Source organism: Aptenodytes patagonicus, chromosome Z (genome assembly GCF_965638725.1).
Source record: "Aptenodytes patagonicus chromosome Z, bAptPat1.pri.cur, whole genome shotgun sequence".
NCBI classification, from domain to species: Eukaryota; Metazoa; Chordata; class Aves; order Sphenisciformes; family Spheniscidae; genus Aptenodytes; species Aptenodytes patagonicus.
This window is the reverse complement of record NC_134982.1, coordinates 4,373,126-4,515,910: the sequence shown is the minus strand read 5'-3', so window position 1 is coordinate 4,515,910 and position 142,785 is coordinate 4,373,126. Positions and strand designations below refer to the sequence as shown.

Below are 142,785 nucleotides of genomic sequence, written 5' to 3'. Positions count from 1 at the left end.
GAGAGGGGGGCCGTTGTAAAGGCGTAATTCCAAGGATTGCTTTAGCACCAACAAGGGAATCCCATCCTCGTCGCCAATAAAATGTTACGACCCAGACTGGGTGACTCAGGGGGTCATAGCAGTTTCGTGATTCCCTTGGGCTAAATTAAGGTGAAACGACACCAGGCGATCAATTAAACGCTTTATTTAGGGCACAAGCAACTTAAACTTGGGAAGTGTAATAATAGATGGTATGAATTCTATTGAGGCGTTTATGAGAAGAAAAGGAAGGAGAAGAAAAGAAAGAAAGAAGGAGAGAGCAAGATATATTTCACCACCCTTGGGTCCCGCGATGACGACGGCGGACGTGTCGATCCTCCGGCGGCGGGTGCACACGTGGCACCTTGGAGTGGTGCCTTTTATAGCCTAGTTCCCACCTCTCGGGAACTCCCTCGGGGAGTTACGTAGCGCCCGATCTCCTGCGCAGGCGCCACAGGGCTCAGCTCCATGTTTTACCAGGCTTCCTTCATGACTTCAGGCAGAGCTACGCCGCAGTGCTGAGATCTCCAAGCTGGCTTGGGAAGGCACTTCTGCGAAAGCATGGCTGCTTCCAGCACTTGAACTGGTGCTGTGGAGTCATCTGCCACTTAGTCACCTCACCTTACACTCCATATGCCATGCAGATGAGTATCTTTACCCTGCTCAGCATCTCTTCCCTCATTTCTGAACTAGCAATGATAGCATTTCTTGGCCTTGCGGGTGTATTGCAGGAGTAACACAGACAACTGTACGAAGCTTTCCACTTACCACATAAGGCAAAAAACTCTTCTGCCTTTTAACATATGGCTTTGTCAGTCTGAGGACTGCAAGAGCAGGATCCACCCGACTGGGCACAGGATTCAGTTCCCTAAGCGCTGCCATCCTGAACCACTTGACATGCCCCAGGACCATCTGGTTAAGACAGACAAGCATCTCACACAGCTCATGGGAACGCTGCTATAGTGGCAACCAGGAAATCTAGGTATTAATAGCACTAAACATAGATGTACCTGACTCCCACCATAAATGTATGTGCCTACAGCCTCCCAAAACCCTCCATGCAGTTAGCTGAGATTTAGTCAATACACTCCATGGAGACTAGCAGTTCTTTTCATGCTAAAGTAAATTTCTAAGCTATGTCAAATGAATCACATTCTAAAAATGCCTTTGTCTTTCCTGACTGTAATGGGAGCTTGGGATGACCAGTTCAGTTGCAGGTATCTGCATGGTGGATGCCTAAACGTTGGTGAGAGGGCCAAGTGTGAAAACCGCATGAAAACAAGTTGAAGTTAATGCCAAGTAAGTAACATAAGGAAGTGAGCTATGAATGTTTCCCCCTTAATATTTAATCCACTGAAAGTGCCTATATTATTTCCAGTGAAACTGTCACAGAAACTCACATTTCCTGCAGTCACCTGCCAGTGAAGGGGGACAAAGCTACAGAATTTCACCTAGATTTCCAGTAATAATCTGGTCCTCTTTCTTCTCTCTCATAGCTACTGTAGGTGATCATCAGCAAATGAATAAAACATACTTTCATGGGAATGAAACAACATGTGCCAGCTTTGCTGCTGGCGTTCTGTCCACATGACTAGCACTCCCCTTTGCTAACCCTTCTTCCCACTTCTATTATTAACCACCTCTCACAGTCAAAAGGAAGACAAGGCAAATCTGGGGAGTCATGATATTTCTTCCTCCCAGTAACGTTCAAAAATGGCCTGGGGTGAGGAAAGGGGGGGGAGATACATTTCCAGACAATATAAGAAAATCAGATACTTTAAAATACCATTTCTCCTAGAACTGAAAGAATTTAAAAAGCAACAAAAATGAAATAATTTGAAACTATTAAAAGGAAATGCCCAGTTATATAGCACGTGGCTTTTGGAAGTCCCTGCCACATGGCAAAGTGCTTACTGACATTCAAAGACTCCTTTGATGACCCATGCACAGGCTAAGAGCATTGACAACTTCACAGATTGCGTACTAACATCCCAGAATCACTGTGTGAGCCACTCAAAAATTCCTCAGCTAGGCTATTCTGTAATCATGTCAGGAAGGTAGGAGATAGGAACAGCCTGCATGACCTGAAGCATTTATTATTCAACATTGCCTTATTTTCATGCCCTTCACTAAGATGCCTGACCTCCAGGTTTCCCCACAGGGATGGCAGAGAATGGCAACAGGAATATAAAATGAAAAAATACTCATGTTTGCATAATTTGACCCCTGGATGAAATCTGAGAGTGAAATCAGGGAAGCTAAGGATTGTTAAGAGAATCTGCCCTGGGTTTTAGGTTATATTTCTCCCTTTGGTCATCTCACTTGGCTGCAGACTAAATACCACCTGCTATGGCAATAACAAATACAGCTTACTGGGACTACAGTTCCTGGTACACTGCTTTATTTGCTATGAACACTTCAGGAAAAGGAATTAAAATGCCTACAAAAGAAATCTTCACTTGCTGCATCATTTGAAGGTTAGCAGAGAAACCCTCAAACAACAAGCAGCTAACGATTGGGTAAATGCCACATTTCACTGAGTTGTGCCAGGGACGTATTTGGCCATGTATTTTTTATTTGTGCATCCCCCATAAAGTTGAATCATCGGGCAAATTCTGCATTACTGCTTAATCAGAACCTAAGCCAGTACACGCTGAAATCAATGGGAGGCAATCTTGATTTCCAAGGGAGGAAGCAGAATCTAAATCACTTTATTATCAATTCAGACTCACTTTTTTTGTTGTTCTCACAGGAAAATCTACTGTGCAAATGGCTTTAACCTGCCCCTGTTACCATCAGTAATAGACATCCTTAATCCAGCAACTGGCCAAACACCCACAAGCTCTTTTAAAGCCCTAGGAAAAGCTTAGAGCAATCCTGGGAAGCATCCAGTATCATATTGGACTGATATGTAGAATAGCTATTTCAAGCTTTTTTCCCCTATTTGTTACCAAAAAAGGCATTAACTAATTATTTTAATTGCACTTTTTGTAGTATTTCTCATGGGACCTGGACTGCAGCTGCCTCAGCTTGATCCCATCTGGCTGGCGGATGGGAAACTATTATAAAATGTGTTTTCCCCAGAGTGAATAGGACTTTCTGCTGCAGCTGTCTTTATGGAGGTGGGGGAGCTATTGGAAACAGGTGTATTGCACGTAAATGCTCCCTGGTTTGAAACTATCTAATAGACTCCAGCAGGAAAACTTCAGTCTACTCCACAGGATCAAAACCAGCCTAACTCCCACCCCACTTTTTTGCAGGGGGGCAAACACACAATGATTACTGTTAAAAGAACAAATACCTTTGTGGGGCTGATGTCTTCAAAAGGTATTTATGGCTTTCCAACGAGAATTTTATTAGTTTTTGAAGGCAAAATACTACAACTTTTTGGAGCAGCCGTGATCTTGCAGGCAATGAATTATCTGCAACAAGATTAAGATCACTTATGGAAAAATATGCTGTTAGGAATGGAGTGAAGGAAAACACCCCCACACAAACCTGATTAATCAAGTACAATTGGCAGCAAGCATAGAAGAGAGAGTGTGTTATTTAGGCGATATTTTTTAGTGCAGATGAGTTTCTGCTTGGCTCCAAGTGACGTTGTCATGTTTTCCCTACTCCCATTCCTGTTTCAGACCTTGTCAAAGGCTCTGTCGGTACCTCAAACCCCACATGTCCTGACTCATTTTGCTTGGGCTCCAGTCTTTTATGGCTGCTTGGTTACAAGTAAGAGGGAAGGTAATTGGGATCTTTATTGGTCCCAACCAGGCTATCGCTGCTAAAAATCTGCATTGCCCCCTGAAAATCCTGCTCACGTTAAAGATGAGCTACACCAGTCTAACAGGCACTGAGCTGGGTATAAGGCATTCCCAGGAGCTGCTCAGACCCCGTTGTCGAGAGGATCCCTGATAACATAACCTCCTGAACATGCTACTGGGAACCTCTTTGTGCCCAACTCTTTTGGGGTGGGCTAGAGGGTGAAGTTTCCCCCCCTCACAGTTAGAATTTGATAGCCAGAAGTAGATACCGCTCCTTCTCCACGTCTGATGTTAGGGAGTTAACTTTTTTCCCCCTGTGTTATTTTAGCTCCTTTTCTGAACATGTAACAGATGTGCCCAGAGCCCAGAAAAGGAGCTTTGGGAAACATTTCTGTTTTTTCACTAAACAAATTCTGACAAGTCGAACATCCAAAGTACAACAGCTCCCTTCCCCTCTCTGACCTCTGCCTCCCAGCTTGGGGAGGCTGTCAAAGGCCTTTTCTCCTCCCCTCACATTTTCTGCATCCTCAGCCTGGTCTGTGCACTGTGTTACCGCTTGCACGCTACCCTGAGGCACCACAGCATCTCCTGACTCTGGAAGAGACTAAATTATATCATTCTGGCTACAGAAAGGGTTTGCTTTGACTCTCCTACATCTGTGCAGTTGCTTAATGAATGCAGCATCTGGTCTAACAGGCCCTAATTAAAAAAAAATACCACTTTCTCAAACATTTCCAACTAGCTGTTCCAGACTACATTATTTTATGGACATGTTCATGGTGTGCCGGGGCAGAGTGATTTTTTAATGGCTGAAGATAACATGAAGCTGCAGTATTACAAGTACTACCACCTGGCCTAAGCTGGTATTACCAATGGAAAAAGCAAACCTGTCCTGCTCTCAGCTACCTGTCTTTGCTCTTGCACTGCTCCCTCCCTTGTACAGCATTAGTGTTTGCACGGATGTGTCATGACTATCAGAGAGGTAATCCAGTTTAGAATAAACCCAGCAGAAAAAGAATTTAAAAGGTTAGTTTTCACGTGGATCAGCTTCCCAGTCCAGATTCACACAAACACTCCCAAAAAACAGGAGAGGGGATGCTACACAGGAAGCATAAGCAGGGAAGCTGGAGATGAAGGAGTGAGAAGAATGGACTCTTTTGGCAACTGTGCTGGCTTTTGTCAGCTGAAAGTGTTTGCAAAATGATGGCCTGAGTAAGTGACTTGTGGCATTCTCAAGCAAGCCCTGCTGAAATCTTTGGACAACATCGTATCACGTCTCTCTATTTTTGCACAGCACAGGCTGATTTTCCAACAAAACCAGTCTGTTCAAGTAGGCAGGAGGATAAAGACGTGTCATATAAGTGGCCAGGACAAAAAGCCTAAGAGCCATGTAGAGATGGGGGATTTTAACCGCAAGAGAGCTACTGCCTCACTGTGTAACCTTGGGAGAGGCGCTTAGCCTCAATTTGCCTTAGCTGGAAAGCTGGTGGGGAGGGACGTGCGGGTGCACAGGCCTGACAGCATGATGCTGTGGCTGAGCTAGGCTTTGCTGGCTGTTGTGTAGTTGCTCTTGGGCAATTATGTACAAAATCACAACAGTGATGCTAGAAAGCTCCAGGCATCTTCACCAGATTTTGCTGGCCATTAATCCAGCAGAAGGCTGCTAATGGCATCTGATTGCTTTCTTTGCGCTACTGCCATTTAAGGTCACTCTGAAGGACACAAACTCTTCTACATTTTACAGTGTGAGATTCAGGCAAAATAATAACCATGGGTTTCAGAGAATGAGTTCTCAAAATCACAATAAACTAACGAGATGTGAATTTTATTTTTTAAGTCTCCAGCCATGAACTGAAAAGCAATGAACTCTTGAAAAGCAAGGATCCCTGATGATAAATGAAATACCACCTAGTGAGAGCGGATGAAGAATTCATCCGTGACACTTCCATTACTAAAAACCTTTAGAACAACCCTCTGATTATGAACCCCACCCACTGGAAAGCTCTGCTGCAGTGCAGCTCTCGCATGTCCACGTGGCATGACTGCACACAGAGAACTGCACACCATCCACCAGGGAGTTCACAACATGCCAGTGTGCAGCAGAAATTTTCAATATGGTCAGAGAGGGATGTACCAGCACAGGAGTAAGGGCAGCCAGCAGCGGGCTTCACATCATCCATGCACAGAGAGGACCAGACCTGCAAGCTCCAGCTGGGCAAACTTTCGACACCAGGAGTTGGTATCAAGCTGAAGAGTTGTTCAGTCCAGCCTTTCGAAGATGACTTTTAGTCAGTGTGGTTATGCAGTGGCACGTTATTAGGTTTTGTTCCTTCCCAGCAAAGATAACAGACACATCATTTGTTGCCTGATTTGTAAAGACCTCACACAGCAACCCAGAGCCATTGACTTCAAGTATTGCTCAAGTGTTGCCCTAACGTCAGAGGGTAACAGCTCTTTCTCAGAGTCAGGAGAGTCAACTATCACATGCAAAAACAGCAAAAATAGAGCCAAGCTAGAGGGAGAAAAGAGAGGCAGGACCCTGCCTATCTTGACACTTTAGCAGCTCCTTACAGCCTCAAGGAAAGAGTTAATCCGACTCAGAACGGATGGTGAGCCTCACCACAAGGTTAGCTTGCAAAGAGATGTGGCTTCCCTGTAGCTAAAGACAGTGATAATAAGATTGTGTCACTCAACATGCATACCAGTGCCTGCCTTCCTGTTTGTCCCCAGGAGGCGTTAAGCTAGAAGCCCAGATTGATCCCTCCTGCCCTGCATACGGAAAACTCTGAGGGAGTAAGTGTAAGAAGCTAGGAGGGTACCTGGAAGTCAGAGGCACCAGCTAAATGGCATGAACCAGCCAGACTGAAAAATCCCACATCCTATGGAACAGCTCCAATACAGGACTAGGTTAGGAACAATGACTCAGCTCTGCCCAGATCTCTTAAAAACACATTGAAAACACATTTTAAAACACATTTTAAAACACTTAAAAATTGGGTTTTTTTTATTACAGAGTAGTGAATGTCCAGAGGGAAAACTAACCAGCTTACATAAGAAGTGAGTCTCACTATTTAAATCAAACACAATTTTTCATATGGCTTGCAGTCAAAGGAGGATCCAAATGGTGTACTGACTCCTACCTCCACAAGTACATAGGACAGCAGTGTAGTTGAGAGCAAAAATTTGATTGGAAAAAAAGGAGTGAACTGGCCATTTCAGTCCCTGCTGTAAGCATTCCCGATTAACCACAGCTGATGGTTTTAGAATAGTTGGTCTGAGGATTAAAGTATTATGTAGGCTGAAAACACCACGTCACATCTCTAAAATTACTTTGCTTTGTATAATTTAATACCCTGCATACTCTTCGGATCAGTTCTTAGGTCCTCATTCACTAATGGGAACCTCCACCTCAAATCTAGTTAATGTTTAGGGCTACTTACTCACTCTCAGAGGCTTTTATAAGGGATTCTGCCTCCAACTCTGCTTTATCATATTTTCTCGTTTGTACTCTTCAAATCCTACCTTAATGGTTTCCCTGGGAACCAATGAACGTCCCACAGGTAGGTTAAGGAGAACTACAAGCCCTGTTTTTTCTTTACATGGATAATTCTTAACACAAAATAGTACTGCAATGTCCATTCACTCAAATATCTTAACTGTAAATAATATACCAGGCTATCAGATTACCTTCTGACAAAAAAAATTGCATAAAAATGTACCCAGCTCCTAAAGTTCATGATCCAAATGTCCTCTTTTTACATATCCAACTTCCAGAGTTCAGGCACTAGAGTGCTTTACCTGTGGGTCTTTGCTCTGTTTACTGCAAATAATAGAAACTAAATTTTCTGGCTGTCACATTATACAGAAAGAGAAAAAAAAAAAGCATATTATATTAGAAGTGGCAAATAAAAAGTCTGATTAATGCTCAATCTTGATAGCATTAATTACATATACATCTAATTAAGGATATATATTGTGCGTTTTCTGAACTGAAATTTAAAAAAAATGAAATCCAGCTTCCCTTCTGGAGGAAACGTGCGCTGGCTCTTGCTATGGGCCTGCTCAGAAACTGTGCGCGGTACGTAAAATGCAGAATTCATTTGATTGAATGTTAGCACTCTCAGTGATAGATCTCTAAAAGAGCTGTTCAGCAGACTCCTGCTATAGCCAGCAGATGAAAACAGGCATCTCCAGAAATGTTTCATTGCTTTTTAAGGTAGACAGACAGGCAAATCAGCCATTGGGTGTGCTTCTCTCTCCCCACTGACTACAGAAAGTGTTTAAACGACTAGCTTAGACTAGAGATCTAGTTTCTTTACAACTAAAACTAAGATTAATCCCAGCTTGATTCAAAGCTCACCAAAGATGATGCAGAAACTACTATTAACATTCTTGAACTCTGGTTCTTTACATTACTGAGAGGTGAATAAGGTCTCATTCACTTCTTTTTGACACCTCTGTAGCTACTTTGACTCCTGCTCAATACCAAAATAAGGCACCATGAGTTTACACAATGATGCAGAAGAGCAGATATACTTATATATACACGCATATATATGGCCGTAGGAAATACATTGTAGCCTCCTCCATCGCTACGTGCCAGGATTCACCTCAGCCTTCCTCTGTCTTTGTAGCCCGGTGGCTGGACTGAGCTCAGTCCTCTGGTAAGAGAACGCCCATGTCCTCCAAGCTGGCTTGATGCCCACAGCACAGATTTATCTGTAGAAAGCTTCATCCCCAAGCCATGGGCAGGTTAAGGCATCCAGAGATAGCGTGACTTGCTCAAGACCCTGTAATGTGGAAGTGGCAGAGCCAAGACTACAACACATAACATGGATTAAACCCAACGTACAGATGACATTGTCACCCACCCAAACCACCTTCCTTCCTTCCTTCTTATATCTCTGTTTTAATTTCTTTCCTCTGTAAAAGGCATTCTAGTTGTTATTGGTAGGGAGAGAAACCAAGAAAACGGGATGCTTTCATCTAAAGGTCATCATTTAATTTAAGTGTCATCATTTAAAATTTCGTCATCACTTAAAAACTCCTGGAAGAAAGGAGAGGTATCAAGTTGGAGAAGCTTTATGGAGTGAATGGTGAACACAGAAGAACAGACCGGGAGCATCAATACTGGCCCAATACTCTCTGAACACGTAATGGGAACTAAGATCAGGGTGACACATCTACTCAGCTCAAACTCTGAGATTCCATGGCTAAACTGGGATTCAAACTCTTACATTCATAGAGCCAAAACCTCATACAATCACAGATTAATTTATGATGGAAGGAACTTCTGGAGGTCCTCTAGTCCAACCCCCCACTCAGAGCAAGGCCTACTCTGAAACTGGCAGGTTGCTCAGGGCCTTCTCCAGTGAAGTTCTGAGTATCTCCAAGGATGGAGGTTCCACAGTCTCCCCTAGCAACCTCTTGTAAAGTTTGAATGAATGCTCCCAGAAGTCTACTTAATAAATTTGCTTTGAAATTCTACAAAACTTTAGTGATTTGTCTCACGACAGATTTTCTTTCCTCTCTATCTATGTAGTGCTGCCAAAAATTAATCAACAGTGAAAAAAATCATATGAGAAATAATTTGCTAGTGACCCAGAAAATCTAACGAGTTTCAAGGTCTAGGACCACAAGCAATTTGCTTTCACCCCTAACTGAAACCATTTTTTTTTGTCACATAATGAAAAGCACTGCAGGTGGGATTCATTTACCTAACTAATAATACCTCTTATTCTGTTCTAAGCCTTAAGAGATGTCAAAAGCTTAGATGAAAAGCAGTAGGAGCCATGCCAGCTTTGCTGAGCTCAAAATGTTTCGCAAGAAACAATATTCCTGGTTTTGATGTGATTTTAATTCCAGAGCATAGGACACTAAAAGCTGTGGATATAGCTGTGGAAAAGCTCCAACATATAACATCGCAATATTTTTGGGTTTCATCATAAAGAATACAAACTTCTTGCAAAATAGATCTACTGAGGTGTGAAGGGAATAGATATCTATCTGCTTTTGAATCTGATAGATTCAATCTGCTCTTTGAAACTGATACATTTATTATTAGCTGTCTAACTGGAAAGTATATCAATTTCAGGGACAGGTCTAGGAAGCTGCCCATGCTAAGAAAATTCCACTGGTTGTAGTCTTATTTCCAAAAATTAGATATGCATTGAACTGGAGGTTCTTAATGTATATATGGTTATCTTTACATCAATAAGTACAAACATAGACATCCACTAAAATTGAATGATACTTGCTTTTCTCTTCCGAACAGAATGTTGCACTCTAGAAATGTTATAAACTACACGACTCAAGCAAGGAAAGAATATTGATAGATAAAAGCCCCTTACTAGGATACTGAAAAATATATCAGAATTGAAATAGTAAAAGTAATAGAATTTTAAAATTAACTGTAAAATAAATATGACTGAAAAATAAAAAATTGCTTTAAAAGCGGAGAGAGCAGTTAATAGTTCAGGAACTACAAAACACTGAATGCTTGCCAGGATCACATGGAACATACAGTCCCTCCAACAAAGATGATCACGCACAATTTTTACGTGTAAAATCACTTATGGGATATCGACAGAAGCAGCAGCAAAACAGAACTGGTAACTGAGCACATAGTTCTCACATTGCCAGTAAAAACAGGCCAACAGCTATTTCTTTCTCAGATCTCGAGTCAGGATATATATATATATATAACTGAGTTCACAAATTGGGACCGCTTATCTGCCCAGTGTTACAGGTCCAAAAAGAGGCATTTTGCTAAAAGCACACAAGTAGCTAAGAATGCAGAAGTACTGTCAGTGTTTAAACTTGTCACACAGAAAGATGCTCTTCTAACTTGGCATTAAAGGGCAAAGACGGTAGGGTGAGATTTCAATTCAGAGGTTGTACTTCTCTTTCTGTTCTTGAAAAAGAGAGCTAAAAGCTCCTCAGTGGGTCTACATCCTCGCTGATAAGACCTGGTGAGATTTTTAGTAAGCTATTTTTCTTGTACTAATTAAAGCTAATTTTCCTAACAGAGACTGCATTGACAGTTATAAGCAATGAATTTAAATATTTTACAACAATCCTTTTCACATCTTAATACCCAAATAGTAAGAATCACACTCTTGAGAGTTTTGTAAGGCATCCTAATTCTTTGGGGAATCATTGGAAAGTTGAGAAATGAATGCTAAGGGATATAACTGATGATGATGAGCAAATGCAATAAAAAGTAATTTTCTTGGTCTGTGACTCTGAGTCCCATTAGAACAATTCGCCTGACCTGCAACACCGCCTCTGGCACCCTCTTTCCCAGTGATGAACTATTGATTACATCTGTATTCTGTCACTTTCAGCGACCTAATAAGCCTCCCACATCCCAGTTTGAAAAATACCTTTTAAGGAAAAGCTGGCCTGAAAAGGCGCTAGAGGTAAAATTAGCAAGCTGACATTCCCAGAATTCAATAAAAAGGGATTATTCTAATTAAATCCTACCCCAATACTGTCTGTGGTACCAAAGCTGTACTGATCCAATTGTCAAAGCTCTAGACAGTTAGACTTGAGCTCTAAAAGCTCTCTGGCAACTTTGCAACAACTTAAGGTTGTCCCTTCCCTCATGCATGGCTCCCAGGTATCATCCAGGGTATATCACGCCTATGGCTCAGAGCATGAACAGCTGACCTATTTAATGAGAGAGACTGTTTTCCATTTTTTCCAAGTTTCCTTTCCCATGTAAATCCTGGAGATCAGAGTTTCCTGGCTGCATCTCCTTCATCACATTCAGTGTAGTCGGTGATAGATCAGCAAATATCACACAAACTTTTCCTGAAAATTCCCTGGATCTTGGGCAACTTAGTATTTTCAAAGTCCTTCTACATCCTTTGAGAGAAGATGCTACATAAATGCAAATACTGACTACTCCCATTTTCTCACTTTCCCTGACAGGAAAACACTGCTGTTTTTCAATACCTTAGAAATAACACGCTTGCGCCTGAAATATGAAGTGGACTTCTAAAAATAAGTTAATATTACAGTAAATAGAATACAGCCAAGAATAAAATCACTCTGCAAAAGCAGAGATTTAGATCTGGAGGAAACCAACACCGGTGGTCAAAAATACCTGTAGTATTTAAATACCTTAGTCAAAAATAGTTGCAGCCTTTCAAAACCACGATGCATTCACATATTCATGTGCTTTAGAAATCTTAGAATTATTCTAGAAACAGGTTTCGGTGCTTCTGTACATTGATCCTAAACCAAGCTTATTTTGGCCCTGTCCATTACAAAATTTGGATCATCTTTGAGCGAACATCAAGTTGTTTGGTTACTGTTAATTTAAAATACTACACCCAATTACTCGATCAAATACCTCATTCTGATATATCTGTGAAAAAGTCTTTCGAGAAGGTAGTTATGTAGATAACCATCCTGGCCTTCTGCCCAGAGACGGGGTGCAAAACGGTGCTGAGCACAGGGCTGAATGGGTGGCTGGAGAGTCATTTAGTTCTTCAAAGCAAAGCTGTAGTAGGACATGGGTGATGCATCCTGCCTCTGTAGAGCAATGAATCGCAACTACTGCAGCCTGCGTTTGTGGTTTCTGCATTCCTGCAGGAACAGCTAAGTACTCTTTTTTTGCCCATGAAACAAGCGCAAAATGAAACAAGCTGCATTTTCCTCTATCGGAGTTTATCCTGGAAGTCCTGGTCCATCATTTTTTGAAATCTTGGCTTTTATCTTTTTCTCTTTTCTGTGATGTTTCAGCACTCTTAAAAACCTTGCATGTAATTAGAGCGTGTAATGTCAGAGAGGTGCAGTGCTGCTAGCAGCCTCCCCTGATGTGACAGGAAGATTCGTTATTGCAATCTCTCAACATATTGGTGGATAGTGGATACTAGATCCTAGATAAGAGATTTACTTGGAAGCAGAAAATAAGATCTTAAATCTCTTTCTTCAAGGGCAGAGCCAATGTCACACTTGTAGGGTCAGATGCTAAGATACAGGTTCCTTTCTTCTCCCATTCCCATCCACACACTGGATGATTTGCACTGCTATTTAGTTTAATGGGGTCCCGTATGACCTGCAGCCTCAGCAAATGCCCTGATCACTCACCCCTAAAACTCATGCTCGTGCTCGAATGACTATTCACTTGATTAACTTGGCAGCATCTGCATAGTGCTCAAATACTATTTAGGTAACACAGGAAAAAACACCCTGCAACCCCGGAGAAGTCACGTTGAGGCAAATCATATCTGAGTCAGATTTAATAGGATGTAATTTGACTTCTGATTTGTTTACACTTCATCACACAGTTTCCATTATGATCCCTCTTTATTTCCTACTTCTATAATTCCACACCATTCTCTTAACGTATGAAACCACTATTAGAGTTAGTTAAATACTCCAAGATTTTTTGGTAACTATGTTCAGTGCAGGTGTTAACACCTTGCTAACACATCTAAAGGAAGCAATCTAAAGCACACATGAAGTTCAGCAGCTAATTGCAAGTGATCTTTAGCTTGCAATCCCCCCTCCCATAACACACATGCATCTTACAGATGTGCCATGCCTGTCTCTGAACTCTCGTTTTCTTCCACACAAATGTATTTTACTTTAAAAAAAAAAATCACCGTTTGAAAACTGATTCTTTTGTGTTTGGAGCTGATACACAATTTTTAACAAGGCTTTTAGATTAATGCAGATCACTATGGAGCTAGATTGCCTGTAAAGGTTTGCACGAATGTATCGGAAGTGTGCTGTAAAGAGAACAGCACATACCATCTGCAAGAAATCCAGTCAGACCAGGAGAGCAGCAGCAACCAGACGTTTTCCAATCAAATTGCCCCTTATTTTACTGTGATTACTTATTTACCTTCTACACGTGCTGTGGCTGCCCTCCTGTTATGCCAGATTGCCCCTTTCTCTGTTTCTCCTCCACTGCCACTCATGGACTCCTGCTTCTTTCGCTCTTTGAACCGCTGGCTGTCCCCCTCTTTCACCTCCCCTAAGCGTCAAGCCAGATCCAGCCTTCACCTCTGCATCACAGACAGCTTCCACCAATGCTGGGTTTCAGTTTCCTCCTGATGTCAAATTTCAGCCCAGCCCACGAAACCCACCCCCTGCCTTGGCTCTTGCATCATGAGCTGGAAAGCCCTCCTATGCTCAAGACTTTGTAAGAGATGTTTGCAGGGAAGCAGCAGTTTTATTCACTCCGTACTTTATGACCTATTTCTTTTGTAGTTTTTCTCTCTTACGTGACAGGAAACAGCTGTTTGTGTCAGGGGAAGCCTCTTTCTTGAGCTAAATCCTTGCCTTTGCTGGAAACAGCTCTTTCAGTTGCTCCAGCGGCACTGAAATCCCCTGGAGTCAATAAAACTTCTCTAAGGAGCATTTCTGCTATCAAGCTTTATTTTTGTATCTAAAAGAAGCATTTAGACTGTCTTTGAAGAGGTTTATTTCTCTTAAAATATGAACAAGATTCTAAATCTAAAATTCCAAATCAAGCAACTTTTTATAGGTATGACTGCTGAAAAGCAAAAAAAGGGGCAGAAGACTTCTTTCCTGTATAATTTCGAGTTAAACGCTGAATCTACAGGTTAATCCTGCAAACAGGATTAACTACCTACAGGTTAGTCCTGTCTCATGAGTAACTTGACTCAAACACTGACCTGTTTGAGGCCACTCACATGAGTACAGTGGTAACACAAAATAGGTTAAAATTTGCAGAATCTGAGCTATTAGATTAATAGCTAATTGAGGCCAGGACTGCCTGCTACTGCTTGTTTAACACACAGCACAAAGCAGCTTTCTGCTCCTACTAAAAGCCTCCAGGTAGATCTCCAGTAAGACTGAACAATAACAACAGGTTGCCGATGACATCTGGAGCAATGTCCCTGTCTTATCAACTCCCCATCACATTTTACACCCCAAATCAGGTTTGAAGTTTTAAATGTGCGAGCTTGGTTAGATACACTCACATAGACAAGATGATGGGCAAGAAGTCACATGGCAGGACTTCTCCATTTCTGGTACAATTTGCGATCTCTGTAATCCTGTCATAACTTATCAGTTTATGTGACATTCCCGCTTAGCAAGTGCTTTCCCCAAGCTCTGGGCAACTCATTCTGTTTAAAACACACCACCACTAAATCTGGACTCTAACACAGTGAAATTAATGACCGCACCATACTCCAAATTTTCCCATTGGTAGACTGGAACTCCCAAGACAGACACATTTGCAGGATTCCCTGGGAGAAAAGTGAATAGGAGGGATAAAATGTTTCTCTGCCACCCAAGTATGCACTCGATGAAGACTCAGTGGTCATAAGGAGCTCCCAGTGACTGAGGCCCCTCAATAAACTCACCTCAGAGCCCTACAGTTTCATAGAATCATAGAATAGTTTGGGTTGGAAGGGACCTCTAAAGGTCATCTAGTCCAACCCCCCTGCCGTGCACAGGGACATCTTCAACTAGATCAGGTTGCTCAGAGCCCTGTCCATCCTGACCTGGAATGTTTCCAGGGATGGGGCATCCACCCCCTCTCTGGGCAACCTGGGCCAGTGTTTCACCACACTCAGCATAAAAAATTTCTTCCTTCTATCTAGCCTGAATCTATCCCCCTTTAGTTTAAAGCCATTCCCCCTTGTCCTGTCGCTACAGGCCCTGCTAAAATGTTTGCCACCATCTTTTTTATAAGCCCCCTTTAAGTACTGATAGGCTGCAATAAGGTCTCCCCGAAGCCTTCTCTTCTCTAGGCTGAACAACCCCAACTCTCTCAGCCTCTCCTCATGGGAGAGGTGTTCCATCCCCCTGATCATTTTTGTGGCCCTCTTCTGGACCCAAATGGGTCCAGAAACATGGGAATGTTTCTAAATTCTAATGTTTCTAAAGATTTCTCATGAAAGAGCTGTATTTTATCAGAATTGTGAAGTTTTTCTACATGTTTCTCCCTGTGCTTTTATTCCTGTGTTTACACCTATAGAAATATGACTTCATCCTTTAATTACCACCACTACCACCAGATAACAGTGGGCCAGCAGGAGATGGACAGAAGGGATTATAAACTCCTTAAGGTGACATTTCTGAAATTTTCAGAATTTTGTTTCCTCCCACAGAAAAGGCAGTAAAAAGGAAAGGGAGAACAATGTTTTCATCAGATCCCGGGGATCAAGGAGAAATGGCAAGTCCAGACTAAGTATCTCCAGAGTATCACAGAGAGATATCCCTCAAAGAAGCAAAGCAGATCAAAAGACATCAGTGTTGAAAACGCCGTAAAGATGCATGCACAGGCTACTGAAGAGATCTGGGGCTTATGAACAGGGACAAGATGAGGTCCTACTGCTTCCAAGGGATATTGTTACCAACATAGCAGTGCCCACTGTTACCATTAGAAAACCTTGCTACCTTCTTTTGCTCTGGTTGTGGAGCAGTACCCTGACCACAGAGAAAAAACATTAAAATACTAAACACAATAGAATTCTACACTCAGCAGATGGAGCGTGCTAAGAGAGCATGCACTTGCTGGGAAAGCAAGATGATGCTGCCGTTTTGCTATTAATGTCACAAATGACATTCCCATAAATGTTGCCAACTCTGCTCTGCTCAACATTTGTGAAGTAAGAGAAAGTATTTTGTCTAGAGTAAGAACACAGCAATGATGATGATTCCCAGTTCATTCAACCAGTATAGACAGGTGTCAACAACGGCACTGCAGCAGGGCAGATCAACAATCTGATGAATGCTCTGCGTGCTACTGCCGAGTCACATCGGGTGATGCTCACAAGTTACTGCTTGGGAGCGCAACTCAGGCTCCACTTTATAACAGAATCTGTAATATTTATTTTGCGTCTACTGCGCGTGAGTTTGAGTTAGTTTGCATTACTTTGCATTTTCAGCTTCTGGGAGCAACAGGCAAGAAGGAGATAAGAAGGCAAGGCAAGGCAAGGCAGAAGAGAGAGAGAGGCACAGCTAGTTTTAGGAACATAGTGAACAACTCAGTATTTCAGCCCTGTTACTTACAGCTGTACTACAACCATGCTGCAAAACTGGCAGATTACAGCCTTGCCCGAATATGCATCCACAGCTTCCTTTCAGCCACGCTGGCAAACACAGCTTCAGGTTGCTAACCGTTTGGACACCACAATGCAGAAAGCCTGCGGTGTAGAAATACCTTCAATGGTATATCTACAGGGAACTTTGCAGGGGGTTAATTCTGCTCTAAGGGATTTTGTGCAGATAGAAATCACAGAGGTCAAAAGCCTAATAGGATTTTTAAAAAGGACCGGACAATGCAAATACCCACAGTTACATTAGAGATAATAGCTCTAGAGATAATAATGATATGTTTTAGGAGACATAAAACCCCCTCCAGCTTCAGAATAGAAGCCAGACATTAAACTGCTTATGATGACAGGCAAATGTCCCTGTATGGGCTTCTTATTTAAAAACTGCCAAGTGCCAGAGATTTATGCCTTTTTCCTCAGAAGCTGCAAGCAACAGCCTCACTCAGAAACTGTTTTGTACGCTGACCTGATACTGAAAGATGATACTGAAACAAATATAACCACTTCTGCTTTTTGCTATAATCTCTGATTACACAGGTATCTGAAGCTTTTCACTGGATTCCACACAGATGAAGGCCCTGGAGATGTGAAGCACTCTGTTTAGTCCTAGACATGCCTGGCCAAGCACAGGAGAGCAGGATGATAGGAACTCAGGTTTTGCTAACAATTCCGCAGCATCATGCCCTGAAGAGTGCACTGAGAAAGTTAAACAATAAATAATAAATTCTGAAATGCCGTACCTTCCATGCAGTCACCTCCAAGGCTAGGAAGGAAGCCCTGAGACCAAGCCAACTGCAGGTCAGCATTACTGCAGGGGCACAAAAATTGGCTGAAGACCAGCACTGTTTTTCTTTGGAGCAGCTACCACTTCAAGATGGGGAGAGATTCCTTCTCCTGGAATTCCAGTATCGTAAGGCCTCCACTAATGCCATTGAAATCCAAGCCTCCATAACCTCTTCTACATTATAAAGGTGGTTCAGATAGTTAGTGAGGAAATTTTTCATACCTCTTCTCTGTTTCTTCTGGGGTTCTCTCTGAAGTGGGACCTGACCTAATAGGTAGTTTTGATAATGGAAGGAGCACTCTATTCCTAGGCACAAACAGAATAGTTGAATATAAATTAGAATGATCGTATTTGCCAGAGAGGTCAAGAGAAGGAAAATTCACAGTCAGAGCTGGAATATTATTGCACCATATGCTTTCCAACAGCCAAGCACAACAGGGTCCCTCCACAATCCTTGCCTTACTCCACCCTGTTGTATTTCCACCTGGAGAGACATATGGCAATGCCTAAGAGAGAAATTCCTCCTTTTTCTTTTTTCTGATGTTAATGTAATTTCCCAGCTTTAAAGGAGCATTTGATTATGAAACACACTCAGGCCAGGGATTAAAAAAAGCTCTTATAACTATCCTATCATCACTCAGATAAGCAGAAATATTTAACAGTGGTGTTATTGTAGCAGTAATGCTTTTCACCTCCCCACAGTAGCTCTAAGAGTTATCTTGGATCACTCCTGCTTGAAGAGGGCTATATTGAGTCACCTTTTCCAAAAAAAAAGGTGCATAAAGTTGATTATTACAAGCCTTACCATAGTAGTGGTATGAGAGGAAGATGGTGAAACTCTGGATTTGCTTCATCAGCCTGGATTAATATGATTATTGTGGAGGGTTGTTCCACAGCCACCCCCTTTGGTGAGGGTGCCCTTCCTCCAGCCGCTTCACGCTGCGCCTCAGCCCTGTGATATCCATTGCCTCCAAGGGGCACATCTGCCTTGGCAGGCTGCAGTCAGAGATGAAGTTTGAATGCCCCAGGCAGCTGATCCAACTGGGCTTTGAAGTGTCAACTCCTCTATCCCAGACTTGAAAGCGCTCGCAGTGGTTTTACCAATGAAGGAACCTGGCTGCCGGGTCTGGCTCAAGCTGGCCGCTTTCAGTCTTCATCTGTTTGCTTCCTGAGTAATAAAGATTCAGAGATTCCTTAGAGGCTTCAAACCCTGTACACGTGGGTTCACCGAGACTGCTCGTCCTGATAGAGCTTCTTGAAATTGTGTTTACTTCCGCATTGGCTTTGCTCGGGGCAGCCTTATTGCATTGCCACTTGGCCTATGCCATTCTTTTCAATCAATTACAAAACATATCCTGCTCCCAGATAAACAGATGTGACCTTTCCAGTGCAATCTGACAGATGTTCTCAATGTAGCAAAGTTACCAGAAAGCTGAGTGCTAGCCCTTATTTAATTCACTGGAGAAAATCTGCCTGTGTGCTTCCTGAAGCAGAAAAACACTTCATTCCTTGTACTTTCCCTTCCTTTTCATTCTGTTTTACAACCAGAATTGAATGACCACCACGACTAAACTTACTTGAATCTTTGATAAAACATAACTACTTCTACATCCATATCACCATATTTAATATTATCATATAATTTAAAAGAATCATACTTAATTATAAGAAGCATTGCAATGACAAATTATGATAAGGTAGGGAAGCATTATTAATTTCATTCACAAGCATGGACCTCCTGGCAAAGAGATTATGTAATTTTCCAGCAATGATGTCTCTCATTTATTTCCCAAAGTCAGGTGCCTTATTATGAGACCAACTCTCAACTCTAAACAACCTTGGTTCAGTTATGTTCTTGTTCATTTGGTGTAAGTAGACAAGCAACTGTGTTTCACTAGCACAAATAATCACATGATCCATGTCAAATTTACACTGGTCTTTGCAAAATGCTCATTTTTACAGGTTGGCTTTTCAAAAACAGTCATTTTCGGCCCAACGATTTCAAACCAATGACAACAGTAATCTCACTGATTTAAGGAGAGCAGAATAAAGGCAGCACAGAGACAGTACTTCTGAAAATCGTATGCGCTGCTCTCATGTGTTAGTATCAATACCGGATATTCTTGCACACCATCCAGTGAAGGAGCAGAAATAACACCATGTGGCATACTCTACTAGTCATTCAGTCACAACAAATCACAGCTGAAATGCCCTCCTGAAGTGCCTGTCTCTTCATTGCTAAGTAAGGCCTCCAATGCAGATATCTCTGTTAAATGCCTAATATTTTGTGAGAGGAACCCAGGATGTCTGAAGCGCAGGCAAAATCTGAAGAGATTGCTTGACTATAGCCAATGCATAATATAAAAAAAAAAAAAACCCAAACTCATCAGCTTTCTGATTAATAGTTTTAAAGGAATTGCATGCTGTTAAGAAAAAGCCTATGAGGAAAAGAAAAGCTAAAGTCACACTTAATATATAACTACATACCCTTGATTATCTGAATTTCAAGATGAAATTAAGTTTAGTGGGACAGTCAAGGGTTCAAACCCACAGGCTGCTTGAGATGAGAGGTTACAAAGTGAAAAAAACCTATGCCAACAGATTAAGGAAACTTGCAGCTTTAAAAGCAGTGCTACCCTGGAAAATCCCAAAAGTTTGTAGTGAAATTATTCATAGCCTTTCAAAGGCTACTATACCATACAGCTTCAACTCACAACTAGTAGGATTTTCTTTCCACAGCCCTGAAAATCAACACAAATTTTAGACTTTTTCTACTCTTTACAAGGTTTACTGGCATCAGTTTCACAGATTTTCTAACACCGTATTGGTCAGGTACCTTTTTGCTGCCATAAGCGCATCTATCACAGGCTTTTATTCATATCAAAATATTGTAAAGCCGAAGATTCACAGTGGTATTTTGAGGCCATGGCAAATGGTCCGCTGCTTGCTTGATGAAAAATTTGCAGGACTGGTCCCTGTTAGTGGTACAAAAATTATGTGAATCATCAGTTGTAAAGAAACAGCTGCCTCATCAGGCATCTTACAACAGCAAAAGGTTTTGTTGTAGAGTGGCTTAGTAATAAAGTTGCTTTTTTTTTTCTTCTCATGCATCATCACTAGAAATCAGATCCAAATAGTTAATCTACTGAAACATGCATAAACCCGCTGTCTTCAGAGGGTCCCCTCAGAGGTGTTAATGGTAGGTTTAGAGAAGTGCAATTGGTAAATAAAACAAATAGGCTACAGATCGATCTCAGTTAACTGCGGTGTCTTAACAGTACTAATACTGCAAATGAGAAAATATTTTAGTCAATGCATTTGAATAGCATACAAATAAGACCCTGGATTTACAGAACAAGCTAAGCTGTTGGCTAAGGTGGTGCCATTCGTATCCAGGCAGGGTTCAAATTTGAACTATTCTGGGGAAAATCCTATATACAAGCAGGTGAAGGCAGACTTGAGTGCTTCAGGCAACACCGGTGTAGAAGTTATATAGTAATGATAATGGAGTGCCACCCCTGAGTTAACCCACTCCCTGAGGAAAGACAGACATTATTAGCTCAAAACCAGACCAAACGGGCTAGCTGGCTTTCAGGTCAGAGCTGCCTTCTGCTTGGCTAAGCTGGATCATAGCCACAGAAGGTCCTGCCTGCCTACGCAAGTCCATGTACAAAATAACCTTTGATAACACCCATCCTCCAAACCACTGAATGTTATAAAAATTAATTTGTATAGCCAATGGGACCATTCGGCTCAGTTACAGCCATGGAAAACCAAGTACTCCATGCACTACAAAGCAAGCCACATCTATCCAAATGGAATAGAAAGCAGAATCTAGACCAAAGTGCATCAGGCACTACGTACAAAAAACCTATGCACGTGTATGAAAAAGAGTGAATCCAGAGCAAAACAGGGCAAGTGAAAATGGGTGTAAAACTCTGAGAAACACTGAAAGCAGGAACAGCTCCTCCTGTTCCATCACAGCTTCTCCTGGCTCTTTGTACCCCCAATACAACGGTAAAGCAATACTGGGTACAGTTTGGACCAGCTTCTTTTCATGAAGCCTCAGCTACACTTTTACAAACCTCTCTCTTAAAAATTTTCCAAACCTCCAAAATCTGCTACAGTCTACTCTTATTTACACTGCTCTAAACACAGAACAATTAATCACTTACATGAAATCATTTGAGAGTCTCCTAAGCCATATCACAGCATATGAAAATAATTCCAGTCGGTGCAGAAGGCAGGTACAAGAATAATACATCACTTCAGTTTCACTTATGCCCTTAAAACGTGTCCAGAATGGCACACAGCCCTTGGGCTGAGCTATTAGGAAGCATTTCTTTACCAAGAGGGTGGTCAAACACTGGACCAGGCTTCCTAGAGAGGTGGTCGGTGCCCCAAGCCTGTCAGTATTTAAGAGGCATTTGGACAATGCCCTTAACAACATGCTTTAACTTTTGGTCAGCCCTGACTTGGTCAGGCAGTTGGACTAGATGATGGTTGTAGGTCCCTTCCAACTGAAATAGTCTATTCTTTTCTATCCTATTTCTATAGGCGTAACTTTCATTCTTCAGGCACAATTTAGTTGACTCTATTGATTGATTTTAGTGAAGTTAAAACCTGAAGGGGTTTAGTACAGCACTCTTCCCATCCATGGCTGAAGGTAATGCTGCGGAGGAGAGATTAAGGACAGTAATTGCTCCAGAAATACAAAAGCAGGCTGTGCTCTTAGTGAAAAAAAAGTGGGAAAAGGAATAGTTAGCACCTGTAAGATTTTTGCAGGTAGTGCATAGGCTGAAAGATACTTTGTGTAAAGGTTGTTATTTTGAAATGGAAAGGAAGTCGTGTAAAGAATAAAATGCCCATAAAGATGGCAAGCCAGCAAACACTGAAGGGTTTTTTTCCAGGAGCCTGTTAATTTGGAAACTATTCAACAGTTTTATAAGGTTTGTTTTCCTGCACAGGTTGGCATAAATTGGAAAAGACAGAGGAAAATAAAGTTAATTTCAATGATATTTATAGGATCATGGCTGAGCACCAGCTGTGCAAAATAGTCCTAAAATTATGTGTGTGCATGCACGCAGGCACAAGGAAAAGGTTTTGTAATCAGCCATCGGGTCTTCAGAAAGAACTCTGCATGTTGACAGAGAACTGTGCACAGAGCTGAAGTTCAGTCTGCGTATGGAAGTTCATACGAGTGCGCCCCGTTCTTCAGAGCAAAACAACAGTGCTTTTCCTCTGCTGTGACACAACCAGGTTGATTAAAGGAAGCTATTTCATGTCTGCTTCACAACCCCTGGAAGATATGCTAAAAGAAAAATGAGCCTTTGGGTAGAAAAAGCTTGCTAGCGAAGTATCTGGTGAATATTTCCTCTTGTTCAGGGAAAACAGATGAATAAAACAGCACATGTAAAGTCACAGGGGCTGAATGGCAAGAAGCTCTCAGCCTTTTTCCTTCTTGGCCAAGTAAAGGACTTTGGTTAAATAGATTATTTTGTTTCAAATGCAGGTACTGACAAGGCAGCAAAAGCATTGGGTTTACAGTCTATTCAGTGTGACGTTGCTAAGCATCTGGCCGAAGGAGGGCTGGAGCTCTCATACTTAGCTTTCCTCTGTTATAGTATTGCTTTGAGGAGTACAGTGCAACTGATACCTCGTTTGAAAAAATTAGTAATGCCTTTGAGGCAGCAGTAATTCTGAACTCCTGCTGGCCATTTATGACCATTGAAATTGCTGTTTAATTAAAAAAAAAAAAAAGCACAGGCCAGAATTTCCTAATCACATTCCCTCTCTCTGCTCCTTCCTGAGTGCTTAGAATCATAGAATCACTGAGGTTGGAAAAGACCTCTAAGATCATCGAGTCCAACCGTCGACCCAACACCCCCATGCCCACTAAACCATGTCCCTAAGCGCCTCATCTACACGTCTTTTAAATACCTCCAGGGATGGGGACTCAACCACTTCCCTGGGCAGCCTGTTCCAATGTTTCACCACTCTTTCAGTAAATAAATTTGTTGTTGTTATTTTGATATCTTAAATGTATTTGATTGTATTAAACTTCATCTAATTGAGTAAAATCCTGCAAGTTCTCCTTGGGCAGAAGCTCTGTTGAAAGTAACAGGGCAGTATTTTTCCACGTCTGAGGCTGGAAGTGGTTTCTGACAAGGACCATTCATTCTGTATGGCTGATACGGCCATTTATTCCATCCATAGTGCTTTATATGTAATAATACGCTTGCCTAATAGTTTGATTTGATAGTCTGCTTTTCTGATCTTCAATTCTTAGGAAGTACTACTGCATAAATTTCCCTTTAGTTTGATCCCAGAAGTTGGTGCTTTCAGAGAAGACATTCATGCATTCACTCTGCGCTTGACAATTTAATTACCTAATATTTCTAAAAGGCATTTTCGGGTGAAAGTCTGTATTAAAAATGTGAAGTGCTGTTATTACTTTAGTGTCTTTCATGACAGCAAGTTATTTTTAAAGGGACGCGATGTCATCTTCGCATTTCAACAGGGAACCGATCAGTCATTTAACCTCTTTTTAAAAGTAACTAATAAGGGGTTATGGCACCGAGCCCGACTACCTCTTCAAAGCAAGCAGTCAAACCTGCCGCTCTGCCACTAAACATCCTGAGAGGGAAAACCTACCGGGGCGGTCCTCGCAGCAGCAGCAGCAGAGCAGTAAAACACCACGGCCGCCTTGGCATCCCTCCCCGCAGGTCTCTCGCCGAGGCGAAGGGACGGGGCTCCACCTAACGTTTCCCCGAGAGCTGACAGAGCCTGAAGGAGTGACGGAGAACTAGCGTGATGGCCGGAGTCGGGACCCTCTTCCATCTCCACACAGCACGCAGTAACCCGGAGCTCACAGCCACGGGGCTATCACGGGAGAATTAACGGGCCCAGGAACACCACGAGCCCCTGGGGTGGCGGGGGTGCCCGCCCCCAGCCTGCCGCCGCCTCCCCGCGCGGCTCCAGGGGCTCCCGTCCCCTGCCGGTATCCCGGGAGCCGCCGACCCTCTGAGGGACGCGGGAGACCCTCGGGGGGCCGGGCGATGGCTACGGGTCATGGCGGCGTTAGGGACCCGGGCTACCGTTCGGAAAGAACTCCGGGGAGGAGCGGCCGGGAGGCTCCCAGCGGGAGCGGGCAGCTCGCCTCCGGGGAAGGGTCGCAGCGGGAGCAGGCGGCGGCCAAGCGGGGCAGGGACACCCCCCCCCGGCCCCGCCGCCGTGAGGGGAGGCCGTCCGCCCCTCAGCACACCACGGGCGTCCGCCAAGCTGAGGAGGGCTCGGCGGGGAGAGCGGGGGGGGGGGATGCTCGAGCCCGGTAACAGCTGATCTCGGCTCGTTCCCGCCTCCCGCAGCCCTGCTGAGGCGGCGGCGGCGGCAGGTGGAATCCGGAGCCATACGCTGCGATGGTGAGTGCTCCCGCGGGGAGGAGGCCAGGCCAGGCGCGGTGCCGACCGGGGGGCGGCCAAGCCACCGACCTACAGCGGTGCTCTGAAGCAGCCGGGCTCTGTCCGCGCCTTAACAGAGGGCAGTTGCCGGGGACGGGGGGCGCGGCGGCCATCTTTCTCGCCGCGCCTGTCACAGCGCTGCCTGTCAGGCGCAGCGGGCTGGGAAAGGGGTGGCGGGTCGGGACAGCCCAGCTGGCCCTCGCCAGGGCGTGATACTTTTCAGGAGTTTCTCCTTATTCTCTCTCAGCCCTGGGGGCTGGCCGAGGAGGGGGGGGGAAGGTGGTTCCCGCCCTCCCGGTGCTGACAGGACTCTGGGGAGGCGGCAGCGCCTTGTAGCGCTGAGGCGGTCCTGGCCGCGTTCCTTTCTGCCCGGCTGTGCAACTCGGGCACCGCCGAGCTTATTTGTTTGTTTTTATCCACCCCCACCCCGCTCTTTTATTAGAAGGGTGCCAGGTGCACGGATAGGGAGGGTGCCGCTGCTTCTCTTTCTCCTCTATTTGCAGGTATGGGGAGTGCGCCTTGTCAGCGTAGGTCACAGATTTGAACGTTTCTGTACGTTTCTGTATTCAAGTGTAAGCTTTAGGGTTAAATCCTGATCATCAGTGTTTATAAGGATAGCAGATAAAAGCATTGCTTCCAATGAGGCTTGGAAAAGGCTGTGCATATGTGTGAATATATGCATTATACAGTGCTGCACTGCACTAATCTTGAGGAAGGATGGTCTGACCTGAATCAGATCAGCAGCATTTCCTCAGGGAAATCAAGCTGTTGAAAACACTGTAGGGTGGGTTGTGTTGTTTTCGTTTGGTTTGGTTTTAATTTATTTTTCCCCTTAGCAAGCCTCCCCATTATTTTAAATCACTGCAGTTCTGGTAATGCATTTCATCTGTTTTGAGTCTCTCTTTATTCTAGTGAATCAGAATTTACCAGCCTGTTTCTGTGATAAACAGATGCTTGTACATCTTTGCATTTCTTGATGATTAATGGTATTGGAACCCTTTCCTTTCCTTTTTTTTTTTTTTATTCTTGTAATCTTTTATTGTATAAGTATTATTGTTTACTGAAATGGACATTCTAGTTACCTATGTCGGCTTCAATAAGTGTTTTCATTTTTCTTTGTTTTTAGAATACGTATTTCTGAATTGAAGCTATGTAATGGTTCGTTACAATAAGAATTTGAACATCTTTAAGAGAAAGAGCTGTCCTGCAGAAGAGGAGGGCAGTCTACTCTGGAGGCATTACTGATAGCCAGGGATAAGCAACACTGCAGTATGGGCTACCCAAATGATGTAATGCAGTAGTTAAAAGGAGCCAGGTTGTTGTCTGGCTGTAGGGGCCATGAAACTTGAGGGTTTGGCAAAAGTGATGTTCTGTTTGTAGTAAAGCGATGATGTTTCTCCCTTCTACCAATACTGCTTTCATCTCCTTCATTTTTTTACTTGCTGTTGCACACGGAAGACCTTAACCCCTCTGCAGCAAGCATTTCATAGCAAGATAACTTTGATCCGGTTGCTGTCTATCACAACAGGACAGAAACTCTGTAACAGCTCTTTAATGAAAAACATTTAAAATTAGAATTACAATTAATTTTTAATCTGGCTTTGTATTTTCAGTTGTATTTATGACCAAAAAAAATTGTGATGCCAGTGCGCCTCTCTGTTATAGAACAGCACATATGGTAAACTCTGTTTTGGCATTTGTGTAAATGAAGTGGTAAATAAAATGTTTGGAAGTGGATAGCATTTATTAATACATAATCCTGAAGTTCCTGGCAGAAGGCCTGGTAAGGTATTAATATTAATGCTTGAATTGAGCTCTTTATCTTCTCTAATATACTATATTTTATTAACAAGCTAGTTAGCAGAAACTTAAGAATGGTTTACCCAGTTATATTAACAAGAACAGCTGCTATGATATAACAAAGTGAATTAAAAGTCAGCTAGCAGTGTTAAGCTCTAAAAAATATTCACGTAGGCCAAGGGATGAACCAAACAATGATAAAGGAGTGCCACTTCCCTAATCTTGGCTCTCAGTATTAACTTCCTACAGGCTGAAAGCTTCGTGCCCAGGTGTATTACATTGTTGTAGTCCTGGCAAAAAGTACTAACGCAGTAATACCTAAGACACCAGACCTTCAGTTTCTGGGAAGGGATGCAGCCTTGTACTTGAGCAAAAGGATGGAAAGTTTGAAATAAAAATTTGTTCATGTTGTTGGCATTGGCTTGCCATGAGACTTGTCAGCAGAAGCTTTGAGGTCAGTTACGGAGGCCTGCCTCTTCACCTCCTTGACTGTGATGACTTCTTTTGAGGTCTAACATTGTAGAGCTTTGGGTCCCACAGTCGTCTAATCCCTTAAACTCGGTTGTAGATTCCCCTTGTCTTCGCCTCACCCCCCACCTTCTACCCCAGTACTGCCTGTTTCTCATTGTGCTTCTTGGCTCTCCTTTCCTTTGCCGTGACTTAGTGATTCTTTTCCATCTCAAACCCAACTTGCTCCAGCTCTGCCACAAAGTGATAGTAATATATTAATGACTTCTTGAAACACCAAGCAACTAAACCCATAAAACTAACATTTTACATCCACGTCTTGTATAAAGGTCACTCCGTGTATCTGGTTTCATTCTACCTTTGTTAACAGTGGGACATAATTATCCCAGCTGGAGAGTAAGGCTCCATTGTTTTTAGGCACAAATCAAGGTTTTTACAACTCCAATACCATCCTTTCTCAGATTATATGAACAGCTTCAACAGTATGTAGGAGAACATCCAGTCCTGTCGGAGGAACATGGGCATGACGTTTACATTTAGAATTAACATAAATGGACATGCGTAGGAGGCCTGTGTGCTTAAAATACGAGGAAGAAATAAACTGTTACGGTCATCTCAGCTCCTTGCCCCAAAAGAAAACTACAATGTAGCCTGTGTATATAAATGTATTGGAAACTTGAAGACAATGGAAAAAATACAGGTTTCAGTTCAAAATGTGATATCTGTGCTAGTTAAATATTTATCAGAAGTAAATTTCACTTGTTCCATTAAGAAAGCATATAATTAGCAAATACAAAGAGCACGTAGGTATACTTCTCAACACATTAGTACTTACTTGCATTATGAAATAAGTGTATATAGCACAGCTCTAGCACTATACTTAATTCTCGGTAAAAGTACTGATTTTTTTTTTTTTAGCACAGCACAATTTAAAAATGGGGAAAATGATAAAAGTAGAAAAGAAAAGTAGTGGTGCTGTTTTCTGTAAATGGAAAGGAAAGAGAAGAAAGAAATATTTCAAGGTCTCAGAAGAAGTATGTAAATTTTGCTGTGAGTGAGACCTTGGATGCCAGGACACCCTAGAACGTTCTAGAAAAGAAATATCATTGGTTTTTATTAAACTGAAGAATAACCTAACAGAACAAATTCAGAAATAAAGTGCCTTCATTCGAGGTGGATCACTGACAAAACCGAAGGATACTCTAAAAATTTTCTTGTCTGTACTAAATTTTTTTTAGCAGAAAAAATAGGGGGTGGGTTGGTTGTTTTCTCCATTGCAGACTTTGAGGTAGGAAAGAAACTATAAATGTAGGGGAGAGTGGGGAAATAATACATTTTGGGGGGAAGAGGCCAGGCTGCTGCTTAGTTTGGATATTTCTCATCTCTCAAAAGAATTTGGCTCTTTTAATTAAAAGTATTCCTTTTTTTAATAAGAACCATTTTCTTGAGAAAATGTAAAATGAAAGAGTTGAACTGAAGATCCAAAGTTAGTATGAGAATGTGCCTGTTTTGTCTCCTACATCTAATTATATTTTGAGCTGGGCTGGGTTGGGTTTTTTTTAATTAAAATCTTAGCCCTGCAAGAAGACAGGTTCCCTGTGTTCAGATGGACTCAGTAAGACCCAGACTGTGTTCGAAACCTTTGTTGGTGTAGCAATAGAAATGCATGTTTCATTATTTCTGTGCCATTTGCAACTCATCAACAGATGAACACAGGAACCTATTTAAGTGTTTCTTACGGTGTATTTTTCTTCACTTGAGTAACTAGTGTAAACGACTGACCTGGTATCTGATTTCTGTGTGTGTTTGTTTAATACTCCCCATCATTTTTTCCTCCCAATTCTGTCTTTTTCCACGTCCCTATGAAGCACTTCATGCATTAAAGGGATTTGCAAGAATAACTACCTTAACTGCACTCCTGTGACCTACAGGTGGCTCTCATTACAGAATGAGACAGGCCGAGGTTAGTAAGATCTCATCTTTCTTTGCTAAGTTGTCATGTGTTTAATAGATAATTACCAGGGCTTCTGAGGGTCAAGATTTTTCTTCCGCAAATTGAAGGAGGGGAATTGTTCTTAGCAAGAGAGAGAAGAATTATGGAAATAAGAAAAATTTCTTTCTGGGTTATCATTTGTGTGAGGGGCTCTAAAAATTTTGCACTTGGCTAATAAGTCTTTAAAGAGGTTTTTGCTAGAGCTGGACCACCAGTTTCTAGAGCTGGTATATTGGCTACAAAAGGCAAAGACCCAACCTCTTCTCAAAACCAGGAAGAGTGGCTCACCTGAAAAGCCCTGGGAGATGAGGACCAGGTGTGGGAAGAAGACGTGGCAAAGCGAGGGGCAGTGGTGGGAGGAGAGGAGAAGGATGTGTGCAGAAGCTCTGATGAGAGCTGCAGCTTGCCCTTGTGTGTACTAACCCTCCCGTAACGTTCGGCGGGGATGAGCTCTTCTGTCTCCACAGCTGGATTCTTCATTTTTGTGGCAGTTGACATTTTGTGATACGAGATCTAAGTTGTATTTTAAGTTATGCCTCCGCTCTTTGTACTTATGAAAACATAAGTAATCTGTTTAATTATATTAATAATATAATTATTAATTAGTACTTATATTATTAATATAATATTATAATATTATAATTATATAATAATTATATACTGTAATACTAAGCTTAAAAGTATGAAGAGCTTCATTTCTTCTTTAGATTGCGAATTTAATAAGAAGCAGCAAAAGTTTAAAATTTCACGGAGACATTTGTATACTTTAAAAGGAAGCAATAGCTGGTTTGCTTTTTTTTTCCTCCCCCACCCAGGTGAATTTCACAGTAGACCAGATCCAAGCAATCATGGACAAGAAGTCCAATATTAGGAATATGTCTGTGATTGCTCGTGTTGATCATGGCAAGTCAACCTTGACAGACTCCTTGGTGTGTAAAGCGGGCATCATTGCTTCAGCCAGAGCAGGAGAAACGCGATTCACAGACACACGGCAAGATGAGCAAGAAAGATGTATCACAATCAAGTCTACGTAAGAATCTGTTTGTATCTTTTTTCCTTTCTTTCTTTCTTTTTAGTCTGAAGACCAAAAAATGGTCTGCTCAAAGCCTTGCATCTTGTCAGATCTTTTTTAAGTTGACATGTGAATCAAGCTGTGCGTTACAGAACAGAAGTTCACAGTCTTCAGAGTGCAATCTGGGCAATATTGGAGTAGAGCTTTTAAGTGATATGTAGCGACCATTCTTACCTGGTTCTCACTATGGAGAAAGATGGTTTCAGAAAGATTCTTAGTAGTAACCTTCGTTTTTATTGGATTGCTTACAGACTAATACCCTGTTCCTCCGAGCCACTGTGGTGGGCTGTGTCTTGTTATTATTACCTCTGTCTTTGATGTCTGCAACTGCAAAGTTAACAAGTTGTAAAGTGATTTGAAGCATGACTCTACAAGTGTCTGACAGTGATATTATGCTGTGACTACTATCTTGAGGTGTTGATGTTGAATAAGAATAAAAATTAATTACACCCAAAGCAGAATTTTAGATCCTAAGAACTTTAGAAATTGAAATATTGAAGTCGTCTTGTGGTTTTTCCTTTAAGTACATCGAGAAATATTGGCACTGTAATAGAGCAGGTATAGTTGCCTGACCAATGCAAATTTTAAAATCAGCAAATTATGAAACGTTATTAAATTATTAAAATGAATTGTCTTCTCTTACAGGGCAATTTCTATGTATTATGAACTCTCAGACAACGACTTGGCCTTCATCAAACAGTGTAGGGATGGTTCAGGTTTTCTTATTAACTTAATTGACTCCCCTGGACATGTTGATTTTCTCCTCTGAAATTACAGCAGCTCTCCATGTCAGTGATGGTGCCCTTGTTGTGGTTGACTGTGTTTCAGGTAAGCATGCTCTTCTAATTATACGGACCTCAGTGTATTTTATTTTCTTCCTCTTGAGAAAAAAAAAAAAATCATGAGTGATGGAAGAAGCTTCTTTCTCTGAAAGTTTAACTTCTAATGGTATGAATTCTGATTTGCAGTCTTAGCCCATGGCCTTTTCTGTATCTTAGAGGATTATATCCACTTTGTATCCGGCTTGTGGGTTGAATGTAGAGTAACTGAGGAAATTGAGTCAATCTTTCGGTGAAATCCTAGGGAGTGGAGTTGCCTGTCATTCTTCTCCTACTTCAGTTAGAAAATGGAGCAATACATGCAACCGAGTAATGGCGGTTTCAGGGAGCACCGAGACTACCACCAAATTCCCAGTTTGAATTTCCCAGTCACCACTGTACAAAGTAGATTAGAGATCTTGCCCATATATATAATGCATGTTTTAATTGTGCTTATATTTTTAAGGGGTTTGTGTACAGACAGAGACTGTTCTGCAGCAGGCTATGGTAGAACGTATCAGACCAGTACTGATGATGAACAAAATGGATCGTGCTTTGCTGGAATTGCAGCTGGAGCCTGAGGAACTTTACCAGACATTTCAGCGTATTGAGGAAAATGTTAATGTCATAATTTCCACCTACGGAGAGGGTGAAATTGGACCAATGGGTAATATTATGGTAGAGAAAACTTTAAAACTCTGCTGTGGTTGAAACCCTATTTTGGAGAATACCAGCCTTGATATGAAACAATTGCATACGTTTATGGCAGTTCAGATCTCTGGACAACCTAAAGGAGCCGTTCTTCAGTCCCCTTCCACCCCTACTGTTTCATACTTTTTCTTTTGGGGATATTATTTCAGACCAACCAACTGGGGAGCGAAAGCAACTAGGAGAGAGGAGAGAATTCACAAAGCAGATCATCCTCTAGTGATACTTTCTCACTAACAAAATGTGTAACCTCAAGCCAGTTGCTCAGTGTCATTCAAACATCAAATGTCAGGCATTTGCCTGGGGCAAACTGCTGAAGGGAAACTGTGGTTTGAAATTGAAGGCAAAGGACCAGAAGCCAGAAGATTAGCTTTCTGTGCCTGACTTTGCTGCTTATGTCACTTACACAACAAGAAACATGGCCTTTCTGCTATGCCTGACTGATAAGACATTTAATTTGCTCTTTTCTGATCTGGAGATGTAGGTCTCTGTTATTCTACCAGTAATTATATCATAATATGCTGGATATCTCTGGAAGGATGGTTTGAAACTAGAAAGACAAATAGCATTTCCTATGTTGCAGCTGAGAATTGTAAAATAAAAAAACAAAGTCAACGGCAAGTCTTCTCTGGTGGTCCAGCTGTTAGAGTAAGGAATTGCTAGAATCAGGCTGCTTCAGATACTATTTTTTCCACCAAATAGCTACAAGACAGACCTCACCAGATTTTTCAGACCTGGTTTCCTTTGTTTAAATGTGATCATCCCGTACTAGTTTGTTTTATGGCTAAAATTGACTGCAGCTTAATCTAGTTGCTGGAACAAAGGACTCTCAGCTAGGATTGTATCCTGATTCTTATATTCCATGAATCTCAGCCGTTCTTAAGTCAAACCAGTTTTATCTGTGTGGCAGGAACGAGCCACCTATATTTTCATTTCCAGAGAAAGTTCACTAACAATTCAGTTAATATTCTTTACAAAGTCATAATCATCCAAATCCTACTTAGCGCTTTACAAATATATTTCTGAAGTTTTTATTTTAGCCTTTGTTATAAATATTTCCACTGTGTGGGACAAAGTAAGGTTCTTTCTTCAAAGTAATATTCGATAGACCCATTTTAGGGGAAATATTTCCTTGTTCTATGTTTCAGAAAATACTTGGCATCTGTTATTGAAAGCAATTCATACATTTCAAATCGGTGTTTTGTGAAATGCATTTGCTTTTTTTCCCACTTTTAAAGATTGATCCGGTTATCGGTACTGTTGGGTTTGGCTCTGGTCTGCATGGCTGGGCATTTACTCTGAAACAGTTTGCTGAGATGTATGTAACCAAATTTGCTGCCAAAGGTGAAAAAGCACAACTCCCCCCAGTTGAGCATTCAAAGAAAGTGGAAGATACGATGAAAAAACTCTGGGCTGATAAGTAAGTAACACAGTACGCATGGAATGAATGTAGATACATGCTTAGATACCACAGTGACACTCTAAGGATATCAGTGGTGCATACCAGTGCATGTGAAGTTTGTGCTTCTGTAAAACTAAGCTTTCATAGGCAGCTTAGAAAGCTAGTTAGAGACATGAGTTTGTAACTCTTCCAACAAAAATATTTATGTATCTGAGAAAAGCAGTTGCTTGTAATGCAGATATGCTGTATGTGCCTTCTCTGGTGAGTTCTGATAACCTGCTCCATAAGAGCAGAGAGAGAAGATTCACTGTCAGAACTTCAGAACATAAATGCTTTTATTGAACTGCGTCGATAAAATTAATACACAGCACAAGATTATGGACCAAATCCAGTCTTTTGATACCAATGAGTATTTCTGTGACTTTAATGAACCTTAAATTGTATCTCATAAACGATGGAGCTAATTTCCTATTAGACGTGTACACAACTTGCTGTTAATTGAATGCCTTACATGTGTGGGAAAGCTCGATATATTTGCTTGTTTTCTGATGCCTTATAATAAATTAACCTACCTTGACTCATTTAGCTCATAGGGTACTCCAAGATTTGTCTTGTATGGTATTTAAATGATTTTAGCAAGGCTTCAAAAGGCAGTTATAGATTAACAGGGTGGAGTAAGAGAATTCTTGGCAACAGGTTTGCTTACAGTGCCTGCTTCCCTGTAAAAGCCTAAAAATGCACGTTGAAGTCAGTGTTTTTAAGAGTAGTAAAAAACCTCAAAAACCTAAACAAACAAAAAGCCATCCTCTGCCTCCCCAAACATCTAATGGTTATTGCTACATTCAAATAAGGATTAGCCTCTCTTCTGCTATTTTAATCTCTGCTTAAAAGTGAAACTTTACAAAGTTCTCTTTTAAAAATAACTAAGCAGAAATTTGCAGGAAAAGTGGATACTCCTCAAGTTCAAAGTGGATGAGTAAAAATAAACATCACCTTTTAGATATTTTGATCCAGCAACTGGAAAATTCAGCAAATCAGCCACTAGCCCAGATGGAAAGAAGTTGCCAAGGACATTTTGCCAGCTAGTTCTGGATCCTATCTTTAGGGTAAAGCAGTATTTTGTCTTGATTTGATTGCAAGGGCGTAAGGGGAGACTTTTTTTAGTTTAGCAGGTTAGCTCTTAGGAAAGCCATACCTCTTACAAAGTAGGTCCATACTTTCTGTAGACACTAGAAAAGTTCTGCAGTATAGGAACAATGTGCAAAAGGTGGGACAGAAGTAGAAGGCAGCAAATCTGAATGGTCTGTTCACTGAAATAACATATTCTGCATATTGTTAGATTAAAACTTTGTGTCTCGTGCGTGTGAACTTCTTCTGATAGGAATTTGGAATTTCCTTTGGAATTAGAGACATTTGATATAATTTGTGAATCTTGAGCTGTATGATCCTTGCAAACAGTTTCTCAAACAAAAGCCCAGAACAGAGAAGCCAGAGGGGTTCCAGACGTACAACATGTTTAAGATAAATGGTAAGCAAAACCTGTCTCTGTTATATTACTTACTCCGGTCGCTATAAGCTTGTTTCAGATCTTTGATGCCATTATGAATTTTAAGAAGGAAGAGGCAGCCAAACTGATAGAGAAACTTGATATCAAGCTAGACATTGAAGATCGAGATAAAGAGGGAAAACCCCTTCTTAAGGTAACTTGGCCTTTCCACTTTATTAGAATTGTCAGCGTGGTAGCATCTCTTACCCTTGAGCTGTGTAATGAGAACAGTCTTTTAGGTCTTTCTAAAATCCGCAGAAACTTACCTTAATTGTCTTTTTATAATCTGCACAGTGGTTAATTTGTGCATCAGGAATGTCATGATTTGAAATAAGGTGCTTGGTAATGTAATGCACTGAATTTTCTAGAGAGATAACAGGACTTAAGTGTGTTGCAGCATACAAAAGACATACCTGTTTTGATTTAAGAAAAGGAAGAAAACTTTTATTTCATACATGGAAAAAACCACCAATACTGCCTCCCTCCCTCTTCTCAAGGTGTAAATGCAATGCTAATACAAAGTGTCTGTTGCTGCACATGTATGTTGTGGCTGTGTAATCAGAAGCATGGTTTCTGGTTGGCTCTCACAAGTTCCAATATGTTCAAGAACACTGCTGAATTCCGGTCTACCTTCTGAAGAGTAGTGTCTGAAAGCACATGATCACTTTCTATGCAGCACTGAATGTTAAGAGCGGAGACTTTTAAGAAACTGTCCAGTTCCTGTGCTAACTCGTGTTCTCCTCAGGTATGTTAAAACCCACATGAAAAGGGGACCCAGGGGATACATGTGGAAACTTCTTGAAATAATCACTGGAGAAGGGAAATCCAACCACATCAGTGTGGCAAATGGCCAGAGATTTAATAAAACATTTGGTTTTATTTTTATCTTCCATATATGGAAGATACAGCCATAAAATATGACTATTCATGGACCTTTTTCTTTCTACTACTGTGATCTGTTGTCAGCAGAGGAGAAGGGCATTGTGTTTTATTTCAGGAGCTTAATATAATCCAAGAATCCTAACCTTTCTGTTGAAATATAAGTCGCTAGCCCAAGGTTAACATACAGTTATGTTCAAATCGCTTGTTCCAGGTAAGTATTTTACTCCTAGCCTTTAACAAGATTTAAGTAGTCATAGGGAAATTTTAAATGGCTGTCATGACTTTTTACATTGCATCCCGAGGTGTAGCCTTCTACATGCTATCCAAAAGGCTTATTTGGGGGTTGATTATTATGTTTGTTGAAACAAGTTTTAATTACAATGTGAATTTTGGGTCCCTAGGCCGTGATGCGCCGCTGGCTGCCTGCTGGAGATGCCTTGCTTCAGATCATCACTATTCACGTACCTTCCCCTGTAACAGCACAAAAATACTGCTGTGAACTTCTTTATGAGGGGCCACCTGATGATGAAGCTGCTATGGGTAGAAAAAAAATTTCCCAGCTTACCAGGGGCTGTCAAAAATACAGCACCCCTAGTGCACAGATGAGTAAAACTGCCTCAAACGGATTTGGATTAAGTTTCTGTGTTATAATGATAATTACTAATTTGGGACTCTGTTGAGCAGGATATTACAAAAAGTAAGAAAGCAAAGGAAAAGCCTTGGGGTACCACACATAAAACTTGCTTTATGTCCTTATATGCTGGATGCTGATGTGTGTGAAACCACATTGTATTTATTTTAGATTCAGAGAATGTGCAGTTGAGATGAGCAGGAATATGGTATGTACCAGCCTTTGGATATCCTGCAAGAGATGGATGGAGCAGCAAGTTCATTACCCTCGTTCTCTCTGCAGCTTTGATTGTGGTCTCCTAGTGAATCCTGTGATTTCTGCTCAGTCACAGTCAGAATCATAACAAGATAATTTACTTTCAAACACTTCTGACGTGTCCCCTGGTAGCTGACATGTTGTTACTGTTCTCTGATTCAGTCTCAACCGTAAAGGTGGAGGACGAAAATCTGGTAAAAAACGGAACCATCTCCCAGTTGTCTGAAGGTGTGGCTGAGATCATGGCTAGATAAAGAGCAAATAGCTGAATCTGAATATGATGCAGGGCTGTTGGTCTGACATTGATAGGAAGGAGTTAAGTTTTGAAGAATTCTTGCACATGGGTCGGGGCAGTCCCAAGCACAAATACAGGCTGGGCAGAGAATGGATTGAGAGCAGCCCTGAGGAGAAAGACTTGGGGGTGTTGGTTGATGAGAAGCTCAACATGACCCAGCAATGTGCACTTGCAGCCCAGAAAGCCAACCATATCCTGGGCTGCATCAAAAGAAACGTGGCCAGCAGGTCGAGGGAGGTGATTCTGCCCCTCTACTCCACTCTGGTGAGACCCCACCTGGAGTACTGCATCCAGCTCTGGGACCCCCAGCATAAGAAGGACACAGACCTGTTGGAGCGGGTCCAGAGGAGGCCACAAAAATGATCATAGGGCTGGAGCACCTCTGCTCTGAGGACAGGCTGAGAGAGTTGGGGTTGTTCAGCCTGGAGAAGAGAAGGCTCCAGGGAGACCTTATAGCAGCCTTCCAGTACCTGAAGGAGGCCTACAAGAAAGCTGGAGAGGGACTTTTTACAAGGGCATGTAGTGATAGGACAAGGGGTAATGGCTTTAAACTGAAAGAGGGTAGATCTAGATTAGATATAAGGAAGAAATTCTTCACTATGAGGGTGGTCAGGCACTGGAACAGGTTGCCCAGAGAAGTTGTGGCTGCCCCATCCCTGGAAGTGTTCGAGGCCAGGTTGGACGGGGCTTTGAGCAACCTGGTCTAGTGGAAGGTGTCCCTGCCCATGGCAGCAGGGTTGGAACTAGATGATCTTTAAGGTCCCTTCCAACCCAAACCATTCTATGATTCTATGGATATAATCATCTGTAATATGATCATCAACTCGAGTATTTTCAAGAGGATCTGCATTTTTTGGATTTCTGTAGATTTGTCACTTCCCTCAGAAATCCACAAATGTTGAAATAAATAAATCGTATTTGAAGTAATTTTCAAGTCCAGTATTAGCAGAAGAGAAGCTTATCTGTGATGGCACATGTGTTTAATCCTCTAATAAACTGTTAACTCTTTCTCGCAAAACCGGAACAGGACTTCTGGTTAGAGGTCCTGCTTTTGACCATATATCACTGAGGATGCAAACTTCTAGCGCTGTATTTTGTCTTCTGGATTCTAATGGATTACAGGGGATCTTTAAATCCCCCTATTCAAAACTTTTCCTGGGACTAGATCATATTAGCAGAGATTTAGTGGTATCACGGAACCTGCTACCAGAAGAGGGAAGCTTGGGCAAACAGGGAATAAGTACTAACAGAGGTCTCAGTAGTGAAAGAAACAACAGTGGTGATGATTTGTTACCTTAGCAAAGAATCTTTGATAGCTACCATAGCTATAATTCATCTGTCCGCACACATTTGTCCTTTACTAACTGAAAAAGAGAGGAGCTGTTAATAAGGTTCACTGAATTTTGGGAATCATATGTGTATAGTTCTAAGTTTTGAAGTCTCACAGAAAATGTGTCTGATGCAGATACATATTTTATTGCAGGTGTCAAAAACTGTGATCCCAAAGGCCCTCTGATGATGTGTATTTCTAAAATGGTCCCCACATCTGAGAAGGGGCATTTCTATGCCTTTGGGCGAGTCTTCTCTGGTATTGTTTCTACTGGACAGAAAGTTTGAATCATGGGACCAAACTTCACACCCGGCAAGAAAGAAGATCTTTACCTAAAACCCATTCAAAGGTAGATGGAAATAGTATATTTCTTTTGAATAGCAATGCTTGCTTTTAGTTTTAGGAATCCTAACGAAATGAGGATTATATTTCTTTATAAGAGTCTTCTTTTCCTGTTTAATAAAATCAGTAATCCAGAGGGATTGTAGGCAAATAATAGGCAATTTTCCTTTGAGTGAAAAAGCTTAGCTTTTTGGAAATACTGGGAATAAAACAAGTATTCAAGGATTGTTGCTCATCCTCTGTCTTTGTAGAACCATTTTGATGATGGGTCATTACGTTGAGCCCATTGAGGATGTACCTTGTGGCAAGACTGTTGGTCTAGTTGGTGTTGACCATTTTTTGGCGAAGATGGGTACCATTACCACCTTTGAACATGCCCACAACATGAGAGTGATGAAATTTAGTGTTAGTCCAGTTGTATGTGTTGCTGTTGAAGCAAAAAACCCTGCTGATCTACCAAAACTAGTCGAAGGTCTAAAGCGTCTGGCCAAGTCTGATCCTATGGTTCAGGTAAGTGTTAGCTGTAAGTTTTAGCTTTAGAGCTACTGGTTTGCAGTGCAATAGCCAAAGCATTCGACTTTATTCACAGAGAGCTCTTTATGTGATCTAACGGCATGGCTGCAGGCTCCAAACAGTTTTCAGTTGTGATTGTATGAGCTAACACAAGATAAATAGGGTTAAGTTCAGTCAGCATTTGAATAGGAAGATCCTGAGGAAAAACACAAACTCTGCAGCAATTAGCGTTGGGGTTTTGAGCAGTGCTTTTCCTTACACTTTTTTTAATGCTGAAATACCTCGGTAGGACAGGAACTATGTTTAATGTGAGAGTACCCAGTTTTGTCAGTGAGGAGATTCGTTCTGGAGCACTCCTGGAAACAATACAGAGATGATAATTTGCTAAATTTTTGAATACTTGGGGTTAAGCAGTTTTGGGATCTGACATTTTTCTGATTTAGTCTGTGTGTGTTTCTGTTAATACTAATACTTAAAATGTTTAATCCCTACTATTTCCTTTTCTAGTGTATTATTGAAGAGTCTGGTGAACACATCATTGCTGGAGCAGGGGAGCTGGATCTAGAAATTTGCCTTAAAGATCTGGAGGAAGATCATGCTTGTATTCCAGTTACGGTATTCAAGAATTTTGTGGACTGCAGTGTACGGAATATGACTAAATATTAACCTTTGAAAATATCATTTTAATCTGCTGTTATTGGTTTCCTTAGAGCAACTTCCTTAAAGCAATTTGAAACTTTTTAGGAGACCAACCGATTAAGTAATAAAAGGAATTCTTTATTAGTTCATTGAAAGAGCTTAGAATTAAAACAGAGATGTGAAGAAAATCCAGTGAACAGGAAAACTAACTTGCACGATGATGGTAACCATAGATGTGCTACTGAAAATATTGTTTCTCTTGATGAAAGAGAAATGGGTGGAGCATGCCTGGGTGACTGAATGAACCTGGCATTAACACACTGCCTTAGGAGGAGAAGCTGCAGTTTATTGAATGGCATTTGATTGGTATGTGGAAACGATAAGCTTTGTACTTGGGGAATTTTTGTCTTTCATCTACTTGACAGAAATCAGACCCAGTTGTATCTTACCGTGAGACAGTTGGTGAAGAGTCAAGCCAGGTGTGCTTATCCAAATCTCCCAACAAACACAGCAGGTTGTATACGAAGGCTCGGCCCTTTCCGGATGGCCTGGCAGAGGACGTAGACAAAGGGGAAGTCAGTTCCTGTCAAGAACTGAAACAGTGTGCGCGTTACCTGGCCGAGAAATACAAGTGGGATGTGTCTGAGGCTCGTAAGATTTGGTGCTTTGGACGTGATGGTACCGGTCCAAATATCTTATTTGACATCATGAAAGGTGTCCAGTTTCTAAATGAAATCAAAGACAGTGTTGTTGCGGGTTTCCAGTGGGCTACGAAAGAGGTAAGTGTAGTTCTGAATGTTGTATCTTGGGTACTGAAATGTATCTGAGCTCTATTCACGTGAAATCTTCAGAAACTGTCAATAACTGGTAAGAACAGGGTAGCGGGCTAGTTGGAATTTGTCCCCACTGAAGAACATATGTCACTCAACCTGTGTAACGAACGCATTGTTGTCTGTGGGTGTTTTAATGTTTGTTCCAAGTGTGAGTTCTCAAATGCTAGAGGAGCACTTGAGTCCTTCCTAGAAGGACTTTGCTGTGTGTATAGTGTACACTGCCTTGGTCCGAATAGAACTGTTCAGCATCAGCATGAGTGACTTAAATCAGGCCAGAATCCTGCGAAGTGAAGGTTCATATCTTAGAAACTCCTGAGTAGTATCACACCTTTGTTTTTCCCTTTTTAATACTGCAGGGTGTCTTGTGTGAGGAGAACGTGAGAGGTGTTCTTTTTGATATCCATGATGTCGCTCTGCACGCTGACGCTATTTACCGCGGTGGTGGGCAAATCATTCCTATTGCAAGGAGGGTTCTGTATGCCTCTATTCTTACGGCACAACCCAGGCTTATGGAGCCCATCTATCTGGTAGAAATACAGGTATGCAACAGGGTATTATATTTGAGATCATGGAATCATTTAGGTTGGAAAAGACCCTTAAGATCGAGTCCAACCGTTAACCTGACACTGCCAACAACAGAGATCCAACAGATCTATAATCGTGTTTCCACATTCTCTTCCAAGAAACCATGATAGGTCTGTTCTGTCCTTTAGATCAGTGATGCAAAGGCTTTCTTTGAGGACAGGTTTTTCATTCCAAAGTTAGAAAAAGGTTAAAGGGAAACGGCAAAATGTAGGTGGGGAGGTGAATCATGCTGTTCTTTATGAATTGCCAGTATTTTGGGGGACGTTACAGTTTGGGTTTTTTCTTTTTCCCCTCCTTTCTTTCTGTCACTGTAAACATTCGGGAGAACAAACAATGGGTATCCTAAATAACCAGAAAGAGCAGCGAGGATTTTTTTTTTTTTAATAAGCTTTTTTTGAGCTGTTTAAACATTAAATTCTGTCCTTTGAATAACTGGATTTTCTTGGTAAATTAAATTCTTCCATGGAAGAGCCTGGAAAATATATTCCATGCTAAAAGTATTTATTTATCTCAAGTACAGCTATTCACATACCAATTTGTCTTAACTGTCTCAAAAGCAATTGGAAGATTTAAAACCTGCTTTAAAAATTAATTCCAGACTACGGTACTGGGTGGTGGGCTGGAAATCTACCAGCTCAGTTGCTTAAAAAATAGCCATAAGGGCTGAAGAAGATGAGTGCAAGTAAGGACAAAACAGCAAAATGGAGAATTTTTTCACCTCGATGACTTGCAAGACCTATCGTGACAAAGCAGGGGAGTTTTGCAGCCTGTTTCTAAGCAGGTATGTTTCTAAGCAAATGTGGGGGTTTTTTAAGTACAGGTTTTATCAGAGTGCTTGTCAGCCATGTTATAAGTTCTAAGATAAGGTACGGTGAGATCCTGTTTGTATGAAATTTGCATCCTGTAGTAAATGCATTTATTACAAAGCACTAGAGGACTCTGCTTTCTTGTGCCCAGAGATTGCTGTAGGTAATTCACTGAGCATATGCACTTTTACCTCACTTTGTGTACGTAAACTACAACGTGGTACAGTCAGCATATACAGTAATTGGAAACTTGACAGTCACGTGAGGCAGAGAAGGCAGGCAAAGCTTCTGGAAGATGTCTTGGAAATGAGGGTGAAGCCACTTGTTACACGAGAAATTTTTCTGAGTGAGTGAGGAGTCATCATGAGAAAAATGTCAAGAGAACTGTGTAGGGGGATTGTCTAATGCTGCCTGGCTGTGTTTTAATAACTGGTGATCTCCTCCTTTTATGTAACTTGATAGAATTTATCTTTTTTTTTACAGTGCCCAGAACAAGTGGTTGGTGGGATCTATGGTGTACTGAACAGGAAAAGGGGACACGTTTTTGGAGAATCCCAAGTGGCAGGAACTCCAGTGTTTGTGGTCAAGGCGTATCTACCTGTAAATGAGTCATTTGGTAAGATGATGTTTCTTTTGTTACCCGCATGCAATTAAAGACAGACCTCTGCAGGATCAGAGACACTTAAGAATTCTCATTTTATTAGCTCCAAGCTTCTTCGTCTTGTCCCTTTGCATCTTCAGTTCAGAACAAATAGTTTACTCCTTTTTTCCAAGTGCTAAGAAGATGTGGCAGCTTCTGCACATTAAGACACTTCAGCGTATACCAGATTCGGTTCCCATCATTTTAAATCAAGGCCTTCGTCTGAAGCAAGCCTGGAAGAAACAGAATTGGTCTTCAGCAGCAGCAGGCTAGAAAATTTGGTACCAATTTGAATCTTTAAAAGAAGGACAGAGTGCCAGCCTGAGTAGCTTAAATGGCATTACACCCTCTTGCCAATCTTAAGACTACCTTTAAAATAATAATCTGATCCTTCTTATGCTGCCCCTGAAACTTCAGCTGTTCAGTGTGGTACAGAGCCCTTCCTTGGGTATCGTGGTTTCTTTGTGTCCCCCATCTCCTTCCTCCCCATTTAAAAATGCACTTCAAGAGTATCCTGTGACATCCTGACAGAAAGTTTACCAGTCTCATGGGGCGCGTTTGGAACTCCTCGCATGGTACAACTGTAAGAAATGTCATGTTTTATTTCGGAGGGAGGCTTCTTTGCCAAAGTACATTAGTGTGGTAACTGCTAAAATAATCAGTGATGAAATAAGAGATGCTTAACTTTTAAAGTCTAAACTGGCAATTTAACTTCTTAAAAGAACAATCTACATGTGTTTGTGTGGCTTGGTTTTTCCCTTCTCCAAGTTTCCATAGAGCTTAAAACAATTTCATAAAGAGACCCATTTTCCAAACATGTCAAAAGAAAAAGAAGTGTAAGCTTAGACTTGGTAGGATGTGTATTACGCTGGGCTCTGTCTCAACTTACATGGCACGTTAACGTCCATACTCTGCAAAACTGCCTCTCTGGTTCCTTGCCAAAGCTGCCGTTGAATCTTGCTAAAACAGTGATCTAAAGATGTGGGGAAATACCAGTATTCCTATAAACTAGTGGTTAGAAGCGGTTCTACTGTAGCAAAGTCTCAGTTCACAGGCGGCGGCTCTTTATGGGACTGAATACTTGGGAGAAGGGGATGACACTGCTGTGAAGATGAGGAAATGGCAAAGGAAACACCTATATATCTTCAGTTAAATGTAAAGTTCTTGTACTGTTAGACTAAATGTCGAGTTAGCCCAGCACCTTGTTCATGACTGTGACTGAAAGCGAGCGCTTAGGGAAGAGAAAGAACAAGGTAAGCTGGTGTAAAACTTCCCCAGTAGCTTTTCTAAAAACCACTTTTAGGGGCTTCCTGGGACAGAAGGGGTTTCTAGATCAATTCAGTAACCCTCGACGGATTTCTTTATGATGAAGTTACTCGGTCTCCCCCTCAGTGTAAAACGTCGGCATCCACAGCACCAGCAAGGACTTCCACCGATCTAGACGTGTGAAGACCTACCTCCTTTTGTGTCTCTTGAACCCGGCTCCCGCTAGCTTCAACGGACACTTCCTTTGTATCAAAATGAGCATGAGCTCATTCTCGTCTTTATCCACTGTGTCCATGTCACTTAATTTTTAGCCCTCTATATCCTTCCTACTACATTGCTGCTCTTTCCATGCTGAAGAGTCCTAACTTGCTACACGTGTTTCTTTGCGTGGAAGCCAGTTCAGAGGTTTGGTCATCGGCATTCCCCTTCTCTGAGCCTTTTCTGCAGTAACTGCTTTTATAATAAAGGAACCGCAACTGCACAACTTTATTATAAAGGTGCAGGCTTTCACTGGACATAACGTTTTGTTTTCTGTTCCTTTCCTAACAGGTAGTAGCACCTGATTTCTCATTTTGACTGCTGCTAAACACTGAACTAACACTTCTGTACTACTTACCATAATCCTAAGATCTCAAACTGAGTGGTAGTGATGGGTTTAGGTCCCAAGACATACAAAACATCATTTTCCTCATATACTTTTCTATCTAAACAGAATTTTGTTTGCCTTTTTATTGCCAATTTACTTGGTCACATGAGATCTTTCTGCAGTTCTTTGGAGTTGGCCTCATTTCTACCCGCTTGAAAGAATTACCCGCAAAGTAGCGGTTTCCTAACAGTACTGTACCCCTGTTCTGGAAGAGTGTTTTTAGTGTTTTGTCTATGCAGAAATTCACAATAAACCAGTTTTATTTTTTTTCCTGTAGCTGGCTCATTCCTTTTTTAATTTTTTTTTTTTTTCCTTCCCACTAGGTTTTACCGCTGACTTGAGAGCCAACACTGGTGGCCAGGCTTTTCCGCAGTGTGTCTTTGATCACTGGCAGATTTTGCCTGAAGATCCATATGATGCAAATTCTCGTCCTTGGTAAGTTGTGGCTGAAACACGTAAACGCAAAGGCTTGAAGGGAGGGTATTCCACCTCTGGATAACTTCCTAGATAAGTTATAAACACTGCTTCATGAACAACTGTTTCATGTTGTGTGATGCACTGCCCAGTTATGTCCCGATACTGTTCCCTCATAAAACCAGTAAGGAAAGGGAAAGTTTTTAGAGTGTCGCATTGAAAATATATATATATATATATAGACACACACACACACACACTGTTAACATGTTGTGATGATGGCATGATCACCTACTAAAAGAAAAAAAAAAAAAGAAAGAAAAATGATGTGCTAGTTTGACTTACGGGATTGTTGTTGCCTGTATCTTGTCTGGGGTCACTGATGCCTGTGTCAAAAATACACATTTAAAATAAAAAATCAGTTGCCTAGGACTTTAATGGCGTTCTTTACAGTTTGCCTAATCTGCAATTGTCTTTCAACCTAGGAAGCAGCTCCCTTCGTTGTCGCTCTTGCAGAAATTCTTGTTGAACCATCAGGCTTTGTCCTCTCAGCCAGAAGATGCATTCTTTCATTTCCAAACTTGAGTCCTCGGCGCTCTTGAAGACTGAGAGTGAAAGGCTTGCAGTTACAGGTAAGCTTTCTAGCATCCAGCACCTAGATTTAAAGGCAGATACAGAAAATCCCCACTAATGTTGGAAATGCCTGAGTTCTTGCTGCTGGACAGGTGCAGAACCTCCTGGGGCTGGTGCTGTATTGTTGGGCAGCAAAGTCCTGCCTACATGGCTCACGATTGTTTCAGGCAGCTTTATCTGACCTGGAAGTTTGACAGCCAGAAGCCAGCTCTGGCTAATAGTCTTCCGGTGTATAGGTATAGTCTTTCTGTAACTAGTATTTTAGCAGCTAGCTCGCTCCCAGAAAATGGAGACAAAGATGTAGCAAATGGATGGGTGGGGAAAAAAAGGGCTGGTTCTTGCAGCGTGGCTTTCATTGGACGCTGATTATCTGCGCAGTAGAGGAACTTTGTATTAGTCTCTCATGAGCTTTACTTTCCTTCCACAGTTGGTTTGAAGGTATCTGATATAGTCCGCTCAGAGCAATAACCAGCTACTTCCATAGCGGAAACAAAGAGGTAAGAAGTCATCTAACCTTTTCTTCAAGATTTTTCTCTTGTTGGAAGTTCTTGGATAGACATTCTGATGCATTTTAGAACTTGTTGAAGGAAAAATAACCCAAAACCTCATCTAGCTACAAGGGACGGGTTTGCTTAGAGCAGGGCTAGAGTGGTCCGGGCCTCAATTAAGTTGCAACCCCGAGTCCCCTCTCCACCCACCACCGCTTAAGTGAATTCTTTTGTTGTCTCACGGAAGAAGGCGTATCAAATGGGTGACATGACTGCACTGCAGTACTCCACCCCCTTGATACGCATCATCCACAAAGTCAATTAAAGGATTTAGGCATTACACAAGCCTAGTAATTACCTACTGTGTGTACACCAGCATTGCAGGAAAACTACATTCTTCACCGGAACACTTGCCTCCCACCACAGCCTGCGACAATCTAGCTCTCTCCTTAAACGGGTAAGGTGCAAATGCCTGAAGTTTGCATTTGACACTGCTGTCCTGGGTCTAGAAGGTTTAAAGCCAAATGCAGCTGCAAAACTCCTGCCCAAAACAGCTGGAGAACACAGCTGTACCTCAGCCCTGATAAGTAACTGCTAACAGGGCACAATAATTAACAAAATTCCAGCTGTATTTTATAATACCACGAATGGTTTAGAGCACATGCCCCAAAAATGGCACTCACCCTTACTTAACTTTTCTGACATATATGCGAGATGTTTCTAGCCCTTCTGCCAGTTCAGCAATTGCCCGAATCGCACTTCAGTTTGGCATTAAGAGTACAAACAGCACCTTCAGCAACAGATACCAGTTTTAAACACTTTATTTGGAATGACTCTGGAACCTCTCTCCACACTCTATTTATAGTTCAAGTCACTGTGCAACTGTGATGCAGAAAGCACTGATCTGCCGCAGGCCATTAGGAAAAAAAAAAACTTCATGAGTAGCATGGCTTTATTGGAAATAAATCATGCTAAAAACTGATCCTTAACAGGTACAAAAAATTTGACAGATAAGGAAAGGAGAAGAAAGATTGGATGCAGTATTAAGACCAACATGTGAATTGAAGACTGCTGTGAAAGATGATACAAAAAAAGGCAGTGAGGAAGAGTAATGCAGCATTAAACGTGGGAGTACAGGGCAGACAAGAGTTACAATACATCCTGCTTCAACATTTCTTATCCGTGTACTTCGTTCAAATAGTGTAACAGTACTGGAAGGCAAAAAGCACCAGACATCTGACTAAAGAAATAAGAAAAAAGAACACAAAACTAGGAAAAAGTGAAAGCTGGTCATCAGGGAAGGAATAATCTCAAATACAGCTACTCAACAGAAACACAACACTTGGGAAAGCTGCTATGTCAACATATATAGACAATACCCATTATTCCAGCTCTATGGACATGACTTGATTTTCCTGGTCTGTGACCTCTTCCACATACAGTACTGCTGAGGTTATCCTTAGAGGTGTGGGGGGAGACACTGCATACACACAGCAAAGCAGCAGATTCATCACAGGAGTAAAACAGGAGGGAGTTATTCCCATGGAATTAGAAAAGCCGTGATTAGGAGGCCATGTAATGTGGGACGAAGCATCATCAAGCCCTAAACACATAATTCCAGTTAGGTGGGAACACTGTGCAGCTTTTAGCTTCCAAAAAGCCAAGCCTCCCCTGTGGCAAGTCAGACTGCGGTATTCCCAAGCAGAATACACTGGTTACTGAAGTAAGAGAAGCCAGGAGCAAGAGGTCCTAGAAAATAATCCTGCACTGGGGACAGTAATTCCTATTTTGTCTCCTAACAGCTGCCATCAAAAGCATGCACTTCACTTGGTCATCTGGTGAGGGGTGGCAGTTCCAAAGAGGGCCACCAAGGACTTTATAACCTAAATTTGAGTTTAAAGGCTTTTTTCCCCATCACCTCTTAAAGTTATCAAACCAGAAATTCAACTATACCTCTCTACTGGGCATAGTTCGGAGGTTTTGGTGGCAGGGAGGTGCCCTAATTCTGACACGACAGCACAGAGATTGTGTGATGCAGGGTTTGCATAGATAGTTTGTCCCCTCTCCAGCCTGAAGAACAGTGAGAGGAAGAAGTCACAGCTTTGGATTTTGTTGCGTTTGTGAAAAGCATGAAATGGGGACAGGCAGGGGGGGAATTCCCATTTACAGAGGCTTCCCCTACATCCCCAAGTCATGGCTATTTCACAAAGCTCTGTTATCTTAAGTGAAGTTTATTACAGGCCCCAGTGAAAAATATTAAAAGTTCACCAATGCAAACACTTCTGCACCTTTGTCCAGGTTGTTGTTCTTCTAGAGTGGTTAAGTGCCTTTTTTATTAAAAAAAGTTTTTGTTTGTTTTTACATTATTGCTGCGTTTTACAACAGAATTAAAAACCATTTGTGGAATCCACCCAGCAACAAAAAGTCAGTTTCCCCAGAACAAGCCGAAAGCATAAAAGCATGTTCTGAAGGGGCCTTTTCTATACCAGCTATTTAATGAGCAAGGAAAACAAAACAAAATATTCTATCACTTCTGTTCCTAGCGTAGATGAATTGACTCGATTTTCCAGAAGGCAAATCCTCCCAATAAATATCAGAATGACTTCCAAGATGCTGAAGTTCCAGAGACACAAGCAGCAGCTCTGCACAGTTTCTCCTGGAGTCCCATGCTCGCCCCTTGGTTCAGTCCAGTGAGATGATGTCGGGAGCGCTGCCTCCGCTGCTGGTTATCACTCCTGTCTCGCTCCTGCTGGAGGAGCTAACGTGCGTGCTGCTCTCGTGGTGACTGGTTGATGTGATGATGCTGCCAGGCGTGCTGCTTGTTAAGGTTGAGGTGAGACTATCCAAAAACATAGGAGGACAGTACTGCTTGAAACAAACAATGAAGAATGAAGAGACTAACTGCACGAGGGAAATGTATGCTCTGAAGATACATCTTCCCTACAACAAGCACAAAACACATTACTAGCAGAACCTCATTAACACATGCATAGCAAGAACCGGAGTTCCGCAGACCAGCGCAGAAGCAAGCAGAGATGGTAGCCACGAGCCCTTCTCTCTCATCCTCCCCATTTTTTTTTTTTTCTTACTAACTGGTTAGCTTGAGCATTTACTAGCGCATTAAGAAACAGTCATGACTGCATGATGATCACAAAAAAAAACCCCTCAGCATTTGGAGGGGGGTATTTCAGGCTCCTTTCGTCACAAAAGGTATAGCAGAATGCTTTTTGCTCCTTCGACAGGGGTTAGAATAATTCCATCCCCTCAGATGGCAGCAGCTGTACTAATCAGCATTTTCATAGTACATACCTGCAATGATACATGCAGGGCTCTAAACACTTTAGCAGTGATAAATGAGCCCTGATCAAGTCTGATTAAGAAAAATTACTAAAGTTGTTTTAAATTTCCTGAAGTGGAAGACAAGCGTTCTCAAAGCAGAGCTAAACCTTCTAAGCATTTAGAAACAGAACAAGGTTGCCAGGTGTCAGAGGAGAGGGTAATAAAAGACATCCCCTGTGCACGTGCACACACGTATGTATGTTGTTCAACACATCTTACTTTCTCTTATGCCATGGATTCCAATCTTGGGCATATGTTTGGAACTGAGCCTGAACTGTTTGAACTGTCCAAAGTGGGCACTTCATAGCAGCACACCTGCTTCCAGTCTCCCACATGAACAAAAGTCTGTTATTCCCACTTTTGGCAGTTCAGATCTGAAGGTCAGGCACAGAGTATTGCAAGATGCAGTAAGTGGAAAGAAGAGGAGGAGGTTCATCCTTCGGTTTTAAGGCACCAGAAAGTCAACTCTACGGTAGCGTCCTATCGCTGTTGTCTTCTAGTGACAGAGAGGTGAAACAGAGGGTCTGCTTCAGATCCTCTCATCTTAGTTAGGAAGCCAATATTCCCCCCACATTTCAAGGCTGTAGTCTGTCTGTGTAAGAATCTAGTTACAGTAAGAGTCACTCTCCCTAACTGTGTAAAGTTTAAGTTTCCAGGGAAGGAAAGGCACCGCCTAGTTACTTTCGACCTACAAAATTTCCATGTAATCCAAAGCCAATGGGGTGTAGTTACACGGAGGGATTTATTATAAAAGTGTTCAGACACGTGCCCATCAAATCAATGAAGATATTTCCTTTAAAACTTAATCTTCTGCTAATATCAAAGCCAACAGCAACAGCAATCAGTGAGGTATATTTACAGAGCTTAATCTGGCCTACGGATACACAATATGAACTAAGAGCGTCAGGTACGCGATGGGTGTATTCAAGTTAGTGCTGTGCAAGTACCCGCTTTAGAAAGGCAAACTACCACTTAAGAGCGAGTTTCCATGCCTGGATTTATCATAGTGAGGCTAAACGGAATCCTCCCTCAGTGCGCCTTCATCACCACCTCTGGCTGGGAAAATGGATTTTCCTGGTCTGTGGTTAGGTCTAAGCAAGTGGACTGCAAACATGGTATGGATGATGACAGCACCCTGACAGTTACTCGAGCGGGATGTCACAAAAACCAGACTTGGAAATTAACCCCATAGCAGTTCAGAAACGTACCTGTGAATCAACTGGGATTAGTGAAAGAAAATCCAGACCTAGAAAGAAGAGAAGGATAATAAATTGATGAGTCTCTCTTTTATTCATACACCACAAATTTAAGGAACTTTTTTTTTTGTGGTCGTAGAACAGATTTTGCAATTGTTACACAGTTTCTAAATGGAATAATACCACTGTGACACCACTCCCAACGACTACTTCAGGCAGCAGCAAAACGAGTTATCTAGTACAAGTGGCTCTTTTTAAGAATGAGAATGACATAATGATGTATTATTCACTGGATATTGCAGGGTGGTTCAATGTGGTTGCTTAGATGGAGGTTGCCATTTGGAGCTGTTGGTTCATAATGCAAGTTTCACTGCGTATTGTACCTGACTCGGCCAAACTGGGACATGAAGAGTGTCATCACATTAAAGATGCTGGAATGAAGTAAAGTCACAACATGCACAAGTCCAAAAACAAGCAGCAGGTCTCTTCCTCCACCCACGGGCAGCCAATAAGGAAACATTTCTAATATCATCCCCGTTTTGTGTCTAGACAAATAAAAGGAATGAAGAAGAGGAAACTACAAGTAGTTCAACGTATATCCTCTAAGAGCAGTGACAACTAGCGTCCGTCTTATACACCATTAGCGTGTAAGCATTTAGGGCAAGATGTTCAAAATTATGAAACCAATGAGAAATTACAGCCTTTTTTGTTTTGTTTCTAAATATTGGCCTTGTGTTTGCTATGTCAACAGAAAGAAATGGTAAACTTACTCCCTCCCTCTTCCCTCACCTCCAAATCTGCTCTGGCCAGTGGCATCTCTCCTCCTCTTCTCCGTTAGAGAAAAATTTTGAAGGAGATTTATGCTCAGCTGCTTTTACAGAATTGACAGCTTCTTTCGTTCTTGTACGTTCTAGAACTTCAGTTGATAGAGATGGACAAGAGTTCTAGACTTCCGTTCTCTCAGCTTATTCTCCAATTTGGGAAGACAACCAATTTCTTAACAAGGGAGAAGTGGAGGGAGGGAGCAGTTAAGGGAACCAAAATGGACAGAGAAACAAGGGGAATGATATCCATCCCATTGCCAAACTGGTGCTGAAAGAAGAGGAAAAAACCCAGAGATGTTGCAGGGGAGAAATGGAGACAGGCAAATGGAGCGGCGGGAAGAGGGAAGTACAGGAGGCCAGTGTGACACCTGTCACCACAAGTCACCATTTCCTGGGCTCTGGGTTCATTACAGCCGGCAAAAAGAACCCCCCGAGTCCCTATAATACAGTGTTCTTTTCAAGGAGCCAGGGTAGAAAACAATCAGTATCCCCACCTTTTGTCTGATATTTAGCAGCAGTGTTGAAGAATACATCATAGGCATTTAGGGTATGTCTAGGTAAAGAAAGTCAATAGAGGTCAGCTTACAAATTGTAGCTCACCTTAACCTTTTTCATACAGTCTAGACAGAGCACCACTAGAATCAGCTAGCAGAATATCTCTACATCTAGGGTTGGGATGAGTCAGTGCCATCACACATCTGTAACTTAAATAAGCAGCTACTCTCCCTCGCATCTACAACACGTAACAGCCGGACGTTTACACAAAGTCTAACTGAATATAGCGAGAAGTGTTTCTGGCTGCCGTTCCAAAGTGCCCATTTGTACCCCAGAAGCAACGTTTTTCGCATCACTGTTGCGAAGTGCAATCTGAAACTGGAAAGACAGCCTGTACTGGACTTGTCTAGACATCACATCACTGCAATACTGCACATAGTCTTGTTTCGTTAAAAAAAAAAAAAAGTTGAACAATTCTCCAATTTTTACCCACCCCGCAAATTAATAAGGCTGTCAGAATACACATGAAAAATAGCCACCGCCTACCTGGCAAGTCTGACGAAATACTGGATATTGGTGGGTGATGGAATGGTACTGGGTAGTCTGTTAATGAAGGAGGAATAGCAGCAGCATCGACCGTTGTCACGCTGGGCACTCTGACAGTAGATGGCTGATACATGAGAACCCTGTTTTAAACAGCACGGGAAATTACAAACAACCTGGCCGTTAGTTACAGAAGAGAAGTTAAGCACCGCTGTGCACTCTCATTCACAAGGTCACTATGTTACAACACAACTGTAGCGTGGCTACTCACTACACAGTATTCCACTCTAATTTCCTCTTTCATAACAGTCTTCGTAATAACATGACCGTATCTTGGCTCTCAACAGCAGCTGTGACGTAAGAGCAAGCTGGCATTAAAACAAAGTACAGTGCTGGAGTCACTTATAACAGTCTACCACTCAGAGACAGAAATGGACATCTGCATCTGTGGGGCACCCTGGGAGGGATGCGCAGGTAGCCAGAGCCAGGAGGAGAGCACTCGTTTCAGTTTCTCCACATAACTGTTCCTCGGTGCTAACCTGTCAGGCCAAGGGCGCGACTGACCATTATTCAGCCCCTGGAACACAGATTACACACGTGGGAGTTAAATATCAAGCCCACCTTTCCTCACAGCCTGAGCCCAAGCCGAGTTCAGCTCTCCAGGAGCATGCAGCCAGTTAAAAGCCTTCTGCATCCCCACCTTCTGCCCGATTACTTCGTGGCACGGTTAAAGATGACACCGCAGGCATTCAGGCACCAGCCACGCGCATAAAACATTTCATAAACTCCAAGGCAGGTGAAAACACCGAGAGTCCTGCATCCCAGCTGCTCTGCATCCCTCCCTCCAGCCCACCAGCCATGAGTGTTACCCACTCACGCCTTCCTCTCCCGACTGCTGCATTGATACATTTATGTTACTTCTGATTTTGGAAGCTTGGATTTCAGAGCCTCCCTTCTCAAGCACCTCTTACACTTCAGCCTGTGTTCCTTCTGCTTACGGGAAGGCACCCCACAGTTTTGCCAAAACTAGCATTCAGGCAACGTTGTTTACGGGAGATAAGCTGTTCCCCAAAAGCCTAGCTTTGACTTGGATTTGAAGAATGAAAACATGCCACTTCCATACCCAAACAGTAAGGAAAAGACATTGGTCACAGACAGACAAGAAAACTCAGTCCTTCTACAATTATGGTTGCAGGTAGCCATCCCAGACAGACACAGGAGCACGGAAGGAAGTCTTGCTGCCTTCTGAAACTTCATTAAGAGGTGTATTGGTAGCTATTTTTTCTTATGAAAATAAGGAACAGAATCTCTTGCAGAAGAACTCCTCCACAATCCTCACAAAAAGCAACAGCATTTCAGTATCACTGCTGAAAGTTGTTGAACATGACCAACTATTTGCTCACCAAAGACCACACGTTCCTGTGGACTAGAGACACAGTACACCTGCTCGTTACTTCAAGAGCTGGCAAAACAGAAGGGGTTTGGTTTTATTACTATTATTTCAGTACAGGACATCAGCCACTACGCTGAGGGACACAGACGCACACCTCATGCATGCACCAACACTGGCTAATAAGCCATTACTAAAAGCTGACGCTCGGAATCATCTTGTGGAGCAGTGACTGCCGGTGAGCCTAACCAGTGCCCCTCTCTCCCTGCAGGTCTCCAGCACCCTACGGGCCAAGAGCAAGAACTTTATGGAAGCCACAAACAGTAACTGTGGCCGAGTTGCACAGATTGGGGCAGACAGAAGGCGGCACAACAGTAAAGAAGCTGGTTAAGCCTGCCGTCGAAGTCAGGCACGACCACAAAGATGGAGCAGTTGACAGAGGACTTGGGAAGTCATCGGTTGCGCTAACCAAGGTGCAGGACTGACTGATAACCATGGCCAACAGCAGTGTCCGAGACATTCCAGAGTTTAACAGAGATGGAGGAAAAGCTTGTCTCGATTCACAACAGCAAAGCGCCTCCCTTCCAAGACTGACAGGATGGATGAAACAGGTGACACAGCCTGGTTCCCTGGGCACCAGGGCAGATTGGATAAAGGGTATAACAGGCAGCGAGAGAAAAGCCTTTAAGATGACACTAGCTTAGCAAGAACACATAAAGCTCCTCCACTTGGCATAACCTGCTTTCTCAGGAGAATCCTGTCCATTAGCTTAATCAGCTTCCTTTTCTATGGAGAAATATCCCTGCAAACACAGCAACAGTCAGCGCAAGTCTTTTGTGAGATGTAAAACTATTTAATAGTGTTTTGCCTGTACAAAGGTACTGTATCAATACAACCTTCTGCAAGGAGAGGCCTAGAAATTCTCCTCTGGAAGTGTGGAGCTGGATCCCGAAGAGAGATTACAAGTCCATTTGTCTACACGTCAGTTTATCTGAGACATTACAGAATAACAACTAACTTTAAAATTGACAAACCCTTTGGTTGGGCTTCCTTGTGTTTCAGACATAAATATGCACTTCCTTTTGGCAGGAGGATCTTCCTCTTCATCGGAAGAGCTTTCTATTGTCAAGTCAATAACGTCAACTTTCTTCTTGTTTACCTCATTGGCCACCGTCACAGCACACGGTTTGCTAACAACACTGGAACCTAAACAAGAAAATAAGACGTCACTGGTTTTTAAAGGCTGTTGACATCAGCAGTTTCTATTTGTAACAGAACCAGGAACCAGGAACTCAAATCCTGTTTTACCTCATCTTCCCGGCCACTACAGAGAATGTTATGGCCCAGGAACTGTTTTATTAGTATTCTGTATCACACTCAGAATATTAAAACACAAGCTTTAATCTTCACTTTTCAGTTTAAGGACCTAAAAAAGAGCAACCTTTCGTTTTCTTAACTGCTATTATAAAGAGCAAAGACAAAGCCCCAAAACGCACACTTTTAGAGGTATAACCCTTTCTCTTTAGTTTAAGTGACAAGAAGGTTAGAAGTATTAAGCCCTCCACAAAAACAAACATCGGCATCCATACACATTGTCCAAGCTACAACCAAGTCTCCAAGACTTTCTGTCGGTTTGCAGCCAGTACCCGGACGGACGTACTTTCTATTTTGGTGCACTGTGGACTTGAGACTTTCACAGCTTCTTTCTTTGGCCTCATGGGGCACCAGGAGCCATCTTCTTGGAACTTGATCTCATCCACATCTGAACATTCATTAAGGATTTCCATAAAGAGCCTGAAAAATAAAGTCGAGTAGTTTCATTTTTGATTCCAAGTAACATTTTTTTCTCCTGAGTGAAAAGGAGACACAGTTGAAAAGCTAATTATGATCACCTTTGACCCACTGCGTGTACTCTCCCCCTAGTTCATCTTACCTGGGAGCCTGTAGTTACAGCCTTCGCAGACATCAAAACCCGAAAGAGTATCCCAACCTACCCATATTCCACTCCAACATTACTGCAATTCATAGATTTCTGTACAGGATGGGAAACCATCGTCCTTTGAATCAAGTTTGACGCTTGTTTGTGAGTTAAAGTTAAATTTTAAAGTTAATAGCTTCAGAGATAGGGTCACGTAAAAGGGAGACCTGTCCTTAGAGGTCACATTTGGATTTCTCCAGAGGAAATGTACTGAGGCTCGGGAGTTTGATGATGCAGTTAGGAGATAAACTTACGTAGTTCCTAACACGGGAATAGAAACTAACTGAGTCTAATGGTTCCTCCCAGTTCTAAAGTATTTTGAGAAAGAAAATAGCTACTTTTGTGACTCGAGGTTTAGCCATTTCATGCTATCAAGTACATCATGAAAAATTTTAAGTAATTGTGTAATCTGCAAACCCAGTCTCTTACCCATCTAATATTAGGCTCTCATAAGCTGCCTTTTTGTCACAGACAGGGCAGATCCAGGTAGGCTTCTTTTCATTCATTTGAAGATAAAGAGCAGCATCAAAACATTGCAGGTGTGTGCAAGTAACAGCCCGGCATGGGATTGTCAGTCTCATTTTTCCCAGCTGCAGGAGATGCATTTAAAGAGCGTCAGAACAGAAGACAGTGAAGTAGGCCTGGATGGCTAACAATGAAATCAGAGGCAGTCGGTGAAGTAACTGTCTCTTCTCACTACAGAGGTGCCCAGTGCTAAGGTCGCTGCAGGCAAACCCACCCTATCAAAGCACGTACAGCGCGCTTAAAGCGACAATAAAGCCATCCTCAAAGTCTTCACCAAGTTGAAGACAGTCAGAAACATTTCCAATGGACCTGCATCAATGTTATTCCTAGGATTCTGTTTTTATTAAGAGACCTACTGAAGCACCTCCTCTATCATTTTCTTTTAGCCACATACTTCAAGCGTTTTTGAGAGCTCCAGTTAGGTTAGACTCGGAATGGCATTACACCCATTTTAACATTGGCCCGAACAGACCAGTCACCAACACAAGGCCAGTTTCTACCTGGGAAGAGAAACCTCAAGGCAGCGTTACCTTGTTACACGGTGATCGACTTCTTTGTTATAGTAGCTGGCAGTATAAGCAATACCACCGAGATAAGGAGATCTGAAGTTTTATTTATCACTGTGCCCCTTAATTATTCTGTCACCCCGCCCAGTTAGTCTCAACACCTCAATATACAAGACGATTCCTTCTAAAGGCCTCACTACACACACGCGAGTAGCAACTTGATTCTGACTGCATTACAGCCGAAGCATTCACAGTTCTAAATCATAGTTGGTTGAATGCTGCTACAATCAGGTGGTTGTAGATGCGCCCTTCTCCCCGCTGTTTTATATTAACGAATCAGTATAAACCAAAAGCCAGTTAAGTTTTTAAAGTGCGGCCTTCTAAAAGCAGCCCAGCTCTGCACTGAAGATGACTAGACAAATCTGCATACGGTAATTTCCAGCTGTACTTACAGGACACATCAGAGATACCCGCAGACTGGTCGTGGCAATCTCACTATCGGGATCTGCAGTTAGTTTTTCTTTAACTATTAAAATAAATTCAGAAGTTATACACAGGCATCATTATTTAAAATGCTAATCTTGATTCGCCAGGACATGTACTTTATTTCCAGCTGTCTAAAAAAAATTAAGCATCTCGCAAACTAGTTCATAGCAATATCAAACAACAATAGTTTCACTATTTATAAGCAACTGGCAAACACTGTGCGCAGAGAGAGAGAGAGAGAGAGAGAGAGAGAGAGAGAGATCCCCCCTATCGGCTCAAGGAGCTTCACTGAAAAACTGCACGATGCCTCAGCAACAGCAAAGGGAAGCTTTCATACTCTGGGCATGGACTTTCTTTTCCAAGTGCTGCAAATCCCCCGAGTATCACCAGTTCTAGTTTTAAAGAACCACCGACCACCCTCAGAAAGTACAGACAGGTAAATTAATTTTACTTACTTAGTGCTCTGGAATGATCGGGGTTCCTGATACCTTTCATTTTTAACCTCTGCAAAAGCATAGCTGAAGTGAGCTGACGAACGAGATACACAGACATGGAGTAATTCTACAAAAAGAGTGATTAAAGATTAAATATGGCTTTCATACAGTACTTCCACTATGACAACAGATTGCTATTTACACTAGTTGTAGCACACAGTAAAAACAAAAACGCGCCGATTTTTTGCTTAATAGTTAGAAAAAGCATTGACAGACAACTTCGTTACTGTGAAAGAGTCCAATACTCTGCCAGAATTCTCCTGCCAACCGTGTCCAATTGTCCTACTCCAGTTGTGACTTAAGTAAGAAGAACAACCCCGCAACCAAGAGACAATCTGGGCTCTTTTCTTGGAAGGATGATTTAGAGTGCTGACACACCTTCTCACACATGCAGTCTTTCAGAGCTTCTCACGTTTGTCTCCTAAACCCTTCCCTTTTTTCAGTGTCAATCTGTTAGCGGGGAGCTCAAAGACAATCCCATGACAAAAGAAAAGATGAATGCTCTTTCGGGTGCAAACACAACCCCTTCAAACGGCACCCAGCAGCACCAATTCCTTTGTACCTTTTCTTCAGCTTGCTCTGCTTTGAAGCCAAGCCTCATTACACCATATCCACTCCCCTGAGGCTGGCCACGTTCCCTAGCATTTACTACTCCTCCCTAACTCACACCGCCTGCCAGCTGCCTTCGTTCAGCGTTCACTCTCTCTTCAAGGTCACTAATGAGAAGAAAATTCTGCAAGCCCCACTACTGCAGAATAACAATGGTTTCATCTGTATAACAAACACAACCTGCGATCTCTTATTTCCACTCCCTGCCAGCCACCTTCTTACGGCTCCTATACTGTCTGGGTACTGCACAAGAAGTTTAAACAAGAGCACCTACTGCCCTGCTCCTCCTTTACCACCTATAGGAAAACCAGCTCTTACCTAGATGAGCAGATAAAGTTATCTAAATGCATGGGAAACCACTACAAAAAATGGAATTACTTTTTTTTTTTCCCCCCCTTAAAGAACGACCATACATTGCACTCTTTATTGCCTACCGCAAGAATTCTACGGGCTCAAGTCTGACCACCTCTGTGGGATTAATGCCTCCTTTGCTCAGAAGCCCTCCACTATCAGTCAAGCACACGCCAATAAGGCCTTGCCATGTGAGCCCGCCGACACTCCAGACGGTGCCCAAGGGTCTCATTTAGAGGATGAATAGCGGCGGCTGCTACGCGAGTTCTGATACTTAGAGCAGAGCAGCAGCATTAAACCAGAGAACCCGCTTTACCTCTCAGGGCAAGGGGGAATGCTGGGACAACCTCCAATTCGTCTGCTTCCATGAGAATATGTTTTGGCAGGCACGGGGGAGGAAGAAAGCAGGGGTCGGTGGGAGAGACCAAGACCACACGCAACACCGCAGTCATCTCAAGATTCCTGCGCTTTATCATTGGGAAGCAACGGCTTAGATCTTTCCCTCCACCTCTGTTTTAGAAGTAAAAAAAAAACCCACACAACTTTGCTGTCAGCACTGCCCTTCATTTATTTTCTGAACGTTAGCTTTCTCTCCAATTTCTTTTTTTTTTTTTAATTTTAATTAGTGTATAAAAGCTTATACTGGAGTCTCACTTTGAAACATGTGGTGTCTCCGGTCCACAGATTTTGAAGAAAAAAAGAGGTAAGCTACTTTGATAGTTGAATCCAGAAGGATTTACACAACTAGTCACAGACAGAGGAATAAGTAGGTTCTTGATTTACTAATAGCTAAAAGAGCTGCTGCAACAGCTAATTAAACCTAGGAAGAGTTCAGAAATTCCTCACGCTCTCCCTTTCTTTCCTTAGTAAATCCATAGGGGGATTTCTAAACGGCCACGCAGCCATTTTAAAAGCTAATTCCTTTTCAACTATGATCAATGACCGCAGACACTAGAAAGCAACAGGTATCACATTTCAGTCACCACCCCCTTTATCTCCTGCCACCTGAAGTCTAGCATGCTTTTCCCCCACTGCAGCTTTCCATGAAGTTTAGAATTGCATTACAAAGAGGCTTCAATTCCACACACACACACACCCCGCTCTCCATCCTTCCCCACACTGAGTCACTTCTCCCTCAAGTCACACAAACTTCCAGAATACTCTTCATTTGTAAGAACACACACACTGCTCAGGATATCCTGCATTACGAACACACACACACCACACAAGTATGGTCCAACCAAGCACATCTGAGATCCATCAAGCCCAGAAACAGACTTGGGGGTACTAGTTGATGAAAAGCTGGACATGAGCCGGCCACGTGCGCTCGCAGCCCAGAAGGCCAATTGTATCCTGGGCTGCATCCAAAGCAGCGTGGCCAGCAGGTGGAGGGAGGGGATTCTGCCCCTCTGCTCTGCTCTGATGAGACCCCACCTGGAGCACTGCGTCCAGCTCTGGAGCCCTCGGTATAAGAAAGACACAGACCTGTTGGAGCAGGTCCAGAAGAGGGTCACGAAAATGGTCAGGGGGATGGAACACCTCTGCTATGAGGACAGGCTGAGAGAGTTGGGGTTGTCCAGCCTGGAGAAGAGAAGGCTCTGGGGAGACCTTATTGCGGCCTTTCAGTACTTCAAGGGGGCTTAGAAGAAAGATGGGGACAGACTTTTTAGCAGGGCCTGTTGCGACAGGACAAGGGGGAATGGCTTTAAACTAAAAGAGGGGAGATTCAGACTAGATAGAAGGAAGAAATGTTTTACGCTGAGGGTGGTGAATCACTGGCCCAGGTTGCCCAGAGAGGTGGTGGATGCCCCATCCCTGGAAACATTCCAGGTCAGGCTGGACGGGGCTCTGAGCGACCTGATCTAGTTGAAGATGTCCCTGCTCGTTGCAGGGGGGTTGGACTAGATGGCCTTTAGGGGTCCCTTCCAACCCAAACTATTCTGTGATTCTATGACACCAGCAGCCTGACACCTCCCCAGTAAACCCTTCCCAGCAACCTGCCATCTAAGAGCTTTCTGAGCTGGAAATCCCGCCCCTGTTTTGGTTTAAGTACAATTTTAAATCGACTCACAGAGAGGCCATTTCAATGTAAAAAAGGAATCTCAAAAGAATGGAGATGGAAATATCCATTAACCAGTTCTTCCTACAAAATAAAAATTGCTTTTGCAGAACTACTTAGTATTACTTGGTTAGAAAATACAAAAACCTCAAAAACAAAGGCATGTATCCACCCCCATGGCCTTGGCACATCTGGTCAGTTTAAAAAGCCTTCTCCAAGGGACAGTTACAACAGATAATGGGAAGTGTTATTTTGTCGTGTCTGAACTGGTTTGTACTATTTACACGACAAAAAGATTTTGGCATTTTTGACACGCGTTTCAGGCAACCCCTAACAGCAGGCTTTCTGATGTGAATTGTGTAAGGAAGTCTTTGCCACCTGTATGCACGTTTTACGTATGTTAATGTAGACTACCATACTTCTAGAGCAAACTTCATTTCCTGGCAGTGATAATAAGTTCAGCCGCTTAATACTAAACACAGAAGGAATGCTAGATGAGGTTATTTAGACAACTTCCCACATCCTACAGAACGTACAGTTTACCTTTCCAATTTCAGAAGCCCAGGAAATGGAGATCTGGTTTGGCACTGCTGATGACAGCCTAACTAGAGATGTTATATTCAAGGGGCGCCCAGGTCGCTTCTGTTCAATTCCATTTTTTGGCGGTGGAGCATATCCCTGTGGGAAGAAAAGGACAAGGAAAGTGTTACCAAGTCTCCCCGCTGTACTCCGAAACAGACTTGTTAGGTTTAAACAGATCTATGGGAAGCAGGTAAACCTAGACGCTCTCTAGGCTGGAGACTAAATTCAACACTTACTCTGAGAAATATCAGTCTTTGACAGTCTAATACCGTAAGTCAACCACAATTTTAAAGCACTTTTTAAGTGGTTTTACAGAAGTGCTGAAAAGGGGGAAGAGAACGCAGTTTTGGTCCAGGTAAGTTCACTGGAAGAGTAAAAAGTCATGTTGATGCGTTGTGCTTTTTTCCCCCCCCACCCCACTGAAAGAGAGCGGAACATCGCAAGGACACAGCCTTAGTGACAAACACAGCAAGCCACGAAGAGTTAATTCAGTGTTTCACACCCGGAACACACTTCATTGATTCTATTTAAGAAACAATAAAGTCTTGTTCCAAGAGCTCCACATCTCCTTGGCGTCTGCTTTGCCCCGTATCAACTACACCTAGCCCCATTAGCAACGGGCTGTTATCTGTACTCTGCCAAGGCCCCTGAAGAAGAGCTGCGCGTGGAATATCAGCTGTATTTAAGAGCTAATCGGCTTTGCTGTTGTCTGCAGAAACAAAATAAACTAGGTACTGTTTGCTCAGCTTTGAAAAATTTCGTAACCTAGACTGCTTTTCTCTGTAGTTTTATTTCCTATATGATGTTCACGCATTGAATCAGGAGCCATCCTGTTCCCTTTTGCTTCTAGGCAAGCACATACTCTCCAGCATACCGTGAGCAGAAAGTACTCGTGCCACGTGAAGGAGCACACGGCCTAACTGCAGCTTATTCATCTCGCCCTGCGTCTGTCGCTACGAAAGCAAGCCAGTCTGTAACAGGAACTCTGAGAATCTCCGTTTTGAGCTCACACAGGCTGCCTGCAGTCCACTCGTCTCAAAAACTCATCCTGCACCAGAAGGATGCCAATAAGAGATTGCAGCCCTGCGTCTTGCACAGAACTGACTGCCAGATTTCACTTAGTTCAAGACAGTGTTGTTCTATACAAGAAACTCTCCCAGAAAGGATATGCTGGAAAACACACACATATTTTTTTACCCAGAGAAACACACATTCACAGCCTAGTACTTGGAAAAAGAGTTACTTTGAAAGTCACTGAGTCTGAAAACAAAAAAACAGAAATAAACAGCCTCTTCCACTAGCCAAGAATACCATAGGATAATCACTGCCTTTAATCCAAGGAGGACTCGATAGTTGTCACATCATTTCCTAGGTTTCCAAAGCAGCTCCGTTACTAGTCCATACGTTTCACCTGACAACCAAGCCCTGGCTGTGCCTCGCCACTGCCCTTTATTAATTTCAGACAGGACTCTCGCTCGCAGTGGCAGAATAGGGACTCGGAGCATCTCCAGGCAGGTCTGCCAGGCCAGAGCAGCAGACGACAATTGCTGAAGAACTCTCTCTAAAATGGTTCTCACCCCAGGTGGAGAGTGACCCAGTAGCTATAAGGAACCTTACCACGCGTGCTTTATCACAGAACATGGAGGCAGCAAATGTATGGGGACTGCTGACAGTTTCCCATTTAAAAGAATGAACGATTTGCCATTTCTTTAATCAGACCTAACAGCTGCAGCCATTTACAGAGTATACATCCCAGTTGCTTTGCTGTAGTACTCCTTTCTCTACCGTGGTGACTTTGTAGTGAGCTTATGTGGACAAACACACCATCCCTGCAATATTTAGGAGGGTATTTCCACACATGCTGTACCAGCCACAATAATCCAGCTGGTCTCCAACCTAAAATGAAGCTGCCTTGCTTTCAAGAGAGCAAGGATGCAAGCTCTCTTATATTTCTCAATTTTTTTTTCTCTTTCAGAGACAGACTCTGCAGCTCACGTGCTTCGTTTCAGTCAAGCTTTTGATGTTTTCTTCCACAGAGCAATGACCTCGAGCTCAGATTTAATTCTGTGCTCCTAGAACACTTTAAAACCTTCCCTTCCTAGCCTTCCAGGACTTCAGTAAAGAGCACTCTGCTTGCCTATCACAACCAGCACGGTCTAGCACTGTTTAGTTAGGCTGCCAATTCTAGTGGCTAGCAAGTGCCAACGTTATTTGGGTCTGTCTCCCACGCTTCTTGCAAGAACCGTATTAGTCAAAGCAGGTGGAATCTGCTATAGCCAGAAAAGTCTATCAACAGAAAGTACGATTGCTCTTCGATCTGGCTATTTCCAACCTGCCCTGACATATTGGATTTTGTCCTTTGAAAGAGACCTGCAGTGGTCTATGGAGGTTCCCTGAGAAGAAAAGCAAATTACCTTTTTGGACTTCCGCGTTTTGCCTTGCCTACAAGAGAAGTCAACAGGAGAACCACCTGCTGCAGTGCTTTATGTATAAAATCCTTGTTACGTGCCAAGACACCAGCATGCAAGGCTGTACTCCTTTTAAGTCAGAACCAACACTGTAAGAGGAAGGCACAGATAGTTGTAGGAATACAAGAAAACATCGTGTTAACATGAGTTGGCACAACCTGAAGCAGTACTGGCACCCTGGCAGCATTTCTCTGAAGTTTCTGGTAAGGACGGCAGACAAGGACCAGGAATAGTTTACAGACATCTGCGGAGGCATGAACTGCTATACCAGGGAATGACAGAACAGTACTCACTTAAGAATTGTACAAGTTGGCAACAGAGGCTGCTATCACTGATTAATTACCTAACACCAACACTACTGAGTTAGACAATAGCGGTCTTTGAGGCAAAGAAGTTACCTTACATTTCCTGCAACAGAAAGGAACCGCCAGAGGGATGCAGACAGCGACCAAATCAACAAGAAAATGTTTGCAGGAGCACTCGGACTGAGACTATATTTGTCATTCAGCTCATACTAAAGGAGGAGAGGAAAGGAAGTTGCCGAGACAGTAGTCATTTATTCACTTTCTCACCTAAAGTTTCTGCTGAACAGATTAAAGAGTCATCTTATGACGTGCAGGAAGAACCTGCAGGGTTTAGATCTAAAGCAAAGCAAGAATCCAAGATTACAAACAATTTTTGCTACGACTGTGACGTATGTTACACACAAAATGGATAGCGTAACACAGCATAGCGGGGCGTAAGCTATATTAGCAAGACTGAGAACCAGCAGACATCGATGTCCACAGGATAACATGAGACCCAATTCTTTTGGTGGGTTGCTTAAAGAAAGGAAGACAATCTGCAGAAGAAAGGAGAAAATCCTGCAAGATTATCACAGAGAACATAACTGGCATTTGCAGAAAATACTGACCAGAAAACATATGAAAGAAATTCTCTTACACACTGAAGACAGATAGAAGAACAGTGATGCAGTGGTTAAAGAAGTAGGGGGAAGACAAGCTACAGAATCTCATTTAAGCTGAGTAGAGGCCAAAAAAGTAGTCACGGTTGCGTATGGCAGGAGGGAGGGTACAGGACAACACATCTGACACAGCAAGAAGGTGACAAACATTCTGAAAAAGAGGTTTCAGACTTCCTCTCTCCACACAGCATTTTTCCAAACCTACTGCTAAAAAAAAAAAAAAAAACAAACCACCCTCTGTACTACTACTATTTCCATCTTCTATAGCTTCCAGAACTATTCAGAATGGGTTGCGTAAGGGTTTCTCTCTGTTCTACTGTACAGAGATACCCACTGCAGAGATTTTTCAGGAATAATGAGAGTGCTTTTCCCTTTTTGTGTATATTCAAGCCTTGAGGTGACCCTGCCTACGTGCTAACATTTGCAACATCAGACACCAGTAAAGTGTACGACTGCCAACGCTGTTCTGTTCCAGTATCACCAAATGCTAGGAACCCTAAAACCTGTCTGTTCTTCATCCCCGCAATGAATTCTGCTCTAACCAGACAGATGCAGAGCAGCGTACAAACTTGTAAGTTCCCTCATAACAAGAAGGAACTCAAGCCAATCACAAATAGAGATAGCCCAAACAAGCGAGGGCTACTACCAATCAAGGCAAATAAACTCAGTTTCAAGACCTACGAGGAGGATTCCCCATGCAGACGCTGGTTTGGTTTTGACATATTTTGTTACGTTAACTGCAACAGATGAGGTTTGCTGTTGGTGGCTAAAACACAATTAATCCATGCAGTGGCTGTAACACGATTAACAGTAGTAACGGCTCTCTCACACAGCAAATGTACAAACCATATGCCTAACATTAGTAACTAGAGAAATTTGAGTGGTAACAATAAACAGCTTGATTGTTTTAGCAAGCTAACATTACAGAAAAAACACACACACCACAAAGTCACAAAGAAGCCACAAATGCGTACAAACAAGCTTACCGGCAACGGAAACAGCTTCCCATTTACTTTAATACACAAACTATTAGGGTAATTATCTTCTTGAGGGCAGCTTGTCTCTGCTAGGCATAACCTATATCCCCAAAAAGAGAAAGCGTCATTTTCAAGTGTCGCCACATTCATACGTCCCCACAAACATCTAGACTTACGTTACATTAGCCAGTTAAGAAGTCATAAGAGAACACTATGAAAAAGGTACCTTAGCTGAACTTGGACTGTGTAATCTCTCCTGCCCCCTGGCAAGAAGTCCCTGTGACAACAAAAAAGAAAGAGAAGTACCCATTTAGACGGCAGGTCTCATATTCCAGTCATATGCACAAAGAACTGGCACGCCTGCCGCAACAGCACTAAACCTTGCTCTTATTTTTCTTTTATTGAGCTGTGAACGAGTCTTACAAGCGACACCCCTGCTTAGCTACTGCAAGTTAAGCAGGACTTTAGGATCAGCATCCTCTGTCAAGAGTTTATAGTAACAATAAAGTATGAAGTTGCCAGAGAGGAAAAAAACCCATGAATTCTCTTGGCTTACACCATAGGTCTTACAACAACGTGACCCCTGGGGCAGAAGATAAAAGCAGCCTCCATTCCTGCAGCCAGGAAACAGGCAGGGAAGAAAAGCTTACCGCCTCTCTAAATAGTCACAATTATTTGGAACTGAGTAATTGTTAACTCTTTAGTGGCACAGGATTTACCCCAACTGCACATGAATTCTGTGCACAGATAAACTCAGCATAACTTTGGTGAGGATTATCACTCTGCAAGCTTATGCGATGCATAAAATGAACCAGAAAACCCATACTTTCTCCTGAAATTTTGCCAAAGTTTACCTACGCTATGCCACGCTCTTACTTCTTACCTGGAAATACAGATTTCTCTGACCTGCTGAGGTGTTAAAGCAAAGATAAAAAACTTCTCTTGGAACTTCTGAATACTGCTCTGTACTAGAAAAAGAGAGACACAAAAGAGGTTTAACCATGGTGATTAAAGTCATTGATTAAAACAGGATCTGCAATTGAGTTTTTCCTGGAACGAGGCATAAGTCACTTCATATAATCAAACTGTGGTTGAACTACATGGAACTGTCAACAGGAAAGCAATGGAACAAATCATTCATTCAACTATATTCAGATGGCTTAATATCACATTACACTTCAGTACGAAAGAAGCTTGGCAAGCTGCGTTACAGTCCTTTCTCCCAAGGGAGAAAGGTTCAAACAAACACACAACAAAATATAACACTGGATACCTGACGAAGAGAGTACCACGGAGAAGATGTTTACAGCTATTTGAATGCGCTACAAGAAGAGAACACGCACCAGAAGTTATTAATGGACAGCTGGAAAATTACTCAATTCAGAAACAGCTAAAGGTAATTAAGCCTTTGGGGAGGAAGGGAGGGAGCACAACCCCTAACACCAGAGAAGCCAGCTAGACTGCACGTCTGGGAACTGCCCTGCAGTAGCATTTGGGGGGGGGGGGGGACGACACAAAACAAAACACACAACTTTCATATCAGAAACCTACTTGTCTGTCAGTGATGGGAAGCAGTAATATTTTAGTATTAAGGGTTCATAGTATGCACATGTTATTTTTCTACTTTCTTTCGACTTGAGAAGTTAGAAATCTTGACCTGAAAATAAACGTAGATTGGACTTGTCCAACAGTTTAAAGTAACCAGCAAGGAGGACAAATGCAAAAATAGCACAACTAAACCAGGCAAATTGGGAAGAGCTAGACTGTCTTGTACACTGTGACATTCAGAGAAGATGATCCCTATGCCCAGAAAACACACACAAGAAGGACACAAGCACAAAATAAAACCCAGGTAGAGCAAACACACACACCAAGTTCCTCAAACAATTCAAAACAGCTACATTGTGCACATACACGCACACACACCCCCCCCATAGACAACATTTTACATTTTAAAATAATACTTGAGCACATGTAAAAGAGATCATGGAAATATTTTGTTATTGAATTGAGCGTGGGTTAAAACTAAACCCCACACCTACACCTGCTCTTGCGTTCTCATATTAGTGCAAAAGAATACCTACGCTCACCCCTTTTAAAGAGTCGCAGTGAAGCAGACTATACTTTTAGCTCTCTGACCTATTTGGTTTCCGAATCCTTAATTCTCAAACACAAAAAACTTTCTTTGTTCCATGTCCCAGTGACCCGAGTCTACTAACTGGGACTATAAGCTATCCATATCAATCTAAAAATATTAGATAAAGCCTCATTTCCAAATTTGCTTGTGAATCCATGTTAAGAGTGATTTTCAGCCAACATTTGTATCCTTCTAACATCAGAAAGGCCCATTATTTCCCCATCAAGCCATTCCTCACATCTCATTTCCCTACTCCTCCTCACACAGATCTGAGTTGTAGCTCTGGCTGCTGCCACCTTCAGGTACTGTGCTCTGGAAAGAGTTTGAAGGCAAGCAAGTACTCAGTTAAATTAATCTTCTCCCCCTCACCCATGTCCTAAGAGAACCCAAACGTTACAGGACTAGATAATCCTCACTCCTATGAAAACTGGGCAACATGCAACAAAGAGCCTACAGTCTTCAAAGGAAAGAGGAATTTACGTGCAGCTCTAGCTATAACATGGTGACACCCCTAAGGAAGCATCTTCCTTTCAGAAAAAAAGATCAATTTCCAGCTGTTGGGGAAATTTCTAGCATATCACCTCTAGATATCACTGACCAGGAAACAAGAGGTAACTGCACAGCAGAAATATAATGCAGAGCACACACTGCATTATATGGGACAGGGTGACAATGTGGCTGGCAACCTAGTCTGGTTAACTATGAGCCAACAGTTGTGCCATAATACAGAATAATTCAGGAAGCTAGTTAAGATGCTCAGCTACTGCACACAGTGAACATAAGCAGGAGTTAGCCAGGACATCGTGGCACTGACAGATTATCTCTGTAAAGGTAATGGCAGCATGAGCCATAGAGCTGTCCAACACCACAGCAGCTATTGTCCTAATACACGGGTTTGATATTAAACTCTTCTCTAACAGGGTGTCACGACACACAAATGGAAGGGACCACAGGCATTGTAAATAAAGCTCGTTAGTAATGTTTGCTGCTTTAGGTGCTGGAGGATGACCAACGATCAGTATGTGCCTCACTGAGGCATAAGTCACAGCCTAGAAAGGCTCTATTATCAGTTAAGAAATTAATAATATTGTTTAGAAACACTTCAGCATTTTTCAAGCTGTTTGCATCCTCTTAAATATTTTAAATAGTTAGGGAACATTTTCTACCATGTAAATTAAGACAGGTTGAATTTCAAGACAGAAAACAACATATTTCCAAATAATTAAATATGTTTAAGAGGGAGGCATTTGAGGAAGCTAAGCTGAGACTTCAGGTTATTTGGAAGACAAAGGTCCACTCTACATTTTAACATAGCGTATGGCAACAACCGGTAGGCTGAGAAACCTTCACTAAACTGAGTACAACACTGAACATTCTTTGCACAAAGTATCTATTTCAGTGCCAGATGCCAGAACCTGCAGAATTGTTGCAGTGAGATAAATGCAAACTAACAAACCAGTGAACTTGTTCTCCTTATTTTGTTGCAACTTATTAATTACTGACGCTGCAATCCTTTTCCTGTTGGCCCTGACAGAGGTGTTCCCCATTTGTACCAGACAGACTTCAGGTCCAAATCTTTCAGCCAAAAGTAACTCCACGGGAGGTTCAGACTAGATATTAAAAAACATTTCTTTACCAAGAGGGTGGTCAAACACTGGACCAGGCTTCCTAGAGAGGTTGTTGATGCCCCAAGCCTGTCAGTATTTAAGAGGCATTTGGACAATGCCCTTAACTATTATTCTTTAACTTTTGGTCAGCCCTAAAGTGGTCAGGCAGTTTGATGATCACTGTAGGTACCTTCCAACTGAACTATTCTACTCCACTATTTAATATTCAAAAAACAAAGATCTTTAATCATATAATATTTACAGAAGAGAACACTATTTTCTGAAGTATAGCTTGGCACTTTTGGGGACAGGTGGTGAAGAGAGGGCAAGAGTAGAAATAAGAACACCTCTCCTATGAGGACAGGCTGAGAGAGTTGGGGTTGTCCAGCCTGGAGAAGAGAAGGCTTTGGGGAGACCTTATTGCAGCCTATCAGTACTTAAAGAGGGGGCTTAGAAGAAAGATGGGGACAGACTTTTTAGCAGGGCCTGTTGCGACAGGACAAGGGGGAATGGCTTTAAACTAAAGGGGGTAGATTTAGACTAGATAGAAGGAAGAAATGTTTTACACTGAGGGTGGTGAAACACTGGCCCAGGTTGCCCAGAGAGGTGGTGGATGCCCCATCCCTGGAAACATTCCAGGTCAGGTTGGACGGGGCTCTGAGCGACCTGATCTAGTTGAAGATGTCCCTGCTCGTTGCAGGGGGGTTGGACTAGATGGCCTTTAGAGGTCCCTTCCAACCCAAACCATTCTGCGATAAGAAGGGAAGGGACTTTCTGCTTTTCCCCAGCTGCAAAAAGCAATTGAAGTCTGGACTTAGTACTGTCATAAGCAACACCTATTTCATTAATTAAACCTGCAGAGCCATTAAACACTTACCTAGACTTGTAGGTTTTATGAGCACATCAAGCACATCGTAAAAAGGCAGGCTTTTCAGCTGAACATCGGGATGAACGGGTGGAATCGGAGGGGATGGCTGCTGCATCTCAAAGTGGGGCTTAGTGTCTTGGAGGAGCACAGAACTGACAGGCGAGGAAGGAGACTGAGGCGTGACCGAAGTAGAAGGGAGCGGGTGAATGCCAGCAACAGCCAGGTCAGGCTCGACAGGAGAGGAACTACTGTCCAAATTGAAAACCGCAGGTTTTATAGCCGATAAGTCCGAAAGTCCTTCAATCGTCCTTGGGTACCGACGCCTATAGAGTTCTCGGATTTTTATCTGAACTGCTGGACTGCAGCCACTCTTCAGTAAGTGCAGTGCCCTCATCAGGAGGTCATGTTTCCGCCCGCTTTTATTACGTCCAGCAAACCCCAACAACACTTGCAGTTCAGAAACACGAAAACTTGATACCATATTCTAGAAAGAAAAGAGATGAGCACAGGTGAACCAACAGTGCCCCAAGCAGGCCTTTCTGAGGAGCATGGTGAAGCATCTGAACTTCCATCATTCCAGTTTTACACCTGTCAGCTTAGATACTACCCATACCCTTACCCAACGCAAGAGTATAGTCAGTTTAAAGCGAAGAAACAAAGTGTCCAGGGTGAAGGTTGAGTTTGGTTGTGTTTTTGATTTCAAAGACTTCTAATTGTTTTCACACTCAAAAATAGCAACAACAACAACAAAAAAATAATCTTAATGCAACCCATGCAGTGCGATCTTAAACTCAGACAGAAGCATAAGCTCTAATATAAAATCTGTCTCACTTCATGAAACAAAAAAAAAAATCAGACAAATCAGTATTATCACCTGTCTTCCAACACATTTTAAGAAATAAAATAAGCAACTGTTCTGCACAGTTTATTCTGAAACATCCTTTATTTTGTGCAGCATGTTAAATGCACACATAAACAGAGACAAGACAGGCACATCAGGTTTCACTCTTGAAAGGATGGCATGGCAAGGTGGACACTTTTTTAAAAAGCTACATTATACCATACTAACAAACTGTTTAACCAATGCCATTGATTCTTCCAGAATATCACAGAAAACTTCCTGTCCTTTTCGTATCACATTCTGGTATCGTGGGACACAAAAATCTCTTCAAAGGAAACAATACTATTTACTTGGTTATCAGAGTTAGTTGTGGAAGACTGAGGATTGAACTATGAAGTTCATAAACAGAAAGAATATCATTTAAAAAAAAAAAGAAATAAAAAAGCCCACTACGCAAGAGGAAGCAATCTTCTCCCCCCCATTACTACAAATGAGTAACTTAGCATAGGTGCATCATCTCACATTTTTGTGAGCAAGCTCTCTTTTCAGAGAGGTATAAAATTGTCCAGAATTCTTCTAAGTAACTTCCTTCCTATTTCTGTGGGACTCTTCCACCGTAACAAGGAGGTTAAGTTTTAAAGATGAAAGAACGTCTGACTTTAGTTTGTACTGCTGCACCGTACCAGCTCCAGACTCAAGGACTGGGAGATGAAGGCCCTAACAGAAGGTATGAAGTAGTAGACATCTGGGATCATAAAAGATGTTTTTAAAAACAACAGTTCAATAGTGCATTGTTGACTTTTAAATAGTAGTCCAATATACAACATTTAAAGCTTTGGGCACTGATTTCAGAAGGGATACAACTGAAAACACAATGTTTTGGGTTTACCTTCCCTACTCCTTACTATACAGTTACAGAGTTTACACCCACGTATTCTAACATAGATCTGATCTCAACTAAAGTTTTAACACAACTATGCTACAACCACACGGTCAGCCACCAAAAAGACTGAACTCCCCCTGCGTCCCCAGCTGCTTGCTCCCTATTCTCTCCTTAATGTTGAGAAAATTGTTTTTACAGTAAGACAGATCAGGGAATTGAGCCAGAGGAAAACTGAACTTGTGCCATTACAAGACAGCAGGAGTAAGCAGCCAGGACCTGCCTTTTCAAGGGCCACATTATTCATGCATATCAAAACAACCGTCTAAAATACTATGGTAGTACTCTTATCAGGCACAGCCTTTCCTCATTATTGAGGGGACAAGGTTATCCTATTTCTGAATTTCAACATTTCCAGACGGCCAGTTTGGATACGGTGATGCTTCTATCAAGTAGCTGTCAGGGAGCTAACCCAGCAGTCTTCAAACTGGTATTCCCCCAACGCCCCATCTATAAATGCACCACGGATGCAATCGCCAGTGAAAGCAGTGTCACGTGAGGCACTGAGTGGCTCACCCTAACTTCTGAAGAAGAGACCAACCGCAGATATCACCTTAATTTCATCCCAGCAACTTCTCTCAACAGCAAAACGATACAAGAAGAGAGGAGATGGAGACAGAACTCCATCCAGTTTGCAAGTTGCTGGAGAAGGTTAGTTTCCACCTGGCATTCCCCTACTTTTCCTTAGTCTCACAGTCAAACAGGGTGAAGAAAAGAAAGCGTTTCCGTATTCATAAAAAATAGGAATTGAAGTACTGCAACAGCTTTATAGTCATGCCACATAAAAGAGAAATTGTGTTAAAAGGTAATACTGATAATGAAGAATTTACTGAGAACTTCATGTTGCGTCCTTCCATAAATAGTTGTATAAGCTTGATAGCAACGTCAGCTCCTTTATTTCAGATGCAGGCAGTAAGCGCGATTCTGGATTCCATAATCAGAATGCAAATGAGTAAAATAATCCTTTACATTGAGATTAAGGAAACAGCATGTATTGCAAAATACTGTCTACTACCCTGCCTGCTGCCTTCTGTGCATTCCTGCAAGTTAATCAAGGTGAAATGTGCGGTCAATCACGCCTTGAAACAGCCAACATTTTATGCAGAAATTCCACAAACTAGCATTTTGTTACAAGATGGATTTCATTTTATTAGAAGACACAAGCTGGCTTCAATACCGTAAGTCAGAAAGATTTTAAATTGACACCTCCATTAAAAATGCTTGGGAGTATTAAAAAAAAAAAACCCACAACATAGTTTTGTCCATCAATGCAAAAATCTTACATATGCTTTTTGAAAGACGTCTTGCGAAAGTGAGTTTTACTGGAATTAAACAATGGCTTTTGCAACATTTTCCCCCTAAAGCTGATTCTACATTCCCTTTAGGGCAACCACCACCACGTGCATGAAAACGCAAATAGTCTGATCTACACATTTTAGCTTATTACTCCATTTACAGACATATCAAACTGGACACTCATTATAATCAACAAGGTTTTATGGAGGCATAACATATGCTTAGGAGCATTTATAATCATGGTGCAAGACAGATACTACTTCCAACAAACCCCACCAAGTTATTTTCTTTTGGGGTTCCAACAGTATTGCAGAAGACTGCAGCCTAGCTATTAACATGCTTTTCACATCACTGAATTAAGATTAGACATTCAAGTTGTGTCATGTAAATGCCATCAATTTTCTCTTGAGAGAAGTTCTTTACAGCTGCAGAGCCCAATAAAAAACATTTTTAACACAGAAGACCAGAGCCATTTTGGTTTTAATGTTTCTCTGTGAACACAAAGAGTAGTTTGACAGAACTTTAAGGAAGGAAATCAGACTGGATAATTCAAGTACTTTTATATTCCAGAAACATTTTTTTGCCTGAAATTCATACTTGAAGGTCATAAGAAGTTTCACAGGGTTTTTTGTTTCTTATTGTTAAACTATAGCAACCATGATTCATAAGCAGAAATATTGTTCTAAAGCATTAAGCCGTAGGTGTATCTGGAATGGCATTCATTTCACAGGGATGATGATGTTAAGGAGTCCAGGAAATGCTGACATGCCACTGAAATTAAGGGCGGGCGTGTTTCAGAGCAAAGTAAGGGATCAAACATATCTCAAACAAGAGGTACGTGATTCTCCACACTCCCCCTGCCAAAGCTACCTGCAATTCTAACAGTCATTGTACTTACATATATAAATGAAAGGTAACCAAGAATGCCTGTTAAATTCTTGACGTGTCTACAATAAGCACCAACAACTGTAGCTTCTAGGGCAACTGCAACTGCTCAAGTAGTGAACCCTACACTTGAGCCTGCAGAAACCATCCAAGTCAACTCAAAAGTTCTAGTCAGTCTCCACCTAAGAGTTCTGCTTCAGCCCCACTGGCTTCCAGATGTTTTCTGAAGTGTCCGAAGCCTATATAGGGAAGGACCAACCCCACAAATCCTCACTCCTGACTTTAAGCCCTCTTCTGGACACTCATAGCAGAGAGGCACATTTGTGACATCTTTTGCAATAAATTTGCATACATACTGATTTACAGTGGGCTAGAAATGGGTAATACTGGTAAGAAAGAGCAACTTGTGTCTTGGGATGGTTGAAGACCTCTCTGCTGACCCTGAATACAAACATAAATGTAATGTATTCTGGAAACTCATGTAACTATAGATAAAAAACTGCAAGCCCTGGGAAAGAATGAAGATGTCACCAGTTAAATCTGTGGAAGTAGTACAGCACAGTAAGAGCAGCTCTGAAGAACACAACAGTTGGTGCAAACAGCATGACCATCAGGTCCTCAGTATTATGGGGATTTTTTCTTTAGACTAACTCTAGCCTGGCTCCTAAATTAGGCATTAGTCTTCAACGTTGCACACGCTTAATATAACAGTGAAAATCCTAAATCAAAGACTGGCGTTCATTTCACATAAGATGCTCAAAACAAAGCTTGACCCATCTCACTGCAGCCTCATTTTTTAAGTACCATAAACTATATTATCCCTTTCCTCTCCCCCATCACCGTATCTCAGCACAATCATTAGTTGTTAATTATTCTAGATACAACAAGCTTTGAAGGTACCACAATAAGCCTCACTGGTCTGAAAAAATTACTATGCATCTAGGAAGGGGAATTACGTACAGATACAAGATAACAGTATATTCTCATAGGTTATTAACAGTATTTTATGAGAGGTTATCTTATTTAATACACTCAATGTTAATTGCAACCTAGAGATCACTACATCACCAACAGAAACTTCTCAATATCTATTCTGTCCATCATTGTAACTTTATTCCAGATCACCATGCGGATTTTGATTTCTACATCAAACCCCCAAACTGATGGGCATATACAATACAATGTTATTAACACAGCTAAAATAAAACAGAGTACAACAGAGTGTTTGGCAATGAGCTTGAAGAGGACACGTGAAAATAGCTCTCTGTTTTCTTCTTGGCTAACAATTTAGCACTAAGCACTGCTTCACCTGGTAAACAGGCAAACACTGTCCATTCAGACTGGAAAAATAAAGCAAGAGGAGTGGAAAGACACCGAGGCTGGTATGAACGAGAGATCCAATACATACAAGTATGAGACTTCAATTTCTGTATTTTAATATGGTATCTGAACCATATTGCTCTTCGCATTTGAATCGCATGACTTCAGTACTGGGTATGCAAGAGCAAAAATTAAGCGTGGGACTTACTTTCAGCATTTATAAGCCCTGATTTTCCAGTAAATTCTGTGTAATCTCCCCTTCCACACAGGACATATGAGCACACTTCCACCTCTTCTCACCAAAATGAGTTTTTTCCACAATGGCCATAAAACTGGTCGCTAGTGTCACACAAATTAGTTTTGGCACAGGCATATTCATTGGCCTATAAAGAGCTTCCCCCCCCCCCAAAAGATGAAACTAACATATTACTTCAAAACCCGATTAAATACAAACTGTGAGACTGAAGCTGTTATCTTCTAAACTAGGGGTCTGCAATGTTTCAAGCATAGCGTGCGCTCTGTATTATTTGTTTCCAAATTAGAGTCAGGATGCCAACAGAAACCTAGGGGACCCAAGAGATGTTTTCTCTCTCTCTAAAAGTAATAATATATAACCATCCTCTTATCTGCAGTATTTTGCTGGGATGCAAACCATAGCTTCAAGCCAAATCTCGGTCAGTTCAGAATTTGTTGGAAGCTGGAATCATTTTCTCACAGATGGCTCTCAGAAGGAGCTGTAGTTCCCCACTCCTGGGCCAATTCTGTTCAAAAATGTGTTCACATGCCATCTCTGGCCTCCACACCAGACTGCTGACTTCTGTTCCACGTCTGTCTATGCCCATGTAATCCTTTTGACATTCATCGGGCTGCTCGTAAGTGAGGATTATGGATAAAGGCATGAGCCATGTTTAAAAACACATCTGTGAACAGCAGGTCTGGAAATTGTATCTCAAAATACAAGAAAGATACTGTTGTGCTCACCACATCTTCTCAGCAACTCCCTAATAGTCCAGAAACTGGTAGCCTACAGAATTCAATAAACACTACTAATTAAGAGTTAATCCAAAGGTCTGGAAGGGTAAGCCTTATACTGGACATTTTCACCAATATCTTGAAAAGTAGTGACTGTGGTTACAGCTACTTCCGAATCCTTTAACAAAACCGAAGATTTCCAAAAGGCATGATGTAACACCAGGTTTCTTTGAGTCTCTTTGTTTTCTTTCACTGCGGCCTCTCAATTATAACCCTTTGGTCATAGCTCCTCAGAACTTTTACTTTGAAGATCCAGAGGATGGCAGGGACGGTACTAACAAATATTAAAACAATCCTTTGCCCTGAGAATAGAAAAATGCTGCCCCTGCATGTTTCCCTCAAAAACAGGATTTAAGAGAGAACTCTGACCTCCTGCCTTTAGTCAGTCCTTAACGATTTACTAAAATAAATTCAACTCTCCAAATTGCCCTACTGGCCTTTTATAAGGCAGGTAGAGATCACGTACTGCAGGAAACTGCAAACAAGAGAGCAGCAAACAATACTGCCATAGAAACGTTCCATAAATTAATCTATAAAGCACCAGTTTAAGATCACTCCTAAACATCAATCCGTGAAATCTGCTGGGGGCGGGAGGAGTCTCTCTCTTCTTTGGCCAAAAGCAGGAAGAATTGGTTGTCTAAAAAAAAAAAAACCAAACTTGAACCTGCAAACCAAGTGCCTGGTATTCAAGCAGACACGTCCAAATGTATCATCTTTATTTAAAAAAAAAAAAAGGCAGTAAAGGCCTTGAAGACACAAGGCAGACTACTATATTCTCTTCCGAAAAATATCAAGAGCTTTCCCAAAATGGACCATGAATTATCATCAGCTGGATGTTGAACAGACATTTAGAGAAGCTCCAGGCTAGCAGATTCATTTCACCAGCACTCCAGTTTACAAATGAGATGAATGGGAACATCAAAAGACGTTTCTTCAGACTAGTATTTTTTTAGCTACTGATACCTATTGTTTTGAGTGACGAAAGGGCAGTCCTGTAGTTGGCCTGAAACCCAGTTCCCTTTTCCCCCCACGCTTCCCGTGTTACTTTTGGCAAGCTACTCAGGTGCATATATAATTTCAAAGGTATTTAGGTACCCAATTCCCAGAGTCTATCAATACTTATGCATGTCTAGATAAGCGATTATAGCGCTTCGGAAAATGCAGATCACAGCTCCGGCTCAAGCCTGGAGAAGAGGAGCTACACTAAGAAGAGTTATCACTGCTACAAAGTTTGCACTGGGGGGTTAGCCACCTACGTAGCTACAGCCTTTGAGAGACCTTGGAAAGAGGGTTGAAAATTAGTCAGGACACTAAACAAGAAAACATGTAAACACAAACAAGTTAAAAAAACCCACAATGTTTAATTTAAGAAAAAATAAGCCAGCCCTTCTTAAACCTAAGATTGAGATAGAGCACTCTTGTCCTCAAATAAAGAAGCTCAGTTCTTTCCGTGAGATTTTTACAACCGAGCTCCTCAGCTACACTACAGCCACTTCAACCCAAGCGGTGTTAGTGCTGGAAGAAGCCTAGGAAGTAGGAAATTCTCTGGTGATTGCAGCGTATTTCCCACTGTTGGTCAGACTACAGTCAGTTCAGCCATCAGACCTCTCTCGACACTAAAGCCTAACTCACAGTGGTTCCTATTCAACTGACTTTTATTCCTTCTGTAGGAAAGTCTAGGTCGGGGGGGGGGAGTTTCAGTGTGCACGTAGCATACCCTCGGCAGCACTTCTGCAGGTGTGGATGCTGCAGAAGGACAACGTTCTTCTTCCGAACAAAGATACTCACAGATTATTCAACACAAGGAAAGACAGAAGCGATGTAGTCGGCTCTTTGTGTACGCACCTTAAAGTATGAATGGCCACCCCCACCACCAAAAAAAAAAATCTGTTACAGAAAGTCCACAACTGCAACATAAAAGGCATTCAATTGAGATAAAACAGGTCTGAAAATAAACACTACTGGATTTCACACTTCACAGGCGCAGTTTTCCCGGTTGGAAAGCAGTTAACGAATTTTCAAAAAATTCAGTAATTGTTAGCATTTTCAAACATGCAGTAATTATTCGGCATTCTCCCTTCGGTTCGCAATAAGGGCATCACGGCCCCGGGCCCTCCCGAGGGCGTGGAGCCCCGCCAGCGCCATGCGAGCCTCCGGCACCGGGCCGGGGCCCAGCTTCTCGCCCGGTCGGGCCGCACGCAACAGCCGAAACGGCTTTTAAAATGTCGGGGGGGGGGGGGGGGGGGGGGAACGGACCCCACCAATATCACAACCCACAGGGCGAAGATGGACAGCGGGCTCCCCGAGCCTCCCCTCCCGGGGAAGTGACAGGGAGGGTTCTCCTCGGGCAGAGCCAGCAACGCCGCCGGCTCCCGCCGCCCCCCCGACCGCGTTTCAGGGCGGCCCCGCTTCCTCCCCGCGGAAGGCGCAGGCGGCCGCGGGGCCCCGGTGGTTTCCGGCCCGCCGTTACGGGCTGCCGCCTCAGCGACGGGCGCTGACGGCTCAGCGTCCCCCCCCCTCCCCCGGCAAACACCGAGGGGCGCGGCGGGGGCTCCCCGTGAGGAAAGGCCGGGGGAGGGGGGTGGGCGAGGGGGCTCCCCCGCCGCGGGAACGGCCGGGCGACATCTTGGCCCGCGTCTCCCCCGCCGCCGCCTCTCTTCCCTCCTCACCCGCAGCTCCTCGAAATCCGCCATTTTCTACCCGCTGCTGCTGCTGCTGCCGCCGCCGTCGCCGGGCCCCGCCGCCGCCGCCACCACCATCGTGCACCCTGTGCGCGCCCCCGGCACGTGACGGGGGAGGGCGGCTCCAGCGAGGGCGGGAGATGGGGGGGGAGCGCTCCGCGCCGCCTCCCGTGGCCGCCTCTCCGCCCGGCGGGGCGGCCCTGAGGGAAATCGTGAGGGAGAAAACAGCCTCTTTTCCTACACGCACCCCCGCCGGTACCGGTCCGCAGCGCCCCTTACCGAGCCCGGCTCCTCCGCGACCCCCGGGGTCACTAGCAGGCCCAAACCCGCGGGGCGGTAGGGAAGAGGCGGCTCCTCAGGCCCAGCGGGGCTCCGGCAGCGGCTCCGGCCTCGGCATAAAAACCCAAACGCTCCGGGGACTTCAGCGTGAGAAGGGAGCACCCGGAGGGATCGCACCCCCTCCGGGGCTGCCGCTTTCCACCTCTCCAGAATTAACGCCGCGGAGGACATACCCAGCGGTGAAGCAGAATTATTATAGTCACACACACAAAAAAAAGGAAGAACAGCAAATAACGCGGTCTTGCGATTGAAGTGTATTAAATGGAAGGGTTGGGCTTGCGCTGTGATTTGATAGCTTTCTTAGTTTTATCCATCTCGTCAAAAACATTCTCATAATTCGTGTTATAATGATGATGTGACACATTTTATTAATAAAAAATGAAGCGAAAATGTCACTGGCAGCAAGCTTCAAAACCAGATAATGGGTTTCCTGCTGCAAGGGAAATGTTGAGACATTTACGGAAAAATAAACATTGAGGTGCAGCTGAGAATATTATTTTCAAAAGCAGCCAGAGATCATTATCTAGTCACAATAGTTACCTAGTCACAATATTCAGTTTCATTGGCAACTGGGCCATTAAACCAAAGAACTGATTTACTGCAATGAAAAAAGGGAAAGACTGAGCCAACAGGCAAGCAGCCAAACCGCCTCGAACGAGAAGCTGGAGAGAGACGTTGGGGAAAAAAAGGTCTGAAACACAAAATATATTCGCCCATATTAACTAAAAGGCAGCAGTTTTTGCACGATTGACGGGCTCGGCGTGGTACCTACAACCATAAGGTATCTCGGGAACAAATACAAGTACTACTACACCAGGAGCTTCTTAACGGGCCAAGAGACAGGCCGCGTCGGCAGCAAGCTCTGCTAGGAGGGATTCTGGCAGACAATTTTGGGAACAAATAGCTGAGCTTTTATAGAGGGTACCGATGCCCGCCGTACACACCAGCTATGGTCACTCGCTATCACTACAAGATCTGGACACACAGGAACTCAATAATTCATGTTATTAGCGGTAGTTTTGCAAATAGGCAATAGCCTTTTGAGGCAGGCTTTCCTTTTTATTTACTGTTAGCTAGGCCAAGGTAAACCCTTAGTTCTGCTAAAGCTTTTAACCATAACCACAGATAGCTAGTCCTTCTCTGCATGAACTCGTTCTGTGCTTGGTCTCATGATAGTCATCTTCCTGAAGATTTAAAACATACGGACTTTATTCATTTCATACCCCTTTTGTTAGACAAAACCAGGAATTCGCAGCCGAATAAAGCGTGCTGCCTGCCACACCGCCACGCGAGTTCAACTCCCAAGTCCATCAAACGTTTCTTTTTCCCCTCCAATTCAATACCAGACTGAAGGGGCAAGCTGCAGGTTAGGATCTCTTAGATCATTAAAGCACACACCAGCACAGCCTAGACCAAAGCCTTCTCTCTTCTTCTTTGAGCACACCCTCGCGTGTTTCTTCCTTCAAACACACCGGGAAACACATCAACGTTCAAACTCGCACCAGAGCCGGGCATTTCTTTTTCTCATGTACGCTCACCTCTCACTTCATAACTACATCTTTCAACCTTCCCATTCATCTCATCCCCAACAGCCGCTGGGATAAGAGCAAACAGATTATAGTTTGTATTTTAACGCCTCACATGCGTAAGATAATAAGAGTTTACGTTTTAGCTTAGCCTAATTTTTTGCTTGAAGAAAAGAGTTCCTTAGAGGTCTTCTCTTCATTATATTTTGTTTTCCCCCAGCTTTCCCTCACAACCTTTCTCCTACTCGTCACTGGGGTCATACCCTTGGAAAAAAAAAAAGTACGCCGTACTTCTGGTCCTCCTCAAGCTTTTTCCTAGGTCCCTACCCCACGAAAGCATAGGGCGCAGGCCTATGCTCTCTCTGTTATCTCCACGCCAAGGTTTCTCTCAAATCTCCCTCTTCTGTTTTTTCCAGTAACTAAAATCAGTCTCCCCTTTTGCTCTAGCTCTTCAGAATCCCGCTGGTTTTTCAAAACTCCTCACACACGCATTAACCCCAGACTTGCGCTCCCCAGATACCAGGCCATCTTAGCAGCTTACCAAAGTTCCAACCTTCCCAACATTTCTTTCCACCAAACTTTTAAGAAACCTACCTCAAGCATCAGACATTCTTCCAGCTTCTGATACTTCTGCCGCTGCTGCTTCTTCTTCTTGCACCTCAACTTCCGATACGTCTTCCTTCCCCTCCTCTTTCTTCCCTCACAACCCCCTGCCGCAGCTCCTACAGCGTTCCCCTCACTCTCCCCTTGAGTCCTTTCTGATTTTGCGATACGAGTTTTAAAACTCAGCCCAGCACTAGCCATCGGAGGAGCAGACAACCTGCCCTTCTTCAAGGCAGCCAATTCGTACTCCCATCTGATAGGGTATCCCTGCAGTAATTGGTTTGTTCTCCCAATAGGCTCTAATTAGGGTAAGAAGGGAGCCTATAGGTGCTAAGCATCCTGCCCCTAAATTGAGTTAGGCTTGTTAGGAAAAAAAGCAAAAAATACGTCTGGGCTTCAGCCTTCTCTAGTAATCTTTCTAGGACTGTGCACAGTATGTCCGTGCAAGCCCTGACTCTTCCCACAGCTGTGTTACCTACTGAAATCCAGACATCTGATCATCTAAACAAACTCTCCCTGCTTCCCACAAACACGCTGCAGACAGTTAAAAACAAAACGACAAAAAAAAAAACCAACAAAAAAACAACCACCCTACAGCTGCTCCCAGCATTGCAGCAATTGCAACACCTCAACAAACTCCTCCTGTGCTGCTTAATCAGCCGCTAATAGACAACCGAATACGAATTACAAGCAGTGATAGGACTGGGGGGGGTCTGAGATGACTGGGTCAAAGGCGGATTTTTTTGTGTGTGTGTGCTGTGTTTAAAGGAAAGAACTTTATGAGGCCAGCCTGAGGCTCCTCCATCGTCTTTCCTATCCCATAGCCATTTATTTTTTTAATGTAACACTAGAGAAAGTGAACGGCAAAAATGTTAATGGGGTGGCGCTCAATGCCCACACCCCTCTGGCGTTAGGTCCAGAACTGTCAAAGCGCAGAGGCTCACAGGCCCCCGTAATTGCTCTGCTGCCCATAAATATATGGGCTCTGCTTACAAGACAAGACGTTTCGAGTTGGATACTTACTCTGTTTATTGGAAAGAAATCGTACACGTGGGTGCTTTCTATCTGCACTTTCTGTGCAGCTAATCGACAAAGCAGAGCTTACATGGGAAATAATCTGTCTGTTATGTGAAGACATACAGTGAAGTTTTATTAACTAAAGCAATGCCAGACTCAGTAGACATATATACAGACAAAATGTAAATTAGAAATCTGATTTGTTCCTCTTTATATTCTAACGAGTTTTGATGATGAAATACATGTTAATTAGTTTTGCTTGCCTATCCTAACATACCAGGGTGATACACCTATATTTTGGTTATAAGCACAGCAGGGAAATATTTAAATGTTTGCTATAAAGTTGTTTACCTGACCATTATTATTTTTATTAAATGATGTCTACTGAATGTAAGGCCTAGGTAACGAGTGCCCTAGCAAGGTTTCTTTGTAGGTTCTTCAATTGCTTGGGGACACCTTGATCCTGCCAACCAGCACTGTTCAGCTGCAGAAGTCTGCCCTCGCAGATTTAACCGCCGGAGCTTTCGTGGGGGTTTCACAGTCCTGAACACAGCCTCCCTGACTGTGAGTGTGCGTTTGTCTCCAAGGACAGTTTGGAAGATTCGTTCACAAACGTACGGTGAAAATTATCCTCACGTCTGTGTTCTAAGGAGTAGAGACTCTCTTTATCCATCAAAACAGTAGCAAACCACATATTAAGATACCACTACCCCTTTGAGACGTGGTAGAAAACTCTCTCCAGTCAAGCAAAGGCACAAACCCAGGCTATTCTCTCGACAGTAATGATATGATCTTAGCAACCTAATTGGGATGGCTGGAATCCTAACTTCAATTACAGGAACTTCTCTTTCACAGCCATGAAACAGAAGCACCCAATAACGGCAAACGAACACATTACCTCCTCTACTACCACATTAAGGCCACAAAATTAAACACAAAGTCTAGTAGGAGAGGACCTAAGTTGGATGCAGGAACATTAATTCGATCCACTTTGAAAACTTCATGTTTTATGGGACAAATTTAATAAAAAATATGTATTAAATTACACACTTAACAGGATGAAAGTACGCTAGTGCAACTAACTGAGCTGTCAACATATGCTGAAGTCCTGTTTTTGCTTAGGACATCCTTGAGATTAAAGACATATTGAAAGGAGAGAGAGAAGGGTTGTAAGTTAGAGATACTTAGCAAAGGGAGCTTGAGGGAACAGAAAGCTTGTGTTGGCATATACTGGATTGGAAAGGTTTAAGAAAAGGGCTGGAGAAACATTCCTGAGTAGGAACAGGGTTGCACCAAAAGGATAAGGCCGGTTATATTGAGGAGACAGCATTTGGAAGAAGGTGTGGATGTCTATGGAACACGGTTTTGAGGATGAGATGCTAAGCAAGCATAGCATGGCATGGACGTGAAGAATCCGGTAGTTGCTCTGTCCAAGAGCAGCTGGTGGAACTGAGTAGCTGTTGGTCTCCAGCAGGCAGGACTTGGGGAGAGCTTGCACCTGCAGCTGCCTGGCTGGGAAGCGCTTACGTACCAGAGGACAGGATGGTTCCAGAGGATTGTTCTTCCCCCGCCTCTAACCTCTTCTGTCCTGCTTTGTGCCCTGTTGTGGCTGTCACCAAGCAAGTCTTTTGCATGCTCTAACTTCTCTTTCATGTATTTTCAGAGATTTTTTTTTTCTTTTTTTATTGTTCTCCTCCAGCTGGACTGAAGCCAAACAGTTATCCGACAGGCACAACTCACCCCACCAGTAATTCACATCCTGAACCCAGGAGGCCGCAGCAATCAGGCAGCCGAGTTTAACAACGGCTTTCGGGTGCTCTGAAGAGGGCCCTTCTCACAGCCCTGCGTTCCCTCAGTGCCAGCACGCTGGCAGCCTCCATTTTAACGCCCACCACCATCCTTGATGCAAGGGGCAGACCGCACTCTGCTTCTTCTCGGGCGCACCTTGCCTGTCTGGGTGAGCCGGATGTGTTTAACAGTGGGCTAGGCTAGGCTGGGAAGGGCTGATTTGGTTTGGTTTGGCTTGGTTTGGTTCGGTCTAGACCGCCTCCGGCCCCTCCGCTCAACATCCCCGCCGCTCCCCTCACAGACCCACCAACCGCTCTGCCACCCTCCTCAGGTGAGCCTAGAGGCGATTGGCCGGCACTACTGTCAGCCCCGCCCCTCCTCCCCACCGTGATTGACCCATTCATTACATGGCCACCCCTACCCCACTGGTGATTGGGCAGTTTTTTGGGCAATCTTTCACCCTCCGGCGTCTCGATTGGTTGCGTGAGGGAGGTAGGGCGGGCCCTTCCCTCACGGCGCCCGCTGGCCTCCGCGGGGTGCGGGGGCCGGGCGCTGCCGGGAACCGGCTGTGACTTTCCCCGTGGGCTGTAGCCGCCCGTGGCCGGGGCTGCTGCCCGCCCCGATGGAGCTCTCCTGCCGAACGCTGAGAACCACCTACCAGGCGAGGGAGGCGGTAAGGACAGGCAGGCCGGGCGGCCGCGCGTCCCCGTTGCTATGGAAATCGCGGGGGGGTGGGGGGCGACTTCTGCGCATGCGCGGGGGGGAGGACGGCGACGCCATGGCGGCCGAGGCGAGGAGGGCCGGGCCCAGAGGCCCTCGGGGTCGTCGGAATTGGGGCGGTCCTGGCTCTCCTTACGGGTGGGGGCTCGCCACGGTGCCCCCTTCTCGTTTCCCTTCCCTTCGCAGGAGGGAAGCTCTTCTTATCCTGCCGCCTCCTCGGGGCAGGGCAGGCCCCCTCGCTCTCCTCAGCCCCTGTCCGAGGCCGTTGCGTGGTCACGGCAGGCGCAGGTAACAGCGAAAGGGTCCCAGCCCGTATTCCTTCCTCTCCCAGCTCCCTTTTCCATAAGTCAGGGCTGTACAGTCCCACCGCGTCTCCATCCCACGGATGGGTCGAGCTCCAGGAAGCCCGGAAGGAGCAGGATTTTGCTAAATTTCTTAACCTGTTCTTTTGCTTCCATCTGCTGGTCGGATCCAAGGGGAGTGAGACACACTGCAGGGCTGGACTGCCGGACTGCTAAAAACCCTTCCCGGAGAGGGGTTGGGTGCTCCGTGTGCATACGCAAATCCCCACTGTGCGTGAATAGGACAGGATTGCTCAGACGGAAGGTAGTTTTGGGAGGGGTTCTGAGCCTGAGTTTTAGGTGATGTCAACCTCTTCGATTAGTAGGTCATATATTTACCTAGGAATGGGAGCCTCCAGCACAGTCTCTCAGCCCTAAAGTGGATCCTAGCCACTGAGAGGGGTGCACTGAGATGTGGTATTGAAACAGCGTTAATGTGCAGAAGGAAGAGAGGAGAAAAAGGGGTCTAATCTGTAACCTCACCGGTGGGGATTTGGCTGGCCCCGGTCCCAAGGGCGGTTTTGACTATGAAATGCGGAAGCATTTGTGGGGAATAGAACCCAGAGCTCATGAACTCTTCCCCCTGAGCTGTACCACCAGGTTTGGGTCGGTTTGCTTTGTAAGCTGACCTTCACAGCCTTTTGGCGGGACGGATGTGAAGAGACTTTATATTTTAGGTACAGAGTAGAGGGAGGTGTTCGTATTCCACAGAGGGGCAGAAGTTTGGAGCCTATTTTTTTTGAGCCAGTCGGTGACTAAGGAACAACCTGAAGCTGCCAAGAGGGTTTTTTGATTCTTGCTCTAAGGTTCTTGACTTCTGTGGAGGGAGCCTAGATACTTAATTTCTGTTTTCTGAATTCCGGTATTCCAATGCAGTATCTAAAAGTTAGGCTGCTGCATCTTTAATTTGTAGCACTAAATAACTACCGGAATTCCTGGTTCCCCAGCTCTGTCCTTATCTGTATCGCGTTTTTCCATTAATCTGTTCTATAGAATGGAGATGATTATTTCCTACCAGTTTGGGGGAAAAGTGTTTCAAAAAATAAATTCCTATATAAATATAAATTCCTATACGCGTTACAATTCTATGGCTGTTCACAGCTACCCGGTGTAGTCTTGCAATCAAAGAAATTTGTTTTGTGAGGCATTTCACTGTTTTTAATTGCTAAAAATTTCCGATGTTTGTTCTGTAAATCACTCTTAACAAGCGATACTATTGTAATCTGCAGTAGAACTTTGCGAATTCATACAAGTGAGCGAGAGAATTAATGCTTATTAATTAATTTGTAAATTCAGCATCCTTAATTTGTATTGTTTAATAATTCACCATCCTTTGTGTCCCTTCATTTTTATGTATTCATAACACATACTGCTTCAAATTAGTGAAGTCTTGGCGGTGTAAAACCTGGCTTCAGCAATGTTCCTGTTAAAAGAGGGACATAGCAGTGCTCTGTGAGTGGCTCTTAGCATCAGAGCATGAATTAATGAAAGACAGCATGTAACTATTGCGATGGGGGGAGAAATCGGAAGGTTTCTGTTTTCAGTGCACCAAACTCAAATTGTAAAATGTCTTTAGATTTTACACGTAACACCTCTCAAATGCTATGACAGCCATAACTTCTGTGGTGAACTTGCTGTATGTCTTTAATTATGAAAGCTGTTTGTAATCCTTCTTGAGAAACTTTGCAAACTCTATTGTTTGCAGCAGGCTTGTATAATTTGGAAGAGAGTAAAGAAGCGCCTCTTCTTTGTGCTGGGAAATTCTATTCAATGGCAGCCAAGTTACACATTGTTTAAAACTCACCATTTCCCTTTTCTGCTTGTGTTTCTCAAAAAATACTGTCAGCAAGCCAAACAATAATTGAACACCAGCCTTCTAAAAAGCCTGGCAAGGCTGCAAATATAAGATGCAAAGGGCTGGGGGAGAGGGAAAGCTGTGGGGATACGGGGTGCTGGAGGGAGGAGGAAAACCGGGCGAGTCCATCATGCCTCAGCTACTCTCTCTGTCCTGGCACATGGTGCCTGCTTGATCTTGAGGAACCCCATACTTGGCAGCCATCCTGGGATCCCAAAGGAAAAAGTGGGAGGGGACACTGCATGTGTATTACGACCAGATCTTTCCTGGTGTGACTGCAGAGCTAACCGCTTGCCTCTTGTCTGAATCCCTGAGCGCAGATCCCTCTGAACTCGTCTTGTTGACTGCCTCAGTTGAATGTACAAGGGCAGAGTATTACAGCAGCGTATAGTTATTATTGGAAATAATAACTATTATTGGAATAATAGACCGTGACGTACTCTGTAACTTTTTTCGTCATGCTATCGAATATATTCATGCAGAAATATAGGGTCAAATGATAATGAAACATTACGGGGTTAAATTAATCTTTTAGTAGGTCCATTAATTTGATGGAATTACACAAGAGACTAGGTTGATTTATAAGGTAAATGCATTTTAGTAAAAGGTATGGAAACGACTAAACGAACAATTGCATTTAAAGACTCATGACTCTAATAGAGTTTAATTTTAAACGGCTGCAAAGAATGGAATACGTACCACTCTTTTGTTAAGCTAGAAATAAATAAAATACTCTATAAGTGTTGGAGCTAATTAGTTAAGTGCTCAACTATTTAGTTTTTAAAACAAGATCACGCTTAAGTGCCTTAAGCTTTTATTAATTGCATGGACCCCAAAATCCCCTATAGTAATTGAAAATTTAATTACATACATTTTTTGTTCTTTTAAGAATGGAAGCTTATTAAACTTTAAACACTTAAACATCTATACCAGTGGCTATAAACAACATGCAATTCTAAATACTAATTAAACAGGAAGGCTAAATCACTGTAAAGCTAAACTGAATTTTAAGTAACTTTGCACTCGTAAGTACTCCTATTTTTTTCATGCTGTATAAGATTTACCATTTCTTCTCTAAACACAGCAGAAGTCCTGGGCAGCGTTAGTATCTGTACTGTGGCAGGCACGTTGTTTTGTGGACGTATTTGCAGTGAGGGTCAGTCCCTAGAGAATAAACCGGAGTTCAGGAAAGGAGACGAGCGTGGGCAGAGAGGGGTTTAAGTGGACAGCTAAAGCTGCCGGTGGCACTGATGCGCGGAGGTTCATACACCTCTTGGAAAGGGTGTGTGGTAGGCTAAGAGTGGTGAAAGGCAGGGAGACGTGGCTTTGTGGGGTTGGTCAAGAAAGCAATGGTCTGTGCACTACTGACTCACAAGATTTATGATTTGGTAACAGTTACGTGTTGGAAGGTCCTTAATTTTTCTTTCTTTTATAGAAACTTCACAGCACTGGGAGCAGAGGTGTTGGTATCTGTGTTCTGGTTTTCAGATCCAGTCTAATGCAAGTCTTTGTCAGTTGATCAACTGATTAACGGCTTAGTTAATTTTCTTCAGACAGATGTCTGACTTCTCAAAATTCACCATTGCTGTTTGCATTCTTATTAACACAAGATAAAGACAGAATCAACCGCTCAGTCTAGACTATCTTCGGATTTTAAATGGGGCTCTTCCTTAATGTAAAGGTTCACTTTTGCTTCTGCTTGGTCAACACAACAAGAACAACATTACTATGTTAAGGTTGAAGTGGGTTGCTCATACATAGACATGATGTTATCCTGTACTGCCCAAAGCAAGTCTCTACCTAGCAGAGTATTTGAGATGCTGCCCGTCGCTGTATCGCTGTTTATACTAGAACTTAAAATGCCTCTAGGGATAGCAGAAGTAACCTGGTGGGATTAACAGCAGCAGAACAATACAAATTCTTTTCAAGGAAAGTTCCAAGCGTGGATCGTGAGCCCTGGCGGTTTATCAGGCAGATGCAATTCCTCTCTCGTCAGAGTATTACTGTAAATACTCAAACCTGAAACACTTGATGTGTTTGTCTTCTGTGGCAACCACTGTGTTTTCATACTGTGTTTAAATATCCAGAGGTAGCTATGATCTTGCCTTTTGATATGTGGGCAAATGCAACAGTTAATTTTTTCTCAGCATAAAAGAGCAGGAGCAGTTGCGTTTAGAAGAATGTACAGATGGGACTCTCAGCAAGTGATGACTCCAGCTTCCTTCTTGCACCTCCTACCCTGTTTCAGAGGATTCAGATCATCCAGGACAAATGGTAAAAGGTCCACAATTCAAAATCTGTTTTCCAAACACCAGCACCTCAAAACAATAAGAAGGAAAAGATCCTTTCATCCCAGGGTGTCAGTGTTTTCTCTTTGCTCATAGCAGTTCTCAGAACTGGTTCGTTTCCTGTTGCAGCACCTCTCAGGAGCTGATCTACTTCATTCAAGAGTTACTGATCTACCAAGCATTTACACGGCACTCTTCCTCCCTAAAATGGTTTAGAAAAATCATCTTTACCACCACTGAAAGGCAAACGGTATCGTAGCTTCCTTATGGACTCAGAAACAGAATGGCTGCGTAACTTTATCAAGACAATAAAAAGTAGTAAAGGCTAGAAGTGGGGTATGGGTTCTTCCTTTTTCCCCAGCCAGTTTGATTCTTTTCTCTAAAAGACCAGAATGAAGATTCTACCAATCTTTTTTATTAATACGTGAAATACAAATACACCTCCACCCCGCAGGAAACGTTGTTAAAAGCAAACCCGATCCCTTTCCTAGTTGTGTCACTAGATGGCCCCGCGTCTGAAGCAAACATCCCAGAAAATATCTGCTGCGCTGGGAGGCCTTTTGCCTGCTCTACCCAGTACTTTTTACAGGTTGGCAAACACAGGGCGAGGTATTGGTTTTAAAATAAAACAACAGCTGACTGTGCTATCTCAAGTGTTTAAATGAGCAGCGGATTGCTAGGTGATACCCGCTGCTGTGTACAGAGCAGGGGGAGCGGGTAGGTCTAACCTGACAAAGGCAAGGCGTGCTGAAGAGGTAAGTTGGTTTAGCAGCACATCGCACCACCCAAAAGCACCTTTGCTTGTAGGAATAAATGATTCTCCAGTATCCGCAGTTGGCTATAAAGATGCTTCCTTCCGAGAGACCAGGAATTCTAGGGTAATTGTCTTTCCATATGGATATTCCTTTTACGCATCTTGGGGGATTTAAAAACAGAAGCCTTGGTCAGTTGTAATTCTTTGGCTTGTTTGTGTGCCAGGCACTGGCAGAGAGCAGCAGAAGTCATGGCTACAGGCGCCGGGGCTCTGTTTCCAGTGTGAGGAGGACAAAGATCTGTGGGGTTGTCACCTGCAGGTTCCTAACACTTGGGCTAGGCTTTTTCTGGGGGATGGATGCAGGCGCTGTTCGATTGGGGTAGACGGGAAGGAAACTGGGGGTGGAAGTGGGAGTCTGTATATGCATTACTGCGCACTATCATCAGGAATATATATGTGCTGTACAAGCAACATATAAACTACCGCTCTTTCCCCATCCACTGAAAAAGTGCCAGTCTTTCAGAGCTCACTCGTGGTAGTTATGAGTGAGCATGAACACTCACTCATCATTTATGAGTCCTCATAAATGATGCTGAATGTCAGCATCCTAAAAGAGAAAGGAAATAATTTATTCGCCTGAGTGTGGGTTTGGCCATACCTGCTTTTCCTGTGGTTCCAGCTTCAAATCCCAATGAGGCAGACCAGAGTCGATATGCTGATTTCTAGAGCTTTCCTTGTAGCAACTTCTGTAACGACCCTAAAATCTCAGGGTTTCTCTGCAGGCACTCAGCATATATGGCATGTTTCATCAAAGTAAGACTTTGTTCCAGTATCTTACGAGATTTCTGCTTCCAGTGTCCCTTTTGCTATACTTCATATTGCACTGTGTGCTCCCCGAGATGTAGCTTCGCTGAATGATGGCAAAGGTGTTTTACACCGCCTTGTTTTTATTGCTCAACCATTTGGGAATGCCTTTGAGCTCTCCAATCTGTGTGAAGAAATCTATGGGACTGACTCCATATTGAAATTTCTCCTTGTCGGGACCTGTGTTTGGTCACTCCTGTGTTACAATTGGGCAAGTTTGGTGTTACCCCAAACTACTTATTCTTCAAGTGCTCTGTATTTCACTTGTTGTGTTTATACATCAAGGTCTATGAAATGGGAGGTGACAACCGTGTACAGCTGGTCTTTGTAGTGTGGTTGTGTGGATCCCAGACCTTTTTTCCATCCCCCCTTCTCCAAGCACTCAGAAAATGGGTTTCTAGTTGCAAGGGAAGGACCCAGCCACGCTGGAGCACGACGTTTCCTTGCACAGCCCTTGGAGACATTGTGCATGGGGTCTCCAAGAGCCCTACCCTGAAATTCTCAGCAGCCTGAACATGTTGGAGATCCATTGCCATAGTAAGGGAAATAAGTTATTTCTTCAACCTCAAAGTAATTTTCTCTTCTTTAGGAAAAGGTTTCCACCCATCCAGTAGCCCTGATAATGTGTAAGAAAAATTACATTGAAAACCGCTTTCCTTCTGTTTATTAACAGTGAGTTGTTTTACAGTTCTTACATGCTGTTGTCTTAATTTGTTTGTTTCCACAGGCTACATTTAGATGCTGTTTACAGCAATAAAGAGAATATTACATTTGATCTAGAGTTCTGTCTTAATTCACAGGATGAGATGCGAACAGAAGCTCGTCGAAAAAATCTCCTCATTCTAATTTTGCATTATTTAATGGAGGAAGGGTATGTTTTTTAAATAATAGTGCTCTACATTTGTGGGTCTGTGTCTGACCTCCCGTAATGTGTCCCTCTGTCCTCTCTTGGGTGGATGGACAGCATGGCCCTTTGGTTTGATGTGAGAAAGGTAAACTACTGTTACATATCTTGGCAGTTTACTTTGCTAAATTGTTTCATTTCTGGAACAAAAATGTCCTGTATAATTTAAAAACACTTTAGAGCAATCAGCAAAGGTTTTTTAAATAGAGTTTATGCTTTTATAATAAATAGAGTTGTGGACAGGTTAAATATACCATATACTTACTAATGCTATTGTTTGCTTTTTCTCTCAAAAATCAGAATGAGATAATGACTCTCAGTTTTTTGATCTTTGTTTTTTTGAAATTACCAGGTATGTCGATGCTGCAAATGCTTTGGAACAAGAGACGAAATTAAGTTTACGTGGCTTTGAAGTTTGTGACAACATTGATCTTGAGACAATTTTGATGGAATATGAAAGCTATTACTTTGTAAAATTTCAAAAGTATCCTAAAATTACCAAAAAGGTCCTGGACACTGGTATGTGGCTGTTTTCCAGAAAGAAAGCTTTTGTTTCTCAGAGCCTAAAATGTGTATTTGCCTGATATACTCACCGCACTTCTCGTCTGTGGCAGTGTTTAATGTTTGAACCCTCTTACAGTTACAGAGCGATAGTTCTAGCACATAGGACATAAGAATTGAGAGGTGGGTCTTTGAGCCCTTCTGCTCTTCCTTCTCTCTCTATGTAGAGGAACAAGAAGGTGATATTTTTCTGTCTTTTAAAAACTGCTTCGATATTGGAAAATGCCATTTAAGTGCAAAGTATTATGGCATAGATATATTCGCTTTCTTCTCGTGGGGAGAGAATAGTAAGTCTGTTCTATTTTGGATTTAATGTTTAAATTAAAATAAACCACTTAAATGAAATACTGTATCTTAGCTCATCCAAGCTAGTGCTTAAAAGTTTAACATTGCTAGTCTCATTAACCATTCATTTTGCACATTTTCATATACTAAAGGTAAAGTGCCAAACAAGTACTAGGTTTATTTGCTCCAAAGGACTTAAAGTCTGAGGTATAAATGAATGATACGGAGTAAGGCGAATCAGAATATGAGCATTCTGTTACGACCCTGAGAGCCTGAATGGTTTTGTACTTGAGTACAAAATGTAACTTAGAGAAGCCATAAGAACAACTGTGTAAGAATCAATCATGAAGAGCTTGGAGGGTACAGAAAACACCAACATCTCTACCTGTTTGTCTTGTAAGAAAAATATAATCATCAGAGAAGGGGATGATCGGCCAGGGAACATCTCTGAGCAGTTGTCATTGTTTCATATGGCTGCCAGCAACTTTGAAATCACAGGTAAACCAGACATTATATAAATATAAAAAAATTACCTGTATAGGTGAAATGATTTTTGAAAGGTACTAAAGCTGCTAGTCATCATTACATTCATGGTGATGTAGAAGATCAGTACTAGCTGGAAGCAAGTATTACCTGCATGAAAAAGAGATTTACAGCTAGAAGCTATTGATTGGTGTTAATACAAAGAGGAGCAGCCTTGCAGGACGAAACCAAAGGGATTTGTTATGAATCAAGAAGGAAAAAGTATTACAAAGCATTTATGACATCATACTTATTCTTAGTCAAACTGAGTGGTAGCCAAGGCCAGATCCATGAAGTTAGATCCGCGTGAACAAGTCCCAAAAAGCCGGTAAATCTCTTGGACACTTACAAGCTCTCGGTACCCATTTATTGGTCAGTAAAGCTACTCAGACATGGGGTGCTCTGCCAATACCCAAGCCCAGAATTGCAACCATGCCAGCAGGGATGTATCATCCTTTTTCCCCGAAGCCTGAACGGCCTCCCTCCTGCATGTGTCTCTCTTGAGAAGCTGCTGCCGGGTAGTTTGCGACCTGCCTTAAATTGTGTCCGTGGTCAGGTCATGGTATACGCAGGCCAAACAAAATGATTAGTGTGGTGCTCCTTCCTGCTAAATTCTTGGTAACGCTCTCAGCAAATCCTACAGAACCAGCTCATTTCCGCGCTGAATTGCGGTTTGCAGTGTTGTAGATGTACTCACAGGATTACAAGTTTCACGCATGGGCTCTGCTGCCTCTACGTACACCGCGTTCGCCAGCTCTTTCAGTGAAGCAGCTGTTTGGGGAGGATTATTTTATGTAAGTGTATGAGAATCTGGGTGCAAGAGCATTGTACAGAGAACCCTGATAGGAGATGTATTTTGGAACAACACGCTAGTATGATACAAGCCCTCGGCTTTATGAGTTCACATCTGGGCTTTGTGAGTTTGACATTTGGTGAAAAAAGTTTTTCTTTGACAGAAATTGTTTCAAATGATACAAGTGCAAAAAATAACATAGTTTGATAACCACCCTTGCAGTGTGACATTTATGCTGTCTTGGTATGTTGAACATGATAAAATTACTGTTAAGAGGAGTAAGGCAAATTCTTATTTCCCAATTCAGCAATTAAAAAAATATTAGCATTAAATAAACATTCTGTGCGATATATTAAATTAGTTTATTGTTCTTAATCTAATTTCCGGTAGTGTCCATTTTACTGTGAAAATGATACTGATTTTAAAATGTAAGCAAAGAAACCAAAGACTGAATGAGCCTGAAATTTAACAAGCCTGAAGCCAAACTGCTCTCTCCAATATCAGTTTGTTTTCAAAACATTTTTGCAAGCTTGCATTGCTTATTATCACGCTGTTCCTGTTTATGCATTGTTATTTCCAAGGTCATTAATGTGTGCTCAAAAATATGTCTGAAGGGGGGAAAAAAAAAAATCAAGTTGCCCTTTTTTATATCGTTAATTATTTTCCATTTTAATATTAATTTTGCCACAGCCGAAAATAAACAACAGCTGAGAACTGGAGGAAGACCAAGAAGGTAAGAGAAACGCGTGGGGGGGGTTTCTGGGCAGAAAATTTTCCTGTAAAAGCAATATGCAGCGTGGTTAAAAAAATGTTGTAATACCCTAGGAATACTGAAGCCTAGAGTCACGCTGCTGGTGTATTTTTCTGTATCTTTTAGAGGAAAATAGAGACTTATTTCCCAAATGGAGATGCAGACAATTTACAAAGTTTCTGCAGTGTGGCTAAGGTAGGGTGGCGTGTTTGAAAGCAGTAAGCGCTGAACTTTGCTGTGATTGAAACATGCCTTAACTTCAGTGGGAGCAAAGTTAGCCCAAAACTGCTTTATTTGAAAACTCTGCCTTTTAATCTTTTGGTATTTTGAAGGAAAAAAGAAGTTGTGAAAGCCTTTCAAGATATTATTTTTTTAATTCTAGGGCAGCAAGCTCTTCTCAGAATCTCCCAAGGCTCAAACATCAGCCAGTGCAACGACCGTTGTCAAAAACTTCACCTGGGTGCACAACAGAATTTAAATCATCGACCACGGAGAGCCCCAAACAGGTTTAAACAGGTTTTATCTTGGCAGCATTACAGTTGAAATTAATGTGGTTTTGTTTTGAGAGGCAGCAAGAGGATGTGAGTTATACGATTAATAATTTAAAGAGTTACACAAATAATAATTGTGTAATTAACAGGTTTTACTAATTATGTAATTTAAGGATTATAGATGGAAGACTTCAGGAGAATATGCTTTCTGGCTGTGAGTTGGGGAGCAAGTCACAGGCAAAAATTAGAGGAAAAGGAGTCATATAATCCAACCTATGCTGAAAGCAACCAGAGTTTTCCCATTAACACCAGTAGATTCATCCTTCAGTGCCAGAAAGCAAGACAAACAAACCAAGTAGAAAGTCTGGTGTCAGTTGTAAGCATCTTCGCAGTGCATAAGGTGTTTGAGATTGGGGGAGTAATTTGGCTCTGTAATTTTCAGTTTTGTGAGTCTCATTTTGGTAAGATTGCTGTGAAAACGACTTTATGACCATTCCTTACAGAGGAGGGAGCAGGAACAGCAGGTTGGTGGGCAAGCACCCTGTCTGTTACAGTTTTTGAGGAACTGGGTGAAGGAGAACCTCTTTTTTTTTTTTTTTTTTTAAGTCCTTGTCTATCTTCCTGCATAGGGAGGAGCTCATCTCGGAGAAGTTCTCACCCTTTAAAAAAAAATTAGCTTTTGGATTTTACAGCTATAACTGCTGTGAAGTGAATGTCAAAGTAACCTATAATCCTAAAATGGCTCCTCATTTCTGAGTTGACCTGCTGTGCATTATACTTGCCTGTTGTTCAACACTGTTCATAAGCGTTTCTTCTCATAGCTATGTAAAATGCAGATTTCTGCAACTTAAAATGGAAGCTCTGTGTATGAAATAACTTGAGTGCTGAGCTCTAGAGCCGTGGCTTTCACCACTGTTGTCACCGGTCAGATGAAGTCTAAATGCACAACGGTGTTTGTCTGACAAATAGAGGATTACTGCTGCAACTTCCATGTAATGATACAGCTCATCTGGGCATGTAGGAAGAGGTGGGATGATACCTATAACGGAATGATATCTGCCATTCATCTACTTGGCAACGCATCTGTTTTAAAATTGATTTTTCTTTAGAATAATGACAGTGCAGTTACTCTGGAGCAATCTGACTTTGGCTTAAGCATCTCAGCAATCAACAAAACTGGAGGAGACAGCATTCACCCAAGAAGGGTTGGTGGAAACCTAGTATGTGATTTATGATAGAAATGTGTATGTAGAAAAAACATGTGAAAGTTTTTCAAATATCAAATGTGAGCCTTTTGTGTCTATTTTTATATAAAATGTTGCTGTATAATTAGCTGAAGGGTCAATTTTATTATTTGGGCAGTAATTGTTTGCGTAGGAGGCTCTGCTTGCATTAAATAGTATTTCAGACATGGTCAAGAAGGAAAAATATTTCTGTTTTTAAAACCCAGTGGTAATAGCTAAAATTGAAGATAAATTTTAAATTCCTGAAGGAGATGATAAGAGGCTCTGCAGTTAAATTGTGGCACTGACTGAGGAGATGTGCGTTCTTTTCCCATTGCTACCACAGATTCTGTGGTCAGTTTTTGCCATGTTTAGGACTGTATGTGCAGTAAGGGAACTCCTTACTGTAACGGCAAGCAAAATTTGGCCCAATGCAGTTTTAACAGTAGAGCTACCATCATGGTAAAGCCTATCACAACATTATTTTCTCTTTTAGGGCCAAGTAATTGACTTCCATGGGACAGTTAAGGATGCTGTTAAAGTATCATCAAATGGAATAGCCTTGAACAGCCTTAATTGTGATCCAGATCCATCAGTAAGTGTTTCTGTTCATAGTTCCATCCAATGAATATGAACATCAGTTTTACATAACCAGGAAGAAAATAAAATACCGCAACGATGTCTTTGTTCCCAAGTGCTAAAAAAGGGCTTAGATTTCTGAGTGGTGTATTTCCTTCTTGAATGGACAGTCATACTTGATACTGGTCTAATTTGTTGACAGTTGTTTACTCTTTGAACATGAAAGTAGGCAACAAATACAAATGATACCTTATGATTCACAAAAAAAAAAATGCAGAAACCCACAGAACTTCTGAGGGCGAAATTCTGGTTCCTTTGAATTCAGAACATTATTTAGCGTTCACCTCAGCTGAGACAAGAACAGGGTTTAGATGGTCGAGAGAAATTTTCAGTAGCCACTCCTTGACATGAGCCGTAGCTTCTCAGACAGTGCATCCAACTTACGTGGTGCTAGTCTGTCTGGCAACTGCTGCACTTGAAGAGACTTTCAAAACAGAGAATGTGACAATGCGGTGAGCCGTAGTTACATTTTTCACTCCTCTTAATCTATGTAGGGCGTGTTTAGGGCTACGTGTGCAAAAAGAGACCTGCTCATTTTAATGTTAATTCAGGATTAGATTCTGTCAGATGAAAAGATGAGTTACTACAAATATGGCTTACTTCAATATCTTTATTATTATCCATATTTTTACAGCTTTAAAAGTTGTTACTATTATGATGTATCAGCTTTTTTGAAACTATTTCATAGTTCGCTGTTTAAAAATAATTAAAGTCTGACAAGAACTTATGTTTGTCTTTTTTAGGAACGATTATTGAAACCCCTTAGTGCTTTTATTGGCATGACTGGAGAGATGAGAGAACTTGCAACGGTTGTAAGCAAAGTAAGATCGGATCTCCATTTCAGTTGTATAGAGATCTTGGTTATCTTTGTCATCTGAGAATGCCTCTTGTTTCTTTTGACTATCACTGATAGTGCTTATTCTTGAATGTGCAAGCTATTCTTCTTATCATGTGACTCCCAACAAGTCATTTCTTCACATGTAAAGATGTTTCTTTCTGATACACAATGGGAGGAAGTAATTAAGACCGTTCCTTTCTAGTGGGGAGCATGTAATCTAATCATGCTGTACCCATGAGACTGTCATAGCTTTTCCCTTTGTTCTTATTGCTACAGAAAATGTACAATACCTCACTGAAAAGAGAGATTTAAATATATTAGCTAATACCAACTATTACCTAACGTATTATCTAACTGTGATCAATTGTGATGTCCCCATCCCTGGAGGTATTTAAAAGACGTGTAGATGAGGCACTTAGGGACATGGTTTAGTGGGCATGGTGGTGTTGGGTCGACGGTTGGACTCGATGATCTTAGAGGTCTTTTCCAACCTCAATGATTCTATGATTCTATGAAATGGTGGGAAAAAACCTTGATTCAACTCCATGGGTGCAGTTTCCATTCAAGGCATTGGGCTGTATTCGGGGTGGATGGTGTGCCAGTATCGCAGCAATATCCTGATTCTGAGTGTATCTACTAGATACCAAAATTATTAAACCCTGATAGTCCCGCATTGTTTATGATACTGGTCCTCTGCCTTGCTTTGCGCTGCCTGCATGATCTGGACTCCTTGTCTTTTCTCGCTTGGCGCAGTTGAGAGATGCTATTACCGTAGGCTCCGCAAGCAGTGCCCTTCCCTCATCCCAGCACGGGACCTGCGTGCGCAGCATCAATAATACACTGTATCCCAGGGCAGACTGGGGATTCTCCCAGGACGGGCGGTTTAGCACCTGGCGGGAATCCCAGCATCGTCAGCACCATTTCATTTCGCTCGTGAGTCGAGGTGCAGTCTAGCAAATGGGCCCTGGGCTACTGGGGATCAGTGGCTACGAAGCAGGTAAATGCTTTGCATGCATCGCCTCCCAAACCCTGCTAGGCACTTGTCCAAAAGGCTTCATAGTATCACAATATTTGATAGCGTTGTGACTCTTTCTGGATATTAGCATCAGAGATGGTATCAGCTGTTGCTCCCACATACTTAAAATCAGCTGTTTAAAAAGCCTGGAAGACTTTTGCTGACTGATTTTTATCGCTGTGTATGGCCCAGATTCTTGGTCTGCAAGTTTTGCATTTGCAGTTTAGTAGAACTGAAGTCTAAGAAATTTCCAACCTGAAAGTAAGAAAATTCTCATTCATTTCAGTTCCTGTCTGGTTTTTAATTTATGGGAAACCTTTAAAATAGTGTTGTTCTTGCTGCTACTTTAGCAAAAAGCAATAGGGTTGCTTTAGCCTTTGTTACAGTATGTTTTTTAAATTGTGCTGGTGTCTTCCTCGTTGCTATGGTAATCAACACTCTCTTAAATCAATAAAAATAAATAGCATGTGGTATCTATTTCACAACACAATCTAATTTAATTTGGAAACAGTTATGGAAGTCTCTACTTAGTATTATAAATCTGATTCATCTTAATTTGCTGTTAATAGAAAGGGAAAGTGTAATCTGCTCTATATAAATATTTTTTCTAATGGTATTGAATCAAATTTTCCCCTCGGATATAAGCACATAATTTTTCTTCAGTCTCTGGGGACTGTCTGTTTTTATTGGAGAGCAGAATTTATCCCAAGTATTTGTACTGAGGGTATGATATTTTCTGCAGAACAATTAGTCTCTGGAACGCAAAGCCACAAAATATTACTAAGGCAAATGGAAAGATTCATAGAACATTTGGAAAGTTTGATGAATTAAATGAAATTAATTTAGTGAGTGCTTCAGGGCATACACTAATTACCGACTATCTTTTGATAGATGCTTAGGGGAAAATTTTCCTCCTGTTACAGAGCTTCTTGCACCCTTTCTTGCAGCATATAAAGTCTTGCATAGTGTGGAGTAAACAGCAATTTTTCACTGTTACTTATAACGTAAGTAATAACATAAGCAATAGGTGCAGCCATAAAGTTACTGAGCATCAAGTTTAAAACAAACAAAAGTATTTTCACGTTGCACATGATTAAACTGTCGAAGTCGTTACTACAGAATAAGCGTGTTCAAAAAAGAAGTAAGAGAAATTCACTGCAGAATGAATGTCAAAGGGTGTTTGAACTCAAAGACTAAGATGTAATTTTAATTATCGAAGTCCTTCGGTTGCAGATTTTGGTGGATGTAAATATGAACCAACATGTCACTCCTATTGCTCATACTTTTTTTAAACATCCAACACTTGCCGGCATCAGAGACAAAATATGAGGCTTGGCGAACCTTCATATCATGATAGCTCTTCATATGTCAGCTGATTCCAACTAACAGGAAACAGATCTGCGCAGCGTATGCATCTGGCAGTGTACGTGCTCTTAGGGAAACTAGGGGCAAGGCACCATGTAGCAGTTCTGTAGAAATGATTGCTGTGTATGCTTTCCTCTTGTAGCTGCCTGGTACGTAGGGTGAAATAATACCGTTTGTATCACTTAATGGCACTATTGCTTTTTAACCGAGTTGATTTACTTTGCCAGAGGTGAGCATCCTAGTGCAGAAGAACTTCAGTTTTGCTAACGGGCTGCAATGTATGTTGCAGGACATTTACCTCCATAATCCAAACGTGAAGTGGGATGATATTATTGGACTGGATGCAGCTAAAAGGCTAGTCAAGGAAGCAGTTGTTTATCCCATAAGGGTAAGGCGCTAAATAGTTTTGAGAAAACCAGGGTTGAGTTCGTTAGCATTTTCCTTGTCATAACAGTGGTGTTTTAGAGTTCTCACTCTTTCTGTGCTTTTGTAGGCAGTTCGTGTTAGAACTATTCCTGTTCCTGTTTCATCTGACAATGGCATATGCATTCTCCTATAGGAAAATGGCCTTTCACTATTAAAATTATAAGTGTTGTGTCCTATTCTTTGGCGCCTTTGGCAATGTGAGAGGTGCTGGATTTGGCCTATATTAATTCAGTGGAAAATGACTTCTAGAAGAGAATATCAAACCAATTGCCTTTGAAGAATTCACTTAATTTCAAATGGTAAATACAGTATTCTTCTCGGTACTCAGATCATATATGTTGTATTGTTTTGGAGGGTTTTGCCCCCTCTCTCCGAATTTCTTAGGTTTCCCGAATGTGTTGGGAGCAGTGGGGCTAGGGGTTAGAATCCCTTGCATTTTGTTATACATGATACATTTTTAATCCCTGAATTACTTTTTGGTTGCCACAGTACCCCCAGCTGTTTACTGGCATTCTGTCTCCTTGGAAAGGATTATTGCTCTACGGACCACCAGGTATGAAGAGCTTTATACCATATCCATTTGTTTATCACTACTTCTGTTTTTGTCCCACAGATAAATCATTGATGCTAATTAGATCAAATGTGTTAATAAAGAACATGTTCTATAGTGTGACATAAAAGGAGACGATGGTGGATGATTACATCCGTCTCTCACAGTCAAACCTGTCCATTTGCCTTTCTCACAACCCTTGACTATTTCTACACCTGAATCTTCCAAAAGCCAGTACTTAGACTAACCATTCAGAGCAGTGAGAACTCACGTTATATCTGTTTTCACTCAGCTTGGGCCATGTAAATCAAGTTTGGCTTGACCTGATCTTACAAAATGTGAATAAATCTGGCATGGACTCATCTTCTTAAGGAAAACGTCCTTTCTTCTGCATTTGGGGGGTTCTTCTGAAATGGGGTGGAAGCTTTGCCCTGTGCTGTGCTCGCCGGGTGTTTTCCATGTCAGCACAGCTTCACTGCTCCCTCTGCTCCACCTTGACACAAGCGCTACCACCATGAGTGTGGCTGGGAGGGGACAGAGGGCACAAGTACCACCTGAGTCAGGTTGCAAAGGCTGTCGCTGCAGTAAACTCCATTGGTTCCTGTGAATGTTTAGATGTACTTGCCACAGAAGGCATCTTGACCTGTAGTCACCTGTAGCGTGTAGTACTTCAGAATTTGGGGAATGCATTTGCAGTGCTCTATTACCTGAGTTTCTCCAGACAATCCTGGAAGGGCCACAAAATGATCAGAGGGCTGGAGCACCTCTGCTATGAGGAAAGGCTGAGAGAGTTGGGGTTGTTCAGCCTGGAGAAGAGAAGGCTTTGGGGAGACCTTATTGCAGCCTATCAGTACTTAAAGGGGGCTTATAAGAAAGATGGGGACAGACTTTTTAGCAGGGCCTGTTGCGACAGGACAAGGGGGAATGGCTTTAAACTAAAGGGGGGCAGATTCAGACTAGATCTAAGGAAGAAATGTTTTACGCTGAGGGTGGTGAAGCACTGGCACAGGTTGCCCAGAGAGGTCGTGGATGCCCCATCCCTGGAAACATTCCAGGTCAGGTTGGATGGGGCTCTGAGCGACCTGATCTAGTTGAAGATGTCCCTGCTCGTTGCAGGGGGGTGGGACTAGATGGCCTTTAGAGGTCCCTTCCAACCCAAACCATTCTGTGATTCTGTGATTCTACGACTTTTTTCTATTTTAGTGTTTTTATCTGAGTGATAGTAGGATGAGGGGAATTATTCAAACATTTTCATTGTATTTCTTTAGAGAGTGAATTTCTTCAACACTGTTGTTTGTAGGTACTGGAAAAACTTTGCTTGCTAAGGCTGTTGCCACAGAATGCAACACAACCTTTTTCAACATATCAGCATCCACCATTGTCAGCAAATGGAGGGGTGATTCAGAAAAACTGGTCCGGGTAAGAATTATTATCTTATTCATTATACTTAAACAAACACCAGGTTCCCACTTAAAGAACTGGAGTTTAACACAGAACTGGAAAGTGAGTATTCCTCTGATACTCATCATCTTTCCTGTCTTGGACAAAACGTGTGACTCTGTTCCTATCTAGTTCTTAAAATGGCAATAACATCACTTCTGCAGAAGTGGATGGATTCTGGCTGTGGAATTTTAGTTCTGTAATGCAAGATGAAGCAAATGTCCTGAAGGCAGCAAAGATTTTTGACTCACTGAATAAGAGACAGAGTTCCTAACTAAAAGAGTGTTTGCTTACTGACCCCTTCAAAGCGCTTCATGTCCTTTCTGTGAGGATTGGCTCCTAGGGTCCCTACAAAATGTTATTTAGATTCTCAAATTTGCTACTATTCTTAGTCTTCAGGGCACAGAATTGGCAAAGAATTCCCTTGTCACAAAGATCTTATTAGTCAAACACAGATGTAATGTTTTAAGGAAGGTAGTTTGATGGTAAATGGGTAAATGTATTTTTGCATATAGACTAGCAAGTAGCATGCATGTGGTACAGAAAAATTCAGGGATTCAGGTGTAGCATCCTTGCCCTAAGATGCCCATCTTAATCTCTCCGTAATATCCACCATTTCAGTGTAAGAAATCCACAAGCTCTTAGCCTTCCTTTATGCTCATCTCTTGGGCTACACTTCGGATAGATACAGAGCTCTTGAAAATGAATAATTGTAACAGATTGCACTCGGCAAATGGCATTACAAGCATTGTTAATCTCTCTTGAAATTTAGGCAATGTCTGCGACATAATTATTCTTCCTGTGTCCTTTGTCCTTTAAAATGGCACATTTTTCTTCTGACATTCACCTCCTATGTTATTGATCCTCTTGACATCTGTCTCAGTAGCTTCCTAGAAGTTTCCCTTCTGGCAGGAGTAGGGATGGGACTGTCTGTTTTTTGACACCATCCTCCAAAAGGTTTCTGTGAACATGCTGCAGCATTTGCCACGATATTGAATTTGTGGCATTTTACCCTTCATTGAGTTTTTGGCAGAATCCAGAAATGGATTGTGGATCAGGACAGCTCTAAGAAAAGTATTGTGTGAATTTATATCCTAAAATCACATGAGGCTGCTGCAGGAGTTTTCTGAAGTTGTGTGAAGTATATGTGGGTGTTGTGGTCACTTGGAGGCATGTCCACTCATCCTGTTTCCCTCAGTTCTCAGCTGTATCGGTGTGATTTTATATTCTAGATTTGTAGTAAAATTGCAGACTGGTCATGGACTACTTGTGACTCTGGGCAAATAATTTCAACCCTGTGCTTCATATCCAAAGTGTAGAAAATAATATATATCTTTTTAAATTCATTTTTTTAAGTGTTCAGATTAAAAAGTGCTGGATTAATACATATTGTTAGTGGTATTTATTTAAAAACTCAAAGAACACTTCACTGAAGAAGAACTGACAATATGTTCTTACCGCTAATATAAGCCTCTCCACGTTTACAGAAAAATAGGCGAAACTTCTTTCTCCAAAGGGCAGACCCGGATTTTTTGTGTCAGCTTAATATTCCATTTTTTAATCTTGATTGTTCAAGCAGTTTCTGTTTGTTTTCACCAGGAAAACCAAAAGAACTGCTTGATTCTTATCAAGAGAATCAGTCCATTTTCTTTCATTATGGTTCAGCTGATTTTTTTTTTTCTTTTTTCTCAAATCCTTATTTAAAAAACTACAAATGGAGCAACAACGAAAGACGGATGTTTAATCTCTGATATCAGTTTAGGAGTTCCCAGAATCCTCTGATGGATCATTTTCTTCTATCCCATTATTCACAGGGTACTCCGATAGGATTTAGCCAGCAAGATTTACATATAAAGACAGGATTACAAGCCTGTGTTCTTTATATCTTCTTTACAAACCTTTCAGAATTTGAGAGGATTCAGGGACCCTCAGCCTAGCCAGAGCTTTCTCCCAGCAGGTATCCCTTTTTGTCCTAGAAGTTAGGAACGTGGCTACTGTTACTTATCTTCTGTGCCTGTGGCCCTTAATGCCTTTTTGTGTTAGTTTATCCTTTCTTTCACATTTACTCTTCTCTCTAAACAGGTGTTATTTGAACTTGCCCGGTACCATGCTCCTTCCACAATTTTCTTGGATGAGCTGGAGTCAGTCATGAGTCAAAGAGGCACTGCTTCTGGGTAACTGATGAGACCGCTTCCTATGGCTTTAGGAGAATATTTGTCCCCCCTTGACTGCATGTTTTCAATAGTGCGTGTGTGTTCAGGTGCTGACTGATGTTTAATCATAGAGTGTACCTCTTAGAAACAAACCTTAGCTGAACTAAAGCCTGAGGCTACTCTATAAACTTCAACAGGAGCACGAGTGGCCCCCTGAAAGACTTGTCTTTGTAATTACAAGACGTTGTAATTACTTCACATGATAATGGTAATTTTCTTGACTTTTTATTAAGCAATTTTTCTTTTGTTCCGTTGTCAACTTCAGGAGCCTCGTAGTGTGTAATTGTCAGAATGCCTATCAGCTCTGACAGTACCGCTTCATGGAAGCCTTGCATGCGCTGTGGGGATTCAAAGAGCGCGATGTAGTGGTGGTTTCATTCGCAGTAGATGAGATCAGTAGAGAAGCGAGCGTGAAAGCCAGGTTGTGTGAAGATTAGCAAGGGACTGTGGGTCCAGCAAGACTGGGAGAAGGAGGGAGGTGCAAGAGTGTACAACTGCTGGTGCTCAATGTTAAAATAAGGGATTTGAAGTGGAAATAAAGGCAGTGGGGGCGAAACAACAGATGACTTGTTAGAGGCGAGTAAGAAGCAGCTGATTTTGTGACACTTTGGACAGGCTTAGTCGTAGCAGGGTAAGATGGAGTGGACACGGTGGAACGGGATTTTCATTCATGGGAGAAATTTTGGTGGCGTTGTCAGGACTTCCAGATGCAGGAATGGGAGGATGTTATTCTTGTCACCCATGGTGTAGACAGTTTATAGTTGAAAACAGATTGAAAAGGTTAGGGATGGGGAAGAAGCAGGAAAAATATAAAAACATTGTTATAACCATTAGGGGCCCATTACAGTGGATTTTATGTACTGTAAATTATATGCTCACAAAGATTTATAAATAGAATATGCCATATTGTAAAGATACAACTTGTAATAATTGTCAGTTAATAGCTATAATTATGGGCCAAATTTTGCTTTCCTATATAGTTTTAAAAGCTCTCATTAACATCACTGAATTACGTATTTTGATAAGGATTTTTATCTAAGATTATGTAGTTATTTTTACATATCCCTGTTAAATATTGACTTGGCACCGATGTGTGGATGCGTTTGCAGAAATATGCCATTAAACCTGAATTGTAGCTCTTACCATCTAAGGCCCTGATGTTTTCTCTGGGTTTGATCCAGGAGTTTCCAAGAACTCCACATCTGGGACCAAGAGTTCGCGTTGGTTTCCTGCAAAATTGGTTACCTGGATCAGGGCCAGGATTCTTAGCACTTTGCTTAAGTTCCCCTCCTCTTTTTGAGGAAGGATCCTTTCTGTGTGGTCTCTGCCCCATTTTTAAATTCATTTCAATACGGCGTATTTTTCTGTTTGCTTTTGATAGAACATTTTGCAAAATACTGAATTCAGCGGTAGGTGTATCTTCTTGTGGCCACTTAACATTCACTCACAGAAAAATGCCAGTAGTTGCCCTGCGTGGGTAGGTGCGTTAGTTATTTCATGGCAACTATCGCATTATAAAAATTCTCTTATATAGATCAATCAATCAAAGCCTTAGCTGTTTTCCAGTAAACGTCAATGTTGCGCGGAGATTAATATGAAGAAAAAAAAAAATAAATGTTTTCTTTGGATTCAGTAATAGTGAATTCCCCTCACTTTAATGCACTGAAAAGAGTCCATTTAAGTAACCATTAGAAAGCTTGATTTTAATGCTTAGATGTTAGCTAATGGAGCTTAATCATGCTTTGAACTGGGGCAAAACTGTGACAAGGGCTCAGTTGCTGTGAATGACACTGTATAAATAAAGATGATTACTTTAATGCACTGAGCAAATAATATTTCTCTGAATCTTGGTAGTGGTGAACATGAAGGAAGTCGGCGGATGAAAACAGAATTACTGGTGCAGATGGATGGCTTGGCCCGATCTGATGATCTTGTATTTGTTTTAGCAGCTTCCAATCTGCCATGGTAAGAGATCCAGAGAGTACATTTTGAATACATTTGCATGAGCTTCTAAGCACAGATAAAGATTTTATTTAGACTTTTGCAGAAAAAGCCTTGGTATTTGGTTAAAGCATTTAAAGATTAATTTGGAGCTTTTACTTTTAAACTCTACAGTTCTTGCTATTTGTGCCACATGAGAATAATCCATAATAAAGTCAACATATGCTGGTGCTACCAGCTGCTAATATTTAAAATGGAGTATTTGACTTCATAGGCAAGTTATTTACTATGTTTAAGCTAAGAAGGGTTTCAGCCTGGAACTGTAAGGTGCTTAAAACATCTAGTGCTTAGAGGGATACTCCATAAATAGGAATGTTGGATTTTATTGGTATCAAACGTGACTTTTAAAAGTCGAGGGACAAAATTCTTCAGTTTCTTTAACATAATTTAGAACAGAAGAATAAACGGTTTAAGATTGGGACTAGGGCGCTTCATCATGTTGGTTCTCAAAATGGGCAGGACATGTATCGAGAACAAGGCAGACGGGAGAGGGTGAGGTAGGGAGGTAACGTTTGTGGTGTAACGACTGCGGATGCTCGGGGGGGTCCAACAGACAGCAGAAAATGGCCAGCTCACGTGCTCTCCTTGAGTAGCGTCTCCCGTGGCCACTGTCAGAGCCAGCATGTTGATCTGGCTTGATCATTCACCTGAACTAGTGTAGTATATCTTTTTCTTTCATACAAAACATTATCAAATGGTTGCAAATGGTACATGGGGAAAACAACGGCTGCTGGTTAAGCACAGCTATTTTTAACAGTCTGATTTGTAGCTCACTAATCATTTCCCAGAGTAGGAGCCAACACCTGTACAGGGAATCGAAGCACGTTGATGACGGGCTTGTTTTCGTAGGTCTGGAACTAGTCTGTGGATTTCTGCCTGCCCTGAGATTCCCCCTGTCCCTGGGCTACCAATCCATGAAATCTTCAGTGGGAGAACATCTTTCCCAACAGAGAAATCTGGGCGTTGGAAGCAGAGAGGGGAACCTCAGCAAAGTAAACTGTGGAAATTATCTGTTTGGTGAGGGACAGTCTTGGAGGCAGATGTCTGCAAAAAAGATGAGTTAGGCATAAGAAGGGGTTTTTTCCATGCTTCCTCCTCTCTCTGAAGTGTACATGAAGCAGAGAAATACAAGGTGTCTGCTGCGGGCAGACTGAACGTTTTGCAATTTGTTGATCATCACAGCACTGAGGTTTTTCTCGGTATCTGTGTCCCTAAAGGCGTGCAGACCTAAGTGGGCCTAATCACCTCTCGCACGTAGAGGTGGTCAAGCTAGGAGTCTGAAAAGGAGAAGGCAGCAGTCCTGTTTCCAGGGAACTTCAAACCATGGTCTGGGAAACGTTTGGTGGAGCCCAATGGCAGGTGTTCCCGGGAATGACCTTGCGTGAGCCGCAGCTCTGCAGCATTTCAAGTGGCAATACTTGAAATGTGACTGAAAGGCGCATTGTTCATTGATGTGACGGTGTGAGAGCTGCAGAGCAGGGCATCCAAAACTGGCCGGGAGCAAGTGAGGGCTCTGCACCCACAAAACCACAGGCTTCATTCGGATTGTTTTTCATGGTTAGTGATTTTTGGCTGATTCTCATGAGGTTGCCACAGGGAGACGTGTTGGAAAAGCCTCTCCGTGTGACCGGAGGGCTCTGGGCTGTGATCAGCAGGCTGTTGCTGGCCGTAGGGAGTGTCTGAGTCTGAGTGTCTGAGTGTCTGTGTAACCACAGCTGCTTGCTTTTGAGTACTTACAAAAAAGCATCAACTCCCAGTGCGTATTTTATTTTGTATAATGTACATATGCACTTCTCGGTCATGACACACCACCTAACGTTCCCTCACAAAGTTTGTGGTAATGCTTCATTCCTTTCCTCAGCTGATCCCCTTTTTGGCAGGCCTGGTTGAAAGGCCAAGGGAGCAGGCAAAGAGAATTAAACAACAGAAGTGATGTCGGTGCCTCAGAACAGAGGCCCAAAAGTAATATTTTCAATCACTCCCATGGGGCCTGTAAGCCTGGCCCATTTCAAAACACGTTGGTGCTGAGAAGCCTGAGTCCTTCAGAGACGCAGAAGGATGTGGGTCCCCAAGTCTCCATGGCTCTGTGGACGGCTCTGCCGTACAGTATTTCCTGCATAAGGAACAAAGGGGTGGTTTTACCCCAGCCCGTCATCTTTCGTGAACTTTGTGGGCAGTGTTCGCATCACGTAATTTTGGCACCTAAGGTAGGAGGCAAGTTTCCCCTGCTATGAGACAGTCGACAGCAAAACAACAGATGCAGCAATTCAGAGCAATTGAGAGACCCACCGGCGTCAGTGCTGTTTAACATCTTCATCAGTGACTTGGACGATGGGACAGAGCGCGCCCTCAGCAAGTTTGCAGATGGTACGAGATGGGGAGGAGTAGTTGATAGACCGGAGGGTTGTGCTGCCGTTCAGAGGGACCTCGGGGCAGGCTGGAGGAATGAGCCCACAGGAATCCCATGAAAGCTCAAGTGCGGGTGGTCAAACACTGGCACAGGTTGCTCAGGGAGGTTGTGGAGTCTCCATCCTTGGAGATGCTCAAAACCTGACTGGATGCGGCCCTGAGCAACCTGCTCCGGCTGACCCGGATTTGAGCAGGGGGTTGGGCTAAATGATCTTCAAGAGATGCCTTCCAATCTCAGCCATTCTGTGACGCTGTAAATCAAAGCAGGGGCCTAATTAGGTACCGTGAGAATAATTCAAAGTATTTCTCTCTTCTGAATGTAGGAAAGCCTAAGGGGAGTGGTCTTCTAAGTTAGGCATAGAGGCACAGCTGCTGCATAGAAACAAGCGGTGTGTCGCCCTTCACTATCCCTCATGAAAATTAGACAAAATAAATACCTAAGAAGTCACTTGAGAATTACAGGGTTCTTCTTCTGGAGTTTCTGTCCATCGTGGGAAGAGATCCAGTCCACCACCTCCTACAAGCCTGTCTTTCCCTCTACATTTTCTTTCCTACTGCAAAACCTTATGTTTCCCATACAGTCAAGGAAGGATGCTTCCGAGAGCCACCAGGCAGACATCTTACCTGCTGAAATTCAGGTGCCAAGAAGGCGACATATACAGGTTTTCACCTGCCTCTCCCTATGGCCTGCCCAGGGCTTTCAGGCTCTTTAACTAAGAGAATGGCTGTGTCGGCACCTCAAATTTATGTGGAAATGAGATGTACGAGTTAGGCTGGTTCCTACCCTGGACCGTTAGCGTGAGTACAAAGCCATCACTGGCTTTTATAGCCATAACAGCGGAGTCTGTGTGTTGGTTTGGGGGATTTAGGCCTTGGACAAACTCATGAATTCAAATCAGTACAAAGACCACCTTTCCGTGGTCTCTCAAATTATCCTGTGAGTAGCTAAGCTTCACATGTAATGCTGCAGCATGGCAGTATTAAAAAAGATCAGATGTCTTTAGAGGATCCGTGTCTTTCTACTCTTGCACACTGGTTTGAAAGGAAAAATTGGGTATTTGAAACCCACTGAGGAAGAGTTCAGAGATAGCAGCTGGTCTGAAGGTCACCGTGTGGCTGGTGCTGGATCTAGGGATCTTGGAGATGTGTTAACGTAAGCGCGAGGCTGACCTCTCTCTGCTTCTGTGGAAAGAGATTCCTGCGTGTGTCTTGTTACCATGTCTGCCTTACGCATATGATAAACTCCTTCTGGAAAGTGATGCAAAAATTACAGAATACAGTTTTGAGTGTTTTACACATTTCATTTTGGATCATTTTGCAATTCTGAAGTGCTAATATCTGCAAAATTGCTTCTTTGAAACATCAAAAATAACACAGCTTTTTTTTAAGGTAGATCCAAAATGACAAGATTTCTATTTTGGGGGAACTGTTCCCACAGCAAGCTGGCAATCTGTGTTGGTACGAGGGTGGCAGCTGGGACGTTGTGAGAAGCCAGCTCTCGCTTTTGAAAGTTTTGTACCCGCGAGCTTAGAATTTCCTTTTGGACTTTCTCAACATTGCTCGTGGGCAGGTTGGATTTTGCCCTCTCTTAAGCAAATCCAACCTATGAGTGTAATGACTAGGTTGTCTGGCAGACCTGTGCCTACCGCAGAGAATATGCTTTTAAGATGTGGGTGAGTGTATGCTTAGAAAGGGGGATGGAAAGCTAGTGAAAGCCATGAGCATCTTCTTACGTCGTCATTGAGGCTCACAGCCTCGAGGAATTTGGGAGCGTTTGCTTCCAGAGAGGTCGGTGGGGTTTGAACCCCCTTTAAGATCTCAACTATATGTTTACAGATTATATTTATGTGTATTAGGCAACATTCAGTCCTACTGGAAGACCCCAGACTTCAGCTGCATAGGGATATTTCATGACAAAGTTTCAAAATACCTCAGACTACAGTCCGAGGTTGTGGCTTCACAGCACAGCCCTTTGTTCTTGCAAACATTTGGGATTAAGCTGGATTTCAAGAGATTTGTTTAACTCGGATATTTATTGATCATGAAAAAAATTAGTACCAAGCTGCTTTTAGATGAATGAAAAGAAGCCTAAACAAAGCTCTTTACGCTCTCCCAAGCTGCACTGCAGCTATTGATCTTCCTCTTCAGCCAGTGCTTGCTGCCCAGCCTCGCTTCCTGCTACTCATCAGCGAGGCACTTTCTATTGACAAATTACCTGTTGAAATGATTCAACGTAATTAAATAAAATAAAGGCCTCGTTACTGAAGAAATAAAGTGACCCCCTAACCACGTAGTGAATGTTTCCTAATGTATTAGTGCATTTAATTCGACTTCCATTGCAGTGCTGCTTTCTTCTCCCTCCCCAACCTCGGGGTGGGTGAAGCTTTGGTGCAGGCTGATAGACTCTTCCCTTCTGGCCAAGCCGAGTCCTGTCAGAGCCATGAGCGCATGGCCAAGATGAGTTCAAGAAGAGGTGGGTTGCGAAATCCAAATCAGATCTGGGATTACCCCGCAGTGAGCCCTTTCCTTCACTCTCAGCAGCGCACGGTGTGTACGGTGGAGGAGAGCGAGGAAGGAAAACGGAGGAGGACGGTGTGGGGAAGCCCTAAGAGGAGCAGGAGAAGATGTAGAGTGAGAACAAGCCCTCAGCTTGTGGGGGGTCTGCCCGGGCCGTCTGCACAGGAGGATGGGAGGTGGGAAGGATGAGAAGCTCACTCGTTCTTGGTGCCTTTTCCTCCAGAGCACTGCAGTGACGATTGCCCTGGGCAGGGATTAATTATGGACCGGTCAGCCCTTGTTGCTGTTTCTGGGTTCACCCCTGGAGCTGTTGAGGTCTCTTAATTTCTGCCTAAAATGCATTTGTTACTCTTCTCCCTTCTGGAAATGAAAATGGGAGTTTTGTCTTGTTTATCTTCATGAAATTTGGGAGTGATAACATGGCATGATGCCTCCTGATGTCAACCTGGGGGAGCTCCGAAAAGTCACCCGCTTTCATAGGTCCCGTACAGCTTTGTGTATCTTTTCATGAGCATTTCTTAACACTTTTATTGGCTATTACTTCAGAGGATATTTTGGTTGGCTCAGTGCTTATTATTCTGTTCTGGTTCATGTCACTTAACCTTGCATTTGATCGCTAACAAAACAATTCGGCAAGCAACCTAAACACTTAACAAAAATATTATGTCTTCATTTTCCTCTTTAACCAACAAGCAGGGTCACTGTAACCTTTCTGGATAAACAGAGCAACTTCTGTGTGTCAGGGGACGTATTTACAGAACATGGCTAGGGAGCTCATGAAACTGTGATCTTGGGGGACACCCCAGGAGTGCTCTGAAGCAGGAGGAGTGGTGGAAAACGTCATCGTTTAGAGGATTTGTAGGGTATTTGCAGAGACTCTGGCTGTGATTGTCCTTTGCCTGCAAGGGCGGTTTAGAGTACTTGCATGGGTGCTTCTAAAACCCTGAGAACTTTTACTCTGTTTACGCGGAGGATGGTAATATGGGTAAATAACAGCCAAGGGGTTGGTCAGCCAGAGAGTAATTATTTCCTGCCAAGCAAAACAATTTTCAGGAGAAGTTGAGCTGAAAAATACATTTGGAAGGAGAGCGGGGACTAAAATGGTTCTTTGTCTGGTCTGGGTGGGACCCTGTGCGAGAGGCGTTGCACTGAATGTTGGACAGCATCTTGAACAGCCTAAAAATATCAATAATAATGTCAATATACCAACAGCCACTGATTAGCAAACTCTGGTATTTACTTCTGAGGCCTTGATTAGAAGTACTGGGATGGATCTGAGTGAATTCCTGTTGTCCTCCGAGTTCCTATTGATCTGGTTTATCTAACCTTCGCTTCCATTGCCCCTGGCTCAGCGCACGTGGAACAAGCCTTCCCAATCCGAGAGGTCCTTTCTGGGGAGAGGGACACTTCTGCTCCCGCTGAGCTGAGAGCCAGGCGTGCTGAGGTCTGTGGGAAGTCTAGGCAGGCACCTGGATGGGGATTTGGGAGCCCATTTTTTGTTTTCTTTATCATGTGCTATGCCAGTAGAAAACATTTGCTATTAAAAAATAAGGACAAGTCACCAAAGGTGCCAGAAATAAGCTCTACTGGTGTGCTACAGATCCGTCCTGAGCTGGCTTGGAGTTCCCTGTAAATTAAAGAGGAGTTTCATACAAGAAGCGTTGCTTGAATGTTGACTTTGCTGGCAAAAAGATTTCACCCAGGGACTCAGGAAAGGTAGAGGCAGGTTTATTTAAGTGTACCTACGGTCCCAGATTGCAGGGACAGTCCAACAGCTGGCTCCTCCTGCTCAGCCGACAAGGGTGGAATGGTGCTCAGGGCTCCGGTTTTTCTGTCCGCACAAGACGACACACTGAAGTGTGTTTCCCCTCGATGAGAATTTCTCGGCAGGTATGAGGACTGAATTATATTTTAAACTGAAATAATAAGTCTGTGACTGAATGGGGCCAGTAGAGACAGATCGGTACAGCACTTGGAAGGGTAATAGCTCAGAGCAGCTCCTGGAAGGCACCAGAGACTTATGAGTGAGTAAATATTTTGTAGCAGCTATCTCTTCTTGAAAATTGTATGGGTGACTGGAGTACTTGTACACCGTTCCCACTACACAAGTGACAAGGGATGAACTGGAGTAGGAATTTGTATTCAGTTGTTTGGTTGTGTTACCGTTAGATGCGAACAACTGAAAAGCACTTGGGGAAAAAATAGATGAAAATGAACTGTTTGGCTGCGTGTCTGAGGGGAGCTGGCGTGTCGGGCATACCAGGAGTCCTGACGCTTGACAGAATCAGTGGCACTGGCAAGAAGGACTGTTTCTAGATGGTGATGAAATGCATTGAGAAAGGAACGGAAAGAAACGTTCATTTTTCTTTCAAGCTTCCTTTGTGCATCACAAGCAAGTAAAAATGAAGAGGAGTCCCAATCTTTTCTATTTTACCTTTTTCTTTTTTTTTTTTTTTGTTAGGCAAAACACCTTTATCAGTGTTGATGTTGACAGCATCGTGGGTTTTGGCTCACTGACACATTTATCCAGCCTGTCCATCCTTCACATGATCTTTTTTATAAGGATATTTTCCTTTGTGGCTGTATTGTTTATCATTTGTATTGTTTATCATTTGTATGGCAGGAGCAGTCTCAGATCGATGTCTTGTTCTGCCATAAACATGGCCCTTGCATCTAAGACCTTCAGTCTGTATTTTATACCTACAAAGCATCCCTTACGAAGTAGCAATTAATTAGTCCTGACAGTGCTCCAGACAGACAATTTGTAGTGTCTCCTTAACAGCAAACGGAGAAAGGGAGAGGTTATTGCTGATGAGACATAGAATCATAGAATCATTGAGGTTGGAAAAGACCTCTAAGATCATCGAGTCCAACCGTCGACCCAACACCACCATGTCCACTAAACCATGTCCCTAATGCTGCAGATGAGTATCAGAGCCAGGGAAGATAACTAATACTTCTGATGGTTATTGTTAAGCCTCATTGTCACAAGCCAGCGTATCGCTAAGACGCTGAACAGGAATACACTGGATAATTAATCCTTCCCCCCCAAAAAAAAATTAGGTTGACACAGGTGGGGTTGAAAAATGTCAGTCCCTGCTGCGAGGAGCTTGCTGTCAAAGCCATGTCTCCGCAACGAGACGCGCTGAGACGATTCCTCTCCTCCTTTGCTTGCAGGGAGTTAGATTCTGCCATGCTGCGGCGGTTGGAGAAGAGGATTTTGGTTGACCTCCCAAGTGAAGAGGCACGGCGGGTGATGATCCAGCACTGGCTGCCTCCTCTGAGCAACAGCGGAGGAGTGGAGCTGAGAACGGCTCTGGACTACAGCTTGCTGGGCCAGGTGAGACAGCACCGCAGCAGGGACAGTGCCCACTCGGTGCTTGAGGTCCTTCCGGGTGGGAACCGTAAGCAAGAGTGACATACATCACCCACAGCGGTGGGACTATGTTGCAGCAGAAGCGGTCAGAAGCAGAGGGTTGGGACGGCACCTCTGTATACAGCAACTGCGACATACAGAGCTGGGGGAAGGACCTCAGCTCAGCCGGAGGCTCCAGCCAAAGGGAGAGCAGCGAGGCACGGGGCTGAGCATTTCACAGGCACCTACCTGGCCGTGGAAATCGCTGGTTTCACACTGCTCCACTTGCAAAATGGTGTATTCTGATCCTCTCTGTTGGGCCAAGTTTTCAGCCTTAAATACAGGGAGACTTCCAGCAACAGTATATTTTATGACTCTTCTCACCAGGCTGGGAGCACTTCCAATTCATCGGGGTAATGAAGACTTAATTGTGTAGGGAAGGTTTGTCACAGCTCCACTGCTGCGGGAGAAAAGAGCATTTAGCTGGTGAAGAGATTCACTAGATACCCAGGCTTTCTTCATTTAGCCCTTTGTCACACCCTGAATTCTTTCAAAATATCTTACAGCTTACCCAGTTGGCCCTTTTTACGTCTGTTCACAGAGACAATACTGCTCGGTTTTTGTTTCGTAGATGTTAACGAGGAAATACAGTTATTTTGTTAACAGGGAAGCTGGGAACAGATACAGAAAGATGAGTTTTAAGAGACAGAAAGATGAGTTTTATTTGACTTACAGAAAATCGCCCTTTAGAAAGAAAATGCCCAGTATCTTCCTTGTTCCTACAAGGTACTGTGGGCATTCAAGACAAGAACAAGCAACGTAACGTTGAGGGGAGGGAACACATAAAAATATGTGTGTTTGTGTGTACATATATACACACACATCTATTTCAGACAGGAATAGACTTTACAAATATTATATATAAATATATATGCTTGTAAATGCCATTCCTGTCCGATTTGTAAGCCTGTAAGCTGTAACGTATCGTTCTGATCCCATCACAGGAAACAGACGGGTACTCCGGCTCAGACATAAAACTGGTGTGCAAGGAAGCAGCCATGAGACCAGTGAGGAAAATTTTCGATGCTCTTGAAAATCCTCAGCCAGGTACCGCAGCTCTGAGTAGAGAATCCGATCCGGGAAACGCTGATCTGCTGCTGTAACTCTAGAAATTACAACGTTAACCCCAGCAGGTGGAGCTCTGTTATCTGCCTAGGAAAGTTTTAAACTGTACATTTCTAAAACATGTACCTACGCTAACGCTTCTGAAAATCAGGCCTTTTTTTAAGGCTGTCAGTATCTGTGCTCTGTGCACAAATACAGATTTTTCTTTATCTCACTAGGTTTATTCTGTTGTTTTCGTATATGAAGCGTTGCATTAGGCAGGGACATGAAAGAATGTCTTTTGGTAATAACAGTAATCAATTCTCTTCTCTTTAGGTAACAGTAACTTACCCGTGATCCGATTAGACACGATCACAACAGCAGATTTCCTGGATGTGATCGCCCACACCAAGCCGTCAGCAAAGAATCTAAGCCAGAAGTACACAGCTTGGCAGAGAGAATTTGAGTCGGTTTGAAAAGAAAAACCCCAAAAGATTGAAAACTTCCAAGACTTTTGCTATCCAAAATGGCATCGCCTTGCCTCCGAAGGATCAAATGGCGATGGGGAAGGAAGTGCCGTTGTTTCCAGGGAAGAGGATGCAGTGAGAAATGTCAGGGGGAAATCTTCGCTTTCAAAATTTAATGGGGGGGTGGTTGGTTGGTTATTTTTTGTTAGCCGTTTTCCATGACGATTCACAAAACATTCTTCATGGAAATAGTGTGATGGCAGTTGGTATGTAATGAGGACTCCAGCCTTAATTTTATGTATAAAGACGTAGAGATTGCTTGCTTGTCGGTCTTTATTCGTGACAGTTGTTTACAGGTTTGAGGTAGAAGACCTGGAGCAGAAAGCTTGTTAAGAACAGCTAGATGATTAGTGTAACTCTTCCTTTCTGTGACTCGCTAGAGCATTGCAGTCAGCGTAGCTTTGCCAGCAGAGACCTGCACCCTTTTTAATGAAACGTAAGTCGCTGCTTTCGATGAAATTCGGGACCTTTGCAGTGCCTTGTAAATTTGGTTCGTTTGTCGTCGTTTTCAGCTGAGATCAAAGCCTTGATGTGCCAAATGTGTTACTTTCTAGTTGGTTTGGGCTATTTCCAAGGTGGAAAAGGCAAGGAATTAGAGGAACTTGGAGACATTGTAGAAAATCAGCAGATTTAGGCTTAATCTAACTAGAAACTGGATTGGTGGTTCGCAGCCAGCCGTAAAATGCAAACGGTGAGTCTTTGCAGCGCAGTGGTAAATACTAGCCAAGTTGGAGACTTTTCTGCTTATAACCACGGCCTGGTAACCAGTCAGGACTGCCACCTGTCCTTTAATCTCTTAATTAGAAATTCTAATCAGTCCTGTTTTCAGGCTCTCAGGTCTCACGGCTGCCCCTCTCTTACCCTCCCTCTTGCTTGGCGAGACTGTTATCCTCTTTGCAGCTCTGCCAGGGTTTTCCTTGCATGGGCTTGCGTGCACCTGCCTCTCTAACTACGTACCACGGTCTTGCATGCTTTCCAGCACGCTCCAGGACCTCTGAAGCACTGACAGCCTCTTTTTGTTCTAGCGTCAGTCACGTTGTCAGAAGTCTGTACGGGAAATGTCTTCACAGGATTTCGCTTACAGGTCTCTCACCTCCCGAACCCGACTCTGACTACGGGCCGAAGACCTCTCTTACGTACTCCAAGCAGAAACCAACACGGGTTCAGAATTGTTGGCATGAACACTAGTTGCGTGAATTTATTCAAAGCTGGAGGTTACAGTTTGTGAGGGCACACAAACAGTATCTAAAGACGGGTTTTGTTCCTGGGGGGGTTTATTGTTTCTTGTATTTCTACTGCCGAATCTACTCCGTCCACACGTTCTGTCTCGGACAGAGATTAGATCTGAATGCAGGTAACCACCCACCAAGTGAGACTGCAGGTGGATGGTTTTTCACGTAAGGAGAGCTTCCCATTCATTCTTCACGATGATTTTTCTTAACAAGAACAAGCAAGGCTTATTAACACAAAACTGTATTTTCAATAAGGTTAATACTCCGGTAACGTATAATTACAATCTAATAATTTAACACTCAGCAGCACTGTAAAACAACTGTAAAGGACTTTGATTATTACAGTTCACAAATGGACCAGAAAAGCTATTTACCATCATTACAAAGTTGGTTCTTGTCGGTGGCTTTAGCGCACAGAAAAAGCATGGCGTACTACAGAATTAAATCTCATTTTACAGCTCTGCTAACCAACTGTGTAAAAACTGGAATCTGTCCCCATGGCTTATGAAGGATTTTTCCCGTAACATTAAAAAGAAACAACAAAACCCCAACAACAGTGAAATTTTGCAACTGTAGCATTAATAGGACCCTGCCGAGTCTAATTTCAAGAATTCACAGTCTCTAAGGCATTTAATACCAGATTTTTGTTTCTGTACCATTCTTTTTAATAACAGCATCTAATTAAAACATCTGTAAAATGCTGACAGTTTTAATTTTATGTAAAATTTGAAAAACAAAACCCAGGATCTGTTCTAATGAGAGGAAAGATCTCAACAGCAGTTATTATTAAACAATGGTGATATTTTAATTTAAAAGTCACTTCTAAATGTGCCTAATCTCTACCTTTAAATTAGAGCAGAGCAGAATCATACTCAGTGAAATCACTACAGGCTGACTCAGGCTCTGTTAGTCTTGGAGGTTTATTTACTTGAGTATTTCCAGTGGGTTTTTTTTTCAGTTTAGCTTATTCAGCAGAAGAACGTGACACTTTCCAGACAGGGCTTTTCATCAGTTATTTCTTGCAAACTGGAAATAAACAGACCTCTCTGCCGTGCTCCCTACGTCGTTCAGGAAAGCAGCTGTGCTGGTTGTAGCCTTTCTGTCTCACCTGCCGGGTATCCGCAGTCCCTCATCACAGCCTCGTGAAACTACTACAGGAAAGGGGCTTTGCCGTGACTGGGCCGGGGCCCACACCGATCCTCTGCCCTTTCATGACTCGAGTGGCAGGAGCTCACGGCTAGGTTTCTGATGCAATGCATGCACTGATCCTGTGGTCTTAATTTTTGAAGCAAGAGTAAAGGAAATGATGTGAAACAGAGGTCTTGTCAAACTAACTATTCCCTTTCTCACAGCAGACGCTCTAGGATATGTTCCACTGCCTCTGGGAAATTCTCACAGGTTAAGTAAGGAGCGGGATTGATTTTGTCTTCATCTGCCGGTCGATATTTACCTGTAACAGATTAACAAAAACATACATTTACCAAGTTCCTTTGGGTATCCTTTTTTTTTTTCCCTGAAAATTACAGCTTCCTCGGATCAGGAGGAATGCCCATCTGAGGTTCTCCTGCAACAAATATCTCACAAGTCTTCCCTAAACAACCACCGAGCCTTACAGAAGATTCCTCCAGGGGTGGCTCTGGCTCAAAATTAGTGTTACTTACGCACTGGTTTCACTCCACTGTACTAGCACTATTCTTTCACTGACTGTTCAGATATTCGTGTTGTAGGTTCTTGAAATAATAATAATGTTATCATCTTCCCTTCTGGGTTTTATGAGGAAGAGTAGGATTACTTGCTTTCATTTTCAACATAATGGACTGTGTGGCATGAGCAGCTGCCACCTCAGAAAGACCTTACCCAGTCCATGGTACCATCAATAATACCCACCAGTCCCTTAGGGTTCCACTTTTGTCTGAAGCAAAATTACTTCTATAATTACCAGTGTAATTACTAGGGAATGCCATCAGAGTTCCTGAATGATTAGAGGTTGCATTGCTATGACCGATTTTGGCAAGCTTAAAGATGTCACAGTAACAGTTCTCTCTGTTCTTCGACCAGCGCTCGGGATTTTGGAGTCATGGGAAAAAGATTCACACCTACAAGATCAGCCGCCCACGTCTATTACTTCCTACCATCCTGCTCCCAGTTCGGGGGTCTGTGCTCCAGCCCTGTTGTTGAAACATTAAATATAATGGCCTATCCTGACTTAATCGCAATCTACTGCTTGACAGGCTGCCATGCTGCAGCTGAGGAAACGTATCTGCTGCACTCACCCCAAAATGAATGGGGTGATGGACTCGGGGTCTCCCAGCAGCCCCTCGGTGTGACAAACCACGGGCATGGCGGGCCTCTACAAGGCACCAGGGCCAGACCCAGGGCTCAGAGCATACCTTTGCTTTGGGCACAGGGGGCTGCCAGTACCCAGGGCCAGATCACTGAGTGCACTGCTGTCTCCCGAAATGACCGATCCGTCGAGTACTTACCGGTCCTTACCAAAATCCCACGCATGCCCGCATTCTGGGCGCCACCAACATCATCCCTGCAGTCCTGGGACAGAACAGGAGATCAGCTGGTTAGTGGGCACAGACACTATTTGTTAACAGGTTTTTCATGACGTTCTCTGCCTTGCACATCACTAATCAGCCACTTAAAAGCAGCTACACGGAGTCAAATCCTGTAGCTACCTGTTAGACAAACTGTCACGGGAATGATTTACTACGTGCTTTTTGCCTGATCAAATAGCGACCGACGCGAGAGAACTGACCCCATGGACTACACGTTCAATCCTGCAAGTTTTGATGGTTCAGTTTTCACCCCTCGTCTAAGCACAGCGCTTTTCGAAAGATCCATTCGTGGCATTTGGGAGGCACGACACACAGCGGAGATGGGCACTACGTTAACAGGCAAGTGATAAGGTATTTGGTCCCCACGTACGTCACCAATCATGACGGCCTCTTCTGGGGCACAGTCAGTCCCCCGCAAAGCTTCTAGGAAGAAGGTTTTCTCTGGCTTCCCCACCACTGTCGCTTTGGTGTCCGTCGCGTATTCCAGCCCAGCTACAAAAGGTCCAGGTCCCAGAGCCAAGCCATCTTTTCTCTTGAAGTATCTGGCTTTATGAATAGCTATAAGAGGAGCACCATCCAAAATCAACCTAAATGAAGAAGGAAGTACAAAAATTATATTAAAAACCCCCGATATTTACAGCTGAAGGCCTGAACTGGCTTTCGTTTAAGTTGACAAAGCTCCCGCTGACTTTCACAAAGCCCCAGATTATAATGCAAGCTAGCATTCGTTTGGACAGTTAAAGTTCCTTCCTTACTCTTCCCCAGAAACAGCTAGTAAAACAAATCCCCCAAATAAAGAATTTATTATCTTGAGGATTTTAACAGGTAACTATTTTTAAATCCGGTCTATATCTCTCATGTGATTAGGTCCATTACTCTTAAGCTGCCTCACTTTTCACTAAGGCAAACATCCTAACATTAGAACCCATCTGATTTCCCCACGCAAGTATTTTAAAATACATTAACCACAGGCAGCAGCTGTAGGTAGCAGTTTGATGGCCACAGCTTTAATCTCCTCGCCTGGACTGAGAACACAGCAGTGCTTTCAGGATGCTGCTGCCGGGAAATCTGCAGCCCAGCAGTCCTTGGGGCTGTCGGTATCGCCTCTAACAGCCGAACAGCTATGTGTTTCCAGCAGAGATGGGTGTTCAGGTGAGTCCCAAATAGAAGGTGGATGATTTTACCCTAACTTTATAGTTTAACGTTGGAGGAATTACAATAACAAGTTACACGAAAAAGCACAAAGATATTAGGCATGTTCACGTCCCATCGAATTCCCCAGTTAACAGCGCTATTACTGAGCCTGTTAGGAACAAAGCTGGATTTGAGCTCCTTGCTATTGGGAACCAAAAATTCCAAGTGGAAGATGGATCAAAGCAACAAGTCAGCAGATTCCTAACACTTCCGAGTACGATAAAAGGGTCACAGAGTAAGGGTCACAAGGCACGGTATGGCAGCGTTACAGGAGGGTCTTGGCTGGCCACAGCACCTGGGAGCCTCAGGAAGCGAGTGCAGCGGTGGTCTGAGAGACTGGGAACTGCTCCCTGCCCAACAACCAAGATCCTCCCACCTTCCACGGGCCCAATTCTGCCCCAACGCACCAGCGTGCACCCTCCTCGGGGTTCCACAGACAGCATCTCTGCCTGCCAGCTGACCTACCTGTTAAAAACCTGCACAGATCGTCTGGAATGGGTGGAAAAACGTAAGGGAAGAAGTAATTAAGAAACTGCTGTTGCTCCACCGATCTCAATCAGTGCCTCCTTAGCCTCGCTACCTTGTTACCCCTGTCAATTCACTTTGTGTCTGCTTGAGGGCTCTTGTCTAACACTTGCCTTGTAAAACCCTTGTGGCAGGGAGCATGTCTTGTTAGCACACACAGCACCTGAACAGTGGACCCGTGACAGCAAAGTAATAAATGGGAGTTTAAGAATGCTTGCTTTCACAGAATCTGGACCTAATCTTTGAATTCTTCCATTTCTGTTACCTGCCTGGTAGTTGTTCTTTACAGCAGACACAGCAGCTACCTGTCCTGCAGCAAAGGGAAGCCTGCGTAGCTGCTGCACTAGAGGAATCCTCCCGGTACTACCAAGCACAGCAAGGTTATCGCAGTCCTCCCCTTCCCCAGCCTCAGTTTCAGTGCAACAAAAGCCCTCCAGACAGCATCTATAAAAGCTGAGGTTAACGACTGCCAAACGCTTCCCGTTCGATTTTATAGCACCTTCTTCAGGTACTGAGGCAACTCCAGTCTTTGTCACAACAGGCAGGAATGTAACTAGCAAAGCTTCGGGATAGAGGGGAAACGCTGGCCGTTATCTTGAGGGCAGAAAGAAGGATTTCTTTTCCCCTTAACCCCGCCTGATTTACAAAAAAAAAAGCCTTTAAGAAAACAAACAAAATCTTGCTTTGCCCCTTCACTGCCTTTCTGGAGCTCTGCTGTGGCTCTGCTCAAAGAAGCTGCCTTAGGTGAGTTGTATGCTCCTTGGAGGACGTCTGCTCCTTCCCACGTGCTTGCAGAGCAGCCTGGGTACTCTGAGCAGTACATAAATGATAATACTTCATTTCACTTAATTATCACAAAACACTTCTATTGAATCAATGCGTTCCAAAGCAAGCTCAACAAGAAGAGAGTTGGCACGCGTTATCTGTGAGCAGCCAGGTATGTTCGCGATGGGAGGATGCCTCTAGGATACAGAAAAATCTAATTTGACAGCAGCACCACAACCACTTACATTCAGCAGTCTGCAGGAGGGATCTCACCTGAGAGAATTCTTTTAAATGTGGCATCAAAATCCCACGTATACAAGAAGAGAAATTTAGTCTCAGTCATTTCAAATGGTGCCTAGAGAATGGCCTTACTCTGTGTATCTCATTTTGGGACTCTCATCGGGTTCGATTTACCTAACCTAATGTTGGATATCGACCGAGCAGTTGCCTACCAGGTAATTAGTCAGCCTGGGCTCTTCACAGTCAGTGGAGAGGAAAAAGCACTGCTAGGGCACAGTTCAACTGTCCTATTTTAAGCACTACTGGGGAAAAAATGAATGGTGCCTTACAAGCGCCTCCTCTCTCCCTCTGGAGCCCAGGTCACCAGCTCAGATACAGGCATCGGCACTGTAGATACCTGCATTTAAGCAGATTCACCTTAAGGTTTTGCTATGAGCAATGCAAACCCCAAGTGACTTAATTATCTGAGCAGTAAAAGACAGGGAATAAAGTAAAGGACAAGGCATAAGGCTCGAGAAGAAGAGAATGCGGCCAGTAGTTAATATTTCTATTAGACCAAAGAAAACTGACACCAGCAAAACAGTTTATCTTCAATAGAGGACTGGGGAAAAAATACCCAGAACAAGTCAGTGAGACGTTGAAGATCAGACAGAGCCCATCCTGCGGCCTCCGCCCAGCCTGAAACACAGGACCAGGAAAACACCGGGCAAATCCAGGACAGACTCACAGCGGATGATCATACCATAATCACGCTACGTAACAATGATACTGCTACCACCCTCTTCTTCCCACACGAGAAGGATTTCCTCGCCTACGTAGAGGTACAGAGCCCAGCACAAGACAGCCACCCTTCAAAATGCCACGAGGAGGGGCTGACTTACCGAAACGCTCTGTTCATCATCTCGTAGTGAAAGCGCTCAGGAGCCAGTCCTACCACCACTGCATTGGGGTCATCAGTGGCTATGCCTGGAAAATCGAAACGTGACTCTGAGTGAACAGCATTTTATTCATACTTAGCAGTACACAGTCAACAAGTGCAATTAAATCACTTTACAGCAAAAATGAGCATTTTCTGACACAGACACATCACATATAGACTAGTTTTACGTCTTTTAGAAACGAGGAAAGCATCTGTGGAAAGGTGTTGATCTATCCAGACTCTGCCATCCTACACGATGGACACAACTCTGCAGCCGGGTAGTCTTAACAGTGACTGTTGAACAGTCATTCTCTCACTGCCTCCACTGAAATGCCGGAGACCGCACAAATCACTTCTTTAACTGAATGACTTTTTGTTATCCAAGAATCGCTTTCTACGCATATTCATCTGCTTTGTAAGACAGTAAAGCAGGAAGACTAGAGAATTCCATCTGGTTTTTCTGTTCCCTCTAGTCACAGAAAACTCCACTTATGGTAAAAAGCCTGAGTGTTGTTCTACATATCAGTCCGGTTATGATGGCAAAGATGGTATTGCAGCATGACCTAGAAGTTGTTACACTAGATTAGTTTTGGCTCTTCTGGAAGGTCTTTTTTTTAATGTGGATTAGTCCCCTCGAGAACAGCTTGCACCTCCTTTGTCCTGCACTGCTCCGGAGGAGCATGACCTGTTTTTACATGGCAGTGCCACCTCTGAACAGAACCAGCAGTGGAAGCAGAGTAGCACCTACAGGAGAAACAGGAGTACCAGAGTGTTTTATTTAGGACAGGTTAAGTATCAGCTGCATCCTGCACTTGCTGGGGGTTTTGTTCCACCTTCACACAGCATATCCTCTACACCTTTACTGGGATAACTAGAGCTCCTGGGTCTCCAGAGAGTGTCATCGCAGCCTGCTGGCTGATGCCTCCTGCCGCATGTCCTTCAGTTAGCTCAGACAGCAAAACGTACACTCAGAGATGCCATGTGGATTTGTGACACCATCCAAAGCACCTGGGTCCTTTAACCAAGAATGGATTACATTCATCCATCTGTGACCAACTTTATAGAGAGATTAGCCAAGAATAGTTCAATAGCAGCCATTAACAGGAATTTAAAACATTCTGCATCGTACTTAAATGTTTCAAGAGCAGCACTGAGAGAATATGAGCAAAACCACCTGTAGCAAAGAGAAACAAAACAATCCATTCCAGATCCAAGCAACACAGAAAATGCCACCAACGCACTCCGCTGATAGCTCTATCTTTGCCATCTTTTACAAAATTACCATCAGCTACTGTAAAACTGATGGAAAGATCCCAAATACATGGAGATTAAACTGATTTAACCACCTTCGGTGAAATAGCTGCCATCTCTGCTGTTTCTGACCCAAGAAAGCCTTCCTGAGAACACAAATACAGAATATCGCTGGGGGCGTATTTCTCTGGAGATGATGTTAGGTGGAACAGATTATCAGGTTTCATTGCTCTCAGAGCCCACAGAGGCTTTTCTCCTGAACGCTTATCTTTCTGAAGATTACTGACTAGACTATGGCACTAAAATTTAACAGGAAATGTCTAGCTCCTAGCAAGATTAGAACCTACTTAAATTACACAGCCATAAGGATTTCAGTTTATAAGGCACGGGGCAGGGAGCGGTGGTAAGCCATCCACATTTTTGCTGCCTTGACTTTAAATGAAAGTCTGAATATACAATATATAGTTTTCAACTCTGAATACGTTAAAAATGTGGGTATCTTCACTACTCTTGAAACAACGATGTGGTTAAGTCAAGGACTAACTGTCCTAGCTTCAGGCACCTGTCAGACATGTCCGAGTTAGAATTTATCATCTTCCACTGCCCTTATTGTTGAGAGAGGGAAACGGGAACATCTGAAAGTAAAGCAAGTTTTAACCAGGTCTTTAGAGATGACAATCTAGAGAAGTCGGGGCAATGAAGCTTCTATCACCAATTAAGGTATCCAAATACATGGATACATGAGACCTAGATGTTCAATACAAGTAACAATAACTACCTGGAGATTTTACATTTAATAATAATCTATTAAGAGAAATAGTCTCCTGCGCGTGCCTACACACTGGCTTTTCAGCTCTTTACGAGCAAAACCTCTGTACCATAGCTGAGGGAAACCGGATTTCCAACAAATCGACACTTCCTTGCTATAAAACAAATCAGCACTGGTAGGTGCAATAAATCTCCAATGATCAAGTGGTAAGTATTACTTTTTTTTTTTACACTGGAAATTAATAAAAAGTATCGAGTTTTACCCAAATTCCTGACTATTTGAAGGTTTTGGCTGCCATTTCCACTACTCTTCAAGAAGCTATGACTTCAGACAGTTTAATGTTAATTTAAAAAGCAGAAAGGATCTTTATGACCCTGGAGAGTCCCACATTTCAGGCTTCATCATGGCTAGTGGTATATATATGATCGTCATTCTACCAAACGGAGAGCACTATGTTTCCTTAGCTGTTCAGTAACTTCCCCCACACTGTTTTCTGACCGCCTCACCTGTGAAATCAGGCAGGGCCTTATCGTCCACCAGGAGGAGAGGCCGCACCTGCTTTTGCTCCAGAAGATTTCTGGCTGCTGTCAGAGACGTGAAGATCTCATTTTCTGCAATGTCAAATCCCAGCTTCGTCAGCCTCTCCAGCAGGTCTCTCTTGCACTCCTTCGTTGTGTTTGTCACAAATCGAATGGTAACCGGAGCGCTGCGCAGCCTGATGGATGAAGAGCAAAGGCAAATTGGCCCCAGCATCATTCTATTTACACACCTGTACGTCTCTTTGGGACTGAAAAAGGACCGTTTGTCTGAAGGCTGCAGATGAAAAGACTGTATACATCCCAGAGTACTGGTGCCACACAAGAACCATGAGGTTGTTAACTTCTGTGGACTGGGGGGCAATGTGAAACAGATGGCAAGAATTACAGCTACCAGAACAAGACCAAGTCTCCCCTGTTTTGCTTCTACCAGGAAAAGTCTGGAGGAAAATAGTGATTCCAAACTCCACCTTCATAGTAGCAGCAAACACATCTATGATCAACAACAACTAGTTTGAAAAGCCTTCTAGTTCAAACTAGATAATAAATAAACCAGCCCTGTATTCTGGATCAACAGCATCCTGAACCAAAACAAATAAACAAAAGAACCTTGTTGCTAAATACATTGAACTCCACCTGCCGAGTGAATTTCATAGCAGCTGTGGCTCCTTCAGAGAGGCAGGATGCTCTAGGAGCCTGTGTTACCTGTGTGACGATTTTATGTTAGCTTTTGCAGCCATTTCTCCCTTTACTGAGGAACACCGATATCACATAAAACCACATTATTGCCCTACACTGACAGTACGTGCTACCAAAGAATCAAATAATTGTAAGTGACAATTTCAATGGCGTTCCCTTTAATTATTCCCCCACCATCACTTTCTCTGTTTGTTGCCATAGAAACAAACACTGGCATCACGACTGCACGGAGAACATCAGAATAAAGTTGGTCAACGCTGGAGACCTGCTTGCACCTGCCGCTTCTTTCTCTTGTTTGTCAGATACACCGACCCTTCACAAGTATGAACTGGTAAAAAAGTCCCCTGGTTGCTAATAAAATAAAAATAAGTCTTTTTTTTTTCCCCACGGACCTCAATACTGAGAAGTAACCCTAAAAATGGAATCTATCCATTTGTTCCCCAAGCAAGCTGCACGCCAATCATTTCAGCGTCTCTTTAGGAAGGACAATGACATGGATTAGCGGGAAAGAGCATGAGAAAATACTTTTTTCAAACCTTTAAGCAAAAAGACATGGCTGTTCTTTGCAGTGAAATGACACCTGCTCTCCATACCCATGACAGCCAGTTCAAGCTGACAAACAGCACCAGACTCTCTCTGCACCTTATCCCTTCTCTAACGCCCTCCCCTTGCCAAAGCCAGAACAGGGCCTGCATGAGCACAGCTCAGCTGGAATCAAGCAGAAGCAGAAGACAAAGGAGAATCAGTGGCTTTATAAAACAGTTTGTCTTCCGATTCTCCAGAAGCCATTTCTTCTGTCCAGTCTACTGCCTGGGGGTTTGGAGGTGGGCAGCAGACAGGACAGATACTGAGCTCTTCTCGACAATATCACCACTTTTTTATATATATATAGATTTTTTGAGAATGCTCTCACCTGGCACAAGTTCTCCCTGCAGCACGAGACACCAGGCAGACAAGGTCCAATGAATGAACGGGTAATGAAGGAGTACCCAATGCTTTAGCAGTTTTTACTTCCTTGCAATTTTACATCTTTAGGAGATAATTATCTCCACAGAATTATTTGTGAAAAAAAAAGCAGACTTTCCTAATCCCGCTGCGAACTTTTCCTCTGAGCAACAGTCTAGCTTCATAAAAATCTAAGCAGCCAATACAATTCCAGTAAAAACTTCTCATCCTTAATTCAACCCTGTTCCTCTCTCCTGATTAATTCTTATTGTCCCAGCATCTTAAGGTGTCCTCCCTCACTCATCATGATAGCTTATATCGCTTTGTGTTTTCCTTCATCCATTGCAAGATGTCTTCTCCAGGAAAACAGTGTCATAACACAGGACAAAGATCCCTGCGGTTGCATATCCTATTTTGCCGCTGACTTGGCCAGATTAAGTCATTTTATTATGCCTCAGTTTCTTTAGGCACCCTTTCATCAGAAGAGAAAGAGGTACTCGGCTGTCCTGTTTATTAACGTGTTGAAATTCTTACAAAAGATGGGCTGGATTATCAAGTGTTTCTCAAACTAAAAAAACGACTGGGGTTGTTTATCTACCAGAAAGAAACTTTAAAAATAATAAAGCAAAGCCTTGGCTGAACGACCAACTGAAACGAGAACTCTGCAAAAGATGCCTTGCTCACTAGGCCAAGTTATTCTGTTATTCCACTGTAGCTCACCACAGGCCTAAGGGCTCAGACAATCAGTCAGGTTCTTGTAGTTAAACAAAGCACCGAGGAACAGCTCAGCTGAAGTGACTTTGGTGTACACGGGGTAATTCAGGTTAACTTAACTACTTTCCACTTTGGCTGAGGCCGTAGTCCCATATGAGTTAGCGGAAACGCTCTGAATATTGTCTTTTTCTATCTAGAAAAGACCTAGAGAGCAACTTAGGAAAGCCGTGGGGGCTCAGGTGATACATGGCAACTTTTCAATATCTAGGCCCTTTGCTGATTTCTCTTGGTATTAATACAGGTGTAAATAAAAGCAGAATTTGGCCGCCTATTTGCTTATCCACGACAGCATAAAAAGGCAGAAGCTTCAGGCCCGTTTACTTAAAGAAGCGTCTTTGTGCAAACAGCGCTGACCATAACCTATCAGAGGAAATCGAAAAAGGTAGCTTGCCTTTTAAGAGCTTCCTGCGCGCCTGGCACAGCTGAGTCTTCAATGTGAAGTGTGCCGCTGAGATCCACCAAGACAGCTTTCAGCGCACGCCGAGCTGCCATCCTTCCTTCCCCAGGGAAAATGCAAATAAATGAAACAACAAAAAACTGGTTAGCAGACAATGGATAATAAAAATAAGGAACTCGGTTAAGCGCCTCATTTGTGCCCAGCCCGGTATTACTCAGAACATTACTCGCAGTATTAAATGGGCCCCTTTAGACAGAGAAATAAAAGGCAGTGTTTAAAAAAAATACATAATTGATGGGGTGGTATTTTCCCAAAGACTCTATATATGGAAATCAGGTGCTATTTGTTTTTTAAGTGCCTTTATTTGTGCGCGTCAAAAAAATTCTCTAAACAACTAAGACTGTTGGGAAGAGGATCATTAGGTCTGGTATTGCTGGTTCAAGGCCTCAGCAAGCACATTTCGGCAAGTCCCATCGACACCAATGGCGCTGTTCAAAATAAATACACCACTACTAAGCGACGATACAGTGCTCCGACTATAAAGCTCAAAAAGCTCTGCGAAAGTGGATATTGTTAATTTTATTTTTGTAAGCGAGATCTACGGTGATCCAGCCCACGACACAATTCAGGTGCCCTAACTCTTAGGTTATTCGGCGGTCGACTGCCTGTGTGCCGGCGTGGATTTAGCCTGGAAGCTCTCAGGGCTCAAGGATATTCAGCACCCCAAAGGGTTACTCCCTCCTCTTGCAAAGGGGACACTCAAGCAGTTTTTCTACAGCAAGCTTCTGTGTCACACAAAAGGAGACTTAGCCCAAAATAGAAGCCAGCATTCAAAGGGTAAAGGCACCGGGGAAGAAAACAGTGAGGTCATGTGCAAGTCATCTGTCTAAAAAGCTGTCTTCAGAAACCAGTACTTCTCCTTATCTGTGCTGCAGGGGCTGTATTTTGCTCCACAAGCAAGTTTGCTGAGCTATTTCTTAGCAAATGTCCAACAGGGAAGCTTTTCTCCTGTCTGTTGGACAATAACGACTATCTGATCTGTCATCGCTAGCAAGTCATCACGATTTTATGTTGAGCCCTTTTGGTTACAGACAGACCATGTAACATGTATGTACTCTTAAAAAAAAAGCAGAGTAGTCAACACCATGATTAGAACCTGCCTTAATAAATTTAATTTTCTATTAATCAGGACAGTTTTATCTTTGCAGACAGTTCTATAAATGATCAAGATCACCTGAACCTGATGTCTCAGGTACAAGACGCGCAGAAAACTTTGAGATTCCACTTTGATTATTCCTGCTGGTTCCCTGCAATAAGAAAAAAAAAAAAAATACAATGCTTATTTTACAGTATGTCTGTTGCTACACAGGCCAAGGTTGAAAGTCTATGATAAAGAGCTGATAACAGAATGCCTAAGGGAGCTTCATCAATCGGATGGGAAAAGAGGGCACCAGGTTTCTAAGACATCTTCTCTGAGTGAAATACTTAGTGCAGACAAAGTGCCTGAACAGCATGGAATTTGCATGACTCCACATTATCTCCATGACAAAAAAATTCTCTTCCCTCAGGCACTTCAACTTTAGCACAGGGAATTTTGAGTGGTGAGAGAGATTAAAAAGAGGACTGAAGGAGGTGCTATTATATCAATTCTCTAGCCAAAGACACATGACTGCAGAGCAACTGCACCGTGTCTGCATGGGTAGCACAGCTAAGGATGGATAGAATATCCTAGCTTAGCAGAAACGGGATTTTTTTTTTTTATTCCTCTTTTACCCTAGATCTCCGTTGGTTCTCCTATTCACAGTGTATTTATTGAGGTGGTATGGAAGTTATTTGCAGAGCCAGTTTTCAGCATAGCTGATTTTAACTATAAAGCTCATGGCCTAGCAATAAAGTCCTGAAAAACTTCAGTACCTCAGTTTTCATAACCGCAGCCCAACACATTAGGGGAACCTCACCTTGGTGCTGGCATTACAGCTACAGCAACGGGATGAAGCCACATGGTAATTCAGGCCGGTCAGGACCTGAGGGACCATCCAGTTCAACTCCCACCTGGTCTTTGGCAGTCTAAGGGGCCTCCGTGCCGTACAGGGATGCAACAAAGTGCTCACGACCTGCGTGAAAGAGGCCTTGGCCCCTTGCGGGAACTTGTAATGGCACAGATGTGTTTGCGCCACGGAGGGGCTGCTCTCCATGGCAGAGGTGCCCGGCACTGCCCGCACAGGGCCGGCCTCCCCCGGCTCCTGTTCCTCCTTCTCCCCCAGACCCCACCACTGGGCCACCCCACAAGGCCTACGCAGTGCCGCCAGCAAAGGCCAGGCCTTTCCCTTGGACAATGGCACAAGCCAGGCAGCAAAGCTGGAGCCCCTGAAGCCACTGGCGAGCCCCAGGACAAGGCAGCAGAGCGGCCCAGGCCCAGGCCCAGGCCCAGCTGCGCTGAGGGGAGTGGGGCTCCAGGGCCACCCACCCAGCCCCACAGAGAGCCCACACGGCCTCCCCTGTGGGCCTGCCGTTGCCCCCTGAGGAGCCGGGGGCAGTGAGTGTCTCTCTGCTCAGCCCTGGGGCCGCTCCCCTGCCCCACAACGCCTTCCAGGACGGATGCCTCCCCCTCCCCTCGCCATACTGGAAAGGGCATGAGGGTGCAACTACCTTCCCCACCCCCGGCCAAGGAGATGGTACCGCCTCTGTCCGCCAGTTTACAACGGGCAGGTGGGCTGGTCCATTCTCTGGAGGGAGAGCCTCCGAGTTCGGCAAGCTCCCCTTTTCCCTGACGCGGATGGTTCCGCCCGCCCGTTCGCGCTCGAAGGAGGCGGGCGAGCCCACTCGGACGAGAGGGGAGAGCAGGTTGCCAGCAGCCCCCTCCTCGCCCTCCCCGAGACTAACCTGGCTCCAGCCGCCCCCGCCGCCGCCCCTGCGGTCTGCCCGCCGCCGCCCCGCCCCGTCCCGCCCCGCGAGGCCCTGGCGGAGCCGGGGCTGCCCGGCCAAGCGCCGGTGCCCGCCTACCGCCGGCGCGGCAGCCACAGCCGCGGCCAGGCGCGGAACGGCGGCAGCGCTCAGCCCTCAGGGACCGGTGTCCCCGGCTGGCCTCCGGCAGTCGGCGACAGGCAGCGCGGCGGGCAGCCCACGGCGGCGCTGAGGGACAAAGGCGCGCGGCGCCTCAGCGGGGAGGGCGGGAACAGCCGTTAGCCCCGGGCCCGGCGGCGGCTTCTCTCCGCCGGCGGCAGGCCGGCCCTGAACGGGGGGGGGACGGGACGGCCGCCCCGTGCCCCGGCGGGCCTGGTCTTCTGGGGGATGCGGCCCCTGGGCGCTCCCCGGCTGAAGCCGCCCAGCGAGGCCTTGGTGGCCATGTTGAAGACCAGCTTCCTACGGCTGCTCTGCTGGAAACGCGTGATTGCAAGGGCTGCGCCTCGCCGGTGGCGGTAGCAGGCCCCAGGCTGTGGAGACCGCTCTCTACCTGTGATGGCAGCGGAGCCTGCCCAGGCTCCCCTGCGGGAGAGGCAGCATACAGAAAGCGTGGTTAGACACAGTTGCGTTTTACGCTATCGCCGTTAGGATTTCATAAGAAATGAAGGCACGTGAATGAATTAAGTATGATACACATTCATTATATTGCGATGGTACATCAAAAAAGCCAAGGTGTGTAAGACAGTACAAGTTCAAATTCGTAACACTGCAACCTAAGGTGAGATGTGAAAGATAATTAAAGTGAGCTTGAGATTCCTTCACTCCTGTACAAACCCATTACCTTCTTTCTTTTCCCTTCGCCTGTCCCCATGCCCTTCAAAACGAAGCCTTTAATAGTACAGGTATGCAGAATTGATCCCTTATTCCTGTCTGTATTTGCACTAAAGACTGAAGTGTCCCACCAGCTTCATTTTCACCACGCAGCCAACCACGACTGGTACCACCACACTGTAACCTACTGCTGTGAAAGCACCCTGTTTACAAATCCTTACTAGAAATGAGCCAGTTATTCTACACTGGAAAGTCTTCGTCGTCATCCTGATCTGTAAAACGTTCTGGTTACTGTCATTTCTGTGCCAGGTATGAATGATCATGCTCTTCACAGTTTGAAGTGACTCCTGGATCACAGGCTACTTTGTGCGTGGAGCTCTTTGCCAGGGGGAAGCTTTTTTGCATGTTCCCTGTTATTGAAGAACCCGAGCCCCTGCCAGGTTTGAGGTGCTTCACCTTGTTTAGTCACAGCAGACGTGTTTCAGAACTGCTCAAAGCCACACGAGGAGACGGCTTCCTTGCTGCTTCTCTCTACACTCCTTCCTTCTCTGCCTGTTTGCTGGCTACCCTTTTGTCCTCATCCCCGATCGCTACCTGGGAGACCTAATCTTCAGCTGCTGCCCCACTTTGAATCACTATTTTGCATCTGCCAGGTAAAACACGTCCCGGTTTTGCCTCAAATGCAGGATTCCTCCTGCACAGAACCGCTCCTCCTTTTTGCTGCACGTGCCTAATTGATTTTGAAGTGATCTGCCCACGTGCCGTGAGCCATGCATTGACACTTCAGCCTTTCTGAAAGGACAGGACAATGGGGGAAATCACTTTTTACCTGTTTTTAAAGCTGCTGCTTATAATCTTTAGTACTGGCTTTTATTTTAGTAAGAACTAGTGTTTCAACAGTCAATACGTACGAAAACGAAATGATACTCAAGCTGTGCTTCAAACCATTCAGTACTCCAATGCATCAGCAAAGGAAACATCTACCACCGCTTTTTTACAAAGATTTTACAAAAATACAGAAAGGCCTGCATACCTTCCATGTTTTATCTGTTCCCCATACATACTGTCCAGTTTCCACGAAAGACAGATATATGAAAATAACTGATCCAGACTCTACCCTCGTCACCTCTGAATTACACGAAGATTGTTATAAGGAATACTTTACAATACATCTACCTACTTCAGAATTTAAAGACTAGCATGATCCTATTCTGCCTCAGGCCAATGTTACCATGGCTCATTAGGTTTGCTACATAAACCAGAATACGGCTTCACAGCAGCGAGGTGATACTCATAAGCGCCACAGGGATGAGAAAAAAGTATTTCATGTAAGAACAGTAACTCTGGTATCTGGAACAGGATGAAGCTGAGTTTTGAGATACTCCCGCTGTACACAGATATAGAGCGAGTTATGAAAGAGAGTGCTTAACTTAGAAATTCAGAATTTATTTACAAGTTTTCACTAGAAAAAGGAAACAACATAAAACTCTCCTCCTGGATATACTCTACTCTGCAACACACTGCAACTGAAGATCATTAAATTCATTTACACATTTTACAGATTTATCTTTGTATACAACAGCGTACGCTTTAGTCATCAAGACGTCGGAAGAAGAGATGATAAACTAAGCTGCTTTAAAATAATGAAACTGCCAGGTTTCCTTTGGCCTTCCCCGCTTTAAAAATAAGCTAAAACATTTTAGCAGAGGAACAGACATAAGACTTCTAACTTTTCTAAAAAAAGGTACATGAGAATCAGAATTCTTCAATTCAAACTTGCTATACAACATTGGACCTAACCCAGCAGTCTTAATTGAGACGAGATCTGTGCCAAAGCAATTAGCGATATTCTCTGCGACAGGACTGCAAGATCACACCCACAGTTTCAGTTTCGAAGCTGTTAATTTAACAAAGGAAGATGGAGGGCGGGGGAAGAAGCAGCAGGAATAGGAGAGGCTGCAAATTTGCTGGGTTTTAACAAAGAATTGCATCGGAAAAGGGCACAGTATTCCCCTCCCACATTGCCCAAGAAGCTCGGAATACAAATGGCTCCCCACTTCCAACACGCTAATAACCGCGCAGAGGTTTAACACACGTTTTAAAAAGTCTAATAATCCTTGACAGAACAGGAACAAACGCTAATCGCTAATTATCACCCGCTAGTCTAAATTAACACAGAGTTGCCCAGCTTTAGGTACAGCTTTTTTAGATTTTGCATAGCAATTGCACCTATTTTCAACTCACTTCACCATCAGCATGAAACATTAGTGATTTTAAAAGACTACCAAACACCAAAAATCCTGTTCTCAATCTAACCAGGAACATTCGACTTCCAACGTGAACTGAATCAGGACTTCACCCAGCTAGTTTTTGTCTCCCTCAGTATCACAACTGTACTTCAGTAATTTGCAACGTGTTTGTAGAGCCTAATTCGTATTCTCTTAAACAGTACTGTGGTAGTAATTGAAATTTAAAACACTGGTTTTCTTAATTTAAAAATAAATTGGGAAGCGTACCGAAGGAAATTCATCCCTGAGTAACAAGACATTTAAAAACCCATCGACAACCATTGCAATACGTTACGACGCGTACTCTAACAGTCAACGCTGTTAACGGGCAGCAACAGAACTTGTCATAGTCCAATACATCTGCAGCGTTGTTGCATTGATCCCATTATCTTGTTTAATGAAACTGCAAGTGGACATTAGGGAATAGGATAAATAGAAATAGTGTCTTTATTATTTTAAGTTGAACGTCAAATTGAGAGCTAAACCGTGCTGGATCCCAGAAAACTCAGAGCAGTGATGGTTAGCAACATGCTTCTTTGGGTGTCCAAAAGATTTCCACTGAGTATCTTCAACCAAACAACAGGAGGAGAACGATTGTAATGGAGTTCACTGCTATTAACGGCACTGCAGAGAAAGAAGAGGGGTAATTGTGAAAATTTTCTTTTGCACCTCACAAAGCGACAGAATTTTGTATTACCTTGGGAGACTACCTTTTAAGGAGCAAAGTCAACCAGAATCTTAAAAATGCACTTAATTTTCCTATGCAAAAAAATCAGGATTATTGGAAGGAGCCAGGATCAAAGCCTAGGATATTAAAAATTAGTAGGAAGCAACAGCAGAAATATTTTTCTACGGCCCATCACGTTTTAACTTGAACCCAAACAACCCTTTCTCCAAATGAAACTAAACCATCTCAAAGTCAGTTTCTACCCTTGGCTTTGCTGTGATTTAGAAAAAAATGTCTCCGTTTTTACTCTGTGGTGAGCAAGACAGGCAAGATTTGTTAATTCCTGTTTATCATCACCTATAAAAGGAATTTTTGGTGTGCTTTATAGTGAAAAACTGTAACTAACTTACAAATTAAAGTCTATTTTCTTTTTCCCCCCATCCTTTGAGGCACGTAAGCCTGGCTTACCTTTAAGAACCCCAGGAATTACACTTCCCTCACCAGGTACTTCACATAAAATTGAATTTAGCCAAGGTGAAGCTAATTGCACACTCTGATCGATCACCAAGCTTCCCCCCAGCTCCCAAACTCCGAGGAAAGACAAGACGCAGCAGCGGCACCCCAAAGCCAGAGCCGGGGAACGTTTTACACTTTATCAAACTCGGGGCACGAGCGCCGCACGCCGGGACCTGCACCCTCCTATACAGAGCCCACGCGTGAAGGAAGGACAGATTGGAAGTGACGAGCAGAAAGAGCAGCTGTTTGGTAAAAGAAAAAGAGTCAGAATACGGACGTTACTTCATTAGAGCACAGAAACAAAACTTTACAGAGAAAAAGATTGTCACCTTACCTCTCATAACGGTTCGGACAGATCGAATGAGGTTCATCAGCTGGGCTTTAATCCCTGGTTCCTCTCCAAATCCTCCAATCCCTTGGTCACTTCCCCAGCCAACTGTGTCACACAAAAACAGCCAGACACGTTAGAAAAGGAACCCAGAACGACGCAACAAATGCTATCGGCAGTATCAATGAGCGAGCTATCTTGAATATGGTCATCAGTAACATTAGAAAAGCAAACTGCAAACCCAGCTCGCTTTATTTCAAGATCAGATTTTAAAACAATATACTGAGAGCTGTTACAAACCTTTTAATGAACGCAACAGTAACGACAGGTCAACGTTTCCGTAAAGGAAACCCTTACCTTTTTAACACACCGCTGTTCCCTGCCTGCCGCAGAAACAAATGAGTTTATTTGGGCTTCGGAAAAACACCCGCCAAAATAAAAATGAACGAACTACATCTGTTCATAGTCCTTTACCAGAAGATAAAACAGCAAATAACTGTTGGGTATGAGGTGATGCTTCAGCACTGAGAAACGAGCTGCATGACAGAAAACGGTCAGCACAGATCCCAAATCAGGACGATTTCTGTAACTGCTGCAAAAAAACCCAAATGGCTTGGGAACTTTTCAGAGGGCGACAGAAGTACTGAAGGTTTACAAAGCCCTTCAAGGGAGAAAACCCTTCCCAACCCACCGTGGGGAGGCAGAGAGTGTGGTCCCAGTGACGGGACCAGGGATTTTTGAATCCTGCTGGTCGCAGCCCTTGCCCATTTGGGGACGAGCGGAGCAGAGAAGGGAGCGGCTCTCAATATTCGAAGCTGCACTGTGCAACCTGTGAGTTTCTTTTCTCCAGAGACAGCTTTTGAGGGTGGGTTTTTTTTTTCCCTTTCTTGTCACCCTCACTCTGCTGGCACCGGGCTGGGGGCAGTAGGCGAGTCCTCTCCCTCACCGGCCTTGCCAGCCGCTGCTTCCCACTGGGATGAGCCTGGAGTTATTCCCAAGCCTCCTGAGTCACCCGGGGCCGACAAGTGGCATGACCCATCCTGTCAGTCCTCACATCTCCCTCTTCCTCGAGCTGCTGCTCAGCAGTAATGCAAAAGAAAACCCCAAACCGAGCAGGTCCCTCGCAGTGAATCCTGCTGGGGAACAGGAGAAAAGGGATAACTGTCCGCACTCCTGCCAAAAAATCCAAGCTCAGCCTGACTTGGAGAAGTCAGGACTCTCTGGATCAGGAAACCGGGAAACCTCGGATCACAGGAAGTTTATTTCTGGGGCTTTGCAGACCTTTGCGTCGGTGGCTTTTCTGTCTTTTGCGGGGTTTTGTTTTCTTTTAAAGGACAAGGATGCCCAACCTCGGGGACCCTTCTCCAGCACCGCAGAAACGTGAGCGCGCAAAGACCGAGAAGTGCGATCTCGTCCAAAAAAAGGCAGGACCGGATGAAAGAAACCACCTCACGCCAGCACAACACCCTGACGCGCCGCACAAATGGGAGACGAAACAGTAGAAATGCACAGGGGAAAAAAAAAAAGACAATTATGGAAAAAAAAAGAGCGACGTCATCCACACCGGAAGAAAATTCAACTTCAAGACCCCAAAGCAGTTCCTTGCCTGCCGACGTTCAACACCGGCAAGGAAAGGCTGCGGGGGGGCCGCAGCACCGGGTCCCACGAAGCCCGGCGGGTCGGGAGGGGCCTCCGCGACACCGGGCGGCCTTCCCGCGCCCGCGGAGCCCGCTACGGGCATCCCCGGCCCCGCCGAGAACCCGGCGGCCGGGTACCGCCAGCCGGGCTGCGGGCGCTTCCTTCCTCCCTTGGCGAGGCCCCGCCGGGCCGGGGCGCGGACGCGTCGCCGCGGCCTCTCCCCCCCCGCTCCGCCCCGCCCCGTTCCCGCTCCCCGCGGCCGGCCGGTGGCTGGCGGCTCACCGTGTCGGAGGAAGCGCTCCTCGTGCAGCACGGCCACGGCGTTGACGATGAGGAGGGCGGCCTGCAGCAGCGAGTACAGCGTGAACGCCATGGCCCGCCGCCGCCGCCGCGCCGCGCCGCCGGGGCGGGACCCGGCGCCCGAGCGGGACGTGGCGGGGCGGGGCCGTGGTCGGGGAAAAGGGGCGGGGCGGTGAGGGGGGCGTGGCCTCCGCCGCTCCTCCGCGCAGCCGCGGCCGGGCGCCGGGTTACTTACTTACTTACTTACTTACTTACTTTACTTACACCCCCCCCCCCCCCCCCCCCCCCCCCCCCCCCCCCCCCCCCCCCCACACACACACACACACACACACCCCCCCCCCCACCACCACCACACACCCCCACCACCACCACACACCCCCACCCCCCACCCCCCCCCCCCCCAATTTCCCGTGGGGCTGGGGCCACGCGTGCCTCCCCCCCGGCGGCCGCGGAGCCCTCCTTCACCCGTGGAAAGCTCTGCCTGGCGCTCAGCCAGCGGGCTCGCGTGTCGGTCCGCGTTCAGCGGGGCGGGGCGCGTCCTCGACCTTTCCCCATCAATAGTTTTGATGTCGCGGTCTTCCAAATGGCGGGAGCTGCCCCCCCCCCCCCCCCCCGGCGTGGGGCTGCGAGGTAGCCCTCGCGGGCATCCCGTGTTAACGCTCTAATATTGGTAGAATTCGTCAAAACCTTAAACCGCTTTATATGCAAAAATACGGGGGTTTACCTTTAATTTTACGGACAGTGTCTTGTTTTTCCCCCCCCCCCGTGTTTTTTTCAATACACGTTGATTTACGGTTTTGTTCTAGCAGGAGACCAGCGCAGATCCCGATTGTTCTTTGTGCAAAAATGTAATGGCTGCAGCAGCCAAAATTCTTCGCGGAATGCGAAAGAAAACAATTATATTTTATATCGGATTGATCGGGGCCTCTGGGTACTTCTGCAGTCAAATAACAAAAATAATAATAACTGGAGCTCAGGGATACTGTATAGTTATTGATGCGTAAATATACATTTTTTTCCCTTGCACCTTTCAGTCCGATTGGCTGAAGGGGGCGATTTGCATAATCGCTCTGATTGTATTTCTCAGCCATCATACAATATGCAAACACCTCAACTCCGGATGGTTGATAGCTTTTATTGCTCAATCAGGGCACAATGATTTGCGTAACCACTGCGCTCCGACGGTTATTAGACTCATTCGTCGTGATAGAAACGCTAACTTTGTGCTTCATGTGGTGGGCTGGCGAGACCCCGTCTCGATTCCTTGCCCTGCCGCGGACTTCTGATAGGAGCTGGGTAAATTATTCACAGTTTATCGATATCGCATCTCCATGCCTCAGCTCTGGGTTAAGATCCGCTCACCAGCGAGCGAGAGACGGTCCGGTAACTTCGGCAGCGGGTCGAGCACCGGGACAGTACGATCGATAGACACCATGTGAATTAGCCACGAAGAAACCCAGAGCTCGGCTGCTTCTTGTCGTCAGCTTTCCTTTCCGAAACATGCGCTTTAGTATAGTCGATGACGTAGCATTATGCATCTAAATAATCATTACTATTACATTACATCACGTTTTAACAGCTGGAACTGGAAGCAAGAGAAAGCACCCCATCATCAGAGCCATAGCATGTTTTGTCACTAGCTTACCCTCAAAATTACTAATACTAAATAAGGGAGATAGAATAGAGAACAAAAAGCAAACATATTCATCAGAGTTTTGTCATCTGGTCAAAAGTATTTGTCGTTTCAGCCTCGAAAAGGAATATGCTCTCAACTCAGGGAAGCGAGTAAAACATCTGTTGGAGTTCCAGTGAGATCAATATTATTTAAGCATATACTGAAGTGTTTTGTGATATGAAAGCTCAGACTATTTCCAAATGTTGGCTCTGATTCTGCAAACACTTACGTGTGCGATTAACTTTGCGGATGTCAGCAGTTCGTGGCACTACTTGGGTGTACTGGCACGTGTGAAGACACCCTTGCAAGCTCAGGAATTCCAACGTTAACTTCTTTATTTCTCACCTAGATTTTTAAATTGGGTATAACTACAAACCTCTGAAAAACTATCAGTTTGACATTTTAAACGGAGCCATTTCCAGTTACCCAGGGGCCCCCAAAGTCGGCGAAAAGCTTTTTTAATCCTTCAAACCATCTTTTTCCGCATGTCTGTAAATAATAAAAAAGGCCGATCTTGATTTTTACCAAACTCCACACACACGGAGAAAGTCAATATTGGGCTGAAAAGATTTCATCCCAAAGGTCATTACTATTTTTTAAGAAGTTGTGAGTGCTGGCATGTAATGGTCTCGCAAATGGAATTGCCTTTTGTCCTTAGACATAACTTAGGGCATTATGGCAGTAATTCTATAATTAAATACAGATAAATATGAGGCGTCACTAACAGGCACGTCTGATAACCACCACCATCGAGTAACATTTCCTGGGCTACCTCCTTACGGTATCCAACCTATAAATAAATACTAACCTCAGTGAAGAGCTAATGTTTAGAATGATGGCACTGAAAAAAAATGAGGTTTTGAAAATAAGTATACAAGTTACGGCTTAGTATTTTTACCCATAATTAAGACGTATTTCCAAAAAGCAGCTGCTATCAAGCTCACATAAACTTGACGTGATTTTCCCCTTCGTAAAATCCATCATGGCAATTTAACAACCACATGAGTCTCGTCTCGGAATCGTTGTGTGACATGGTTGAAGGGAAAACCAGACAAAGTTGCTTGCATTAGAAGGAAAGCATTATTTTTCTCCCCCTTCATTAAGGTGTTATGTTTCAGTGCAGTAAATTCCTGTGGCGTCATCTGCAGAGCGCAGTCAATCACCGTAAAGGAGAGTTTTAAACCGCCTTACAGATGTCAAAGGATTAAACTTCAGGCCGGTGAAGTATTGTGAAGACCTTGGTATTTTTTATTCCGTTTATTGTTCAGTATCGTCAGACAGAGCAGAGCTCCTTGGGCCTAACTGTCCTCCGCAGTCAACGAGAGTCGAGCTTGTTG

At 43.4% G+C, this 142,785-nt stretch overlaps 5 protein-coding genes across 13 annotated transcripts; 2 read left to right on the top strand and 3 right to left on the bottom strand.

The window, feature by feature from the left end:
- The first annotated feature begins 24,995 nt into the window (after positions 1-24,995).
- Positions 24,996-46,045, top strand: LOC143172920 (elongation factor 2-like). Its single transcript, XM_076362806.1, is given in 19 exon segments — positions 24,996-25,030; positions 29,206-29,300; positions 30,146-30,360; positions 31,048-31,159; positions 31,161-31,230; positions 31,687-31,898; positions 33,167-33,348; positions 34,331-34,436; positions 34,917-35,030; positions 36,160-36,298; positions 38,423-38,618; positions 38,863-39,121; positions 39,632-39,739; positions 40,189-40,542; positions 40,953-41,135; positions 42,471-42,603; positions 44,863-44,974; positions 45,439-45,585; positions 46,014-46,045. Coding segments are annotated over 17 exon segments (2,610 nt in total). The 5' UTR covers positions 24,996-25,030; positions 29,206-29,285; the 3' UTR covers positions 45,539-45,585; positions 46,014-46,045.
- A 967-nt stretch (positions 46,046-47,012) lies between these two features.
- On the bottom strand, positions 47,013-79,538 carry LOC143173051 (E3 SUMO-protein ligase PIAS2). 7 transcript variants are annotated; one of them, XR_012997456.1, is made up of 15 exons: positions 79,456-79,538; positions 70,482-70,956; positions 66,744-66,828; positions 66,087-66,137; positions 65,870-65,960; positions 61,413-61,547; positions 57,812-57,917; positions 57,323-57,396; positions 56,269-56,429; positions 55,522-55,655; positions 54,896-55,067; positions 52,475-52,614; positions 51,928-51,986; positions 50,622-50,659; positions 48,888-48,913 (listed from the first exon to the last, which is right to left on the bottom strand). XR_012997456.1 is itself a non-coding variant. In XM_076363021.1 (14 exons), exons 1-14 carry the CDS (start codon positions 79,477-79,479, stop codon positions 48,757-48,759), a joined length of 1,869 nt encoding a protein of 622 aa, XP_076219136.1. In that variant the 5' UTR covers positions 79,480-79,538; the 3' UTR covers positions 47,013-48,756. The 7 variants fall into 7 exon arrangements, 5 of the variants coding, with proteins under 5 accessions (XP_076219136.1, XP_076219137.1, XP_076219140.1 ...); XR_012997455.1 differs by lacking the exon at positions 51,928-51,986 and adding an exon at positions 50,993-51,154 and having other exon boundaries at positions 48,897-48,913; XM_076363021.1 differs by lacking the exon at positions 51,928-51,986 and having other exon boundaries at positions 47,013-48,939.
- Positions 79,539-85,289: 5,751 nt separating this feature from the next.
- Positions 85,290-117,748, top strand: LOC143173101 (katanin p60 ATPase-containing subunit A-like 2). The gene is made up of 16 exons (XM_076363123.1): positions 85,290-85,413; positions 92,363-92,433; positions 92,819-92,985; positions 95,318-95,360; positions 95,761-95,884; positions 96,979-97,074; positions 97,589-97,687; positions 98,475-98,552; positions 101,239-101,337; positions 101,865-101,928; positions 103,226-103,344; positions 105,448-105,539; positions 107,433-107,543; positions 115,683-115,845; positions 116,865-116,967; positions 117,301-117,748. Exons 1-16 carry the CDS (start codon positions 85,363-85,365, stop codon positions 117,438-117,440), a joined length of 1,620 nt encoding a protein of 539 aa, XP_076219238.1. The 5' UTR covers positions 85,290-85,362; the 3' UTR covers positions 117,441-117,748.
- A 1,198-nt stretch (positions 117,749-118,946) lies between these two features.
- On the bottom strand, positions 118,947-133,226 carry LOC143173102 (haloacid dehalogenase-like hydrolase domain-containing protein 2). 3 transcript variants are annotated; one of them, XM_076363126.1, is made up of 8 exons: positions 133,185-133,226; positions 131,536-131,608; positions 130,296-130,397; positions 127,457-127,665; positions 124,893-124,977; positions 121,658-121,874; positions 121,207-121,270; positions 118,947-120,173 (listed from the first exon to the last, which is right to left on the bottom strand). In XM_076363126.1, exons 3-8 carry the CDS (start codon positions 130,394-130,396, stop codon positions 120,070-120,072), a joined length of 780 nt encoding a protein of 259 aa, XP_076219241.1. In that variant the 5' UTR covers position 130,397; positions 131,536-131,608; positions 133,185-133,226; the 3' UTR covers positions 118,947-120,069. The 3 variants fall into 3 exon arrangements, with proteins under 3 accessions (XP_076219241.1, XP_076219240.1, XP_076219239.1); XM_076363125.1 differs by having other exon boundaries at positions 130,296-130,401; positions 133,185-133,220; XM_076363124.1 differs by lacking the exon at positions 133,185-133,226 and adding an exon at positions 132,260-132,346 and having other exon boundaries at positions 130,296-130,401.
- Positions 133,227-135,461: 2,235 nt separating this feature from the next.
- LOC143173103 (immediate early response 3-interacting protein 1) lies at positions 135,462-139,869 on the bottom strand. The gene is made up of 3 exons (XM_076363128.1): positions 139,756-139,869; positions 137,842-137,943; positions 135,462-136,948 (listed from the first exon to the last, which is right to left on the bottom strand). The coding sequence occupies exons 1-3, from the start codon at positions 139,844-139,846 to the stop codon at positions 136,893-136,895; spliced, it is 249 nt and encodes an 82-aa protein (XP_076219243.1). The 5' UTR covers positions 139,847-139,869; the 3' UTR covers positions 135,462-136,892.
- Between the last annotated feature and the right edge of the window lie 2,916 nt (positions 139,870-142,785).

Bases quoted from the DNA above. Each gene is read 5' to 3' on its own strand.
- LOC143173051 (XM_076363021.1), bottom strand. From the start codon at position 79,479: ATGGCGGATTTCGAGGAGCTGCGG. The intron at 55,656-56,268 runs GTAAGAGACTGG...TTTATTTTTCAG, and splicing joins GAGAGCCTAATATTAGATGG to GCTCTTTATGGAAATCCTTA. The intron at 55,068-55,521 runs GTACGTCCGTCC...TTTCTTGTTTAG, and splicing joins ACAGTGCACCAAAATAGAAA to GTTCCAGTGTTGTTAGCAAA.
- LOC143173101 (XM_076363123.1), top strand. From the start codon at position 85,363: ATGGAGCTCTCCTGCCGAACGCTGAGAACCACCTACCAGGCGAGGGAG. The intron at 92,986-95,317 runs GTATGTGGCTGT...ATTTTGCCACAG, and splicing joins CAAAAAGGTCCTGGACACTG to CCGAAAATAAACAACAGCTG. The intron at 103,345-105,447 runs GTAAGAATTATT...CTCTCTAAACAG, and splicing joins ATTCAGAAAAACTGGTCCGG to GTGTTATTTGAACTTGCCCG.
- LOC143173102 (XM_076363124.1), bottom strand. From the start codon at position 132,337: ATGGTCCCTCAGGTCCTGACCGGCCTGAATTACCATGTGGCTTCATCC. The intron at 130,402-131,535 runs GTGATCTTGATC...TCCCTGGGGAAG, and splicing joins ACCTGAGACATCAGGTTCAG to GAAGGATGGCAGCTCGGCGT. The intron at 120,174-121,206 runs GTAAGTACTCGA...AATCTGTTACAG, and splicing joins TGGGATTTTGGTAAGGACCG to GTAAATATCGACCGGCAGAT.
- LOC143173103 (XM_076363128.1), bottom strand. From the start codon at position 139,846: ATGGCGTTCACGCTGTACTCGCTGCTGCAGGCCGCCCTCCTCATCGTC. The intron at 137,944-139,755 runs GTGAGCCGCCAG...TGTGTGACACAG, and splicing joins GGAGCGCTTCCTCCGACACG to TTGGCTGGGGAAGTGACCAA. The intron at 136,949-137,841 runs GTAAGGTGACAA...CTTTCTCTGCAG, and splicing joins TGTCCGAACCGTTATGAGAG to TGCCGTTAATAGCAGTGAAC.